The sequence below is a fragment of the Rhopalosiphum padi genome, chromosome 3 (assembly GCF_020882245.1).
Source record: "Rhopalosiphum padi isolate XX-2018 chromosome 3, ASM2088224v1, whole genome shotgun sequence".
NCBI classification, from domain to species: domain Eukaryota; kingdom Metazoa; phylum Arthropoda; class Insecta; order Hemiptera; family Aphididae; genus Rhopalosiphum; species Rhopalosiphum padi.
The window spans coordinates 22,404,768-22,540,222 of NC_083599.1; the positions used below are offsets into that span (position 1 = coordinate 22,404,768).

The 135,455-nt window shown below is 27.1% G+C and overlaps 8 protein-coding genes, 2 long non-coding RNA genes, 1 other non-coding gene and 3 pseudogenes across 15 annotated transcripts; 5 read left to right on the plus strand and 9 right to left on the minus strand.

The window, feature by feature from the left end:
- Positions 1-2,088: 2,088 nt before the first annotated feature.
- Positions 2,089-6,077, minus strand: LOC132927582 (uncharacterized). The gene is made up of 4 exons (XM_060992135.1): positions 5,872-6,077; positions 4,748-5,229; positions 2,558-2,708; positions 2,089-2,460 (listed from the first exon to the last, which is right to left on the minus strand). The coding sequence occupies exons 2-4, from the start codon at positions 5,125-5,127 to the stop codon at positions 2,218-2,220; spliced, it is 774 nt and encodes a 257-aa protein (XP_060848118.1). The 5' UTR covers positions 5,128-5,229; positions 5,872-6,077; the 3' UTR covers positions 2,089-2,217.
- Positions 6,078-8,652: 2,575 nt separating this feature from the next.
- Positions 8,653-21,991, plus strand: LOC132926475 (Bardet-Biedl syndrome 1 protein). 2 transcript variants are annotated; one of them, XM_060990832.1, is made up of 13 exons: positions 8,654-9,163; positions 9,266-9,416; positions 9,495-9,594; positions 14,716-14,993; positions 15,083-15,220; positions 16,243-16,461; positions 16,917-17,169; positions 17,900-18,055; positions 18,133-18,248; positions 19,449-19,580; positions 21,369-21,516; positions 21,714-21,765; positions 21,856-21,991. In XM_060990832.1, coding segments are annotated over exons 1-13 (1,746 nt in total). In that variant the 5' UTR covers positions 8,654-9,161; the 3' UTR covers positions 21,857-21,991. The 2 variants fall into 2 exon arrangements, with proteins under 2 accessions (XP_060846816.1, XP_060846815.1); XM_060990833.1 differs by lacking the exon at positions 21,856-21,991 and having other exon boundaries at positions 8,653-9,163; positions 21,714-21,783.
- Positions 21,567-31,129, minus strand: LOC132926476 (battenin). 3 transcript variants are annotated; one of them, XM_060990837.1, is made up of 10 exons: positions 30,906-31,129; positions 30,515-30,583; positions 29,707-29,934; positions 27,628-27,764; positions 26,513-26,671; positions 24,866-25,012; positions 24,307-24,490; positions 24,085-24,234; positions 22,826-22,966; positions 21,567-22,009 (listed from the first exon to the last, which is right to left on the minus strand). In XM_060990837.1, exons 3-10 carry the CDS (start codon positions 29,851-29,853, stop codon positions 21,887-21,889), a joined length of 1,188 nt encoding a protein of 395 aa, XP_060846820.1. In that variant the 5' UTR covers positions 29,854-29,934; positions 30,515-30,583; positions 30,906-31,129; the 3' UTR covers positions 21,567-21,886. The 3 variants fall into 3 exon arrangements, with proteins under 3 accessions (XP_060846820.1, XP_060846819.1, XP_060846817.1); XM_060990836.1 differs by lacking the exon at positions 30,515-30,583; XM_060990834.1 differs by lacking the exon at positions 30,906-31,129 and having other exon boundaries at positions 30,515-30,720.
- A 7,518-nt stretch (positions 31,130-38,647) lies between these two features.
- On the minus strand, positions 38,648-42,903 carry LOC132926477 (uncharacterized; annotated as a pseudogene).
- A 1,306-nt stretch (positions 42,904-44,209) lies between these two features.
- On the minus strand, positions 44,210-61,542 carry LOC132924176 (WD repeat-containing protein 20). Its single transcript, XM_060988317.1, has 6 exons — positions 61,268-61,542; positions 48,917-49,245; positions 48,401-48,583; positions 47,240-47,637; positions 46,181-46,700; positions 44,210-46,097 (listed from the first exon to the last, which is right to left on the minus strand). The coding sequence occupies exons 1-6, from the start codon at positions 61,293-61,295 to the stop codon at positions 46,008-46,010; spliced, it is 1,548 nt and encodes a 515-aa protein (XP_060844300.1). The 5' UTR covers positions 61,296-61,542; the 3' UTR covers positions 44,210-46,007.
- Positions 50,362-56,636, plus strand: LOC132924177 (general transcription factor IIF subunit 1-like). The gene is made up of 11 exons (XM_060988318.1): positions 50,362-50,649; positions 50,719-50,792; positions 53,914-54,048; positions 54,122-54,241; positions 54,294-54,464; positions 54,534-54,661; positions 54,735-54,839; positions 55,114-55,240; positions 55,306-55,559; positions 55,665-55,803; positions 55,866-56,636. Exons 1-11 carry the CDS (start codon positions 50,635-50,637, stop codon positions 56,122-56,124), a joined length of 1,527 nt encoding a protein of 508 aa, XP_060844301.1. The 5' UTR covers positions 50,362-50,634; the 3' UTR covers positions 56,125-56,636.
- Positions 61,543-64,950: 3,408 nt separating the features above from the next.
- LOC132928122 (U5 spliceosomal RNA) lies at positions 64,951-65,080 on the minus strand (annotated as a pseudogene).
- Positions 65,081-69,187: 4,107 nt separating this feature from the next.
- On the plus strand, positions 69,188-69,382 carry LOC132928106 (U2 spliceosomal RNA). The gene has a single exon (XR_009661980.1). It is a non-coding gene; the product is annotated as a U2 spliceosomal RNA (small nuclear RNA).
- Positions 69,383-78,613: 9,231 nt separating this feature from the next.
- LOC132926469 (uncharacterized) lies at positions 78,614-79,760 on the plus strand. Its single transcript, XR_009661450.1, has 4 exons — positions 78,614-78,734; positions 78,879-79,059; positions 79,401-79,450; positions 79,548-79,760. It is a non-coding gene; the product is annotated as an uncharacterized LOC132926469 (long non-coding RNA).
- A 9,740-nt stretch (positions 79,761-89,500) lies between these two features.
- LOC132924911 (uncharacterized) lies at positions 89,501-90,776 on the minus strand. Its single transcript, XM_060989351.1, is given in 3 exon segments — positions 89,501-90,259; positions 90,539-90,553; positions 90,555-90,776. Coding segments are annotated over 3 exon segments (996 nt in total).
- A 10,213-nt stretch (positions 90,777-100,989) lies between these two features.
- On the minus strand, positions 100,990-103,170 carry LOC132924554 (inhibitor of growth protein 4-like). Its single transcript, XM_060988934.1, has 6 exons — positions 102,934-103,170; positions 102,639-102,874; positions 102,466-102,574; positions 102,345-102,398; positions 102,056-102,267; positions 100,990-101,420 (listed from the first exon to the last, which is right to left on the minus strand). Exons 1-6 carry the CDS (start codon positions 102,977-102,979, stop codon positions 101,319-101,321), a joined length of 759 nt encoding a protein of 252 aa, XP_060844917.1. The 5' UTR covers positions 102,980-103,170; the 3' UTR covers positions 100,990-101,318.
- A 9,746-nt stretch (positions 103,171-112,916) lies between these two features.
- On the minus strand, positions 112,917-115,106 carry LOC132927827 (uncharacterized; annotated as a pseudogene).
- Positions 115,107-116,591: 1,485 nt separating this feature from the next.
- On the plus strand, positions 116,592-118,159 carry LOC132927526 (uncharacterized). Of its 2 annotated transcripts, none has more exons than XR_009661756.1 (4): positions 116,592-116,749; positions 117,098-117,559; positions 117,624-117,752; positions 117,823-118,159. It is a non-coding gene; the product is annotated as an uncharacterized LOC132927526 (long non-coding RNA). The 2 variants fall into 2 exon arrangements; XR_009661755.1 differs by lacking the exon at positions 116,592-116,749 and adding an exon at positions 116,776-117,005.
- Positions 118,160-123,742: 5,583 nt separating this feature from the next.
- LOC132924376 (inhibitor of growth protein 4-like) lies at positions 123,743-125,963 on the minus strand. Its single transcript, XM_060988655.1, has 6 exons — positions 125,727-125,963; positions 125,435-125,670; positions 125,265-125,370; positions 125,144-125,197; positions 124,834-125,066; positions 123,743-124,213 (listed from the first exon to the last, which is right to left on the minus strand). The coding sequence occupies exons 1-6, from the start codon at positions 125,761-125,763 to the stop codon at positions 124,112-124,114; spliced, it is 768 nt and encodes a 255-aa protein (XP_060844638.1). The 5' UTR covers positions 125,764-125,963; the 3' UTR covers positions 123,743-124,111.
- Positions 125,964-135,455: the final 9,492 nt, after the last annotated feature.

Here is a 135,455-nt window from a genome sequence, read left to right on the forward strand (position 1 = left end):
TTACTTATACAAGCTATTTATCACTATTCACTAGTATGACTATTATAAAAATAAGGTTTTGTATTTTTTGTGTTCTTATAATGAATATCATATATAGGTACTAAATAAATTATATTATTAATTTATTATGTATTGGACTGTCATCACATTGTGATTTGTGTTACATAATTTTAATTTGCTTAACTTATTCATAATTGTATTTCTAGTAATTTACCTATATAATATATTACGCAGGATAATTATTTTACCAATAAACACTTATCCAAACAGTATAAACGTTATTTTTTTCATAATTTGAAGACATTTCAAAACAAAATTTAAAAAATATATGTATTCTTACTATCTTTAATGACAACATTACATTTTTAATTTCATACTCTTAACTCCAAAGTAAAATATCTTTATATGAAAATTCTCAAGAAAATATTTTATTTTATTATTAATTCAAATTTTGTAAAAAAATATTTTTAAAAATGCTGATACTTTTTAAGATAACAATAAATTAATGTTTAGTGTTTACTGTTTACTATTAAAAAGATCAACTAATAATATATAACAAAAATAATTAATTAGTAATTACTTGAACTTGATAATATTACCTACTAATATTTTAATTATTAAGCCATATAAAGGAATGCTTATTTTTCAAAATACATAAATAATAATTAAGATTCATATTTTACTGAGTACATTTTGTTATAAAACTTATTTCATCACAATTTATTTTAAATTGATTATAAAATATATATTTTTTGAATGGGACGTCATAACCGTATATATTATGTCTTTTCATTCGTCTCTGTCTAACACACGCGTACATAACAAGTCTACGTATTGAAATCTTACTACAAAAATACAGGTAATTTATATTTAATATTAGAGCAAATTTAAATATTATAGAATTTTAAATGGAGAATATGAACTGTGTTTGAATAAAGAGGTTTTATTAAATGTTTATTTTAAAACGTGTTTTATGAACTTTAAATTTTGAATTATTCTAGTAACTATATATACTCGTTCTCAGTGGTGGATTTAGCGTCAGGCAAAGTAGGCAGTTGCCTAGGGCGGCAAATTTTTAAGGCCGGCAATTTTAGGCCAATATTTTATTAAGAATACTAGGTTTTTTTTTGATTTTCTAATGTAGGATGATTACTCTGAAGGATGGCAAATAAAAATGTTTAATATTTAAATATTACATATTATTCTTGTTAATATAATTAACATTTCTTCTTTATTTTATAATACATAACAATTAACAATATTAAATTATCGAACGACTGCCAGAAGGCAGAAAGTATATCTATTATCTAAATACTAACCATAGATAACATATTTCGTTATTTTGTATTTTTTACTAATTCGTAAAAATTATTAATAATCGGTCGTGGGTCGTTCGATCGCATGGCGTACTGAATACACGCACAATACTTACATATATGATATATTTTATACGAATACGGGTGACGATCGGTTCGTATTGGAACGATAATCTAATTATAAACCAGTCATTGTAAATATTTTTATATAATATATTCCGATATTCGTACGTACTAAAAGCAAGACGCAAACAAATTAAATAGTTTAATTTTTTACATTATTTTTTCTCATTATTTGTATGTTGTATAATAAAAAATATGAATTTTTAAGTTTGATTATTTGCTATTGTTTTTTATAATAATATAATTTAAATTTGATTGAACACGTTAGTTTGTCTAAGGAACTTAATTATATCTATATAATAATTATATTTAATTGGTAGAACAAATTTATTCAAACACATGGTGATATATTATATTTTAATAAAAATATTGTATTGGTACTATTTACTTGATTAGAACAGTTTATAACATAACCAATAGTTATTGTTTAGTATCAGTATTTATGATTTATTTTTTTAGTAGTTATGTTAAATAAGTACTTAAAAATATGTTTTCTCGTTAATAAGGGGTGGCAATTGTGTAAATCCGTCTCTAGTCGTACTTATAATTTATAAAGCATAATAAAATGTTTTTCTTATAAATTACAAGAACTAACTATACAAGTAATTGTCAAGTATTCATTGTTTGTACAAACAAAAAAACGTTAAAATGTAACACACAAATGACAAATCTAATTTGTATTTAACAACTAATTAGAATAATTAGATAAATAGCATTCCCCAATAAATTACTTTAAAAATAAGTAAAATTATTTAATATTATAAATAGATACTCTTGTTTACTTGAAATAATAAGTACAAAACGTAAATACCACCCATATTAATGTGTTCAACCACGACAGTACAATAGATATTATTAAAAGTGCCGATGTATTAATCACAGAATCACGCGGATTGGTCTTGCGTCGATGGATTAGTTCATATGTCACTTGTCGCGACGGCGGTTGTAAGTAATCCATGAAATCGTAAATGGTGCCACATGACATACGATTTGATATCAATTCTACCATATTTCCGGAAACCTATAAATCATACAAAAACATCATGAATTAATTCTTAAATTAGTTAGTCGTTGTAGTTGGCAGATATAAACTAATATGACAATAAAATATTAGGTACCATCAAAAAACTTTTCACTCGATGCACGTACTGCAAACAGGTCGAAATATATCCATTGCTTAGCACAATGGATGCAATAAACATATTTAACGCCATGACAGCGAGAATAATTGCAAAACACATCGTTAAACCACTTATCTGTATCTGTGGACTAAAAATTTAGATTCAGAGAGTGTGACTGTGTGTAAGTGTAAAGTGTAATATACTAGTATGTTTAGGTAAATACTAAATTGTAAAAACAGTAATAGTAATGAAGTATATTATGTTTCATAAATAAAATAATAGGTAATAGCCAATTAAGCGAATAAATACATTGACAACTTAATTTATTAACTTTAAGGTGAACTCGTGAACTCCGCATAAAAGGCACATATTGCAGTAGATTTTATATTTTATCCAAAATGAAACTGTGTGAGTGTAAATTGAGTAATACATAATATAGTTGATACAAAATCCAGGTTATAACTAAATATATAGGTAGTTTTTTTTGGAATCCACACTGTTATTTAATTCTGTGGGTTATCGGAAGTTTTAATTAACTCGACAGTTTGAGTTATATACTTTGATTTTAGTATGGATTATTAGAAGTCATTTTTAGATAGAGAGTGTTGAAAATTAAGACTTGTTAAACTGTTAAAGTACCTAATATTGCGTTTTTGCCTCTAGATCTACCTTTTAATTGTCTTTAAAATTTAAATGTAATTCAATGTCATTAATTCAACGTTAAAATAATCTGGAATTTGATTATATTCCATTATATCGCATTTCGATTATATTAAATAATGCTTAAATGTTTCATGTTACCAACCAATTGTACGCCTATAACTATAATATTATGTATATACAATATATACTGTAAATTTTTTTAAATATATATATTTTATATTTTTCAACGTCTTGCAAACAAACAGTTTGGCTACCACATGAGTTTTGTAATTTTTTGTTCGAACCTGTAGATAAATCTGTTTTTAAAATAACAGTCCCAAAACGAAATTTGCAAAAATCATTTGTTAGTCTTACTAGTTGAAATATAACGATTAACGAGTAGACAGTATATAGTTGCTCCTTAGCACATATACACTACGGTGATTACCAGCCTCAGTGGTCCAATAATTGAGGCCCTATAGTATAGGACCTATACAGATCTCACGTTTGATAATAAATCAGTTCCCCTCCCTGGGCCGGTAAAAATAACCCACCCAAATGAACAATTTAAATAAAATCGTACTCAAATTGGCAAGCATTAAATCCAATAACTCTAAAACTAATCGTGTGCGCCTAATTCCGACAACAGCACGGTAAAAAAAAACAATAACGATTTTAGCATTTTATCTCTGTTTTCAAAAAAAAAAAAGTGGGCAAGTGGGTATCACTCTGTTGTATAGTAGAGATGGAGAGTAGGTCACTGGTCACTATAATGGATGTGTTAAATTTGAATGCAATGACAGGTATCATTGTATACGAAAAACGATTCTGAACGGAGATGATTTGTCAGTCAATGATTTTCGCAGTTTTGATATATTTCGTACACATTTGAACTTTAAATGCTTATAAACAAAAATTGTGACTAACGATTTTTGATTTTTTTTTACTACAATAAGTACAACTTATAATAAACCTTGTATTAAATTTAAAAGATTTTTTGAATAGCCAAATTTTTTTTATCGGCATTTTAAGAAAAAAAAACTTAAAACAGTCGAAAATTTCAATTGCCTATAAGTAGCTTACAAAAGGTCAAAATATTTTGAAAATTTAATCGTAAATAGATAATTGTAATATAAACATTTTGTGAAAATTTCAAGTATTTACAACGATTCGTTTTTTAGTTACAGCAAAATCAAAAAATCTATTTTGTCGAAAAGTGGTTATGCGTAAAAATTCCCGTTTTCCGTTATTTTTTCAGGGTTTTTCCCGACGCTTTTGAAAACTACTGGAAATATTTTACTTTTGACTCCCCAAAGTACCAACTAGATGATTTTCCTTTTCAAAGAAGGGCTGAAGTCGAAAATCGAAGCATTATTACTACTCCAAAACGTGATGGCAGTCACAAAAAAAAAAAAATAAAAATAAAAAAAAAAATCACATATTATTGTAAAATCAATACATTCATCACTCCGTTCTGAATCTAAAATGTCGTAGTACCAGCCATTATAATTGCTAAAAAAGAATGTTCAAGTACAATAAAGGTACCTGGTGCCGTCCTCAGGTGCGGTCTCAGCCACCGATCTCCTAACCGGCCGGTGGTGCGGGTGCCGGCGACGGTTGCGGCCCGGGCAAAGTAGTGCCCTGCAGCCGTAGTATACGCATGCGCAGGCCGCGAGCCCGGCGGACGCCAGCAACGAGTACGTGACGTACAGACACGCGAACCGGTCGCCGCCCACGAAACCGCCGCCCGCAAAGCTCGTGCCGAACAGCAGACACTTGCAGTCGCGCGCCTGCGTGCAGTCGGCGTCAAGCTCGTAATACCAGTACGACCACACGGTCAGGAAACAGCAGGCAGCCGCAACGGACGCGGCTAACGCGCCGGCGCTCAGCGTCAACCTGACCAGCGTTCCGCCGCCGGCTTTCATGACGACGACAGACTTATATCTGGACGATATGTTACGATGATGTTATATAGTATGATATATTAATCGCAGCTAGGCTCTCAGTTTATGACTTGTCTAAAAAAACTAAAAATTCATCGAATGTTAAAACATATAATGTGCACGTTTGTCATTATTTTATTTTTTCATTAAGATTTGCGCTTCTTTTTTTTTTTTTGTACTGTGTTTGTATGCACATTTTTTATTACATAGGTCATTATATTATAGAAATTCAACAGATGCGAATATGCGATCAATTTTCAATTGGCGTGATGGTTTTGCCGTATATAACCATCATAATTATATTTTAACGTTCATACTGCAGATCATTGGCAGACCGCAGACACAAATATATAAGGAATTCAATGAACTGAGCAAATAACTAGTAGGTAATCAATTGTTAGCTTCTATAATTTTTCACTTTTAATCCGCGAAAATTGATACGATTTTATTTTCTACCGAAATCTTAGTTATAATATCAAACTTTCTCTGGTGTATGTAAAACGAACAAAAATTTCGTAATTAATTTAAAATATTAATATACACAATATACACATAGTATTATATGATGGGTTCGAGTGAAAGAGTAATTTTTGTTTACGCGGTATCCTTTATTATACTTTTTTTTATACTAAATCTGGATTCACCTTCGAATAAAATAAAATTATGTTTTTAATTCCCAAACTGTATATACGTATTACATGATATTATATTTAATATTATTATTACCTGCAGTAATGCGTTCGTACATGACTGATTTTACGAATAGGTATAAACGAAACGCCGTATGTCACAAAGGTATATATATTACATGATTATTTAGGTGACGTACAATTCGAATGAGTTGGGTGCGTACTGGCTGTACCTACTTGTAACTTTAATGTTTAGACGTATACCTTCGATATCGATGTTTACGGATGTACTTGAGCGATGGTAATTATAATAAGTAAAATGTAAGCGGTTTCGTCGGCACAGCGCGCTCAATATTATTATCTCGTGATAATATTATTACAACGACATGACTACATTATATCACCAAACAAAGATAAAACGATTTTAGACAACGCGGTGAGTACTGACTACTGAGTATACATAATTATTATTTATTTTCCTATACGCTATATCTATATTATATAAGATATGCACGCAGACCCCGTATACACGATTATAGGTAAACAGTGTAAATAGTGTAATATGAATAGAGTCCGGATTTATATTCTGTTAAAACGTTTGAAATATGATGTTTATATGCAGCTAAAATTGACGAAATATTCCCAAAAATATTCTTAATATTCTCAAAATATTCTGAAAAATATTGATAATACCATTGATTATAAATACTCAATGATAATACTAACTAATAAGTAAAAAAAAAAAAATGCAATATGATTATGATTTATGAATTTATAATTTATCATTATATATATAATTATATCTTATGTTACATTATTGTCTTATACATGCTGAATATCCTTTAATAAATTCCAATATTACGGAAATATGTTAAAATATTCTATAATATGTACCATATACTAAAATATTCTGAAATATTCTCTGAAGTCAAAATATGCACTAATATTAATATGCAAAAAAAACTTTTTTTGATAGATTCTACAGGTTATGAAATGCAAACATTTCTTACGCTTGTTAAAAATATGTTCTTGCATAAAAATCCGGACTCTAGTGATGAATAATGATATTTTTAAATAATTTTACTCCGACAGATATTTGTTTTTTGTCAAAGTAGATATAGAGATTATGTAGAGAAATTATTATAGAGGTTATGTCGACCGCCCTTATCGATCAGATTTACAGGTTTTTAATACGTGCTATATTGTGCTTTGTGCTAAGAAGTGGCGTCATTTGAACCACGCAGGTATGCATTTGCGTATTTAAAATCCAATATTATTGTGATTTGGCTTCTTAAAATGATTGGCCTAAAAAATAAATAAATTCTAGACAACTTATCAAATATAAATATATAATTTGTATCATCAGATAAAAAAAAAATACATAAATCATAATTTATTATTTATTGAATAATGTAAATACTATCACAAATTACTCATAATTAGTCATTAGTCATTACAAACTTTATAATATTGACGAATATACTAGGTATATAGAATTATTTTAATAAAAGTAATTGTGATATGTTATTTTATTATTTAATTATAATAGTTTAAATAGTCTAATTACTATAATAGTCAGACCTCGGGCCGGTTAGAATATTATTAATTTATTTTATTTTTACAAATTTTATTATAATTTGTTTCATTTTAAAAATATTTTTAATTTACCAAAGCAATATCAGATAACTGTTCGTATAAATTACCTAATATTTGGGAATTTTTTATCGTAAGATATTATGTAATATATATATGATTCTTGATGTAATGATATTTGATATTACATTTTTTTACATTTTTGTTTACCATTCACGCCAGCGGAAACTACTGAACTATGCATGATGCATCACTACAATATATACATATACCTACAGATATAGTATATACGGTATAATGTATTAATGTGTGAGTGAGATATCATCTAATATGTAGACATAAAGACTCATAAAATCTAATAACTGATGAATATTTTCCATGTATAAATGTATAAGACCAACTAATTCTGTATGTCAAGTTAGCATATTAATAATATAAAAATTATGAAGACAAAAAATATATTTGTATAAACTAAATACTACTATTAGTAATAGTAATAAAAATTATAAATTTTTAGAAAAAAATAAATGTTTCAAAAGTATATTTTTAATTTTTCATGTATCGAATATCCTTCGACACTAGAGTTACTTATACTAACATTTAAATTAATCATCATTCATCATACAGTATGTTATATAATACTTGGTGACCAACTCAACAACAAACACTCAATTTTTTAAATTTCGCTTTCGGCTTTCGGTATGCGAAATTCTTATATTTTTTAACATTTTATCATCCTTATAAATGTTTTTGAAATCCTATAAACTTTTCATTTCTAAAAGATAATTAATAATTTTAATTTCATAATTTCAAACCAGGTAGTTTTATTTTAAGCATATTGCTGAAAAAAGTCATACGAAATGAAGAAAATAAGAGCAATATTATAATAGTGTCATTAAAATTTTATAACATAGGTAATTTATTTATTTATAATATTAACAGACAAATTACAGTAAATTAATAAGTAATAACAATGGTAAGTCAAAAAACATAGCATCAAAAATACATTAAAATATTGTTATAAAATAATAATATAATAGGTTGGTACTTAATTATGGTAATCATATAATAAATTAATAATTAAGGAGAAAAATAAATAAATGTATAATACATACTAGAAAGATTAAATATTTTTAAAAGTATACTAAGATCACTAAAATTAAAAGTTTTTATTAATCATACCTTAAACAGAATAAATAATCATTTCAAACACATGTACCTAATTTAAATAATAGTTTTAAATCAAGAATAACATCAAGGTCTTTAATTTGAGATGTCCAGTGAGTAAATTATTTGATAGCTTACAATCAAAATATTTTAGAGGGTTACGTTTTTTGGAAAAAGAAATATAGGTTGGTATAATATTAATTTGTTTTAATATTTTAATAGAATTTGCGTACCACTCAATATTTAAGTATCTGTTTTGTTTTAGATCGCAGTTCACCTATCATTTTTCATTGAAATTAGGGGAAATAAAAGTATTCTTACATTAAATTAGAGAACTATAGTACTATACAACTATACAACACTTTCGATTCATACGGTAAACGGCACGAGGACGGATAGTTAGTTACTAGGCGACCAACTGTACAACACACCGAAGCGTTCTGAAACAAAAAGTTATCTACAGTATAAAATACAATTTAATCGTCAGTAGTACGACACGGCTGTCTATACTCTATAAAAATGTCACAATATTATACGTGCACAAATTAATACATGTCGAACGTCGATTAGAATAATGTTACGATAGTTAAAATTGCAGTTGTTTTTACGTTGAAATAGATTTTTAAAATGTAAACAATTAATTAGTTGACTATTTTTCGTGATTTATTGTTATCTATTAATTGCTATTCTATTGCAATCAGTATTGTCATTAATTTTACGTTCGTTTACAGGAGTTCTACGTGGATAGATGTGGACATCAACCCACCAATAAATCTACAAACGTATAACTGCTGTATGATGTTGTCTGATGTCCACGGTGATAATGATAATAAATTTGTAGTCGTAGATTTCGGTTCGGGAACGTCCAGCCCACAATTAAAAGTAATAAACGTTTCATATAATACTATATAATATATAAACTATAAATACCTATTACTCATATATTTGCGTTCTTTTTAGATTTTCAAAGGGTTGAAACAAACGCACGTGATATATTTGAACGAAAAACCATCAGCTATTACAATCGTGTACACGGACAACAGCGAACAACACATCCCATGTAAGTTAAAAAAAAATGTTAAATCACGTAGTTACCTATAGATGATCTACGTATAAATGTATAATGATGCATATGAGGATATTACACATAAATGAGTAACGGTAGTAATAATATAATATAAAATGCGTGGGTGGTACCTATGTCTATAGACTATAACAACATGTAAAATATAAAAATTATTCGACATAAGGTTGAACGATTTCATGAAATCAAATCGTTACATTGGATGTCAAAATAATATTATAATTTATAATTATAAGGAAATAAGTAACGGGAAAAATGAGAGTGCGCGATGCCGATATATTAATGAGCAAGATTCTTTTGTAAGTAATGGCGATCTACATAATATTGACAAAATTGAAAATACCTAACCATCAGTTGTGCTCGGCTATTGCAAACGTGAATTCGTTATATTCTTATATTAATGTTATATAATTTATAGTCAGGGCTGGATAATATAAATCAGTTACATAATTTTCAAGTTATTTCAATATTATTCGGTTACAATTATTATTATTGTAACTTTAAATAAAAGCTAAATGTATTTAAATTTATATGTAAATAGGGTGATATTTAAATTGGACGTTTTCAATACTAATTTTGCTGTAATTTTTAAAAATTGAAATATTTTACATGAAACAACCAATATCAATTATCAATATGAGGAATTATTATTTTTCAAAAAATCATCGATATAATTGTTTTATTTACTGGCTTGCTAGACGTCTATCGTATATCTATTTAACAAATATAAATTTTAGAACCATGTGCACTGACTACTATATAGTATATACTATATACTAGCAATAAATTCTTATTTTTCTTCGTTTTAAGTTTTCACTAATATTAGTAGTGTACTAGTGTTGTATATATACAAAGATAAGTAAAAGTATTAGTGAAATTTTATTAGTGAATAGTGACATTATAGTCTTATAAATTGTAATATTGTAATATTGGTGTATAAACAAAAATATAAGTATCTATTCTGTTTGTGCGTATGTGTGTTATCAAACAAATATCAGGGCTGCCGGCTGGATCTATGAATTTTTACACCCGAGAATAATACCTTGTAAGACACGTTAATTTTCTATTTCAATGAAATGATTCATTATAAATTATAGTTTATTATAGGCCCTTAAAACGGAGATTACTCCGTATACGCTATCACATTTCATATTTTTACACCTACTTATAGTAACCTATACAAAAAATAATTTACAACAAAAATGTTTTTACACGTGAACAGATATAATAAGTATAATTCATGTAAGATGTAACGTTCATCGGAAATATTGAATTAATTTTACTTATATAATATTAATATATATATTAAATCATATACACACACATATATATATATATATATATATATATATATATATAATATATTATGTATGTATTTACGGATAATCTTTACAATATTTGCTACCTATTGAATAATATTTAAATAATTTCAGCTGCACAAAAAATTATTTACTAACGACATACTATAACTATAGTACCTACAGACTACAGAAAAGTATAATGAAACAGCCCTTGATTTTATATTAAAAATATCATTCATAATACGTAAATTAAATAATGTTTTATAAATAAAAAGTATTTATATAAATATTAGTCGTATAATCATTGCTTGGAAATGTTATGAAACTGAAAATTTGTTGACTATTTTGTAGGTTTTAGCTAATAAAATTGGCAATCTTGGCGTTTTTCAGTATTTAATATAGTTTTGGACCATCATTCTTTTAAACTTTTTTTTTCGATTACCGAGTGCCAAGATAAACTAAGATGGTTATACAGCATAGCATATAATTATATAATTAAATGTTTTTATCAATTGAATGAGCTCAAATTACAACAATAACAGCAGTGACATTTATAAATATTATTTTAATTCAATGTGGAACAGTGTGATAATAGTAATAGTGTGATAATAAACTTGGTGGGAATTTAAAGTCGACCAACCGGGAGAATATGGAGGTGCATTCTATTAGGTCGACGCGGTCGATGGCGACTTGCATTGACTAAACGGAGTTTATGGTACCAGGGTCCCATGTACTAGTCGCCGCTAGATTTTTATATTTTAGTTTTGTCATCCGGCGCGCGGCGTGCAACGACGGCGGCACGAAACGGCGGCAACTGCAGTAGCTACTCGTTCAAAAACCATCACGATCACAACATACGCCCCTGTTACATATATTCTAATCTTTCGCGTTGTAAACGGTTATTACGCGATTCTACATCGTTTATAACGCGTTTCCACAAAATTACTATTATTTATTTGTACCATTGACCATTATTATGACACGGTCATACAAACTTTTGGTTTACAAACGAGAACCCTTGATTATTCAGAAGATATTTGTTTTGAAAATCTTTTTACGTAATTACTAACTATAAGTGTAAGTTTAAATTTCGATAAAATTCATGCATAAAAAAAAAACGATTTTTGTTAAACGATTTGAGTTTTTTTGTCGTCGTTACTCGAAAAGTATTAAATATTAATAGTAGTAATACAAAACAGTAATCTATCCAATTACTTAAATTATAAATTTTTAACATTCAGTCAATTCTAAATTTAAGCACAAAGACTGTGACTGTATGTAACAATAATAACAAGTTCAAAATAATTCAAATAAACGTCTTTTACTTTATATGATTAATGATTATACCTAACTACATAGTTATAAATATATTATAAAATCATGATTTATGATGTATAAAATATTTGTACTATAGAATATTTTTCCATATTATACAACTTAGGTAACTGATTAACAGTAAACTGTTGTGCAGAAGGATCAAAGAAGGCGAGACGTGAAAAATAACGACCATTCTAAGGTTTGGATAGATATCAAATCAAAATTTTAAACTGTTAATTATATAAATACGTACATTAATAGTAACGAATATAATCGAAAATATTTAAATATGTTTTTGAGAGTTGAATTTATTGCATATCCACATACAATAAAAATTATGTTATACGTGTATCTTAAACGATATTACATTTTTTTATATGAAGAACTAAGCTCCAAATCTTTATGCGACTATACCTTGTATAAGTTGTATACCTATATAATATTCTAACCTACGTAGTCAAATCATCAATGGACCTAGGAGTAGGAGCAGTGGTCATGATATTAATAATTGTACAACAGAATGATTTACGACATACATTTAATATAATATCCAAATCTCTATTCAATTTATGAATATGTTTTTCGTATAAAAGTATGTTCAATTATGCAAAATTATAGATGGTACAAGAGGTAAATATGTTATAGGCAACTATAGGTTGTTATAGGTTGTATAGGTAACTTCCTAGTGGGAAAAGTTTTGATGGTAATATCAAGTTTTTGTTGTTGTTTGTAATTCAAAAATAAATATAATCATAGGTAAATTTTCACCAACTATTTATATTATCATTTTTTATACATATAACAATTTTCAAAATATTTTAAATCTTTTTGAGCTATTTATAGACATTTAAAGGTTTGTTTACCTTTTTTTCTATAAATGTCAGTAAATATTATTCGTTGAGTTAAAATGCTTGAACATTTTCTACAAGATCTCACATAAGTTGTTTCTATGTCTGTATAAAAATATTAAATATACGTAAGTACCTACAATTTTTTTTTTATATTCAATTGAAGTTAAAATTATTACAAAACTAATCAAAATCACAAACATTTGCAAATTGCTTTGCCATTAAAATATTCAATTGTTCATGCTCAAAATAAAAACTCAACACATCAAATGCTAAAACATCGCAATTAATTTTTATAGAAATTTGAAGTTTAAAAACAAAATAATTATCATTCTTAAAATATGTAATTTCGTTTAAGAGGACGCCATACCCGTATGTGATGTGTTATCTGCGTTTTACATATACGCAACATAGCAAATTTACGTTCAGTAGATCATTTTTAGCTTCATTAGTTTAACAATTAGAGTGAATCGACCTATTATGAAACTTGATGATAAGAACATTATTTGTGTTCGTATGTTGGTTTTTTTACAATTATTCAGTTTTTAAGGAGTTATGAGCATTTATAATTTACGCTACCTATATTATTATATGCGTATAACGGTATAACTTGCTAAAAAATTGAACAATCGTAAAAAACCAAACTGAATAATTGTAAAAAAAAACATACAAATACAGATAATGTTCTTACCATCACATTTCATAATAGGTTGATTTACTCTAATTTTTAAACTAACGGAGTTAAACGTGATCTGCTGAGCGTAAATTTGTTTCGTACTAGTAAGACGGAGATGACACTAGCGGGTATGGCGTCCTCTTAAACGAAATTACATATTTTAACGATGATAATTATTTTGTTATAATTTAAAAATATTGTTCGTGGAGACTTTTATGATTTTTACTTTTACTAAACTTTTACGTATATTTTGACTTTTACTAAACGCAATGTTATTTTAAAATAAATTGATTTTTAGATATTTATATTATGGTATTAATTCAAAAGTTGATAATAATCATATTAACATAAGATAGTATATTATTATTACAATAATTATATACTAATTATATAATAAATTTAATGTTTTTGAAAAAAATTAAATCAACCTAACGTAATACTAATAGTAAACTAAATGATTTTAATAGTTATAATACGAGTATTAAAAAACAAAAACATATAATTAATTTAACATACTAAGTGATATAGCCATATAGGCTGATAGATCGTTTCCGTTTTTCGTATAGGTAAAATAACAAAATGAATTAATCGAACTCAAATTTAACTCATCCATTACAGTGAAGTCACTTACTCGATACTTATATCCATTTGTCAACTTTTTTAAACTTGATTTGTGATTTTTTTTTTTTTAAAACTGAAATTTTAATCATACTAGTGTAATCCATGGACAGTTTTTATAAACACTAAACAGAAAATGCATTAATAAAATATTACCTAAATGCATTAAACATATATAATTAAAAATTTTGCTCAAACACATAATACTATTAAAAGTCACGCTTATTTATGACACAATTTTACGGAGAGTAGATACCTTTAACTTATATTTTGTAAGACAATAAATTATATTATTATTTTAGAATTGTATTATGTTCGAATGAAATATTTTCTGCAGGTGTAGCTGTAGTGATAAAAAACGAGATATACTTTTACCGAAATTGTAAGCCCTATCATAAATATTCGATTCAGTCGACGGTAATAAGAGAAACCGAAGAATGTAAATTGTGGCAAGACAGTGAAGATGCGTTCGATTTGGTAAAACGTTTGCAAGTATTGTCGTCGACAGTAGGATTCGTGAATCTTTCGACAACGTCACAGCAAATGTTATGCTTAAATGAGTGTCATCTCATCGAATATTTTGATAAGTACAGAAAAAACAATCTAGTCAAACAAGTAAGTATTATAATATTATTGATTACATAATTTCTTCTTCGACCATAATTGTTGATAAAATATAACTACTTAGAATGTATAATTTTTAGCACACCATAACATGTGTTACGGAGTTGAAAAGAAATAAGAGCGACGTACACGGGGTCAGTTGTCTGGTAATAGCAACCACTGACATGATCAGTATACTCGATACTGAATCGTTTAAAATTTTACCCGACAAATATGAGGTATTATTATTTCAAAAGATGTTATATAATAATGCATTTTATAATTGTATTGTCAAATTCTTCTTTCCAAATTCCCTTAGGTAATATTTAGTTGATATTTCAGCTGTAGTTATAATATTATAGCTGTATAATAATAGCATTCATTATATTATATTATTAATTATACATACTGTGTATATTTTATAATCTATATTATATATTATAGGTATACTATTTAACAATCGTATAGTTATTGTGCGAACCTTATTTGGATTAAATGCAATTACGTATTTTTTTTTCTTTAAAATGCATAAAGCCTAATTGAAATATTAAATTAATATCACTATAAATATGTATATATGAATGTGTATATTAAGTACCTATATATCATATGAAATTGCATGTTTGACGGTTTTTCGTAGTTAAATAAATCAATAAGATTCTCAAAAACTATGGAATGTTTTGTTTATAATTATTTTTAAGAGTTAGATGATATTTTTACTTTTAATTTTGATAATGAGCACACTAATATTTACTATAATATTAAATCTATAATAACACAAGGAGAAAGAAACTACAAATAGTGCGCAGACATAATTTTAATATATTTTTAAATTTCGTTTAAAAAGTTGAGGTACCTATACGTACGGCTGTTCGATTATTTCGATTAATCGACTAGTTTTATTAAACTATTTCAAAAACTGAGCACTACAGCTTTTCTTGATAAAAATCTCCGATTATTTCATACTGTTAACAATCAAACAACTTTTTATAGTATAGTATAAGTATTTTATACTTGTATGCTAAGTCTAGGTGTCTAGAAATATATTATCTACAATGTAAAGCTATATATATATATATATATATATTTAATGTAAAATAAATCGTCAACTATCAAAAAATAATTTAAACAACATAATCTGACCAACTCTGGTTGTATTATAAAATAAACGAATTCGCACAGCTATAAAATATTTTTCCAAATTATTTTAATATGATAATAATGTGGACAGAAAATATATAATATTTCATACACCTTTTAGTTACAGGGAGAAACAGCATATATGTCTTCTATTGGGCTGTACGACGTCGATTATAAGATCCTCGTAGCCACAAGAACGGGTCGGTTGTACATTTTTTCAAAATCGTCGACGAGCGGCTTTAAAGTTGAGATGACACATGCGATTGTGGCCGTAATACTCCGCATTGACAAGTTCATCTGCTGCACTATAGACGGACTGTTACAGTGTTATACGCTAAAGGTGACATATTTCGTATAAGTATTCATGGTGTTCTTTTACAGTTATACATGAAATTATGTATTAATTATTTTGTTTAATTCATATCATATTTATGAATGTGTTACCGCAAGAATTAAAAATCTATAGTAGTCGTATAGAATACACTGGCATGAATCCAGAGCATGACAGTAATTAAATCGTACCTAATACTATAATATTTTATTTTATTTAAAACCAGATGCGAGTGGGTCGCACTACGAAACGCGAAGTGATAGTTGTGGTACTGATGAGTGGTGATGCAAAATGACTATTGTACAAATAATTGTATATTATTTAAATAAGGTCCAGATATGTTAATCTCTTTCAGCACTTTCAGCTTCCTCTTATATATACACATGAGTTATGTGTCATGACATATTGTTTATATCTACATTTTTCAATTTTTTTTCATCGACAACTCCGTTTACCTATTGCAGTGTGTGTCTTTATGGAACGTTAAGTTACCTGGAGATCCTATGTCAATGGTAAACATGTACGTACAAAGCATGTCACTCGAAATGACAGTTGTGTCGTGCAACGTGATCAACACTGATGGACACTCGAGAGGGTTGGTTCTCATGTATTGCGGTTCGACGGTGATCCACAAGATTCCTATGCCGGATCCAGTGACTTGCATCGTGTTTGGAAGATTTGGACAAGAAGAAAATGCTCTGATCATGATTACTACCAGTGAGTATATACTTACTAATTATAAACAGGTCCGTGCATTTAATAATTTTGCAAATCAATAAACTTCGTTCTGAATTCAAAGTTAGTCTGAACTTAATAATATATACATATTTTATTCAATACATATAATACCATTTCAGTTCGCTTATTCGCATATTTTAGGTGTTTTCGTTTTTTTTTTACGTATTTGTATCAACATTTTTGTATTTATAAATTTATGGATTTGATGATGTATATAATTTAAATAGTATTTAAACCATCATAAAATATAAATATGTATAATAATTAAAAATCATATTTTTGTATAAAAAGTTTAAGAATATTTTAAATATTCATTTTTTACGTTTATCTATTTATTTATTTTTCAGTTAAATTTGTTTAAACACAATTTTAATATTTTACGTATATTATTTATTGGTAGAGAAGGTATCTTCAATGTCATAAATACAAACTGTGAATTTATTCTGCATACTATTTTTAGAATTCGTGTGCAATTTTTTTTGTTTTCAAATGTATTATCAATTCCGCGTGCATATTTCGTGATTATAATTAATTTAACTCACGGTCTTACCAACAAATTATTAAATTAATAATTATTCTGTTATGATATGGTTTATAACCATTAATCGGCTAGTCGCATACGACAGTCGGCAGATAATCTTATTATAATATTATAACTAGATATATAAAATATAGTAACTGACCTAAATGATAACAAAAATATTATTAGACGGAAAAGTGGACATAAAACTCTTGAAACGAACAGCGACGTTTGACTTGTGTGTTCGCCCGACATTAACAGCACACGTCCAAGGTAACTTGAGCATACCCAAAAGAAGTAATGTATTCATAGAACAGACTTTACGAGAGAGAGAACACTGCAAGGGTAAATAATAAATGAAAAGTCAATTCAGAATTCGAATTAATCGTTTAACGTTTCTTTTTTTTTGTTTCCTTTTATAGAAATGCACGTACGAACTCAACAGACGTGGCAAATACTGCAAATGGTAGTATCAAACGAACGGTTAAATTCAATCAAACAAAAAATTACAAGTCAATTTTTACACACGTCTGCTCAAGTATAAAATTAAAAATTAGTGATTAGTGGTATTCGCAGAGAAAGTTGAAAGGGGCTACTTTTCTATATTATACTGTGAAAATGTGTGTTAACTGTTGAGTACTTAAATATTTACAACCAACCTTAGAAATCTGTAGGTGTTGGTAGGTATATTCAAATACTCTCAAGTATTCTCAATAATTACAATTTAAATTAAAAACAACTTCACCAAAACACATTTAAACTTTAAAGACCTATCTAAAACTAAACAATATATACAAATAGAATAGTACTTATCAGTATTTATTGATTTTTATCAATTTTAAATTGTACTTATAGTTTAAGATGAAAGATCCAATAAAATATAAATTGCACTGTCACAATATTAATTTAATTTATTTTAAATTTAACTTAATGTTAAATTATATATGTTTTGCAATTAAATTACTTCAATAATAATAATCATAATATCAAATAATAACATAGCTATAAGTGTTGTGTAATGTTACTAGTTAGCAAAACTAAATAAAGTATTCTAAATACTTTGATAATTAAAGTACTTACACATTTGTATTTTCAATTTGGTTACGTTGATAATTTATTACAATATTAGTAATATTACATATTGTTTTCGGTGGATTGTGTTTGTTCGTTTTTTTTATCACACTGGCCTACTGGCCTATAAAAGTAAACTAGGTATGACATAAAAACCAATAAAATATTATTAATTAATTTGGTTATACTTACCTGTGTTTTTACGACTTTTTAACTTTTTAAAGCTTATAAAAAGGTTAGGTGAAAAATTATTTACGCGTTCTGTGAAAATTTGCCCTAAAGAATGTACCTAGAAATTTGGTTGAAATAAGATTAATAAATAAAAATGTTTCTAATTCACTAAATAGATACAACTTGTGTGCATTATAGACGAACCTAAAAACGATTTATTAACTTTAACATACATCATACATGCATTTAAATGTTATATGATATCCATTAAATTGATATTTTTACAGAGATAAATATATTTCTTAAAATGTTGACTGTATTATGTGCATAGATATAAATATATAATATAATAATAATACAATTTTTACCAGATATAAAGAAAATTAGACAAGTTATCATAGTCCCTTTTAACAATTTCTGTGAATACGCCACTGGTAGCAGTATAAAATATTACCCATTTTGGCACAAATACTTATGCATGAAATATATATTTTAGCTTTTAGGTCTGGGTCCGCGTTTCAAAATACGTTTTTTATTGAAAAATTTGGGTAAAGAACCTTTGATGGGTATCAACGTGACATTTTTATACAACGCCCAATATCATAGTATAGAATCGCCACGCTGCAGGGTAAGCATAAAAGTTAAAAGGACGTCGTACCAATATGTCAGCATAACGTGTTGTCTCTATTTTATCTACGCTTAACAAACCAACATTTATGTTCAGTATAGTTCAAATTGTGTGTGGTTAGCTTAAATATTGGAGTAAATTGATTTATATCAAACTTTTAGGTATAAGAATATTACTCATGTTCTTTTGTTGCTTTTTACAATATAACACAGATAATATTCTTACTTTAAAGTTTGTTAATTCATCAATTTGCTAATCATACAAAATTGAAACTGCTATATGTATTTTTTGGTATGTTATGTATTGTAATACGATAGGTCGATAGAGACAAACATATACTGGTAATATATCTCTGAGGTACAATATTTATAGTTTCTATTGTTACGTAAGTCCGGATTTAGTCTAAAATTATATCAATAATCATTAGTGATTTTTAAAACATCATAAATTATTGTAAAAATTATTTAAAATGTCTATTGAAACCTAATATAATATTATGTACAGTATGTGAAGCAGAAAGAGTTATATTATCAAATATTTTTAAATAATACAGGAAATTCTAGAATTAAGACATCGTTTAAGAAAATAAATCCGTTCATAGACAAAGCTGGATAACATCACTTTTTTTAAAAATTTATTTAAGCTAAATTAATATTCATTAATAAAAATAGTTAATACACATATGCTTTAAAGTAAAAAAAAAAGTTTTTTCAACACTAGCCTACTTTTTTTCTAACTCAAAACTGTATATAATGCAGATCCTACAGAACTTCTTTAAAGTTTTTATCGCTAATATAAATAATTTATATCAAACAAAGCTCGAAATATTTGTTTTACACGATAACGAAATATATCGTAATGTAATGTAATAAAATAAAATTGAAAATAAAATAAGTTAACTAAATAAAAATGTTATTAGTTTACTTCACGTTAATTAAAAAACAGTAAAATTAAGTTAGTAGTTATATATATATAAGTAATAAGTATATATAAAGTAGTTGCATGTATAATTTATATAATATTAGAATGTAGGTATCTAAGTATGTACATATACTAGTTATTATATTTATTTATTTATTTATATTCAATACTTAATACAACAGTCTTAGAATTTTAATATCATTTTACAAAATAGGGGTACATTATTATTTATGAATAACTATGATAAAAGTAGTAATAATACTAATAAGATAAATAGAGACTTAGTGTTTTTGCATCATATTAAACTATATAATACTTTTAATAGTATACACTATACTATTAGTATACTTCTCGTAGTAATGAGATTTTAAATTCAAATTTGTTTCATACAGCTCCTCTAAAATATATATACATAAAATGTATATGTACCTACTCCATTGTAATTTATAATTTATAAACAATTTAATATTTTATTTCGGATAATATGTTAACGATTTGCTCTAAACTTAATGAATAATGATAGTTACTGTTTTGTCTGTTTATTTAACGATAAATCATTGTAAAAATATGTGTAAATACTGTGTAGGTACTTAAACATCATACTCAATGTTTAATTTTTTCGTGGAAATGGGATAGATTTTTTTTTAATCGCTCGAGGATACAGCCAAGTTACGGTTCTTAATTCCTAAATGACTTAATCTGGGCTTGGTGTAATTATACATTATTGACGTGAATTTAGTCTTGTGATTTCATAAGACTATACATCAAAAATTAAAGTAATGTAAAAGAGTTTTGAAAAACAGGGAAAATTGTACTAATACATGAATGTATATAAATTATCTATTAATTATTCATAAATCATAATAGATGCCAATAATTGTTCCGGAAATGGAAATCTATTGTGAGACGTTTGTTACTTGTTGTACATATGGAGGTTCTGATGAACGAGCAATAGACATTGTAGTTAGCCGAGGAACGAACGTGGTATATAGAGCAAAAGTCAACATGCCAGTTTGTAAGTTAAAAAAATTATGAATACAAAATATTATATTTTATTATTAAATATTAGGTATCAAAATGTTTTAATTTTTTATAAAACTTTTACAATTTATAATTTATTATTACTTAAGACGACATTCTCATAAGTACAAATGTCCTATCTTATTTGTTTATAATATTATTATAATAAATAATAAACATGTTTGCTTACAGATAATATTCAAACTAATAATAATAATGAGGAGTTAAACGATATTATACCATAGTGAGTAACATTGACATCATTTTTGTTTAAAATTAACGTAACCTACTTACACAATATTCTTAAATTAACTAAACTCTTATTTGTTTATAGATACAGTGTCAATTATTATCTATAAGTAGAATCATTTCGGTATATAACAAATTCGATTGTGTAATGGAATCGCCAATAGTCCGGCTAATGTGACACCGATCGAGTCAGAAAGTGACGTCATAGCCATTGAAAATTCTTGACGCTCCTTCGGAACCTGCAAGCAATAATAATGCAAAGTTTATTTTCGATTTCATGTACGAATATAAGGTAACGATTCATCAATCATGCTCAGTGCTTACCCCTCGTTTATTCTTTCATATTTTCATGAATTTATTTAAATTTTGATATTTGGAATTTTTAACAGGGAACACTTTTTTTTATTGACATTTTTTTTTTTTTAAACAATATATTTAAAATCTATACAAGCGTGGTTGTATGAGTTATTAAATTGTATGTATTAAGAATAGTAAAGTTATAATAATCTTTTAAAATACTTTAATTTTGAATATAAAATAAATGTATAATTAAAACAATCGAGTGCTTATTATATTCGGACAATTTTTACAAATTATAAAATGTTAGTGATTTTCCATTTGTTATTATTTTTTTTAAATCATCATAGTCATAGTATTATCGTTAACTATACTACCCTTAGTACTTAAAGTTTATATTAACTTGAAAAATACTCATTCAGAATTAATAAATTTATTAACGTATAAAAATATTAGAAAAAAAAAAATAAAAATATTCTTACAACCAAAAAGGGTGGTTTACATTTGACAAAATAAGTTTGCCACGGTATACTCCTTAAATTAATTAAATTGCACAAAAAAAAAATCAAAGTATTTTAAAATATGGTTTCTTAAATACCTACATTTAAAAATTCCAAAATTCGTAATTTGAATAAATGTATTATTAAAGGAAAGAATGGGATTAAGCAATAAGCATGCTTGATAATTATTCTGTAAATATATTATTATTATATATTTTATGTGTTATAAGTTATAATATAAATAAAATAATTTCATACTTTTTTCATAATGTTATGATACGAGTTAGCATATGCTCCTCCTCCTAATAAACCTTCGAATCCTATCATTGCAAATATGATATATATATTCGGCGTGAAAGAGTACAGCGTTTCAATTAAAAAGAATACGACGTTGAAACCCTGAAAATGAAAAACATAATACATTTTATTTATCATCACAACTATACATTTGTAGAAATTACTTTTAAGTTTCAAATAACATTAAACAGTAGTAGAAATATTAAAACATTAAACTAATCAAATTAATTTAGTATTAAAATGTTCACAATTTAAATTACAGTGCCGTGTTAAAATATTTGAAATTATATAGACGGCTGATTTTATTTTACCACCTTTTTCTACCCTTTTATTTATCGCTAAAATATTAAATAATAATAATTACATTATTAACATTTTTATTTATTTTATATAAATTTTTTAATAACATGAGTTTAATAATTGATATAATATAATTTTCTATAGCCCCAAAGGTTAAAAATATCATATTTTCATTAAATTTTGCAATATTTTTTTCTCTCTTTTAATGGTAAACCTATCTTCCCCCATTAATGTTGAATTATGGCGTTGAAACAAAATGTTTCACTGCCACTTTAAAATTTGAAAACGTACTATTCAATTTTAACTTGTTAATGGTTCTATATTAAAACATGAATTGATTTATTCTTCTGAAAAATGTTTAGTTATTATTTTAAATTTAATTATTTTATTTTTAAAATCAGGTTCTAAATCTTCAATGAATCAATGCTATCACTGCTACTAATAAGTAATTTATAACTTTTTCACGTAAAACTTCATTATAATTCAGAGATAAAAAATCTATTTACTCGTAAACTAAATAAAAAAACCAACGAATCAGTCGTTGACAAAAATTAATGTATTTTCAGATTTATTTATCTATTCAAATTTAAAAGATAATCCTCTTTTTTAAAACAATGATACCCTAACCAATTTCCATTTTCCCCCTATTCTCTAAACACAGAACTGGTTAATAGGTAACGTTTATACGGTTATTTATTAACGAGTAATCACAATAGAGCTTGAAGTTGAAAGTTAAATTAATTAATACTCATAAAAATGTACTGAATTTAAAATTTGTGTTCAGTTTAAAGCTCCTATAATATGTTAAAAATAAAAATAGTGCGTTGTTAAGTACAATACTACAATGTATGCGCTTTTTTGTTATTCTTGAATTTATAGCCTACCCAAATTATGTCATCAGCCCTAAATGTATACGATACCTGTAATATTGTCAAGATCCAAATTTTTTCAATCGGAAACAGGTTCACTGAAGTTCTAGAAACGAAAACGCCCAACTGATATAAGACTTGGTACCATCTGTATTGCTCTGCATGCGTCAACCATATTTTTTCAAAATAAACCAACTCAAACTAAAAATAATCAAGTCTATTAATAAAACGGTATAACATGAATTTAAACTAAATATAGCGTGGAAAACTTACTAATCCCTGATTGATCAGATACTCAAAGAAGTACACTAACCCTAAAGGAATCATAAATTTCAACAATGAGGGCACATACGATAGTTTATTCGATAGACTTTGACTGTTTGTACTGAGATCTGGACAATCGTTAGGCATCGTTGATATTTGATCTTTTTTCGGGTGTTCTAATAATACCCAAAATCTTAAAACAAAAATAATTATTTTTAAAATAGGTATTGCAGTTAAATTTATAAAATCGAATGATAAATATGTATTTTTTTTTTCTCTCTGTCATAATAAATACAAAAACTGCAAATATTAAAAAACTACAATGATTAGAAATACATTTCAGATATGTATATGAACAATAATTTATTACGTTGTAATTAAACCTAAATGTAGGTAATAATCAAAAAATCCATAATATGAGTATTGAGTATTGAGTGTCTACCATCTATGATAGACAATTAATTTCGATTGAATTTCTTACATTTATTTTAATTAAACGCATTCTTTATTATTGATGAGTGTCTATAAAAAAAAAAAAAAACTAAACTAAAACTAAATAAATACTTACGACACTGCCATTAAAAATGGCACTGACAACATTAAGTACATTGTCGTGGATGGAGATAAATGAAAAACGCCAGTCAATCCTGCATACGTCAACGCGCCTAATATACCAGCAGCGCCCGTTCCAGATGACCAAGATGTAATTACATTTCTACAATATAAAATATTTTAATCAAAAATTGCAACAATAATCGTCATTTAAACGTCTTTAAAAAATGACATAATTTCTATCTTTATTTTCTTGCACAGAATACGTTTTTCCGCGTAATCGACATACCTCATAAAAAACGAAAATATATACACAGAGATTCGCTAAGCATGCTCATCCCTTTTTTCCTCAATAATATAGTTATTAGAAATCGAATTTTTCAAATTTTTAAATATACTTTAATACTATAGTTTTACAATTGTGTGTACGATTGTGTGTGTTAATTATAGAGTGTCCTGTAAAAATAGATATAAACTTCTGTTTTTCAAGTGAGAACCCACCTTTTCTACTGTAAATTATTTAGCGTATAATTTTTCTAAAAATATTGTCATATTAAAATGAAATTTTGAATGAGAAGTTTTTGAGTTATTTAATTAATAAATTATGAATAATAGATCGACGATAATGAGATTTGAAGATTTGAGAGCTATGGTGAATGGTGATTTAAAAATGTTTATATTGAACATTAACTTATCAACATTTATAATTTATAAAAACAGTCCAAGTATGATAATCACTAGATCCAATTTAAGATTTTATATTTTTATAAAACCATTTTGAATTATTATTGTTTTTAATGTAAAGTATACACATTTTATTAATAAAGAAACTACTCATATGATTTTTAATTACTTATTAGGAAAATCAACATTTTCAAAACAATTATTCATTAAATAATTTCAAGTAAAAAGGGGGGATTTCTCTTTTTTAAAGGAAGTTTGTTTTGCCGCAGGACATTCTTTGTAGGTAGTATCAAAAAAATAAAAAATTTTAAAATACGTAGTCTTTAGGAGTTCAGTATAGGCAATTTTTTTAAGCCTGCGCATACGTGCCATATGTGCTTAATATTAGTGATTTAAAGTACATTCACGCATCACGCATACGTCAATAGATAGCCGCACTACCCGAATATTAATTATTTCGTTTTTATAAAGTAAAAGTATTAATATTTTGTCAATAACTGTAACCTATTTATTCGATAAAATGTCTGAAAAATGTTTGAATTCTTCATGGAAATTATTTTAAATGGCGTTCTAACTTTTTATTATTACATTTTTCCTACTATATTATTAAAATTTCTTTCCGAGGCATCAATAAATTTGTCATTTATTTCTAAAATTATTATTAGTTTTTCATTATATAATAATAAATAACATTTCCTTGTGTTTCTTTTTATTAAAAAATATTTAAAAAGTGCGTATTAAATATATTTTTATAATTTTTATGATAATTATACAAAGATTTCGGTTTTTTAGAGAAAACCTATATAACCATCAGCCATCATAATAATAGTTTTGTTTAACCTACGAGTTATTGAGAATTCAAACCTTCATCACAATCACACACCGTGTATAATGATGATGGTCGATAAGTTTATTCTACGCTGACTTACTTGTATATTATTTTGTTATAAAAATATTTTACTTTATACTATGTTCATACCGTTCATAGTTAATCATGTAAGATAAAAGTGTTGATTCTCCTAGACCTGAAGCCATGGATGTAAGTGCTACACCGACGGCAGCAACTAGTTCTGTATTCGCTTTTGCTACAGTTATAAAACTAGCGATTGTCAATGAAATACACAATGATAGTCTTCGGCTGTAAAAATAATATTTTTGATTATATAAATGTATTAGAAGAGCTGGGTAAGTTAATGATATTCTTTAATTAAATAAAATTAAGTAAATAGAAAAAATTTAAAAATCATTTAAATTTAATATATTTTTTTAATGTATTAAATACATATAAAATTAGTTTAAAATAATAAAAATATTCAATATATCTCATTGGACGCATGTAAGACATTTACTATATCAAAAATAATAACTAACAAATAACAATTTACTAAGGTTAAAGATATACCTATATAATTTCAATATTTAATATCATTATTTAATTTTATAACATTTTTTATTAATATTATTATTAATTTTAAATGACCATATGGATATGGTATCAAAAATAAATATCATAACAAATGGCAACAAAAACAAATTAAATTTAAAAATAGAATTTTTACTATGTATAATGTTATTATATCAATATATTATTTTGTCATATTTATTATTTAGTTATTGATAAAAAAAAATAATAAACGTAATTTTTTTAAAAATAACTTTAATTAAAAGTAAATTAAGAAACTCATTTATTTATTTTTTTTTATTTATAAAATACATTAACAATCTGAATACACAAAATAATACAATAAATAGATAAGTTAATAATTTGTACTAGATTTGAAAACATAAATGAAGGGAGCAACCATCAACACTACTGACAAACTTATTATTTAGTAAATTAATATTTATAAAAATCAATTTAGTTAAAAGTTGTTAATAAAAAATTAAATGTAAAAAAGTTAAGATAAACGGCTAAAATTAACTTATTAACTCATTTATACCCAACCATTTGCAATAGTGTATTGGGCTATTTACTGTATCGTCTAAACATTAAGAGATCAATAACATAAGACATAACAATAATAAAATAACTATATAGTTCAATTACTAATAATCTAAAATATATTACTAAAATAACAAATAGATAATACTCACTTGATATACAACGCGAAAAATGGTGAGAAAGTCTTGATTAATAGTCCAGGTATTATATCGGCCAAAAGTATAACGCCAGTAGACAAATGATTACACTCTCTTTTATATTCTTCTTGAGTGGAGTTAAGGCTGACTGTCTTTAAAATCAAATTTAATGGTATTAAATATGGTATTTTATTATTCCATTAAATATATCCATAAAAATATAAATTTTATTTATACCATTAGGTTTAGCCGATTTAGGTATAATTTTCTACATCTACCCATAAAAATAAATAAAGGATATAAAAGTCATACTATATTTACTCTTAATTATATACACAAAATATCGTCAAACTTTAGATAGGTAGATTAAAATAATTAAAAAGTTAAATATTATAATGAACTATTTTTCTGTTAATCCATACCTATCAATCTATCATAATGTAGATTAATATATTATTTCAATTAATAATTATCAGCTCCATTTAATAACTAATATTTAGTAGCATACTTATCTATTAATAATAATTTATGTTTTTCATTATCAAATTACAAATTAATTTGTCTGTTACAACTTATAGTTCATTGATGACTTAATAAATCTCCTAAAATCCTAAATATTGTTTAATCCCTATCATATTATTAATATTTAACCACATACTCTAACACGTAATTTTAAAGTAGAAATCAACAGTTGTAGTAAGTTTATGTTTACAAAATAATAAGTTTGACTGATCAACTTGTTCACGTTGATAATGAAATGAAATTATAATTTGAGTACGTCTGTACCTATTATATCATCTCTATCATAATCATTAATCGAACAATGTGAAATTCGATTATTTACATAATTAAAGCTTGTCGTAAGTATGGCACTGTAGCTTAGTATTAATCTATTTTAATAGTATATATATAATTAAATAATAGTATGTTATAGTCAGTGTATAGTCATACAAATTATATATTTATATTTTAAGCTATAGGTAACCTACTTTTATTACATCAAATACCTAGTATAATGAAACTTCCATTTTACAAAATTTTCTGTTTAACAAAATATTTTTAAGAACTATGACCTTTATTGTTAATGAATAAACGTAATTCTATTTAAAAAATTCCTCCATATCACAAATTGTTTTTGTTACTTATTCGACTTTGTTATATGGAAGTTACAGTGTATATTATTTTCAAGAAATTTTTGTATACTTTTAAAACGATTTAGTTTCCTGCAATGTATAGATATAATAGACAATAGTCCTACATTATGAATACTAATAGGTATAATAATATTTAATTTAAATTTGTTTACTTATATTATATTTTTAATATTATGTATAACAAATCTTTTAGGAAGAAAAAAACATCTATTCTTTATTCTGTAATTCACCTGAGATTTAAGGAACGAATTAATGAACGAACGAATTATAATTTTTATTACGTGTAAATATTATGTAAGCTGTTAATCTATAAACTTTACAACAAACGAATATTACATAAGTAATTCTATGCCTAACATGCTATTTATTGGATTTTATAAAAATTTAAAATAAATTTAAAATTACAAATACGTTAAATAATACATACTTAAAACATTATTTATATTGTTGTATGGTGATGTTTTAAGAACTCACATGACATAAAATACAAAAACATTACATAGGTACTCCAAAAAAAAAAAAAAAAATTATATACGAGTAAAATAATAAATATTAAATTATATTAGACTAAAACATGATTAGGTACAGGTACCTAGTCAATTGTAAATATAAAATAGCGTAGATGAATGTTGAGTGTGTATTAAACTTTCGTTTTAAGCTTTAAATTTCTATTTTTCGACTATTTATTTTTTTTTAATAATCATATAGCCATGCATATAATAAGCATATAGATGGTAAGTTCAGCTACTTAAAACATCAATAGGGAACTAACAGGTAGCAAGTTATTAATAATAATCCAATAACTATAAATATATTAGGTTAGAAATACTCTATAATTTAATTTAACGTTAATTTATACTCGTTTCTCAGCATAAAAAGAGCTGATTACTTATTATATTTTACATAATACTTTTGAAGTAATATTATACTTAATACTTACTTTGTTTCCTCCCGAAGTGGCAGAATTGGAATTTAAAATGTCGTGTGCGCTACTCAACATTACAACGTATCCAAAGTTATTGCATAGACCCAAGATCCAGAATGACGCCAAAGTCAAAATGCTTGCCTTCACCTCGACGTTTTCCATCCTGTATTGTAAATGCGTGTTTTGACGGATATGAAATCTATTTATCGATCGATCTGGAAGTCAATCCGCGTTCGTCTAAAACTGATATTAACGAATATATTTATATATGAATCTAATTGTTCAATAATCAAACTTGTATAGTAATTGTTACTGCGCTTATACAACACTATGTGACAGTACGTCCGTACAATATTATATTATTATGATATGTAAACGTCGTACGAAAAATTCGAAATGAAGATGGTCATGGACGAGGTTTGGTATATTATATGGAACAAGGACAAGGCAAACCAGCCGAATGAAAAGCATCAAACTAAATTTAATTCATAATAAGTATACTAAAATTGTGTTCAAAATTTTAACCACTTATACTGCAGCTTACAAATTAATTATCTAAGCCTAGAGGTTATAAGTATCTCCGAATAATTTATGAATTATAAATTTTAATACAACAAATCAATACACACATTGTACACAGGTGTAATATAATTAATATTTATATTACTAAGACATACTATTTAAACAATAACAAAATATGCTAGGTACCTATAGTTTTATATTTTATCGACGTGGTAGAAGTATGAGACACGAATAATATTATAAAAATTAAATTTTGTCAACAATTTTTTTTTTTTTAAATAAGTAATAATAAATATTGTACCTGTGAACACACGTTGTGATATTATCCCCTTGGCCCTTGATACCATCAAATTTACGACGAGGTTTTGAACTGTATTTCGTTATAAAAATTACATTTTTATTGAATTTTAAAGATGTAAATTTATTTAAAGCTCTTATGATAAGCGATTAAATATTAAACGTGTTTAAGTTATATAATTTTTGTTTATTCGACAAAAAACGATCAATAAGTGCACCTACCGATATAGTAAGGTCTGAAAAAACCGTAGGTACTGCTGAACTATATACTATAATTTATAGATAACTATAAATCAAATGTAGGTACACGCATATTAATTGAAAATCATTCAATGTTTTTACAAGTAGATAGTTGGTAAATAGTAATAAACTAATAAAACAGTAGATTTACTTACGTTGATAATAAGAGTGGTATTCTGTGTAGTAAGTAGGTAGGTAGGTACTAATATCAAATTGAGTAAATACTTGAATTGAAACGTGGCGTGATGAGGATCAAAATAATGATAATTTTATATATACAACTGAGATAATTCATATAAGTTCGAATTCAAGAACTACATAGGTACAGATATAGATGGTTACAGTACGTTTACATCACATCATGAAATGTTCGTGTATATTGTATACAGTATACACTATACATAATATTTTATACTTACATTTAATAAACCATGTAATAGTTTTAATGATAATAGATATACCTATTTTATATTTTATCTGAATGACTCAGTAGTATATAATATAATATAATATAATATAATATAATATAATATACAAATTATTATAATGAAATTATAATTAAATATAATATGTATATAATTATTGTGTATATCATTTGATAATATATAAAAAAAAAATGTTAGATTGATGAAAAATATTTATCACTTCACAGAGGTCGAGTAACTAATTTTAACTAAACGAAACTTTTAATATCTACGCACAGATGCGCTATAATAATTATATCTGTGTTTTATGCATATTAGTTATAGTAAACAGTGCTCTAATATAATTGATTCATAGTGATATTATTAGTGTAGTTAAAACGTACGTTAACGTTAATATTTTAATATATTTTAAGTTTCCAACAATTAGTCCTTCAAACGATAAGTAATTTAAATGTTTAATCGTTTTATTTATCAATTATATAAATTATATTGTCCATAATCTGAATAAAATTGATTTAAATCCAACAACAATATTAAACTATAAATAAACATATTGCTCATCAAAATTATTTATATAACAAATTTTTTGATTACATTATTACAATTAGCATTTTAATACCTACTTACTTATTGACACAAAAATAATTTTTATATTACACAGAAGAGTGGAGTTAAAAAATTATTTTGACGTTGTTAAATTTGTATAATGCTCAAAACATTATGTAGTAGCATAAGAATATTTTAATAATTTCTAAAATAATCTGTACCGAGTACCGACTTTAATTTTAAAGGGAAAGCGAAGAACCTATATTTAAATTCAAAACCAAAAATTTAACCAGATACTAAATGATAACGAATATACTTTTTAAATAATTATGATCATTATAATCATGTACATCGAAGTACTGATGGTATAAGATAAGATAAAATAAATTTAATTAATATGTTATGTTGGAGACAAATTTGTAAGGAAAATCCAAATTTTTTTTTAAGCATTAACGCAATATACAAAATATTGGCTTCTTCACAAGCACAAGATCATCACAAGTTAGGTTAGAACGTGCTGAGTCGTGTAATATTGTATTTAAAATGGAACTTTCAACTTACACAAATGTTTAGCCAAAACGGCAAACAACTATTGGTGCTAAACAATTTTAAATTTAAATTAGCGGTTATTCGACATGTATTTGCTCAAAGAAAACTTGCAGAGCCAAATTGGTCTTAAATAACGAAAATATTACTAAAATAGCTACCTATATTAATACAGACAGCGTGAAAAATAATTTAATAAAATCGATTTTTAATCATTATCATGGTATTTGGTATTTATGCGTTATAACTTATAACTAAAAAATGTATTTGTATGAATGATACCTAAGACCTAAATCCTAATGATAGACGATATAGTATAGACATGTTAAAATTATATCCAACAATGTTCTCAAAAATGTTTTTAAGACAAATACCATTTTTACCATAATATGATATAATATTGATTTATTTAATTTATATTATTTATATTTATTGAATTTTTTTTTTTACAGTAAGCGGGTATTATTTTCTATATTATTATATATTATGTGTACAAATTGTAAAAAAAAATGCATGTAAAACATTGTTGATTAAATGCCTATTTTTTAATTGTTATTATAATAGAAAATTATCAATGTGTTAGTTGTTTGATATGTAAAATAAAATACAAATATCCATATAGGCATATAGGCATAATCACTGTAAAAGTTCACTACGATCCAAATCATTCAACGGCGTTCGGACTGTTCGGAGTCAATTTTGAGAAACAACTATCAATTGACATTGTATTATCCGTATTCATATTATACATTATATTTCGTATTTATACATTAGTGGTTTGTGAAAAATATTTGTGTAACGTTTTATGTATAATGTATAATTATATGAATTTTATTTTTCAAATGAGAATAATGAGAACCCAACCCCCTTTTTTTAGTCTGAATTATTTAGTAAGTAATATTTTTAAAAATTTTAATTTACCTCATTCAAAATTCAAACGATTAGTTTTTTAATCATTAAAATATTTATTTTAAGAATATGATTATAGTCCTTAATTTTTTTTTTTTTTAATGTAAAATAGATAGTATTGATTATATACTTGGGCCATTTTTATAAATTATAAATGTATATACCTATGTTGTTCAAAAGTAAAAGTTTTTTTTAAACAATAATATATTATATTATTTTATATAAGTTAGCATTTCAAGTTTAAAGATTGATTATTATACCTAATATAAAATACAAATAAAAAAAAAAATTTTTAAAAAGAGTTTAGAGTACTTTAGGAGGTACCTATAGTCCTATACAAATAAATAGGTGCAAAATAAATACAAACATTACCAATAAAGTTTATGAAGATTAAAGTACCTGCCTACATATTAAGTAAACAAATCATGTAATTTTAAGATTTCAAGTGCCTGTACAAAAATTCGATAATTTAGTATAGGTTCCTAATATACTAACTATACTTGTACGGAATAAAGTATTAATAATAATAAATTAAACTAATAAGTATTCATGTTCTCGTCACTTTTAAATGATAATATATATTTTCAGGGGTTATTATAGATTTTCTATTAAAGACTAAGACTTAAAAGACTGACAGATTGGAATAGTAATTTGCACGAAAACATAGGTTACATAATCTTCTTGAATATTTGATAACATTATAGTTGTAGTTACCCATAAGTAAACATTTCGATCATTTTATTAATACGATTAAATTCCCAAGCATCAACAACTATTTTATATTAGATAGGTACTTATAATTTAATATTTAATTTTTTTTTTTCTGAATTATAATCTATCTATTTATCTGCTGAATTTACACAATTTATTATTTACACCTACTGCACAACATGCTTATATTGTAATTAAGTTTAAATTTCTACGAATTATTACAATAATTATTATCTAATATTTACTTAAATCTTAAAGGAAAATATTTTTATGTGTAGACAGATATACTTGTAGAGATATATTATATAATATATATCTTATCTATATCTATGTTCTCTATCTTATATTATATTATATACCTTTGTACCAATCATTATTTATAAGCAGTCTGCAGTCGCAGTTGGCGATAGTCGACAAGTGCAGATGAAAGAATACGTTGCAGACGGTTAAGCTTTTTAATATTATCTATCGTTTTTATAACACAATACACTAATACGTTAAACTAATTTTATTTGTGTACGATGCCGCTAACGCTTATAATATTGTGATCTTATAAAATAAGTATAAAAAATCTATAAAATAACAAACGGACCAGAAATCTTTCATAAAAATATGTACAACGGCTAATTTCATAGCGCTCTGCACACGAGCATGTATTGTAACAATGGTGGCGCCAGAAACTACCTTAAAAAGTTCCTTTATGATTAAAAAAAAATATAACGGTGAATAAAACTATTATACTATGTATAAATTATGATTTTAAAAGAAAATTTAAAGAAATTATTCCTCTGCGATCAATAAGCCATATTAAAGACCACTTGGGACACCACTACACTTAGTACGGGGTCCTTTCAACTTTAAATTTTAAGTTCAAAAAAAATTATGTAATTGTATTTTTTAATTATTATTTAATATAACATGATATAATTTGTTAAATTACAAAAAAAAAAATACAAAATTATGCAATATTATGTATATTTCACCTAAATAGTATATATAATATATTTAATATTAATATAAGACGCCACACTGCAAGCTCATAGCTGTTTAAGATTTATAACTTATATTTTTTCCTTGCTTTCTCTTTTGCTAATTATTGCATTTTTATTAAAATCGATTAAAATGGCAAAATATTATTTGCTAAATATATACCTAATATATTAATAATATTACATTTTCTTGAGTCTGGCTTGTTCTATATTTATTTTGTATTCGTGTCAATTTAAGAAATGCTCTTCTGACTAAACAATTGACTACTGAGAAGGAAAATGTAATCTAAGTGCAATTATAAAGTTTAGAAATACCTTGCAATGATTTTTCGTAAAACCATATTTTTATAAATTAAATTCAAAACTTTACTTAAATTCACAACAAATTCAAAACTCTCGTTTTGAATTATAAATTTAATCAAATATTCAAATACCAATCATTTTAAATTTTAATATTTATTATGAATTTATCATTTAATAATATTTTTTTTTTTTGATACCTACTAGTAAAATAATTGAATTTTTTGAAAACTTTTTTAAACGCGAGTAGGTTCTAAAAAATATTTCGTTAATAGAAATAGGCCTCGGGACCTTGCCTTCCTTATCCCCCCCCCCTTAATCCGGACTTGTTGCCGACTGTCTGTTAAAACGTATTATGTAATAGGTACCTCTATATAGATATAGGTCATGCTACATTTTATACTCAGACTCTAGAAGAAACTCCCAAAGCGTTTTGTATGTATTTATTCATGAAGCTTATATACCTACTCGTAGATATAGGTATAGGTAATAACAAAAATAACAAACTGGAAACATTAACAAACACACGGTCGTTAAAACATTATACAAGTAGGTATACAAAAAACCAATCTATACCTACTTACTTGTTCATAAATACCGGTTTAAACATTGTGAACGATTAGGTGGTACCTACAGCATCAAATTAAAATTAAAACATAAATATTTTATAGTTAACTGTCGTGGTGCCAATATAATCATGTCTACTTAATATTTTATTTAAAATTTGAATATCTATACCTAATGAGCATAATAATATTGTTAAATATTATTATACATAGCTATACGCGATTATTAAGTTTGAAAAACATCGAGCTTAAAATGTTCGCCGTGGCTGTACCCCGCCCAACACGGCAACACCTACGTGCCTACACAATCTATAATTTCGATTGTTTGACACGTTTACTATCGATGGAATATTTGTATTCACTGTTAATAATACATTAATACTCAATAAAACAAACGAGTATAACAGTCGTATAAATATTTATGATAATGATAAATTTATTTTATTTTTTTTGTAATTATTAATCTTTAGCTTCGTCGACAGAGGCCATTAGCTTTATACGTTATACATCATATTGTACCTACTTATTTAAAGTAAGTTTGATTACAATAATATGGGGGGGGGGGGTGAGACTTTGGTTTTATTATAATACAGTGTATATTGTAGTAAGTTACAATAAAATATAAAGTCAACTACAGTACGAAAATACATATGAACAGAGCCACAGAGCACAGAGCCGAATTAAGGAATCCGGGTTTAATAATAAAATACGTCCATTTTCATGAAAATAAAATAATCAGATTAGATGTTATTCATCCTTAAAAAAAAGAATATTTCACTCGCGACTCATTTCATATTTTTACTTACCAACTTAGTACTTAACATTTATGCAGAAAATATATAACAAAAACAATTTTTTCACAGAAATATAATATACCTAATTCAAGTGGTAATTGCTGTAATGTTTATCGGCGGTTTCTAATTTATAAATATTTAGTTAATTTAAAATTATAATGTAAGAAATAATATATTATATTATTCAGTGATACCTTCTTACCGATAAGTTATTAAATGTTGACTATTATGATATATACTCATATAATTTAGATTGTACAAAATAAAATGTATAGTAGGTACCTATCTATATTACAGTAAAATATAATAAAATAGAGCCTTTAATTTTATATTAAAAAATATCTTATAAATTGCACAAAAAGTGTTTTTTTATAAATACCAAATTGTCGTCCAAATTGTTTGGAAATATCATGAGATTTTAAAAATTATCGAATTATTTGAATTGTTAGCTTATACAATTGTCTTCATTCAGGGTCGGACTGGCTAATATGGGCCTCGCTGGTAATTCACTTACAAAAGGCTTCAACAATAGTCATAAATATAATTCATTTGAAAAAGATGATTAATTTTTTTCACTGAAAATTATTATCAACAAATAAACTTTATAATTTACAATTGTCACTCAAGACAACATATTTATCTTTATTTAATGTTTTTCTTTCAATTATATAGTAATAATTATTAGGATAAATTAAATTCTAAAATAATAATTAAATAACAATCTTTTAAGTTCATTGGATGTGTTTGCAAGTTTATCGATTATGTCCTCATAATTCCATTCATTAATAATGTCTACCTCAGAAAATAAAGGATTCCAACAAGTCTTGACCAATAAGTGATCAGAGTCGAGTTTTGATAATTTTAAACTTAGAGAAAAAACGTTCACATCAGACTTATATCAAAGAAAGTGTTAATAAGGTTTCATGTGCAATATATAAATCTGAATAATATTCACTACAATGTAAATTCAAATCTTTCAACAATTTGATTGCACATGGACTTTTTACAGTTTTGATCAATAGAATGTAGATAACATAAACATTAAAACGTCACAAACATGTTGTGTCCGTCTAAACTATTATACTGTATTATTTTATGTTTGATTACTCTTATTTTATAAATGTACAGTTCATAACATTCATGTATACTTTATAATAACAAATTTTCTGTTTATTATGTAGGGCTACATATAGTTTTACAGAAAAGGGGGCCTCACTGGCTATAGCCAGTCTGTTGTATTGACCAGTCCGACCCTGCTTCAATTGTTAGTATTAAAATTTGAAAATGTAATACAAAAGCATTATTTTAAATTATTATAATATTTAGGTTTAATAATAATATACATATGTAGTTCTAATTATTGTATTATGGCGACACACTATTAAAAATTCTCTTACTTTGTGACACACTATAAAAAAAAAAATAAGAATAATACCTATTAATTTTTGTAAATATTATAGTGTCAACAATGTTCATAAATTTAATATTAGTACTTCCCACGACACATTTGGACTTACCCGGCGACACACCGATTGAGAAACACTGCATTAGATTTAAGTGGTACCTAGCCGATGGTCACAATACCCGTATTATTTATATACCAAGTGGTTAACAGCAGTCACACGACATTTTATGCGGGTATATAGTACTTTATTTTGTGGCTAAAAAATAATTGTTTTAAATAGTAAATATGAGTCCTCGTCCAAAAAGGGCTGAATTAAATGACTATCTTATACATCAAATAATTAACATTGATAATTCTAGCAATTCTAGTGATTTTAGTGATTTTGATTACTCTGGACGAATATATAGACATTTTTGTTGTTTAGAATATTTTCCATTGGAGAAAATGTCATTGTAAACTCAACATCACCAATTTATTTTATTTGTCTATTAGTTTTATTTTCTACCTCTAATCTTCAATATAAATTTTTTTTTTACTTTACTATATTATTTATGATTTATATTTTAACTCATAAGATTATTCTTACTAATTTAAGCTGTAAATATTTAGGTATAATACTTTCTTTTTTTATCAAGTTTTGCATATAATTATTACTTATTACATAGGTACTTAAATTTGTAAATTTTTGATTAAAATAAAAAAACCATATTGTAAAATCTTATTTTAATAAAAAAAACATTAACTGTGTACAAGTCATAAAAACATTTATGTTTGAAAAAATAGTTGAAATATTACAAACAATGTTGTACACTTTAAGACATGACTTTTTTCTTTAACTTTTTAGTCTTTTTCAAACTACTTAACGAATTTTTCAGCAATGTGCAATACTCTTCTTGGAATGAACTCACTTCATCGGCAGTTATCTATGTACAAAAATGGTATAACAGTTTTATTTAATAACTGATATCCAATTTTACAACAAAATCAACACTTACTCTAGTACTCAATTTTTTTGTTTTTGAATGTAGCCCTGATCAAACACACTTTTTCCTTAGGAACTTCAATTTTAATTTTTTGATCCTTTGGTTCTTTATTCAATAGCACTAAATATGTATAAACATATCAATTTTAAAGTTCTAAAACATAAATCTATACACAGTGAAACCTCTATTTATAGACAGCTATTCTCCGTCAAACATTTTTAAACTGTAAATTTCACAACAAAACTAATACATATTATAATCTATAGCAGTGAGTTTCAACCTTTTGAACACAGAACACTGCACTTTTCACAGCTCATGCCTTAGCTATGAGCAACTTTACAATCTTCTCTTCAGTTATTATTATTTTTCTTTTGTTTAGGGGGAGGTTAATTTTTTACATCAAATAAGGTAAGCAAAATTGTACTTTATTATATGTTTTAATTAATTAATTTATTAAGATTCGTCATATTATATTTTTATTACGTATTTATATTTATTATAAAAAAACTTGTTGTTTTAACCAGTTGAAAACCACTACTCTATAAGTACATCAATTTATATTATATACCTTTGGGCTCTATTACAGTTTTAAATTACACATTTATTATTTATAAACAGAGATTTCACTGTATTATTAAATAATGAGTAGCTTACATAATTTCATTGTTATTCTTACTGATCCAGATGACTGAGATGTATTAAACAAAATGTTTAACTCTTCTAAAAACTGTTAAACAAAGAACAAATTACATTAATGATACCAACTAACAATCAAACTTATTAGTATAAAAATTTTACTACTAAGATAAAACAATTTTTTTTATAAATTTTAATTTAAATGTACAAAGTGTAGGTACCTATGAATAAAACATAATTATTCTAAACTTCATTCATTAATTTAAATTGTTTATTCATTTTTAGTTATAAATAGTTACATATTATACACTTAAAAGGCTTAACAATTTTAATTTATTTTATGATTTTTTAGCAAAGTTGTTAAGTCTAATTTAGTTACCTATAATATGTTATTATATTCAATTTATGTTAATTTCTATATTCTATTCTATATCTAAATAATTATTTCTTGAATAATACCTATCTATATACTATATATATAAACATGTTACTATAAACGTGTTACTTAATACTCATAATATATATTAATGTAAAAAAAAAAAATAGAAAAATGATAAAACTCATTAGCCACACTCAAAATCTAAAATAATATATAACTTAATAATTATTAAAATATTAAAATGTCGAATAAGGATGTAGAAAGTAATGGTTAAGACTTAGTCCACAATTTACAATAATAGAACCAATTGTAGTAATCAATATTTATTTAGATAGAAACTCGAATAATTAAGTTAAAATTTTAAGTAAACAACCATTACAACCACAACAAAAATTAAAGAATAATAAATCTATTATTATTATTATTATTATTGGTGAAGTGATGGTTATGGTTTATTATATACTTATATCATTCTAAATTCAAATTATAAGGAAACAAATAAAAAAAAAACCTTAAATGCATTTATATATCTACATAATATTACTTCTATCTGTATGTAGGGTCGCCAACTTTTCATTTGAAAAAAACTGGCCCAATTGTCCAAGAGAACAAACAAAAAAAAGATCAAATTGTCTATAGATTTTTTTATTACTTGATTTACATTAGAGGTATATACATAGCTACATGTAATTTAAAATAATAAAATACAAATATAAAATAACGCTAACATCTATCTGTCTATGGTCTATCATACACTATAAACAATAATGTCAAAGTTGATGATCAATATACACATTTATCTATGTCTATCTATATACGGTAAAGTTCCTATATAACAAACTTCCATTTAACAAATTATTTTTGCAAACCATGACCTTCATTGTTAACCATACGTTAATATAAAGAATCTGATATTTCTATATAACAAATAAATTATTCGATAACAAACCTGTTTTTGTAAATAAAATCAAAACATTTTACCAAAAAAATACAATTTATAAAAATAATAAACAAACAAAACTCACTAATTATTTCTCAATAATAAATCAAATAGATAAATATGATAAATGTGTAATAAGATTTATAATATGATATGTATTTGATGACTTGATGTTAATTTTTATAATTTTTAATTTTTTTATTTTAATACAATATAGGATATGAAATATGTAATTGTGTAAAAAATTTGTTCCCCATGCGTCTTTGTTATATGGAAGTTTCACTATACATATAAACAAGCAGTGGCGTAGCCAAGATTTTTTTAGGGGGGTTTTTTTTTTAGTAATAAAATAAAATAAATCTACAACCATGTTAAAATAATAAAATAATTGAATGTTAATGATTATTATCACCAGTGCAATCGATAATGTGAATACGGCATAACAGAATACATTTCACCACGAATAAATGATTGTATTCCTATATTATAAACATTATATTTTTGATAAAAATACGGGCCGAACACCCAAAACCCCCCCTGGCTATGCCACTGTAAACAAGTTATTAAAATAATATGATTTACAGGCAGATGACCAACTTCACAAAGATTATAAAATAAATTTATATTGAAACATCAATCAGATGGTAATACCAACTTCTTATAGGCCAATGAAAAGTCCATATCAAAAACTGACATTTTAAGTTTATCTATCAAAGTGAAATTGAAAATTAGCAACAGGTGTAACATTTAATTGTATTAAATACTTCAACAAATTACAAAAATATAAAAAGCCTTAGGAAATCATACCATGTAAATAGTAAGTTGAATAGATAATCAATTTAAGTAACAAATACAATATTACACTTAAACATAAACAATAAAGAGTTTCTGATAAATGAATCCAAATCAATATACTTAATTATTATGTTTGACTAATAGTCAATTTTAAGAACTTTCAATTGGGTAGATAAAACATAAGAATCTATTATGAGGTGAATAAATGGTTTTACATAAATATGAAATACATTCTTGAGTGTGCTTAATCCTTACCACAAAATATTAATAAATAAAATAATACAGGTAATAGTGTTTACCAGCGTAACATTTGTTGTATATAAAACCCTTTTTACAAATAAACAAAGAATAACAAATATTCTAAAGTGGTAATTGAGTAGGCTGTATAGAAAATTTTCTTTAAGTAAAATATTGAAGAATCTAATTGTATTATTTTATTATCAACTTAAATTGGTTATAACATTTAATAAAAAAAAAAAAAACAATTTTTAAACAAAATCAACGAGGAACGCTAGATTAACACATTTTTGATACTTTGAAACAAATCACGCTAATTTAATTTGAATAGTTAACTACAAAATAAAAAATACAAATAATGATTTTGTTGTGACGAGTGTGTGAAATATAGAGATACAATCAACGTCGAGCTGACATTGTCTTATTAGAAACACTATCTATTATAATCATATGCTAAAATGAATAAACTCATAAATAATTTATGAAAAAAATGGCACCAAATGGATAGCATTTCAGATTAATAACAAAATCGTCAGTAATCAGTAAAAAGTTTTCCCAATCCTAATAAACGGTGGATTATTTACACACAAAACACAGTGTACGTCGCTAAGTGTTAGGAAAATGATTTTACAATTGTTGTTAATCCGCTCGGTTTTGTAGCGGATCGTCAGAAATGTATTGTGTTTAGCCGTAAACATTTTAAGCACGCTTAATCGAAGCAGTAAAAAAAAATATTGAAATGCACTTACTTTGGCCTTTTCGAGGAGAACCATATTTATGACAGATCATATAATCCAGCAGTACCTAAGTATGTGACGTTGCTATGTAGTTTGTTGACACAATCAATGAATCAAGCAATTAACATTCTTCCAGAAATATAAACGATCCTAAACAATTTGACAGCGTAAATGTAAATGTTGATTTTGATAATTCGATCGCGAACAAGTATCGTTGTCTCATGCTTTCGTCTGATGACGAGACTCTATTGATAAGTGAATTTGATAAGAATGTACACACTACGCGGAACGGCCGGGAGTCGATCTATCCCAAAGACATTAGTACTACCTACAAGGCTACAAGTTGAAAACCGTTTCAATTTCAAAGATTACCGTATGAATTATTCAATTATTCGAAAAATAAAATCATTTACTTGTTTACTACTCAAAAATGAATACAATTATTACAATTTAAAACTCAACTAATTGGACTTGTGCTTTGGACTGCTTAACAGTCAACACGTATTCGGAATTACGGTAATGCGGTCAATTCATAAAAAATTGTAGCATAGATATTAAATTATATTATTATTGGCTCTGCTTGTTGGAAAAAAAAAATTAATTAAATATATCAAACGATAATAATTAAGTGTTTTAATCATCCCGGTACTCGAAATTAGAAATTATACCACTTTTAAACAAAAAATATACAATATTTTTTACTAGTTGACCCTATAATTTGTGGTGCAAATATAATACAAGTAATATAATGTCCATAACATTATAGTACTTGTAGTAGGTATCATAGATAAAGGAAATAAGGTATCCATTTTTTGTTTGGTTAATGTATACAACATTATAAGACTGTCAACCGTCGAAATAAAAAAAAAATATTCAGATTGTAGTAGTTTTTAGTTTTTGTTTCTGTAAATGTTGACTGATTGACATAACTCAAAGTTTTTAATTTTTAATCTTGTTTTAATTTTTCAAAGTAAAAAAATCAAACCATTTATATATTTCTTAAATCCACTTCAGATTTTGCTACAATGTCCTAATGTCCAAGAAGATTAAGGAATAATAAAAACCATATTGATTTGAGGTAATGTAGCCAAATTTCAAGTCACTAAACAATGTAACTAAGTTACATTATGTCAATATATAAATATTTGACGTACGGATCTGTATGTGCTCGAGCACAGCATATAACTAAATAATAAACAAAACGTTTCTGTATAGTATAATTTTCATTTTAAATGTTTTTAATAATACAAAAAGACATATAATAACTTTAAACCATAATACATAATAAAATAACATATTATCATCTACATCATAATATTACATTTCAAAAGAATATTAATTGATATATTGATAGTATTCCAATTGCTTTCAAATAATCCATTTAAAAATTAAATAAGTCTTATTTTATATACAGGTATATATATATAAAAAAATAATAATTTATATTGATTGAAATTAAAAATTTACAATTTTTTTAAATTAAAAATAATTAATTTTCAATTAATTAATATGGTTTGATTACATTATATTTAAGTTTAATAATAAACAAATATAATTTAATCTATTAGTAACAAGATACTACCTTATAGGTTATATATTTTGTTATGAAAAATGTAAAGAATTTTGATTTAAAATCACTAACACAAGGTAGGTAGTTAAAAAAAATGTTTCTCGTACACATAAAAGTAACTTATAATATGTATGTAACAACTAAATGTTTTTTACTGAATGCAATGAGTAAGTAATTTAATAATATAATATAAAATATATATATTGGCCATAAAATTATCCAACAAATAAGAACAATTAAATGATTTTTAAATAATTATTGAACTAAAATTATATTAAAAGTATACAAAAATGATTAGTAAAATATTATATCATATTCTTTAAAAAAAAAAAAAAAATCATAAGATAATACTAATCAATTAAAATATTCAATCAAGACAAAAATTACCCTTGCAATATAAAAAAAAAAGAAGAAAAGTAAAGGTACAGCTGTTCATAGTAGAATTTTGACTAGCTAAGCACACATAGAAATTATTTTAAAATAATATAACAGACTATGGAATGTGACAACATTTTATGTTTAAGTACGATAAAAGATAAAATGTAATAGAAACAGTTTTCTAGCATAAAAAAACCAGTTATAAGTGGTAGTTTTAGAGATTAAAAAGTTGGTTTTTTAAGTTGTCTAACCCACAATTTTGGCGTGTTTACCATTTCTAGTTACAACTGCATTTTAATTTATGTCCTTTCTTACAATACAAACATTGATGTCATATTAAAAGTAACAGTAATGAAATATAATATGAAAAAAATATAACTCAGTCAATAAGGTGGTATGAAAATAAATTCAAATTGGATTTAATAATGGTATAAATAATTAAACTATTACAAAATGAAAACTTGTTTTATATAATATTTTTGTACAGATACATTTATGTATAATAATCCTACCAGTCAATCAAAATGATCTTATACTATAAAACTAATAAAGATACTTATTTATATATTTACATTTTAGCATGTTTTATTTAGGATCAGTCTAAATTGTCTAGTACAAATAATATTTATGTACAATGGTAATGATAAATTTATTTTAATAAATAATCAATATAATCCATTTCTGATCTATTTTTTATTTTACTTATTTAATGTAGTTGTGTTTGTAAATAATAAAAAAATGTAAAAGTTTGTTAAGTTTGTTTGTTATTTAAGTTATAATTATTATTATTATTATTGTTTTTTTTACTCACATAGATGCTTGGGCTTTACAGTCTTTAATAATATTTAATAAACCATTTTACAACACATTAACTGCGCAATTGTTATCAAAATAATTATATTGTCTGTTTTATCGGGGTATATAATCAAAACTTTTGAACATGAAAAATATTACTCACATATAATTTTAAGGGAGAAAATGAAAGACTGAACACAATATATCTGAATACAAGACAATAAAAGTCCTGATTACAAGTATTAAAACAGATCTGATCAAAGAAAAACATACAAAATAAAATATACCTATGGTCTTTATAAAATATTTCTTTCATATTTTACAATTCCCATTAAGATATAAAAAGATTTTTTATTAGATTAGCTGACAATATTAATAAATGATCACAGCCTATTTGTTTTTGTTTTAATTCAATTTGTTATTTTAAAATGTAATTACTATTCTAAAGTACGATAATAATAAGTTATTCATTTGAACTATAATTGTTATTTTTTTTTTTTTAATTATCACCTTTTGCTTGTCAATTTTTCACTTATTTTGGTTATAAATATAACAGAACATAAAATTATCATAATTTCAATAAACGAGTATCGTATTACTTGCAGTAAATTATTCATTACACTGCAGATGTAGGATTTAATGAAGGTAGATCTAATGATGACATGATGGAATTTGGATCTGAAACCAAATGTGCATTGAGGCTTGTCTGGAAAAAGAAAACATTTTGTATAAATATATTAAAGTATTTATTTTTAAATTTAAACGATTTGTACTCGATTCAAAACTTACAATTGTTCCAGGACGAGCCCAAGTGTACACATATCCATTTTGACAAGCAGCTACAAAACAATCTTCCCGAAAAATTAAAGCTGTCAATCGATCATGAGCAATTTTCTTACATATTAATGGTTCAAGTCGTGGACACTGATCAAAACGTGGACAAGCAGTAGTACCAATCAACCGCATAGGGTCTTGAGTTTGTTTTTGTACATTATTAGCATTAACATTGTGTTTCACATTATTCATAACACCGTTTTGTTTAGATATCACAGGAAGCGGCGACACTAATGTTACATGATGTAATATGTCATCAGTAATGTCCCATAAACACATTTGTGTGTCATGCCCAACTGAACCTAGTCTGTAGTATCCTGGTATACATGGTTCCATGGACGGTGGTGTACTTGTGTATGGATCAAACGCCACCACACTAACCCAACTATGATGTCCTTGACCACGGGCTATGACTCTATTCTCAGAAATACTATAAACAGTAACCAAATCATCTTCTCCTCCGACCACTATGTATCTAAAAATAATATTTGTTCAGTATTATTATACTTGTTAGTTATTTCTATTTTCTATACACAGACAACAACATTAAAATAAAATAATGTTGTATTTTTAAAAATAATTGAAATTGTTCCATTTTGCTGGGTTAGGTACTATTACTATGGTATTATATCGGTATTGTCTATAATAGACCAAAAATATTTTGTTTATAATTTGGAGTGGAATTTCTAAAGATATTATGGGTGGATTGCATAAACATTCTGTAGCGATTTATCTGTAAATAAAGCTGGGTATTGCTTGAACACAAAATAGTTTACTGGTTCTGTAATTTAATTTGTTATTTGACCTGTATCTTACAAGTTCAATTTTGGTATGGTAATTTTACAGAACTGACAACAAAATTTATTAAATAAAATATGGTTTAATTTATCCAATAACGTTAATTAACATTAATTTACAATTGTTTTATGCAACATTCCATATAGAAAAGCCAATACAATTTTTCTGACTTAATATTTTAATTTATTAATTTATAATATGTAATATTTTATTTACCGACTATCAGGTGACCAACAAACACAAAGAAATCCACCAAAATAGCTTCGAGCCATTCCAATCAGTTCCATTTTATCATAATGGAATACTCTGAGAAATCCATCCTGGGAAACAACTGCTAAGTAAAGACTACATGGAGAAAATGCAAACTCATTGATGCTGTTGTAGTCGCCGCCAATTAACCATCGATACATTGGATTTCGCGTGCTTTTTGTTTTACATGTATGTACTGTATAACCTTCACCGGATTTCACTTGTTGATAACTTGGCGTTGTTGTACCACATGTAAATGTTTCGTTATACAAATATAACTGACCACTAGCATGTGATGCAAGGAATAAATGTTTTGAATTTGGTACCCATTTGACACATGTGACTTTCGTTTTATCAATGATTTTCTAGAAAAAAAAAATAATACAATATAAATTATTAAAGAGGAATACTCACATAAGTAGTCTGTCTTACTAACATATAATATAAACAATTTAATGTTCAAAAGAATCCATTTCACAGTTATTTTTAATATTAGAGTAAATTATATGTATACCTAGCATTTTATTATTATTATCAAATTTAAAGGTGAAAATATTACCAAAAAACCATTTGAGGTGTCCTAATAAACATAACAATCTTTAAATTTGAACATAGGAAAATTCACTCCAATATTAAAATAATCAAGTAAAATGGATTCTTCTAAACATACAATTTGTTACACAATACATAAGAAGACAGCACACATATGGGTATGCATATTAATGACCTATTAATGCAACATTCAAAGGACCACATTGTTTGGTCCCATTAATTGATAGGTTGTATAAAACATGATACACAAAAAAGATAGGAAATTCAGCTGGGACTTAAGATTTTATTGCCGAGTTTCATGAACAATCACTAAACATTTAGCTCGACATTTAATAAATAAATATTGAGCTAATGGTCCTTTAACCATGATTGGTCTATTAAATTTTATTGAACCATCAAATTAATCAATTTGTCATACAACTTGGTATATGTGTATTAACTGATGACCTACTAAACACATTCTACTATAATACTATACAAAATAGCCAATTTAAACTCTACATATCATATAATAACCAGTACTTAAAAATATGTGAAATATAATATTTAAATTAACTACAAAAGTATATTGCTTACCTCTTCATTAAATAATACGCTAACATCTTTTCTAACAGGGTCAATTAGTTGTAATAATCCTGTTGAAAACCCCACAATTAATGGTAGTGAGTCTTCAGTTGTTGCAGTTGAATTGAAGTCATGACATGTAGGACTTATTCCTTTATATAATTTCTTATCTATGGGTTTAGTTAAATCTGCTCCCTGTAAATAATACAAATAAAAAGTTTAAATATATACATATTATATTACATATTTTTTTAATTATACTAATTTATTCATGTTAAATAGTAGAACCTATACTAGAAAAGTTGTGCCTATATGATTGTTTGAACTGACTTGAAAATATACTTAAAATTAAGGACTATCTGAATGTCGAGCTTTTGCCAACCACAATGAACAAAATCAAACAAGCTCTTAGATAACATAAAAAAAAATTGGAGTCTTAAGGACATAGAGACTTCTTAAACCTCGATGTAGAGCTACCTATACTATACACCTGACTGTAACGAGTGAAACGGAACTGAGATCACTCACCTTTTTCGTTCCTTTGTAGTAGAAAACGTACAGCTCCCGTCCGATATTGAAGCACATGCGGTCGTTGTTGCCGTTGGTATCCGACGACGAGTAGCCGACAAACGACACGTGCACGGACGTGTTGGTCTGCACGTTGTAGCCGATGCGGTTCGGCCGGGAGTACGTGGCCAACGTCAGCAGCTTGTAAACGCCTTCCCTGGTGACGAACTGCGTCTTGAGCTGCTCCTTGCCACAGCCGTCCAAGCTCATGGACATGATGCACGACGAACCGTAACCGTCGGCCGCCGCGTTCATACCGGTCGGGCGTCTGTCACATCTCGGCCGGTCAGCTGCGGAACACACAGAATACGCTGTCGATCACGACCGGGCGCGACAAGACGCGAACGTCGACGACGAAAACGCGTGGCACATCGCGGCTGGGAGATCTCTCGATCACGGACGGATGGCACCTATTTTATCGAGCAACTATCGCGCGGTCGTCTCTCGACTTGTCACGTCGTCCCGGGCAGACCGTCAACTACGACCGTCGGACAGAGCACAACATTGTCTCGGGCACCGGGGGGCTTTCGCGACGATACTGTCCGCGTTGTATCACTGCGATCGGCGGCGAAGGAACAATAATCGTAGTGTTATTGTTGTTGTCATTCATCACCGGTGAAAATATTACAAGCAACGTGATTGATGATAAAAGATACACGAAATAGCCCCGAATTCATTACCATGATAAAGTTGTGTTATTATCATGGGATTCTACTTACGGATGAAAAACTCATCGTCGGCGGCGGCGGAGACGACGTCGGGTCGCGTTATCAGCTGCAGCTCCTCGACATGTCGACATATTCGGGATTACAGATAGGACGATAGGGGAACTTACTGCACAGAACGCAGTCCCGACTGTCAATAGGTCAAGTGATAACAGAATGAAAAATAAACAATAATATGTATTATTTTTCACGGATCGTGAGGCTGCGGTTATTGTGCACAGAACACGACTCGGAGATAATAATATACTTGATTCGGCTGGAGAGTTTAGAGAGGGATCGTCCATGAAAATTATATTATATTTATTATCGACATGCATGTCCATTTATAACGTAACTAATATAGTAGGTAACATAGGACTCGAAAGAACATGCCGGGTTGTTTCGATATTATCAACATTATCGCAGACCACAAAATAATAATTCTACGATCCATGGTTAAGGAATTACGTTTTGAGAACACTAGAATATCTGATGCACCAGCACAGGACGTCGTGTATCATTGTAAATTTGTATTTTTTTTTTATATATCATGTATTACTTGGACGTGTATAACCCGACGTCCCAACGAATATAGAAGATGACAGGTGACGATGTGTTTATAATATAGTACACCGGCAAGTGGCAACTCAGAAAGTCAGAAGTCATAATCTTTTTTCTATTTTATAATCACTAATTCGAGTACATGAATATTAATTTCGTGGATTAGTCGTCAATTAATCTATTTGGCCGGTAGCGGCGGTGTTGGTACCACTGCTACGACCAGTATCATGTTATCCCAAGATTTGAGATTTATCACGAGTTCGTAGATAACATTTAGCGTGTGTTCAGTCTGAACTCCGAGCTGAGTGTAGTGTACTCGTTTAACGCGACTTTACGCTTATGACTTGTATTTGTGACAACGACGACTCGACGTACGAATCTAATAATTTATTATTTTATATTTGACGGCCAACGATGAGTTTTTCACAAGTAAGTTCCATAGTTAATAATTATTCGACCTCTTTTACTATAGATTTAACATTTTTTTACAAATTTTAGAAAGTCGGCAGTAGCAATATTGCTTACATGTCACCCATGGTAAATACAAAAGAATTCTCGTTAAGGGTACCCAAGTGAGTATTATACAGCTATAAATGTTTATTTATTTTGTCATTGCATACAAGTACAACTATCAATTTTGTATATGTAAACCTTGTTGGTGTTAGTAGTTTTTATAATTTGTAGGTGTCCTCTAATAGCTAGATTATATGTTTTAAAATTATTGTTTTAGTTTATACGATCATCCTTATTTAATAAATCATTTTAATAATCCCAAAAACATATTGTAACTTGATTTATGTACATGTTAAAATATTAAATATAATGTACATTTTAGATAAGATTTTTTTTGTTATCAATGTGTTACAAACCCATTAAAAATTAACTCTAACAATGTTTGCCAAGTCCATTAATTACAATGAATGATCCTTAGGCCCAAAATAACTAATAACCAATGAGTACCTATCTTTCCAAAATATTTTTCTTCTTATATTTAAAAAAAAACTTGACAATTATTAATTAATAAATAATGGATGATTTATACCTATATCTTTTCTAAACATAAAGTACCTAAATATTTTAAAATTAATATTATTAATTTAAGTACTTGCATACAAAATTATAAAACCTATTGTTAGCAATAAACAGTACATATGTCAATAAATTACACATGGATAGTCATAAGTATGGTAAAAAAAAATTGAAGTATTAAAATAAGTGAAGAATATTCATCCAACACTATTACTATAATAATACTAAAAAAAAAAATTTTGTTGTATCTGAATATCTGATAATACTTTTTTTCTTCATTCCCAATTATAATCTGCCATAGATGTTGTGTTTAAAATCAATTATGAAGTTGTTATACTGGGATTACTAACAAACAAAAATGTATCTTAAGTACATCTATTTTAAATAAAATTAAACACGTTGATTGCCACATGGCCGCCGGCGGTCATTCAATTGGTATTTGTTTTACGCCAATAATATTTTTCAATGTATTCTAAATTTGTATACCCAAATATTTGAAAAAATAGAAAAATTGAAAAAAAGGGGGAAAAAAACGTATTATATCAACAAAAAAATTGTAATAATTCCCGCTACGCCACGGTCCTTATTTTAGTGCATTATTGTAGCGCCATAGAAAAGTTTATAATATAAAACCAAATGCATTTATGGTCGCCGGTGGTCATATGGCGTGGTAGTAATGATAAACTATGGGCGCCGGCGGTCATAAATACATACAATTTGAGAATTACAGATGACCGCCGGCGGCCATGTGGCAGTCAACGTGTTAAGGATTTTATATTACCTGATTTATAACTTGGTTGCAAAATAAATTGTAACTTATGTAAAAAAGTTTCTTCTTAGTTATTATAGTAGGTAATATTCTACAATTTTTTTTAGTATTTTCATTTTATTCATATTACATATCATAACTTAGCATATCATACCTTCCATCTTATTAGTATTTAACATAGAAAAATGTATGTCCAGTACCTACAATTTTGTCTTGTTAATTTAAATATTAGAGTGAATTGGTCTAGTATTCATACATTACTTAAAAATGAATCGGTGCATTAACCATATTACATGCCAAAAAATTAACATAAATTGAAATGTCCAAATTCCATGCCATCTCTTAGAGGGGTCTGTCTAAATTACATTCCACCTCATTAAGGAGTTTATCTGAATTGCATGCCCTGCATAATTTTGCTGAATAAAGTAATTATTTAACTTACTTTTTCACTAAAAGAATAAGCTTTTCTTACATTTAATAAAATATATAAATATGGAAGAAGTTGACACTGTAAATATTATTTATTTATCTACAAATAAAATTATATTAATTCCATTAGTTTGTAATTGCGTTATCACTGAACTTATACATTTTTCTTTATCGAATATTTTTCAACGTTTATCATTTAAATTTGAACTACGCATTTTCACGTATACAGTGGACGCCACTTATAAGACTCACAGATATAAGGTTCAATAGTCTCAAAATTGTCTGGAACGATATGGATGTATTCAAATACATTATAAAAAATTCGGTTATAAGACTCAAATTTTGTAAAATCAAATGGTAAAAAATAAACATTTTTGGTTATTTCTGGTTTTGATTTATTCTTTATAATGTGTGAATGTACAACAAATTTTATCGCATTTCACATTTTCACAATTATTGTAATATGTGTATGAGAAATATATTTTCAGAATATTAGTGTATAACTCAAAATATACCAAAATTACAAATTTTTTTCATAAACAATATATACATTTTTAATTTCTTATTAATATATAATTATTTTTATAATATGTATTATAATTTAAATTTTTTTATCAGAATTTTTAAATTTATTCAATAATAAGTATGTAATATGTAATTTTATGTATTAAAGTAAATTTACACTAAAGCAAAATATGTAGTAAAATAAAATACATAAATATGTAATTACATTTTTTTTCCCCCACATTGCCTATAAGATTCATTCAGTTATAAGACTCACTTTGTGCTGGTCCCAAAGTGAGTCTTATAAGCAGCGTCAACTGTATATCACACTGTACTTGATTTAAAATATTGACTAATTGAAATATACTAGGACTTAGAGAATAAAACATGATATTAAATTTGGAATGGAATGATTCACAAACATTAGTTGTACACGTTGTAGAATTAAAAAATTCAACCCAAATAGATGGTGGAAATAAACTATTAGCCATAAAATAAGTTTCTATGAAATAGTCATAAAATTATGTATGTATATGTATCGTTGAGTTGAATTGCCTAATTAGAAAGTTTAAGTTATGCACATAAGTGCATGATAAATTAACTTGTGGGTAGACGGCATGCACTTTGGACCTTTATTTTTTTTGACATGCAATTGGGTTGCAGCCAAAATGAATATATTATTGTAAAAACCCAGCAAGAAAACACAGATAATATTCTTACCGTTAAATTTGATAACAGGTTAATTCACTCTAATTTTAAACATAAAATTAGAACAAATTTTCTACATTCAAATTTTTTTTTACATTATTTAAAATAAAATATGTATAATTCAATTGCTTTTATCCGATATAACCAATTATATAGTTTATATGTGTAACAGTTTACTAATATCATGAAAAAAAACAATTACTTAACAACATCACATACCTAATTTAACAAATTGTATTTATATTAATTTATAGGACAACTGATGTAAAATATCAGATGATGAAATTTAATAGTAACTTAAACATTGACTTTGACAAGTGGTCTCATGCCAAAATGGAAAGAGACACGAATAAAGTAGATGGAAAAATCGCAGAAGAAGATATGCCTAAGTACCTATTCAATGTTTTTTTTTTTATATATAATATCATGACGTTATACATTTTAATGTTAAATTTATATTAGATTTGGGGCTGGAAGTGAATTTGGTCGTGAAGCTAGACAAGAAGCAAGGAAAAGAAGATATGGAGGTAACAAAAAAGTATCAGAATCTAGTCCTTGGACATTGAAAGTTGGTGGGAAAAAGTATGTTTTTTTTTTATTTATTTATATGATAATACATAATTGGTTATTGTAGATTTAGGGGTGTACGTGAAGGTGGAATTACTGACAATTCTTCATATTACTTGTTTACTCACGGAGAAGATGGTATAATCATTGCACATAAACTAGAAGAATGGTATAACTTTCAACCAGTACAACGTTACAAAACATTAACTTCTGAAGAAGCAGAAGAAGAATTTGGAAGGTATTATATTAGAAAATTATAAGTTAATTACAGTATATATTATAATTATATAAATAAATAAATACACAGGCGCAATAAAGTTTTGAATCATTTTACTCTCATGGTACAAAAGAGGCTTAAAAATGAAGAAGAGGAAGAAATTGATGAAGATGATAAAACTAAAGGGAAAAAAACAGCAAAAAGTCGTAAAAGCAAAGGTTTTAAAAACTTAACTACTATTTAGATAATATAAATGCTATTATTGATATATTTTGGTCAATTTTATATTAGAACTCAAAATATCTGAAATGGAAGAATGGGAGGAAAGTGAAGAAGATGAGTCCGAAGAAGAAGAACAGGACGAGGAAAAAATTGAAAAGAAAAAGAAACAAAAACGTAAGGCAATCTTCATTTGATAAAAATTTATAATTTACCTATGTATCCCGTGTAATCATTTATTTTAATATCAGAAATTTAGAATTTTCAAAATGTTTCAGAAATCTAAAAACTTTAATATTCATTATCGTTACGTTTTCATTTAATAATAAATAACTTAAAAAAGGATATTTTTATGAAAAATAGCAATTTTATTTTGATAAATGTTTGTAATTTAACAATAGTTGCTGATTTATGATTTTCAAAATATAATCATGAAATTATTATTTTATAGAAAAAAGCAAAGTCAAAGCTAAACCAAAAAAAAAGTCAAAAGGTTCTGATGAATCAGCAACTGAAGAAAGTGATGATGGTGATGAAGAGGGCAGAGAGTTGGATTATATATCAGATTCTTCAGACGAGTAATTATTTTGCAGTATTTTTACATTGTGAATCTAAAATTTAATATTTATAATTTTTTCTATAGTGTATCAGATGACGAAGCTAAAGTTACTAAAGAAATGCAGGGAGTGTCAGAAGAAAAGGCATTAAAAAGTCTATTGACATCAGATGAAGACGAAGATGAAGACGCAGAGAAAAAGGAAGAAAATAAAGATGAGCAAAATAACACTGATGTGGAAGAAGAAGATAAGATCAAAAAAGAAGAAAATAAACCTAAACAATCTTCACCAAATAAGAAAAAAAAGAAAATTACTGACAAAAAATCTAAAAAAGAATCAGGTAATTAATTTATTTTATATCAAGTATTTTCTCAAATTTAATTTGTTAACTAATACGAAAAGTCAAATAGCTTATTGTCATATATTTTTTATTTTTTATTTGAAGATTCAGACAGTGATAGTTCTGTAGATAGTTCAGATATAGACAGTGAGCCAATTAGTAGAAAAAGACCATTTAATCTAGATGGAATGAAGAATAATGTTGGTGATCTCATTGGTTTGTCAGGCGATTCATCTAATCAAAGGTAATATTAACATTTTGTATTGCATACCTTACTGTTAACTAAAACTTATATTTTCATTTTAGTATGGAGCCTACCCAGAAAAAAGCTAAAGTTGATTTTTCACCAGTTACTATGTCTGATACTCATGGAATAACTGAGGAGGCTGTTCGTAGATATTTGTCACGAAAACCAATAACTACCACTCAACTTGTGACTAAATTTAAGAATCGTTCTAATTTAAGCTCTGAACAATTGGTTAGGATTATAGCGTTATTATTAAAGAGAATCAATCCCGAAAAGAAAATGATAAAGAACAAAATGTACTTGTCATTAAAACACTAAAAGTCCTAACCAAAATCATATAGCATTTTACAATTTTTTTTTTTTTGTACTTAAATTACTTAAATTGTGCACTCACACCATGTCACAAGCTCTTGTAGTCAAGAAACCATCTGTTTTAGTGATTTAATTTGACTACCTGTGTATAGGTTGATGGTTGATGGTATTATCTTAAATTGTGATTCATAGTTAAACTTTTTTTTATTGTTAATTTATTTTTATCATGATTTTAAATTGGTTAAAAAAACATCTCAAATAATTTGTTTACTCAATAAGTAATTATAATATTTAAATCTGTATTTGTTTTCATATTTTAAATATTATGTAGGCATGTAGCATAGTAAATTTATTTACTGTGTTCAAATTTGTTGTTAAATTAATGATAATAAAAGTGAACTGTGAAACATAAATTATGTTATGTTCTTGAAAAGCGAATACATGAAAGTAATATTAATATAACGTTCTTTTATGTAATAATAACATTTTATAATAAAGAAGGCAAATATTGATTATTATATCCTGTTAATATATTTTTTTTATAATTTGTCAAAATGCAAATTCTAAATAAATTTTTATTTTTAAATAAATTTTCTTTCTCCTTGTATATATTAAAATATTAACTGTTATTTGTAAGCTAAGTTATGATTAGATTTTCAAATAAAGACAGATAATTTTTTTAATTAAATTAAAGCAAATAAATAATTACAATGAGTATAATAAGTATAATAAGTAAATATTTTATTAAATTATATTTAATAAAGTAATTCTTTTATCAAAAATACCCAATATTTTTAATAAAAGAAATTGTACAATATATTGGTACTCTTATAATAATTTTCGTAATTTGCATTATATGTACCTAAACTTGTTAGTCACTGCCAACTATTGACAGTTAAACACCTATTTTTGATACCAAGAAAAGTACCATTTAAATGCTTAAGCAATGTTTATTGCTTATACTTTTATTTCCAATTAATTTGTTTACAAAACATACCTAATTGCTTTAAACCGTACTTATGGCAACTATACAATCTTGTCCACACATTTTAATACTAGCATTGGCAATATGGTTGTAACTATAGTTGGGCATTCTCGTTTGCTATTACAAAATATCCTAATGCAACTAGTTCAATAATAAATTATGAGTAACATATTAATATTGTTATCATAGTCTTTCCTATTTCAGTAACACAATGTTCTTTGTAATTATGCTATTACCTATCACAGTTCTTCGAGGTTATCAATAAAAATAAATAAATTTACAGAGCTTCATGAGGTATGAAAAATTGGAATTTAGTTGATGAATAGTTATTAGATGTTGCAATATTTTTTAATATGTTTAATTGTTTTTATTGTACTACATTTTTGTAAAGCATTATTTAGAAGACTAAAGACACTTCACTCACGTAGTCATGTGTGACACAGACTATATTTTACAAATTTATGACATACCTAATTTGTGTTAAACAGTTCCAATTTTGTTGCTTTGTATAAAAACCTAAATAATAGAGTGAATTAAGCTATTATTAAACTTAAAAGTAAAAATATTATTTACGGTTTCATATGAATTTTATACAATGTTTGAATTGTCTATGTTATGCATACATAAATTAGATATTGCAATTTAAAATATTAGAAAATAAAAATCAAAAAAGTACTTGGAACTGCTGAAATCAAATTTCTTATGCTGTATATTGGTGAAATCAAGACAACTATCATGTTTGTGTTATATTCTTAAAGTATTGACTATGGCTTGGATTTAAATGTAAATAGAGATTAGAGAATGTACCATATTTTACAAGTACAGTGTACTCTTGATTATCCACAAGTGGACTATCCGCGTTGCGAATTATTCGTTGTCTTCCGCACGGGAATCATCTACACGACTACATAATATACCTTTATGTATTCAAAAAATATATATATATACCTATCTTTACATTATATATAATTATCGGTTCGGTTTAATTGGGTTGTAATAGCCAATTACTTGATAACAACGTAAAATACAATAATCTTAATTTATTAATAATAAATAAAAATATTAATACTTTTTGGTAATTATTGATACGTTTAATTCATAATTTTAATTTTTCGGATTATCCGCAAAATTCACTTATCGGTGAATACTCTGCCACCTTATTCCGCGGATAATCGAAAGTACACTGTATTAAATAGATAATATAATTTTTAATATATAATATAATATAGTAAAAACTTATTTTTAACAATTTTCATGTGAATACATAATGCTTAATGTTTAATTTTATTAAGAGATAATTTGTTGATGGTACTACAATTTAACTTTAAATACTTGGGGATGTACATAATTACATAATATGCATTAAAATTAGTATAAAATTGTCATTATTATCAAAGTATCTATTGACTATTGCTGAGTACTGACAATATTCTGTCATCAATAAATCAATAATACTTAATATTTTGAATTATTATTTACTATACTGCTTCAACATTTTGCAAGTATACAAACTATTCAAAAATCTATAACTACAAAAGTATATTTTAATGTTTAAATGTTATTGAAATGTCTATAAAATATATTTATTTATGTTTTGAATTTTTAAATATTGAAATATAAAAACGATTATCTGATTTATAGTAATGACTAGTAAATGATAATGTATTGAAATATTTGAAATAATACTAATATAATTAATATATTGTAATTTATAATATTATGGGTCTATTATAACCTGCCTATGGTACCTACGTCGGTATCGAATTTCAATTTATTATAACTTAATAGCTACTATATCATATTACTCTATGAACATTTTTTATAATTATTGTTTAATAATATAACCTATAACTATAACTATATTTTTGCTAAAGTTAGTTCTATATTAGGGGCTCGTTTGGAATGACGGCAGAGTGTAAATTGGTGACCCAATTTTATTATATGAATAAACACTTACAATTTAAAATATATAATAATTATGTAATCATTTACTGAAAAAGCTTAAACATGAAATGTAAATTTATCAATATTGATTCTATTTGTTGGTGAAATATCATTTTCATATGATGACGTTTTATTTTGTAATTATTGTAATACCTGCCATTTTCTTTAATTAATTATGTACCTACATTTAAATATCTATTGAATATACATTTATAATTACCTACATGTATCATAAATTCAAAAAGCAAAAATCAAAACGTGAACAATTTTCATTTATAATTTTAATTCATTAAAATATTAAATATACACTTCAACTGCATAAATGCTCCGCTAAATAAAATATATACAAATTTCCTATTATAGTTTTCTATTTATGTTGATAAAAAAATTGTAAGCCTGGACAAAAATGTTGTGCAAGGTTTCAAGTGAGTTTTTCTTATTCTTATAAGTAATAAAAAAAAATTTAGAATAAAGTCAAACTATGAACTTTGAAGTTCAAATATTGATAAAATTGAATATTAATGGAAAATAAATTTTTCTTATAATATAATTATTTATAGGTACTTAACATTTTACCATTACATATTATATTATTATTTTCTATACACAATGGAGTTTTTAATTTTTAATTATTTTAATTAGTTTACAACAATTTATAAGACAAAAATTAAATAAAAATTCATAAAATGTGTTTAAAATTATTTAAATAACAATACTTACTAAAAAATATCGAAAAAAATAACTAATAAAAGAGTAAAAACTACTCAAAAGGGCCAAAAATGGCATAAAAAATCAAAAATTCTAAATAAAAGTTACAAAATTAAATTTGTTTGTAGTGTTGATGTTGATACCTAATTCAAACTTTGTACTGAGAAAGTTGTGTTTTCTATAAAAAGCTAATATTGTTAATAAGTATAGCCGACTAGCCGTACATGTAAATATGTAAATTATTGTACAAATTCACAATTCTATATAGTAATCAGAATTATTAAAGAGCTGTTACTTATTTTATAATATTAAAATATGCAATATTTTTGGAAAAATTAAATTTAATCTACCGTATTATACTAATAAAAATGCTTAAATGGATAAGTAAATTAGTTCCTTTCAGAATCGTATTTTGTATACAACGGTTTATTATTGAACTCAAATTCAATATTCACGGACTCACGGTATTAAAATTTACAATAACCTATCCAACGATGTGGTATTTACTAATATTATAATACTATATTTATATATTATACATGAACCATGATGTACATGAAACAGAGTGACTTCCGTAATTCCTCGTTTTTTTGCTACAGATTATTATTCTCACGGCAAATAAGTGTTATAATTTATAATAATATACATGATAATATGATATTATGTTTAAAATAACAGTAGATGATTATATTATAGGTGGCAATACTAAAAATAATATCAATACTAATATATTATATATATATATATGTATGTATATTATATTATTATGTATATAGTACATACCTATATTATGATTAATGATACATTTTATTGCTTATTTTGGTGTTCATCAATCGTCAATGATTTGAATCTTATTTTCCTTGAATCGTCGATATTATTATTTATTATATTAAATTATTCAAATTTTATTTAGAATGATATCATAATACGATGTATTTATTGTGTGTATATGGTTACAATATTTTACTGTTTCGCATTGTTCATTCGTTCAAATCATAAAATAATAATAATGTATAATATATATTTATTAAATAAATATTATAATGATATTAATTATTTATAATGACCTTTAAACCAAACACCAAAAGGTCATCTTCATAAACAATATATATAAATAAAATATTATATGTTTACTTATATAATACAGATTAATGAGATTATACATTATTATTATATATCATTATATCAATACCGATATTGAAATATGATTGACATATTCACATAAGTATATCTACTTAATATGTATTAAAATGTATTGAACATGTTTTTTTATTTTATTATAATATTTTACAGAAATTTTCAATTAAGCATATCATCGTTTTTATTTTAATAAAAAATAAATGTATTACTTAATAAAAGGTATTGTGTTAATGAGGTTTATTAAAAAAAATCCTGGTATCTTTTGAATTTTGATCACGCCCGGCATTTGGTAGGTAATTAAAAAAATTGCATGCGGTTAGGATAACCATGTTAATGTGACTCAATGATAAATTAAGTAGGTATAGTTATTACCTGTAGGATTACGCAAATTGATCATCATCTCGTAATGCTTGTATGGGTCTTCAAACAAAAAAAAAACCCAAACACGTTTTAATTATTAAAGTACAAACCACACAGACTGCACAGATGTCGTTTTTAAATATTTATTGTAAAAAACTTAAAATGCATATTATATCAACAACCAACACGTCATCCACGTCACATAATAATAATATATTATATTTTCCTTAACATATTTTGATATAAACCAAATTAAACAATCGGCAACCGCGTTTTACCACAATTTACAATCATGCCCATATAATAATATAATATTGTTTAGTAGTAAACTATTCAGCGTAAGTGATTTATGAGTACTGTTCATATCATATTATTATGTTTCATTATACGTAAAAACATATATTTTATCATCAGTTAGCTTAGATACGAGCTTAATGGAAATATTAATTACTAATGTTTATTTAAGATTTATATAGCACGATAACCGGTATCGATTTAGTGTGAATTTCTTCGTTAAATATGTACTTAGAAACAGCGAGATATTAGTCTGTGTTGTTAACTAGTTTCCTAATTTCATCGATGAAAGCCATTCAAAATTATTTTATTGTTTTTTCCATTCAATAGTAATGGGAGATTTATTTACCTTTCTATATAGTTGATTTTTCTAAATATTTATTGATGTCCGTATAAATAATAATTAAATGATTTTTAGTATAGTCAGATTTTTTGGTGGGCTTTATATTTTTATACAAAGAATATATTATTTATAAATTACACATTTACGCCGTGTCCCTCTACACGAGTGCGACGAGTGCGATTTCTATTTTGACCATGCTGTTCTGCCGTAGTGCGGTTCGTCCGATGCGGCGAAATATAATATTTATATAAATACACAACTAATCAAATAAACTTATATAAAAAAAAATTGAGATAAGTTAAAAAGTTAACTTGTTGAAACTTTTTAACTAATTAGTTTATTTCCAAATTATTAATTAACATAAGAACTTAAGAGGACGTTATACCTTATACATATATACCTGCATGTGTTGCATGTCTTACTAACGTACATCAACATCATAGCAAATTTGCGTTCAGTAGAACATATTTTATAATGTTAGCTTTATTAATTTATTATTTGATTCCTTGTCGCTTGTTCGTGACGGTCTAATCAGTGTTATGATATTATATTGCACCAATAGGCAATTTTGCAATAGTAATCTAAAAAGTAGGTCAATTTTATGATTTAATTTCTTGATAGGCAGTCTTAAATTCTTAGAACATTTGGTTTACTCTACCCTAATACATTTTTTTATTGGTAAATTAGACGTCATGTCATTATATAACTGAATAAATATATATATAATATGTTTATTGATATATTTTATTTTTAATAGTGTTCTAAATACTTATTAAATGTGTCTATTAAATTATTTTGTACATAATTTGTTTTCAATTTTCTAATAAAAGTGCCTATTATTACAAATATGATAGTGTGAATTCTGAATATTTTAACTGTGGTCTTTGAATGTACCTATTGCATTAGGTAAAACGTGAAACACTTCAATAAACATATGTATAAAATGTAACCCCCTCAATAAGAAAATTGAATGTACGCCACTGCCTGTCTCATCATATCAAAATTGTAGGGCTATACGACGGTATACTACAATTCATGAAAAAAAGGTTTGTCAAATTTTACATTATGACAGTCCAATTCTGGTGATTCTCAAAGAATCTACGTGGGCTAATAGGACACATATTTGTTAATTCGGAACTTCGAAAAATATTCACAAGTAGCACCTTCGTCGTCGTGGCGTCATCATTATATAATATACCAGGGGTGGCCAACATGACTATGTACGCGAGCCACATGTATTAATAAAATTATATCAAGAGCCAAATTATCATCACAAATAAAGCGGATCTCGAAATAGAACTCTTGGAGTTATTAGAAGATGAAGGTCTTAAGCAGTTTATAAACAATTGTCCCTCTATATTGGAATTTTGGAAGCATATTTCTATATTAAAATATCCAAATATTAAAAACTGCGCGGTAAAATTGATATCAATTTTTGGAACGACGTATTCATGTGAATCACTTTATTCAACAATGAAAATAATTAAGTCAAAATATCGTTCAAATAATTTGACTGATGATCATCTTACAGAATTACTAAGAACTGCTTTTACATCAATTCAACCAGATCTTAAGAAGCTTACTAAAAAAGTAGACACGAAAAAAATACCACGCAAACAAAATTAGCTTAATGTTTAATTTTTTAATTTATTATTCATATTAATTAATTTTTTTTTTTGTTTGATTTAATCTATATTCTATCCACTATAATACTAAAGCCTTAAATAAATACAATAAAAACATTTTTTTATAAATGTATACAAAAAAAATTAAAATATTTTGGTTTTTGTAAATAAGACCGCGAGCCGCATACGACTGTGACGAGAGCCGCATGCGGCTCGCGAGCCGTGATTTGGCCACCCCTGTAATATACATATCGTGTCTACACGCGACATTCGTTGATGCATTATCATTATCAAGAATTAAAGCATTAGTTTTAAATGTTTTGATGTAAAAATTATAAAACCACTAATATTTTTAGAAGGTGACCTGATACGCAGTAATACACTGTTGGTTTATTTTCTATAAGGACTATTGAACTTAAAATATTACACTCGTCAAAACCATATTCAAGTGAGCTATCAAACCATTTTTTACAAAGATTATTATTCCATCATTTTGATTTCGTTTTCTTGACGAAAAATACATATTATAAACAAAAATTGAGAACATAATATTGCAAATTCATTACTAATATAAATATTACAGTATAAACCAATTAGAAAAAATATACTAAATTAATTTTAATCAAAAACCAATACTACGTAGTTATCACAGTCGCATATACAATATACGTCCGTGGTAGTTATAGTTATCGCATATTGTTAATAAAAAGTTTACCGTCATTTTCGTGTTTAAATTTACTAATCGAGTTTTGATTTATTGTATGTAATATTTATTTATTTATATAGTTATTAGTCGTTACAATTTTGTAACAATATTATTGAATTACTCTTGCGTATAAGTTAGAGATAATGTATTAATGCTATGATCTTTAATACTATAACTCACCGTGAAAAACTGGTGAATTGAATGAACATAATTATTTACTATATTATTTTAGTGTTAACTTTGTAATTGTAGATAGCTATCGTTACTCTGTACGTACTACTACTACTACTACTAGGTACCTACTTATGTATATTTCTTCTGTACCACTTATCAATAATAAAAAAAAAAAAATAGATAAATAAATACTATGTATTATTTTAAATAAGAGAATGGGAAGAATCTAAATAAAAACTTGGAGAAACGTTTAGTGTATTGTATCGTTTTTTTTTTTACGCATTACGGTAGGTAATGGGCAGATACACGATAAATATGCGACGAGACCGATGTACACACTTAAACGCTTTTATACATTTACTAGTTGTTATATTGTAATTAAAATGTAAGGTACACTGTACAGAAACGGTAGCTCACATAAAATATGAATGCGCGTTATAATATTAGCGTAAAATTAATATCATCGTCAATAATGAACGTGATCTTGAACACATTTCAAAAACGATAATGATACGCGTAGGCCATGAATGAAATAATTTCAAATAATATAAGAAGCCCGACCAGAAGAGGTCAGGCAATTTTAAAAATTACATTTCCAATGAAGACTCCTTAGGGTGCTCCCCCCAACGGAAATCTTTAGTAAAAGGCGAAAGATTTTTTCGATTTGAAGGGGAACCGGAGATATTTCTGGAAATGTGTTCGGTTCCCTATATACAATCGGCCGGGTCACGAAATTGTGCACTTTGCTGGTGTTCACACCGCACCGGTGCCCCGGATGCGGACGAAAGTCGTTCGGGCCGGCGCGAGTCCGGACCGCAAACAGTGCAAGCTTTTTACTTTGTCGTGACGGCCGACCGCCGCACCCGGTGGATTCGACTCGCCCGAAACGCTCGACGACCGCTTCGAAACCGCGTCCGCAAGCGACCGTGCCCGCGCACGACATCTGTCGGCCGTCTGATGAAACGCCCGACGCGCGGACGCGAACGACAAACGACGTGTACTCGTAGTCAAAATCTCGCGGGCGCGCTGAAACGGTCCATCGCTTACATTACGATATTGTGTGTACCGACGACGCTAACTCGCGGGGTGGTCTACGTCCAAGTCGGAGCGTACTGTGCAGCACAATATTGTTCAACGCGGTACTTACTATTAAGTACTTATTAATGTGATTTCGCCTGAAATCTGTCTGTCGAACAGGTCCGATAAATGCGCACCGATGATAATACTATACGTTCGTGCCTGGCTTGTGTTTACTGCGCTGACGACGTTTCTGATGATAAATTGCTTTCAATGTCATTTTCAGCGACCAGTAACTGTTGTTACCGATAAATCGGTATGAATTAGATAAACACTCCGATGGAACTATTACTATTGTCGACATTACGTTTGAAATGCACGTACATTGTGACCAAAATATATTCAATCTACAATCTACTATAATATTACTGTATTTAGTCGAATTCATTATACCGTAATAACGTAAATACGTGACAAGGCCTTCTCACCACTCCAGGCGGATAAAGTCCGCATTAAACGCCGTAGAAAAATTCTCAAAAGTACACTATCGAAGACAAGAACAGTGCTACACGGTCGATACCGATTAAAAAACGCGTTCCAGATCACTTCTTCTGCGGATATACAAACTACGACCAAACCGCGATATTAACATATCAATATCAATAGTTACGACCAATAATTTTATCGATTAAATAAATTATTAATTTTAGAGAAACAGAAAACGATTTAAACACGGACGACAATAATTATATAAATATCGATAAGATATTTGTTGACCATCATTTGTTGACGTCTATCTAAACAATAGTTAGATTAATTAGTGTTTCTATTTTATCGCTCCCGTGAAAGAGAAAAATCATCGTTCTGACTATAATTCGAGACGATCAGCGTTTACTCGCGCATTATTTTACGTTTTATTTCTCCACTTAGCCGATCTTCTATACCGATCGACATTACGTCCCGCCACCGCTGTGCGGATCCGTCTGGAATTATATTTATCGTGTACGACGGACTGCGTATATTATTTACGAGGCGGTCCGTACTTCGTCGGAAACAACAACAATTACGCGGGTGGTATTGGTGGTGGTGCTCTCTAGTTCAAAGCTTTACCGTGCCAGACACAGGTTTTTTGTTTACCGCCACCAATGCCATCCACGGACCGTGTACAATGTGTGCCGGAATATTATTATGTACAACTGGTGATCCTGGTGGTTACATGCGTTAAATAACGTCCGTAGTCACAGTTTGTAATATAGTCCACTCACATATATTATATTATGCTTAGTACTCTGTCTTTAAAGTGGACTTCTGGAGAACGTAACAAAATCTGCGTTCATCAGTTCCAATAATATTGTGTGTTGGGTTTAATATTATAGAATGAATTTACTTCATATTATCAAACTGTAATGCAACACAATCAACTTTGCACTCTACCGGTACGCAAAACATTTAAATGTATGAATTACGAACGCCGATATCACAAGGGTGACAAGGTAGAATTAAATTATTTCAAGTTCATTACCATTTAATAGTTAATGTATTTAAAACAGATTCAGAAGTGTCATCTATAGGTACGCGTATTTTGTTCAGTTTTTTTATTTATTTTATTTCCAATTAATTCACATACTGTATTATAATATATTTTTTAATATTTTGTTTGACTCATCGTTTTATCGAAAATTTAAAAGTTGTATAAATTAATGTCTTTTTACAATGAAGTACTTAAGTATTAAAATAGATAATATTTTTTAAAAATGTTTCATCTTTTATACAATGTATCTGGAAAAACTTTATGCGTTATTATGTTTAATTTTTAACATTATTTGTTAAACTTTACAACAATAAAATTATTAATTTGATATATTAATAAAATCATAAGTAAATACAAAATGTTACTATCTATATACTTGTTAATGGTATTCGGTAAAAAAAAGACAATTTTTAAAATGTTTAAATATATTAGTTGTTATGGAAATTAAAATATAATTATTTACATACCTATATAGAAATTATAAAAAAATAATTATTCCCCCCTAAAAATGTTTGATATAAATTTATTATTATTAATCATTTATTAATAATAATAATAATATCACATTATTATAATGAATCTAGGAAAAAAACGACATTTTATAAATAAATATATATTTAAATAAATAAATTATATAGATATCATATCGAATAGTATACGACACGACAAAAAACGTTAAATGCAGTTAACTTTAAAATTTAAAATAGATATTAATTAAGCATAAATATATTATAAAAAGCCAATTATTTATAGTTAATTATTCAATTTCTGTAAAGTATCGCGTATTCACAATCAAGACGTAACTGACGCCTAACGTTTTACAAAATATATTAGAACCTAAATCTATTAACAAACGAAAAATGCAAAATAAAAAAAATGCTCTAAACTGTTTTAAGTTGTTTTAACAAACAAAATTAATTTAATAATTTATTTTTGTATACATTTTAAATAAGCATCTTAGTTTGTTTGGATCCAAAACGATCCATTTGATAAAATTTATAACATTTGATAACGCGTATAACGTAGATACTAATCGAGCGTATTAACGAAATTTAATTTAAAATAAGTACTGAATAATGAACTTAAAAAAGGAAAATATGACCTTAAAAGGCAAAAATGAAATTAAAAATTAAAAACATCAAGAAATGCAAAATAAAAGTTTCATAAATGGATTTGATATTACATAATTCAAAATATGTAGGTACTAACAAAGCTACGTTTCACAATTACCAAAAAGAAATGCACTTTTCTACAAATTTACAGCCCTAATTATACAGAATATTTTGTATTTCGGACTTATTGTCCGACACTAAAAATGTACTCGGACTTTTTACCCAACTATAAAAACTGAATCCAGTTTTTTTGTCCAACTTTTTTTAAAACGGACTGACCGATTACCGTCGGCTATACCCGTAATTGTTGTCTCCGTCATACAAACGTATAACAAAGTATTATTGCGTTCACTAGAATCAATTTTGTGTAAATAATTTCAATATTACTACAAATTTAAAGGTGAAAATATTATCCGTGTTCTCCTGTTTTATTTGATATTTTAATTTTAAAGCGAGTTTTATGCAATATATTTTATGTATTTATAATAAGTTATTATTATTATTAATAACCAATAGCTTCAAAATTAAAATATCAAAAAAAGTATACATGAAAATATACATATATTTTAATGTAAAATAATAGAATTGTTTTTGATTTTTTTTTTTTTTAATAATTACAAATACGATTTTTAATAAAAATTATAATCGATAATTTTGCAATATTGTTAGTTATTAAATAATTTCTGATTTCTGAATATTTTATAGTAGTCCACTAATCATCGATTGGTAAAGGCCATCTCTTTATTGTAAAAATTATTTTTAAAAGGACAACAAGAGGGCGCTAACGATACACGATCCGAATCGATGCGCCGCGCGTCGTCATCAGCAAAAGAAGCGGTTCCGTATTTGGTATGTACGTCGTTTTTCATTGACGATAGATAGCGCATTTGAGCTGTACCATTTGTATCATCGAATTATCGACAATTAATCTATGAAATAATGTATTTAAAATTAATTATCGAATACAGGCAAGGTGTGGTTGAATACATTATTGACATGTACAGCCATTTTTCAAAATCCGTTTTTTGGAAAATCGATATTTTCGCTTTTTCGAAAACGTCAAAATTTAAAACTGCAATCGTTTTAGAATCACGTTTGTCTTTAAGATACTTTAATGATGTTTGAAATGTATCGCTTCTCGGCCTATCGGCTAAGATCAAAGTGTAGTATCTGTTCTTATCAGCTTAACATCTGATACACCTTTCATTGAAAGGTTCAAATGTTAAACTAATTTTTTCAAACTTTGGTGGAGATTTTGGGGCTTGCTCCTGCTCCACCGCGGGTTGACCCGGTATTGCAGTACCACCGGGAACGGCCCACATATTAAATAATCATAATAATAGAGTACAAGCTCTTTAGTTTTCAAAATGTTGACATTTTGAAAGTTTCAAATTTCAAATCCAAAATTTTTGAGATTTTGGTTTTTGGAAAATTTTTGGATTTTTCAAAATTTCAAATTTCAAATTCATGTCGTTTTCAATGACAACTACCCGTGTCACAATAATGTCATACACATTATAAGTGTAATATAAATAAATTACTAAATTTTCAATTAATTATTCAGAAAAAGCAAGTACAAAGTGACGTGGTATTTAATTTACAATGTATTTATTAGTAATATATATGACGGTTATTATTAAATGTCCGCTATTACCTTTAGTTTACGACTTTCATGTAACTCTTGTACAAATATTTATTAATATTGATTTTTAAATTTAATTTTGATGTAAATATAAACGTTAAATTGTGAAATATTCAAAAATGTAATTATAATAACGTTTTTGTATTCCGTGTTAACAAATTGATGTGCATACTGCATAGTGCATTGCCGTCTGTCGTGTTCACATCACACGATTAGGAATATTATATAATCTCCACTAAGACGGCTACGTGTACACGGTTTAATGGTAAATAGACTGCTCATAGTGTGGGCGGTGCGGTAACATTAGAAAGAAAAGTAGTATACTGGGGGGCTGTAAACATGAATATTGTGTGTCGTGTGTGTACAAAAACTAATGACTATACTTCATTAAATCATTTTTTATGTATTATGAAATCAATGATATTACTATTTATTACCATCATGACCAAAACAAACAAAAAATTTTAAAACGTATTAGTATAGTATAGCTTAATTCTGCATTTCTGTGATTAAAAAAAAAATAATAACTTATAAATGTTTAAATGTTTTTCATAGCTGTTTTTATTAAAATCTCACATTTAGTATAGGTTTAATCATTAGTAAATACCGAATTTCCGCGTTATTGCATCTTTTTATGGCGTTTTCTAAATCCTAAACAAGCTACAAAATCAAATCAAGAGATGTAGATTAATTTAAAGAAAGTTTTATTTTGCATAAAAATGCACGTTTTTTGTATAAAAATAAAAATGTACTAATTAATACTTTAGTACATACATTTTTGTTCCATAATCTATTATAATATCCATCTACTTTATCATTGCTATAATATGTTGTTATATGAAGTACCTATAGGAATTTTAAATCTAATAATATAATTATATATATATATCGATTTAATACGACGTAATTAAGATAATGACGATAGGTACTACTTCGATTGTCAATAACATATACATATACAGTACTACAGTCTATTCGCAGGCCGCAGCAGCCGTAGTTAACTAGAAGTCTATAAAATGTTAAATCTGTTTTTTAGTATATTTATTGCACCCCCAGCAAAAATGTTCTGTGCACGCCTTGAACATTTTTGATTATAATGTTTAGGCCGTTTAACCAATATGCTCGCGAGTTCCTCTATTGGCTCTGTTCCAATCTGCACAACATTTCTGATCGATTGATACCTTGTACGACTTTATATGTTCAGTCATTTGCCACGTAGAGCTGGACGATGGATTAACACAATTTAGCGTGGTTTTTCAATGGTCCCTCGGTTTCCTGTTACTACCCGTTAGTGGTTACTACGCTATTTTTTTTGTGATAGCTTACCACTACCGTCGTGCTGGATACGTATAATATTAATAAAAAAAATGTATAATTAAATTTTAATATTTTATATGATTATGTATTATTTATTTTATATAGTATAGTTTAATATTATTCGCATAAAACCCTAGATCGTATACTATGGATGTAGTCGCAGACCACAGTGTATTATTTTGTTGCGATATAGCGACGAGTCTCCGAATTACGTGTGTTCGGTGTGTGCATGCGCATTGCAACTCCTGGCATAATTATCCACAGGCACAATGGACAACCTAATTTATTTGTGGATAAATATGTAAGAAGTTGCGTCGCGCGTACGCATATCGAACACTTAATTCGGTGACTTGTCGCTGATATTTGCAACATTTTTTTACATGGCTACATCAGTTACTGTATCTTGCTGACTAAAATAATTGAAAAAAAAAACAATTATATTAATTAAATTATTTTGAAAATTGTATCAATAGTTCAATATTATATTAAAATTCAATGTAACCAATCAATATTATTATAGTAAACATCCGACTATAGTTGTGTACCTAAAATGTATATATTTTGTTATTTATTATTATCAACGCAAATGGAGAAAAGTAAAAAAATAACATTATAAACATATAAGCTTTTTTTTTATTATGTTTTAGTAATTCGAATACCATTAACCACACTTGACTGGCTGACTGTAACTTTATAATATAAATAATTATCTTTTCTGTGTATCTATCTGTTAAGTTGTTTCAGATGTAAAATAGGTAAATTAAAATGAGTAATACAATATTATAGGAAAATTAAAACTTTTAACTATAAAGAACATACATGATTTGAGTTATGAAGGTTTGAATGTGAATATTGTAGATAGCATAAGTTTAACTTGGTTTTTGAAATTATTTCAATTATTTGTCGAAACATTGTACCTAGAAATAATTACACTGTTAAAGATATAAATTATAAAATAAAATCTACATAATACGCAAACAAGTTGTATCCAACAACTATAAACGACTTATGAAAACCACATTTAAGGAGAACTGTTTAGATCTGTAATTTGTATACTGTACACTGTACAGGGTAGTGAACTTATTATTTAATTATAAAAAACTAGGTAGGTACTTAGAAAGTTTGAAAACGTAAAAAGTAAAATTATATTTATATTATAAAATTATTATTAATTATGAATTATTAAACCATTTTAAGTTATAATATATGATAATAAATAAAGCAACCTGTATTGTTTTTTGGTTTTTTTATGATTTTTGAAAGCTATCTATTTAATTACTGGACAATTCGTTACATTGACCATTTAAATGGAATCTCCATAAAATTCTTTATTGATAAACTTTAAATTTCACCATTTTTCGTTCTCCTGTGTGGAATAAATCTCATACAAAAACGGACGAAAACAAAAGTTTTGAATAGAAAACATAATATTTACGTATTACATATATCAGTTTGTAATTTGTTATACCTATTGTCCAGCGTTAGTAAATGTTGAGACTTATATATTAGTATTGTATTATACATGCACAATAAAATACATTTAATTATAATAATTTTCGAGGTGTAAACGTTGTCAGATTTTGACTCTGAAAAAATATTTGAATTCAGCAAAAAAATGTCTGTAGATCGACGAAACACTTTCCGTTTTTAATTTTAATTATGATTTGAAAAAAATCATATTTTAAAATTTTTAATTACATTTCATTATGGTATAAGATTTAATTTTTACAAAGTATTCTGTACAATCTATAGACAATTTTCTGCTGAATTCAAATTTTTTTTTTCAGAATCAAAATTAGACATCGTAAACTAACTTTAATTTTGTCAAAACTTAAGGTCTTTTGAGCTAAGATTGACGGCAGTAGCGGGGCCCCTTAATTTTGATGATTTAAATTAAAATGTCATCAATTATAATATGAACAATTGTTCATATTCAACACTGCTATATTTCGTTTCAGTTAGGTCTGGTTTGGTTGTTTTATTGTTTGATAGTTGCTTCTTCTTGTGGAAAGAAAATCAAATATTAACGTAGTTTTTACTGATTTAGTCGAATAGTCGATAAAGATTTACTTTATGAAGAATTATGTTTTACTGTTGAAGTAAAACGAATTATGGCTTACGATCGAGTGATCGACTGACTGCATCGTATTATACAATGAAATAGCTTACATACTAAATTCTTAATACTAAACAAAGGGTTAATCTTAATACTAAATAGATTTATTCTTGATGTGATTATATGAAAAACTACTTCTAAATAAACTATTTTCTATGCTTATGCCGTAATTGCCAAACGTGAACAAATCTATGTTACCTATCATCTATGTCAATATTGGTATTATACAAAAATGTCCGAGGAAAAAATGTCCACGGTAAAAATATCCAGAAATTTTGTCCGAAACCAATAATGTCCTTAGTAAAAATGTTCGAAATCAAGAATATCCGAGGTGAAAATGTCCGAAAGCAAGAATGTCCTAGGTGAAAATGTCCGAAACCAAGAATGTTCATGGTAAAATTTAGTTAAAATTGGGCAAAGAGATATAGGACAACCTCCGGCAAAAAAAGAAAAATGTATATTAATATGCAAGAAAAGTTTTAAAAAATTTGCGAAGAGTATAATAATAAAGAAAGAAGTATAGAAAACTTTTTAAAATGTATATCGTTGACATTCATAAATTTTAATTAGGCAACAATTATATGGGTTTTTTTTTGGACATTTTTATAATTAATTTTTTTATTAATTTTTATATTCATTAACGAAAGGATTATTAATTATTAACTATTATTTGGACATTTTTATAATCAATTTTTGTATTTATATTTTATATTCAATAACGAAAGAATTATTAATTATTTTTTTAAATATTATAATCAATGTTGTATAAATACACTTTTCATATCTGACTAGTGACTACCGCAATAATGAAATAATTGTTTATTTTTTTTTTAATATTATTATAATCAATGTTGTAAGTATTTTTAACGAGGTCTTTTACTTAGTTTATTTTGGACAATTTTACCATGGACATTTTTGGTTTTGGACAATTTTACCTAGATTCGAAAATATTATGTAATAGACTAATAGAATTTAAATAAATCATTTAAAAGTTGTAAATGACGTTTATATAAGATAATATTATACTTACTGTTTTACCGCCTTCCTAAAATTTAATCATTTGATGCAAATATACAGTACTAATAAGTAATAAGTATTCATAATAGATAATTATGAAACACGCTACACGCTACGAAATCAAGAATGTCTACGCTTTTGAAAAGGTATTCAAGGTATATTGTAATTTGTACGTATAATAAGTAGGTATTAGTGTAATTGTTTTCTTTATATTGAATATTGTATGATGATAAACATATTTTATCGTTTGCGAATGTATTTCTTAAACATTTTTTTTTTTAATTTACAAATTTTACCAAGCCGTAATTTTTACAATCTAAAAGTTCTTTGATGCTAGTTGATATAGGACCTATATTTACAGTTACAATTTTGAAAAATTGAAATTGAAATAAAATACTGTATCTTATACACTATGTAACTGTTGTTACTAATATTATTGTCAATACAATTTAACTTTTTTCTCAATTGTATGTATTCATTTTCTAAATCATAAGTTTGTTGTTGCTTTCAGTATTATTATACCGGTTCAGGGTAGGTATTGATAACTTTCTTAATTGAAAAATATAATTATTTATTTCGAAACCAGATTCATTGGAGAAATTGTCTTAAGTAATGTTGAATATATAGACATGCTGTAAGTAAATAAAATAAATATTTCTAAAAGTTTTATATTTTAAGTTTTAAGACATAGCTTTTCTAAAATTTGTCATTTTAAAACTCGTTCTTCTAACAAATCATAGGTACATGATTTTGAGACTCAGCTTGAAATACTAACTCCTTTAAATATTCGTCTTGAAATCTCCGAGGTACTATTATAAAGGGAAATATTACGCCCAACCGTGTTATGGATTTACGCCCTAAAGTGCTCTGTTTTGGGTAAATGCGCCCAAACGTATTTTCCCCCAAAAAACCACTTACTATATAAATAATTGAGTTAAAAAACTTTCACTAATAGGAAAATCGTCAAGGGACGCGATTGCGTTGATCCTTGAAGGTTTTATTTAGATGGTGCCTGCAGTATTAAAGTATTTAGTTTTTGAGTTAGATTTTTGAAAAACGTAATAATAAAAATTAAAAAATCGAGTTTTTGGACAAAAATTCATAAAAAATAATACCAGAATTTGGACAGTTGAACAGTTATGAATGAGTAGACAATTTTTATGTATGTAATAGTTAATGAGGAAAATGGGAAATTGCAAAAATATTGAATGTGTGGTAGGGTTGCCTATACAAAATACCTTTAACTGTAGTATACCAATGCAATAAAATACTTAATACATTCACTATTTGAAGTGTACTGTATGAATAAAATAATATATAAAATAAATTGTATCATAGAAATAGCAGAATAGAAGAATCATTCAATATTTTATACATAAAAAATTATTAAAATGTATAGAATTTGACTATATAAACCCCTTATATTGTGATAGAAAAGTTTAGACAGCCTGATTAAATTAATTAAGCATATGATCACTTATATTATTGAAATATAAACAAGACACAGATTACAAATGTCAATAAAACGTTTTTATATTGTATAACAAAGCTTAAAAATTTAATTTAAGGATTCTCAATGCTGTTATAATAGCAGTTAAGAAATATTAAAGATCCATTGGCACAATTTTTTTTTTATAAGTATTAGAAGTTTATATTTTGGAATTTATCAAAATCATAAGAAATAGCAAACTATTTTGTAGTTAAAAGTTCTTAAAAATTGTCTTTCTTGTATCTAAGTTTTGAACATTTTATGCAAGATTTTTTATGAGTAGCTCATATTGAATTATTAAAACCATAAAATCTAAATATGTACAAAGACAATTATTTGATATACACATTTTAAGTTCAAATTCGGACAAAATTACTTATTTAAACAAAAAAGAATAATAATTTAATTTTATTGTAATTTAAAAATATTATTTGCGGTCATATTATGCAAATTTTAGATTATATTATATTTTATACACATAATGTCATTTTAAATATATTTTTTTTTTTTGGAAGAAATGAAATTAATCTACTGCTGTACCGATGCCTAATAGTAAAATGAATTACTTTATTCACAATAATACCATTGAACATACTTAGTAGTTAGTAATAATATAGGCTAACAGACCATCTTTGCTCAGAAACGTTTTTTCATGTACAATGATTTTATTTCATTGAATTAAAATGTCACACCACCCATTACATTAATGACAGTAACTCAATTTTAACATATTGTACAGCAAAGCAACACCCACTTACCCACTTTTTTTCATAGTTAACAATTGAAAATTTAAAACAAAGTTTCTTATAAATAGCTCATACTGCAACCAATAGATCTAAAAATACTTAAATACAGTTTTTTTAATTAACATTAGAAGTTTAATTTTAATAAAAATAACATACATTTTTAATTTTTAAATCATATTTTAAAAACAATGCAATAGGTACGTTCGAATATTAATTCTACAATTTATCTCATAACTAGAGACCGGAATTTTATGCATTTGCTTGTTCATACTGAGTGTATGCACTTATACGAGCGTTTAAAATGTGGGCAATTCAGACCCAACTGATTCCATAGACCAAATTTAATTTTGTATATATTTTTTACAATCTTAGTAAATAATCAAATTATTTCATGTTTTTAGATTGAAAATTGGAATTTTTAAATACTGCCATACTAGGAAGAAAAATTACTGTCAACACGGTATAAAATTTTATCTAGTTTGACACCGTGTTGATTAAAAAAAATAAAAATAATATTAATTTATTGGTTACACTGAAATGTTGTTATATTTTATTTGGTTTATTTGTTCTAATGTTTGTAGCTGTTTAAAGTTATATAAATTTATGATGCATATTTAAGCATATTATTTTTCAATTATTTGTGCATATTAGCGCATATTTTGAACTTTTTGCTTTGCATATTTGCCACAATTTTAGTGCATATAATTCCGGTCTTTTCTCAAAACTATTATATTTTTGAAAAAAAAGTATAATTTTTTACTAGTAATTATAAACTAATAATAATAAACTTAATAAATAATATAATTGAATAATAATACATTTTATAAATAAAATAATTCAATAACAATAAACTTAATAAATTACATAATTTAATAATGAAAAGAACAACATTGCAACATTAAAAATTACAGACCTCGTACAATGATAAGTAGGTACAATTAGTTTTCAAGTTGAATTATTTTTTGTAAGCAGACAAATAGAAAATTTAACTTTAATTAATTACAATATGCACAGTATTTACAACATACTCAGGGATAAGGTCCAATTTATTGTTGATCATAGTCATGATTTCGGAGACCAGTCCTCTACAAAAACATTAATAGAGCATCGTTTCTCTTTAGTTATTAAACAGGTTCTCTGATAATCCTTTTTGTATTTTTTCTTTCAGATCTAGAAGTGCCATCTCTAATTTAAAAAGGTAAATACAATTAATATTATTCAACCACAATCACAACAACAAATCATGTTTATTCAGAAAATTAAAATTAAATAAACAATTACTGTGAGGTTATTTGTGTATTGTGTGCTATTGAAATTTGAAAAGAAATGATTTTCAACAATAGTCAGTCTTTTTATAATATTGCTGACAATAACAATAATTTAAAACAATTTGTTTTCATACCCACCTTTAATAAATCATAAATATTCAACACAAAATTTCTATTTATAATGATATATTTCAATGATTCAATACTAAGGGAATTGTTTAAATTTTACAACAACAAGTTAAGCTTGTGAAGGAAATAATAATAAAGTAGAGCAAATAGAAAACAAATTACCTATATATTATATTAAATACAAATATTGATGAAACTATTGGAACTTACTAATTTTGTTCTTAAGAATTGTTGTTACACCATTGATTATGTTAAACATGTACCTAATAACATAAACATAAAACATTCACTTCCCAGTCCAATAACTTCTCGTATACCAACAGCTTTTGGCGCTTTTGCTATGTTTTACATGTGTATGACGGATACAACACATGCGAGTGTAGTCGTAGTGTCCTCTTAATGTTATGACTTTATGATTATAATATTGTATGGTAAATTGGTAAGTGCTCGCCTTTAGAAATTCGTAGTAAATCAAGTTTTAGACTCAGAGCGGTTATGGCTTATTTCTATATTTCCCGGGACATAAGGGTCGTTTTCCTTGCGATACTTTGCAATTTAAAACATCAATTATGTAGAACTGAAGCCTTTGATCAGTTTTTTTCAGAAATGAATACCTTGGAAGTATTTGGGTATGGAAGTTTTGTGAAGGTGGGACGGAATATAGGTCGAAATATCGATACTTACCGAGAAATTAATAATTATTAATTTATGTTTTTTAAACATTTCGAGATTCGGTTTTTAATTTTTATAAATTAAATCTTGATAATAATATTATCAATGATTTGCGATGATACCGGGATAACAATTGATAAGAGGTTTGCTGATAATTGATATTGCGTTTGTGATACGAGTGTCGTGTTTTTTAAATTTTTATGAATTATTTAAGTAATGCAAATATGTTTGCGGTATAACGTATAAAATGTAAAAATCAAGGAATATTTCTTTGTCATTTGGTAAGTTATCATCGCAGAGTGCAGATCATTTCCTCTTGTAAATGACACAAAAATTGTTGATGTACAAGCCTATAAGAGTAATTTGAAGATACTATACTTACCAATAAATTATTTATGATTTTTTGTTTTTCTGTTACGTTTTAGAGTCCATCGTTACCAGAATCCTGATTGTAAATGGCTGAGATTCAGAGTCTACTACCAGTGATAAATATTTAAAATAAGGGCGACCACTATCAGTGCAGTATATGCCAAAAAAGGACCTCATTTGTCTAGTTGTATCTGTGGTATCTGTGAATGGATTCGAAAGAGAACAAGATTAAGCAATGTATGTAAATACTTTTTGTTCAAGCATTAATACACCTAACGGCGTATTTAACTAAAGTAAAATTTTCGATCAGTCCACCCATTTCAACACTTAGACAATTAAAACATATAATTGTAATTAGTATTTTTACTATTTAATTTTTTTACACTTACTAATCATTGATCTCATTATTTGTAATTATTAACTAACGGAGATGGCAGCCAGTAGTATATGTGATCTAATGGTGCATTATACAGATTTATTGAATGCTGTTGTGCAAAGTTTTAAGAATTTAAATTTTTTAAACATTTAATAATTTATCCAGAATACAACATGTTTTAACAAAATCTTACTTTTTTCAGAACCATTGAAGCTTATTTCAATACTGATGGAAGTGGCTGCATAAACCTAGGTAATAATTAGAAATAATCACTATATATTTTTTTTATTATTATTATTATTAATGCCCCGAGGCTTTATTAAACAATGTTATATATTTTTTATTCTAGATATGATGAAATGATGATTTGAAATAAAGGATTCTAACTACAGTCAGCAAAGACGACATAAACATTATTTATTTATATTTTTATTAATTGTTTAAATATTAGGCGTCTTACATATTGTTTTCTTCAGAAATTAATGATACCATTAGTTTCTTCTTCTAAAAAAAGTTAACTATTGACATTTTATTGAATAAAACATTAAAACTTTAATAAGTACTTGCCATCTATTTTTATTTTCATTGAATACAGGTACTCTAAATAATTTTTGGTTATATTTATTAATTTATTTTTTATATAAAAGGTGACCTTAATTGGCCCACTATCTATCGCCCATTTGCCCAGCTTTAAACTTTTGAAGTATTCTAAAATTTCTTTATTTATACTCATGATTATATTTCTTTGGTAACAGACCTAGATTTTTTTTTTAGTTATAACAACATTGTCTATAACTATTTTACAATATAAATAAAATACAATGGAAATTTGTTTTACCTAACATTATTGTAGTTACAGAGTTTACATAACATAACAATTATCGAATGATAAAAATAATAATTAATGAATATATATTTTTTTTCTATCGATACATATCTTATTTCCCACTATTTTTTTGATGAAGCGTATGCTACCTACTTATTTTCTACTATTAACTTTTTTAATAACATATTCTTATTAGAGTAAATATGGATAAAACAAAATAACAATTAATTACCTACCAGCTTTTATTAACAATATAACAATATAAATATATTGTATTTATAACGTCTCCCCAAAAGTTTTAAAAAGTAACAATTTTTTTTAATACTTCTGAAGGTAACTAGTAAAGTATTTTAAATTCTCCATTCCGATGTTTTGACTTTTTCGTTTATTAATTATGTACATTCGATTCAATTGGTAAAATTTCACTTTTACAAAATAAAATAGTTATAAAGTCGCACTAATGGCAGGGCTGATTATAAATACATTAAATTTTTTAAAACTGATAAATTCAATTTCAAGTTTCTCTTACTATAGTGAGTACCAGCTACTATAATACTATAATAGTATTCACTCTGTCACTCATAGCATAATAATGTAAAAAATATAAAGCATATGAGATTATAGTTATATACTTATACCTACATTAAAATGCATTTTAAATTCTCAGTAAACTATCAAGTTGAATAACAATATTTTTTTTAAAAATATTAAATAATAAATTAAGCACAACGTATACTAATCAAGAAATTAAAGCAATTCGCTCAGCTTTTACATATGTCAAATAATGACGCTCAGTATTGTGGTTATGTTACGTCAAAATAATAAGTACACTGCAACCAGTAAAAGATAAAATACAGTGGTAAACTATAAGGGGTATTTAGGTACACAATAGTATATATGTAAGTGCATACTTAGTTAATTTTTTTTTTACAGAAACGCCTCTTTTGATATTATATTTGGCTTAGCTATTTTTTTTTTGTCATCTTAATATTATTGCTCTATAATTAAAATTTCTTGAATAAGAATAATTTCCAAGTTAATCATAAATACGTTTTTTTCGACATATTAAAATGTATAAATCAATTTATTTACATTTTTAAGGTAAAACTTTTTTTGTTATAGATTTGTTGTAGATTCAACATTTCTAGTTTGATAGAATCCAATATAAATTGTAACAATTTAGTTAATCAACAGAATAAAAATATTTTTTCTGTGAAAAATCTGAAAAAACAATCTATAAACATTAATACTCCACATACTAACATATAAACTAATTGCATTTATTTTTTTTTACATAAACATACAATCACATTTTTCTAATAATTTTTTTTTATAAATGCAATTTTATTTTTTTGATGATATTTTTAAATGTTTGTATTTAAAATTTTAGAACATGATTGATGTTTGGAATAATAAAAATTCCAAGGGCGGATAGAAATTTAAATAAAAATAATGTAGTGTATGAACTTCATTTTCTTTCAAGCGATGTATTAAAAAATAAGGAATATGACATCAAATAGAACTGTATTCAATGAATTGCACAAGTAAACAAGTTCTATATGCTTCTGTTAGTCAGACAAGAATTATTAGTTGTATAATTATACACGGATGGACTTTGGTGAAGAGACCTCTCCGGCTCTCCACCTGAGCGAGTCTTCGTACAGCAACATCATACGAGTTTTTCGCTGAGTGCGGAGTCTCCTTAAATGGCAATCGTACAACATAACGTCCATTTTAATTTCGATTAAATACTTTAAGAAAGTGTTCTTCGCAGAGTTGATCTTCCTTTGACAAAATTTTCACTCTAGGTATACTTCTTCAATCTTTCAGAAATTTTCAATTTGTTTCTCAAGTTGCTAATAACTAATAATAGTACATTTGTTGTGATCTGTGTGGGATCAGTTTTCGCGATGTTGTTATACTGCGACCGGCGATAATCCAACCAAATCTTGAATTCTGTAGTATAGGGGTACCCTTTGGTCCAAAATGTTTGCCATCTTATAGAATGTAATAAAACAGTTCAGCTCCTATGAGCATAACAATATTTCCTGGCAGATGTAATGTTGGGTCGGCGTCGGCCAATTGTATATGCCTTGTAAATGATGTCAGTTTGGTGTGTTCGTTTTATTAACTATTATCTAGTATTCTAGTATATGAATTTCTCACCTTGGTTCCCAAAACCAGATACATTATACGTATATATCGTCCTGGTTGGACGTTTGAACATTGGTGGTGCTTAGTTCAATATGTTACATAGGTAAAACTTGTACCCATAAGTTCATAAATTAATTGTTTGTAATGTATCTGAATATTTATAAGTTACTAAATATTTATTCATAGTTGGTGCACAGTGCACACCTAGACCTAATTAATAATTATCCGACTACTAAGTAGGTACTACATTTGAGTTTTTACCACTTTAAACCTAAATAACAAATTTGTGTTATACAGGGTGGTGCAGAGGAAACGCATGTTTTTCAATATTGAATTACTGGGACACAATGGGTTGAAAATAATAAAAACAAGTATTAAATGATAGGATTTTTAATGCCGTTTTTGAAATTACATAGCATGTTTAGGTTTGGAAAATAATGTCTTTGAGATGACGTCCTTCTTGCTGGATACAAATGTGGATCCTCTTACGGCTCTCTCCAACATTTCATTCGGCACGGCTTCAATTCCCTGACGAATGGAATTTTTAAGGTCTTCGAGTGTGCGAGGCTTGTTGATGTACACTTTTGATTTTAAATATCCCCACAAAAAGAAGTCACATATCGACAGGTCGGGTGAGCGAGGGGGCCAGTGAACATCGCCAAATCTCGAAATCACATGTCCTGGAAACATTTGTCGAACCACTGCCATGGATGCTCTCGCCGTGTGAGCTGTGGCACCATGACGACTGAAACGGCATTGCATGGGCTATCTGCTAACATTCGTTCAAGGTCAATACCCCCTCCCGTCGCCGCGTACTAGCGGTTCGAAAAACATGCGTTTCCTCTGCACCACCCTGTACAATTTCAACATTATTAATTTGTATTTTGTACATCAACAACTTATATATTATTAAACTTATAAAGTAAATAATTTCCTTATTATCATAAGACCGGATTTAATTGATATTGCAACTTATTTGTATCTTCAAATAATTTAAATCTGATCAAATATGTACACACGATTTTTATTAATTACAGTCTTTCTATTTAATTTGCAATTTATTGCAATTTTGTATATTTTACGTAATTAAATGTACAAATCAATATATTTCTTAACTAATTTTAATAATTTAATAATATAAAATAATAACATTATTATGGATTTTCATTATTGGTTAAATTATATGATCTAAGAAGTATAAAGGTGTAATATATGTATAGATATACGTGGCGATATGGACTTCTATGGGTTATAATTTATTATTATTTATTTATAAAATATTTTTATATTTTTTTATAATTAATTTACGTAAACAATTACAAAAAAATGTATGTAAAAATTATTATTTAGGTTTGAGTATTGCTAATTTATTAATTAGTAAATTAGATGGAAACCCAGGAAAATCATTTTTAATTTCATGTAAAGAATTAGTGGGTACCAATGAAACTATGTCAATTTGTAAATTCTTTAAAAATATTTCTCAGTATCGAACAAAGAGTATTACTTTTTATTAGTGATGCTGGTACTTATATGATGAAAGCAGCGAAAACATCAAAAATATTTTATCCAAAATTAATTCATATCCCGTGTTTGGCGCATGCAGTTAACAGAGTATTAGAATTATTATAAAAATAATTTATAATATAATACTTTATAAGTTGCAAATAACATACCTACGTCCTACATTTTATATTGATCAATAAGAATATAAGATAATTATGTGTTATTTTAAAACTATTTTCTTTTTTTTCTTTTTTAATCATTTTAGTTGCACTTGTCCATGCCATGGACTCTATGTTGCATTATCCTATAAATATTTGTGTAAATATTTGTTATATGTGCTATATGTTTTAATAAGTGATCTTAGGTGCGGGGGTCAGGAAAATTACATAAAATCACAAAATATGTAACCATCAGTAGATAATGATGCGTAACCTACCCCGATATATTGAATTTTGACGGTTTATTTTTCATTAAAAAATAATTAAAAATCGAATAATCGTGCGATTGACTTGAAACAACAATTAGGTAACTGTTAACAGTGTTAACGATCATTATAATATAAATAACATGTAATTTTTTAGTTAAAAATTCATTAAAACTTTTCTTTTTATATCTATAAGCTTTGAAAATGTAATAAAAGATTCCTCATATTATATAGTTTATACAGAAATTTTAAGTTCAAATTTGTACGAACATTTTCGAAATTATACTTGTTTAAAGATAAATAACGGTGTTAATTTTAATATTTTATTATAATTTATAAATGTTACTCGTAGGAACTTAAAATGTATACATATATATATATATATATATATATTATATTATAATGAATTTTACTATAGTACTCAACGTCACAGCGATAATTTTTTATTTCTTTTAAGATATTATTATCTATTTTAACTGTTTTACAGTATTTACAAAAATATGTTATTTAATTTTGAGTTGAATAAAAAGATATAAATGATATAATATGACAATGCCATACATATATATTGTAATAGTTAAGAGGACGTTGTACCCGCAGTGCAGTTTCAAAATGATCATAACTTACTTAAAAATAATATTATCAATAAATGGCTAGCGTAGGGCTCTGAATAATAATCTTACCTTTAAATTTTATAATAGGTCAGTTCACTCTAATATCAAAACTAACAGTACAATATTGAAACTGGTGAATGAAAATTTGCTGTTGTACGTGTGTAAGACGGAGACAACACATGCGAGCACTACATCATCTTAATTGTATTTATTTTTATTTCAAAAACAAACTTTCCCTAAGTGAATATGGTAGGTACATCTGACATAAAATAATTATTGACTATGGATAACCCATATAATAAATATTTCTCTTCAAATTATTTTTTTCTTCTTTTTATTGAAAACCGAATAACAATAGATACTTGGAATTTTCACTAAACCATTAACCATTAAATTTTTATATTATTATCTTTTATACATGGTATAACTTTTGAAATTATTTTGATCTTTTTGATTATATTTTAGGCATGAATAATTTTCTATTTTATAAATGATAGAAAATTCATCGCTTAATAAAAATTCATGAAAATTGAATTCAAGATCACACATATAAGTTGTTATTACATCTACATAAATATTATAAAAATATACTGGCTCAATTTTTTTTATGTGTAATTTAATTTAAAATATTCGGTTGCACAAAAAACATCCAATATTTATTTTATTGATCCGATAATTTATTTGCTCCATAAATCTTATCGGGTTGATAAAATGTTTTATAGATGGATAAATATTAAAAAAATCATTGTTTATATATTATTATATTATATTTATTATATTTGTGAATATAAAATTATATGCAAATTGACATTTTATTCAAAAATAATAAAAAACAAAGATCTCATTATTATGTTGATAAACTTTCCATTAATTTTATTTTATTGAACCGATAAAACTTATTGAACCAAAATCGGGACTATAAATTAATGAATTAATAGTGACTAACGGTCGATAACTTATTGATTCAATAAGGTATTATGACTTTGTGCAACGTATTTTAATTTTTATCGAATCAATAACTCAATTTATTGTACCAATACCTATTTATTGAACCAATATAGTTTTTTGCAACCGGCCCTTAAAATCACAAATATTTACAAATTACAATTATTTCATAATAAAAATGTTATACAATTTTCAATTTTTGTAACTTCAGCTAGAAAATTTAATATAACTTTCCCTTTGAATAGTTTATACTGGAATTAAAAAATCTAAAAGATATATAATCACAATTATGTTCAAATTTTGACAAAAAACATATTTTATTATTTTAATGATGAAAAATGATATTAATTATTTTGGTATAATTTGAGAATATTATTAGCTGAGATTTAAGATTTTTACGCTTATTATGAATTTACAATTTTAACTATTTGCAATGATATTTTAAAAATATGTAGTTTCATTTTAAGATATTATATATTTATACCATGAAAACATATTCACACTGTTTTACAGTAAGATGGTATTAATCGGGGGGTAGGAAATATTACGTAAAATCGTGAAATGTGTACGCTTCCCACGACTCAATCTTTTTGTCGACGATTTCTATACAAGGGACCCCGTAGAGTATTTTTAGTTCTTAAGAAGGGGATCAAAAAGTCGATACTTACCGATAAATTGTTATTTTCAGTAGCGGCTCGTGGGTAAATATTCTGGGGAGACTTAAATTATATAACATAAATTCCATATAACAACTAACATTTTTTTGTTCGTATATGTTAAAGCATTAAAACCACTGGTTAGTAAAAATTATATTATATTTTCTTTTTGCATTTTAAAATAAGAACAAATGTTGAAATGCTTATAAAAATGTAAAAATAATAAATATTAGACTGCAATAGTATTTATATCGAGATAACTATTAATAGGTTTTCGATTTGGTGACTTTCAATTTATAATAATAAACAATGAAAACGATATAATATATTTTCAATTCAAATAAAAATATTTCTAATTTTTATACATTATTATTTTTAATTAATTATATTATTTACAAGTAGCTATAGTTTATTTTTAAGGGGAGACGCAGTCTCAAAGACTCCCCTGACGAACACTCCTGGTTATTTTTATGTTTATTAAATATTTTATATTATATATACCTATCTATTATAATAGATCTTTAATATGCGTAAATATTAATTGTTTTACACTGTCAGTATGGAAACCCCTACATTGGTCCAGGTTATTGGACATTTTTAACATCTTGATAAAATATTATCCTCTATAGTTGCTGATGTATGTAAATTATAGTATATATTATCATTAGATTTATCATTTATCTTAATTTAATTCTGGTGTAATTGTTTCACTTAAACTCTATTGATAACATTAATAATTTAGGCATTTAGCTAAGCATCAAACCACTAAAAACAAAATTATTTTGAAACATGGTAATACTTACTGTGTTAGAATAAGTTTTATTTTTTAATAAGTGATTTTCTTTAAACCCTAGGTTTCCTTTTTTAATGTTAATTGTCAAATATGATGACAAATTAGGGAATATACATTAATATTACAATCTCTTGCAAGAGATTGTAAAATAGGTTTATAAAGAAGATAATCAATTACATCTGTCTGTTATTAATAAAAATTCCAGCGTTAATATAGAAAAAATGTTATGAGCATATGAAAATTTATTTTTTACAAAATCTAGTAAAATAACGATATATTACAATTTAAATATAGGTAATAAAATAATATATTTCATTAATTATCCTAGATTGACCAATCATCTCCGTTCAAAATCGTTTTTCGTGTACAATGATACCTTTCATTGCATTCATATTTAACACATCCATTATAGCAACCTACTCTATATCTCTACTATACAGCAGAGCGATATCCACTTGTCTACCTTTTTTTTATTTATCTCAAACATTGAAATTTTCATTTAGTATATTTTAAATATTAATATATTTCCAATATAAACCGTTTAAAACACAATAAAAGATTCAATAATGGCACATAACTGCAAGTGAATATAACTGAAAGGTGTTGCCAGCAAGACAAATAAATTATGAGATATTTGACGGCTGCTCTAAAGAACATCTTCAAAACAGTTTGGTGGCCGATCTAGGAGAAATCGGACAAACAATGATTGTGCAACGGACTCGTTTGAATAAGCTTTTGGCCCACGATCACAAAAGATCCGGAAAATTTGGACAAATCTATGAGCAGAAATGTTGATCTAATCGATCGTGTATGTAAAATTTGGAAATGTCCGTTGTGATTTTGCAGACGTAATGCTCAAAAGACAATAAGAAGAGGATTGGACCTGGATGCCTTGACGCACAGCTATTACAGTTCCGGGTGGCGGTGCGGTGTACTATAACGTAGGTACGGCCGAATATGATTCAGACGACGCTACCATCGACGAAGCAAGTTTCAACATTGATAACTATAACATTAAGCCGCATTCACAGCCACATGAACAGCATCCAGATCAGGAGAAGATGCAGGATCGGAATTATGACGAGGATAACAAGTAATAGGTGGACGAGTCTGAAGATCATCAGTAGGTAGTCATCAAATGACCGCAAGCATGTGATAGAAATCTTGCAACCCTGTTCGTGAACGATGACAAGCACATATTCGTTGGAGCCGTTGGAGACATCCGAGTTGATGATCGCAGGGGAATTGCCGAAAATGACACTAAGGCCGGTAAAACACTTGAAGTACTGAAGCATCAAAAGTGCAGCAGTTCCAAAAAATTCAACAGCTTCAAAAATGCCAGCCAGAACAGCCAGCAATAATATGTTATGACAGCATTCACGAGCAGCAACAAGTATCTGTGCCTACAAATAATACAATGGCAACATAGTATTAAATAGTAAAATATTATTATATGTATTATATGTATGTTTACTATCTATATGGACTATATGGTATCTTAATTAATTGGAAAGTAGCTCCAATTTGAAATAAAATGCAGATATTTTGGTGCCGGTTTTTATATAATATATACAACTAATATAATATGCTTCCCTTTTATCACGATCTAAAAATACATTTTTCAAAAAACGCTAACTTTTTAATTAAACTCTAAAATAGCCAATTTTTTAGTTTTTTTTTATGAAGATAAATACAATTTTAAAATCGATTGAATTTTGTATGAATAAAAGCAATTTATATTTTCAAAAATACAGCAAATTGTAAAATTGTAGGGTTTCACACATTTTAATAGATGATAATTTATAATTAATAAGATTTATTGATACCAATAGTTATTAAAATAAATAGAAAGTATTACGTATTATAAATTATACATGGCCTAACTGACAGAAAATCAATGTATAGCTTAAATATAATAGCTAAATTAATGCTTGTAATATTGATAGTATTTTCATTTCATAACGCAAATTCACACTCGTAAAAAATGAGAAATTTGCGTTTTAAAGAGGAGCTCAGAGATAAATACAGAGATTAGTATATGGGCTCACGAAAACGATTATTTTGTACATATAGGGCTGTTATTGTTTTCCAAAAATAAAATAGTTATTAATTATTTTAATTTTGGCCAAAATAAACTTGTCATGACGGACACGGGACAGGTAAATATATAACTTTCTTGTACCATTTTAGTTATAAATTAATTATTTTTAGTTTATTTATAAATAATATGCGTTTCAATGTCACGTTGCATTATTTTAATATAATTTAAGATATTCTTTTTTTTAAACTTTTGATCATAAATCATTTTAAACGGGCAACGAAGTACACGGGGGTCACCATGTAAATATAATTTACGCACGTAATAACATTCTTACTTTCCATAGGTTTCATTTTCGACCGGACTTCTTGGAGTTGCTAGACTTTTTGGAGTTGCCAGACTTCTTGGAGTTGCCACGCTTCTTGGAGTTGCCAGACTTCTTTGAGTTGCGGGACTTTTTGGAGCTTCCAGGTTTCTTGTGTTTTATCGGCTTTGTTATCACTTCCGGTAATTCTTCCGCGAGCATCGTCTCAGATGACTCCTCCTCCGGATCCGGCACCCACTTGGGCACGCGCACTTCGATCTGCAGTCGGGCTTTCTCGTCAGGCTCGCCCGGCCGCTTACCCAGCCACAGAACGAACACGTGCTCGTCGTCGCTGACGGGCAGCCCGGTAACTGGTCCTAGCTTTGGTTTCACAGACTTGGGTAGCTCTTCCATCACATGTTTGCGTTCGTTTGACAATGGTAGATCTTCTGACTCGTCTACCTGCTGCTCATCATTCTCATTCTCATCCTGTTCCAGATCATTATCTTGATTCTTATCCTGATCCTGTTCCTGATCTTGCTCCTGCTGTTGCGTGTCATTGTTATCGGAGTTGATTACATCTTCTTCCTCCGCAAATTGATTTATGTTCGGACGTATGTTGTAGTATACCTCGCCGCCGCCGGTGCTGCTGTTATCGTACTTCAAGCAGTCGTCACGGACTAAAGAGAACGTGGCGCGATCACCGCGCAGGCCGACTTCGCCTGGCATCAGCCGCATGGCGTCACGGTCCGACTGCCCACCGAAGGTCTTCTCATGGCTTTTGGTGCAATAGTTCTCCAAAACCTGCGTAACGATCACGTACGGATCGAATATTATTTAACCAATCGAGCTAATTTCAATCGTATATATTAATCCTTTATAAAGAAATTGTCTACTAGGTTGGAAAAGCTCATACATAATTTGTGTAACCCAATATTTTTTCCTAAAATTGTTTTGTAGTTTAAAGTGTTCTGAAGTCATGCATGCTCAATATATTAATATATTATCTTATAAAATTATATAAAACTATATTTTTACGAATTTATAGTCGTTTTAATAATTATAATTCTACTTCTTACTTACGTTAGGTGCTACCCCCAGTTCCACGGAATGGACATTCCTTAATATTACACTCAGGATCTATTACACAACCATTGTAATCCCTAAATTCGTTGTCCTCTTTGTTTTCTTTGATTGGACACCAAGCTGTTTCAAACATATCCTTCATCTGTTTTAGAGCAGTTGTCGCACATCTCATCATTTGCTTATCACGCCGGCAACATCCTTCAGATTTAGCTATACGCTTGCAATTATAGGCCATTATTTAATAATAACTGTACGCCTCAAATTTGATAAAATAGAAAATTTTGCTAAATTAATTTTTTTTATAGTCAATTTAAAAATAATTTTTAAAATTTGATATATATAAATAAATAAATCTTGTCGCTAGGGTTCAAGAAAATTATTTCGTTACGAATTATTTAAAACAGAAAAGCTATAAATTCTATATGCCAGCATTGCCAGATACAAAATACTATATATACTATATTAGTATGTATTATATACCCACTATGTAATAATATAATATAACTTTTAACTAAAACCTAATAATTTATATAATAACAAACATTGAATATATGTAAATTAAAATACATGAAAATAAGCTCAACTAAAGAAAAAAGTACGCATAGCCTCCTTGCAAAAAAATTCGAACTCGGATAAAGTTAATCCAAAATGAATGAATTTACTTAAAGTAGTTTTTGTATTAGTTTCAATTGTTACAATAAGGATACAAAATGTAATTGATATATTACATTAACAATTCACGATATGGTCATAAATCATAATATATTATAATTTTAGTAATTTTACTATCCAATAAATATATTGTATCACGTGTAGTGATGCTAACACCCTCATAACAAAATTTTAGAGCAAATTGCACCACTAAATATTATAGCAAACAATTTATAGTTGACTCACTTCTATACACATGCATAATGGCATAATGCATTAATGCATATTATATTTTTTAGTGTTTTTATTATTGATTTCTCATTTGATAATTCTGATATAACGAGGATCATAGAGCCTATTATAAAAAATCATAGAAACTTGATAACTTAATAGTTATTTTTTCTAAAACTCAACTGTTTTTCTTTTCAATTAAAGTAGAAACGAGTAAACTTAAGCATCGTCACAAAAGTAAAAAGTTGCAAATTAAAATGTTTTGTACCTACCTATTATTGTTATCTACTATAAAAGGTTTTTTTGAGGATGTCACACAGTTTGTTTTCTCTCTCTAGCCCACGCGCAACATAGACAAAACGCATTTACGCAGTCTGAATAGAACTCGCTCAATTTTGGTTCTAGAGTAAATGTACCTATTATAAAATTAAATTTTGATAATATTTCTGAGTACAAGACGATGAATTTTTCCATTATTCTCAATACATTAATTATATCGTTTAGAAATAGCTATAAATTACAACATTTTTAAATAACCTTTAAATTTTCAAAATTTTAATTTTTTTAAATAAACTCATCTTTTTGTACTCAAAAATATTATCAAAATTTAATTTTATAATAGGTATATGTATATTTACTCTAGAACCAAAATTGAGCGAGTTCTACTCAGACTGCGTGGGCTAGAGAGAGAAAAACAAATAGTGTGTGACATCCTTTTTTAATAATTTTAAAATTGTAATGGAAAACAACCCAATACAAATGTAAATAAACGATAGATAGAATAATGGGCGTGAAATTTTGTTTGTAATTTTCTATTGTCATTTCTTTTTAAGTATCAACAAACAACAGCAAAAAGTTCCATTAAGAGGATTAGAGAACTATAATAAATTGTGATGTGATAAGTAAGACCTTATATTAATTAATAATTATTAGTTAGTGTTAAAACAATAGAATCTTACTTGTTTTATACTCAAATATTCTTATCTTTGAACACTTGCGTTAATAAGGCTACAACTAAAACTAAAACCAACACAATTTCATAGTAACGTGATTAAGATAAACTGCCGAACAATTGCTATTTAAAAATACTGACGATTGTACAGAACGGGTGTATTCGTATACAAATTTCTAAAGGAGGGGAGTGAACTTAATGTCTTTATAAGATACAATAAACCTAAGTACATTTTATATACTTATATACCAACATAATACTTACTAATGTAATTATTGTTATTGCACAAATTCAGAAAACCGTGATTGGTCGCAAAATCGACGCGAATAAGTTTGTTCCTAAGAGTTCCTTAAGTTTCTTTATGTATTAATTGATTCCTGAACTTCAGCCTATTAGATCTATTCAGGAGACGTCACGGAAATAAGGATAGCTGACAAGTCTCACAAATGTTTATCTTTTTATTAATTAAATTTGGTCAATCTTCATATTTTAATTTGTTAAGCTTCATGATTAATTAAAAATATAGGTTACACTTAGTTTATTAATCATTGTCATAGTTTTATTTTTTTATATACTACTGTAACGCCCCCCTCTTCACTAACTCGCAACGTGTACGCACGTTTCTGTGGTAGTTATGTTTACGTATATTATTGATATGACGGATAATAATATTGTAAAATAGATATTAGATATATATATATATATATATATCATATATGAGTGACGTGCCGTGAGTGCGGATATTCGATGGTGACCGTACGGATTGTCGCGGAGTCTTCTTCACTGTCACCTGCCGGGTTCCTCTCCGTGTCACACATTCCCTTCAAACACGCATCGGTCATAATTATATACACCGACGTGTGTTCCAAAACCTTTGTTCAGCAGTTAGCCCCGCTCGCCATTCCTCAGTCCTCACACTCGGCTTATTAGCAGCGCGTGCCCTACTTAAGGTCGATTCACACTATACGGAACGTCACCGTCACGTCACAGACCGGCAACGACACGTCAAAATCTCCATCCGTTCACATTACAACGTCATAATTATTGAGAAACGCCACGGAAATTTGACCGACGCGACGTAATACACTTACCCACTGCTCTGAGTTTGATGTGATTTTATTGTAAATTAAAATTAAGTTTATAATATTATAATTCTATCATGCCAAAATTTAGCAAGAAAAAAATGACAATAATTGAAATCATATTAGACGAGGAAGAAACGAACAGAAACCGACGTAGATAAGGACGTGGATGCGAAAGAGTTAGCAATTTGGGGGGTATAATACACTGTTTAATGATTTTGAAAGAAGAAACATTATTCTACAAGTACTTCAGAATCTGTCAAGATCAATTTTATAGTCTGTTATCTAAAATTGAGCTACAAATTACGAAACAAATACAACATTTCGAGAGCCTATAAGTCCTAAGGAAAAGTTAATGTGTGCTTAAGGAAAATATTATAATAAATACTCTTTTGATTTTTATTAAACTATTGATACTTACAATATTAAAAAAAATAAATTTTAATCATATTTTGTGTTTAATTTATCCATCGAGTCGATGTCAGTAGACGGCAATCGTTACACTACAGGACTTTTGACGGGAAAGTAACAACATTTGAAACACGACGCTCAAAAAAATTAGTATCTACGAAGTTTTGGTTATATAGATGCTTATAGTTGTTAAATGTCATTAAATATTTTATAACAATTAATTACTACTACGACATTATAATATTATATAGCAAAAACGTCTTACAGCATGATATTCCATATTGTTACATATAATATCATAATAAGTAAATTTGTCTTAAGTAAATTTCTTATTTACTAACGTACGTAAACATTTAGATCGAATTCCACCAACGACAATTAGCTTTAATTATATTGATTTCAAGACTATTAAATTTGTATTATTTTTCATTATTTACCTTGTTAATATTGAATTCGTGAATAATATTCTGAACATCCAATACCGTTTAAAGGCTTGTAATGATTAATCACTTTAAAACCGTATGCGTTTAGTTTTTTAGCGTTAATTTGGAAAATAATTTCAAAATCTATAGTAAAAATTCAAGTCCATGTGAATAATGAACGGATACAGGAATTAGGAGGAGGATAATAAAAACCAACATAATATATGTTATTTATAACTGATAATTGTACATTCTGCGTAGATTCTAAAACCCGCCAAAAACATTTTTGAAATCGTCTACGATATCGGGGTTGTCGGTCGATGCTTGGAGTGTTGGTAACTCTCCTCCTGTCGTTGTCGGGCTACTTGAAACCAGAACGTTTCGCGCATCACTTGCGCATAGGGCCTCGTTGAGTGACCTATACAATATAATATCTTTCAATCGTGGGCATTGTATAAAATATTTTGTGGCCGCGTTGATACGCCATGTCGTGATATACTGAGCCGTGTCACGATTTTCGATTTTTATGTCGCGTTGGTCGTCGCTCTGGCCACGAAATGATTTTAGGTTAACAGGGACTCATGAGGCACACAACGGCGGCGAACGGCACCGCGGACCGGTGAACCGCGCTCATCGGCGACGGCGCGCGCGCGCCGCACGCCGCCAAAACGTTACGGCGGCGCTAGTCACTTGCCGTATAGGTCCCTGGTACCTAAATCCATTTTACTTACCACGATTAACAGGTTATATTCGATAATCTGACGGAGTTGTACGACCATGATACCATGATATACCACGATACACTAGCGATACGATAGAATGTAATCGATAAAACCACATATTATATTATTATCAGTGGTGTGCTCGGCGGGCAGGTCTGGTACTCTGATAGGCCCGAGCTTACCCGGTTTTCAAATAGCTAATATTATTTTCACATCATTATTATTTGATTTTTCAAGAATCACAATTTTATAATCTTTCTTTTTTTTTTTATTCATAAAACGATACGGAATTTAATCCATTTACCCATTTATATCGAGCGTTTTTACGTATTTATGATAATTCTTTCGTTCGATGCGAATAATTATTGTGATCTGCTAATCGGGCGACGACTAAAAATACAGTAATTACTAAATTAAATAATATATTCCCGAAACGATTGTTATTTATACGTTCGTCACTGGCCGTTCACCCCCGACGATCGTCAAGAATTTGACGATGTCGATATAAGATAACGTATGTGGATTAAAAATGTTATTTTTTGGTGTTTAGAATATAATATTACGTGCCACGGTGTGTAGACGTCTGTATAGTGACAAGTGACTAGTGACTTACCCAGTCGATCGAGGTAATCGTTTTGTCTTTGTTTTTAACCTATGTACATAAAAAAAAAAAAAATACATTGAATGCTTAATAATTTTGTAGGGAAATTCTTGTAAATCTTTATTATTTAAACATGTTCGTATAATTAGATTTAGTTATCTATACTTCTAAAGGTCACATTGAATTATTTGCACAACTATTAAACTATACTGTATGATAGATTTGTATAATGCTTGTTAAATAGAGCACTCAGCACATTATGTAAATAGTTAAAATTGTATTAACGTTATACATTTTAATACATTATTTTGAACTTTAAATAACATTTAGGTACCTTTTTTTTACATTTATTAGTGGAAAAACAATCAATAACAATTAATCATATTTTATAAATCTAAAGAATATTTAATTATAATTGTTTATTTATATTTTATAGTTTTATTTAATACTAAAAATTATATGTAAAATTAGACATACTAAGATGGTATGTTATGGAAAAAAAGGATACAGTATAACTGGGTTCTAATAATATAATAATTAATAAAAATCACCATATGTAATAGATAGGTTATATTAAACATGAAAATACTAGTATAAATTATAAACCTCATCATGATAAACCTGAAATATATTGAAGGTTAAGCCTTTATTATAACTTTAAAAATTTGAAATGTAGATTCATTGGTATTATTTATATTACATGATATTTTATTTTTTTGTTCTAGCATTACATACTGTACAATGATAAAAAATGTTACATATAATTTTATTATGATAGAGAAACTTTTGTCTTCTCTGATTATATCTAAAAAAATGCATAGATACCTAGTAAAGTTTTTGAATAAAATCATGTTATGTTGAGTTAGTTGTTGTTTAAATATTTAAATAGGTACTTTTTTGGAATTGTTAATACATTTAAATTTAATATACTTTATTATTATTATTCACGATACAGCTTAAACAACTTAGGTTAATACTTTATTAGCTTAAAGCAATATTAAATATTAATCATATGAATGAATACAATAATTTATCTAGATCGAGTTGAATATATAACATATCAATATATTTGAGAAATAAAATGATTTTATTACTAAAACTATGAACAACATACAATGTTAGTTTGTCAAAGCGAAATATAATAGTGATGACCAGGATTGGTGAATATCGGGGCTTTGTGCGAAATGCTTTTTGTTTTTATTTCAATCTGAATCATTAGTTTAATCATTTATTAATTAAACACATGCTCTATGGACCCATCTCGTTTAAGCTGAAAACCTTAAGATTAGGGTGTCAATTGCTTCTGCAGTTAACATTTTATTTAGTGATAGGTATGAACACAATACAATTTAGTAACCGACCATTTATTATTTACATGCAAAAGTTGATTTAATTTCTGTCTAAAAATTTAATTTTGCAACAGGCTGCGGATCACGGGGCCCTGTGCCACTGCACAGCTTGAACCGCCTTCAAGCAGGTCCTGGTGACGATAGAAAGTTAAATTGATTATACAAACGTATGCATTGGTATGTTGATTTTAAGTTGTTCATATAACTCAATAATATTGCTCTACTCCACTATACCTTTAAGTGGATAAACATATATGCCAACATTAATGTTGAACATTATCAATGTCTCAAAAATATGGAGGGAGATTCATAAAAAAGTAAGTGTTCTGCGGTATTTAACATTGATTCAAAATCACAAAACCTGATACACGGCATTTCTAAAGAGACCCGACGATTATATTATGAAAAAAAGATATTCGACAGACAAAAAAAGAATAATTTTTTATGTCTTCTAAGTAGATTTATTGTATTGTAAATTAAAATCACCAAACATTTTTCAGAAGGTAAAAAACAAGTGCTACAGCTTAAAAAAATATTATTGAATAGTGGTGTCAATATTCCTATAAATTTTCCTTTAAATGGAATGGCTGGTGTATTGGTTGGCAAAGGGGTTGCACGTTTGACCGAAGTATTCGACATGCCTGTTGATCCAAGTGAAGCAAAATGTTGTCTGTGTAACCAAGTCTCATTTGGGGAAATGAAAGAGTGTGATAACTCAGATGTAAGCATTATAATTTGTATTTAATTATTGTTTATAATTATGTGTTAAAGAATAACATCAGTTATAGGTGTATATAAATATTTTTTACCTAAAACATTGTTTAATTTTATAGGCAATTATTAGGTGTTTACTGTCTATTTTAGATAATTTAATTAATTTCAAAGAAGCATAAAATAATCAAGTCAGCCTAACTACATCCCTGAAAAAACATTGTAACCTACCATTAAATAATATGTAAAGATAATTAAAAATGATAAACAATAATTGTATATGATAAAAAAATATTGTAAGTGCTAATGTATTGTAATTCCAATACTTCTTATGTAGTTAAATTAAATACAGGGCAGCAACATCAATCATTAAAACTTAGATGATAAATCTTATGTATTTAGTTATAATAATTAAAAAAAGAAAATATTATAATATGTATCGATGGAGTAAATTAGACTAATATTTTTAAAAATAACAACCTTTCATATAATATGTATATTATGATAATCACTAAGTACTCATTTCCATATATGTATGCCCAATTTTAATATTAAATATTAAAATAAATATATTTTTAAAATTATATTAAATTTTATTACTTAGTAATATACAAAATACAGTAGAATCCGCTTAATTTGGACACATGGGGCGGTAACCTATTTGTCCCCATTATCCAACTGTCCCGATTAACCGAATAACTAATAAACCAATACATTCAATCAGGACTATGCCAATCTGTCCCCATTAAGTGGTTGTCCCCTTTATGTGACATTTTTTTTGTAAATGGTTGATGTTCTTGCTAAATATTAAGTAGTTATTACTATTAAATTGATATATCTAACTATCTAAGTTAATATAATATTAGTGATAATTTTAAATGTTACTATTGTTTTAAGTGTGGTGTTAATGGAGAATGTGTTCTAATGTTTTGAACACATGTTTATCATTACTCATATTTTGCATAATTGCAAAACGAAAATTTTGATTAAACTGTATCATGTCTTGTTCCAAAATCAACTGAAATCTACATAAATCCTAACTTTCTTCCAAAACACTCAGTGGAATATGCTTCTAAATATTTAAAACAGCTCAAAATATTATAGTTTTTATTGAAGTAATATAGCGGTATTAATGTCCATGACATAAAATATAAATACGAGTTATATATTATAATGGTTAAATTAGCCATTAAAATACATAATATACTTCACAGACTTGATTATGTAGATTAGGTACTAGGTTATATCCATGAATGTACAAAAATAAATAACTTAATTTGTATAATACAAAATGTGTTTAATTACGCTAAACAATTATATTTAGTGTCTTAAAAGGTAGAACTTATTTTTTTTATCATTTTAATAAAAATTAATTTATAATTTTATATTATACTTAAACAGATAATGATTTTTATACAAATTATAATTATTACTAAATTGTGTGTACCTGTATGACCTGTATGTATAATTTAAATTTATTTGATAAATTATTGTAAAATAATTTTTTTTCTGTACTTACTATAAAGGGAATTCAAAATATTTTCAAATCGTATTAATGGATATTATTATACATTTTAAAAGGTATAAAACTGTTTAAAACTATAAACGATCAATGCCAGCAACAGTTATTAGAAGTTCTACACTTCATATTTACCAAACTTACAAATAATAACGTTATAATAAATAAAATGATTATTTATCAATATACATAGATAGTAGTAGTACTATTGAAATATAGGTATAATATTTTTTACATACCTATTGAAAGTAACTTGTAACTACATCTCTTTCTACTCATATTTTACGTTATTTTGGAGACAATATCTTTCATTAATTTATTATTTAAAGTGTTTAAATCAATGATGCCAGTATTTCCAAAGGAGAAAGTCGTAAAGGAGCTTTAAAATGAATATATTTTCAACGAAAAGATGGTATATACATTTAGCTCATATTTCAACACTGCTTTAAACCTTCAATCCAAAGACATATACATATCATTTATTTTATTGCTTGTTCTTATTACTTCACCACATAGTATTATACTTCAACAAATAATCACTAAAGAAATACAAAACGTTAATATTTAAAACTAGGTAAGCCTAGACTACAATCATAGATTAGACTACTAGCGATTACCACAAATTAACATTTTGTTTATATAAAAATAAAATTTATTCGGTAAATAGAATACCGCTATCCGAATTGATAGAGTTGTGATATACGAGTATGTAGGGTTTAGACATTAGGTGTTTATATTATTTCAAAAAATGTGACACCATTTCTACCATTTACTTGTTTTAGTTATGATTTTTATGTCCCAATAATAAATACTCTATATATACCTACAATAGATAATTACTGTTATTGAAGTGCTAGCATTAGTAAATTATTTAAATATATTGATTAGAACAAGTAATGATCACAATTGATAGATTCATCATGGGCGTATTTATTATTATTGTACAAATGGAAATAAATAAAGAAAAATAACTGGAAGTAGTTTGCCAAATCTGAATCAACATCTGTAAATCTGTAACTTTTTGATAATTTCATTTTTCGTCTCTTAGAACTCCTTATTGCTTCTTTAGCTTAAAGTTATTTTATTTAATTATCTGTTTTTAGTTTTTTTCATATTGTACGTTGCAATGTAGCAATTTTTGCAATCCGGAATAAATGGTAAAATAAAAATATTTTCAAGTGTTAGCTAAATAAAGGTATAATGTTATGTCAGCATATAAATGTTAAAATGTAATTAAATATATTATTCAGTTTTGTTAAATATACACTGTAAATTTCTTTGTTTCATTCCTAATACATAAATGACATTCTGAAGGAAACCATATCTTTGTTCAAATTCAGATGATTTTTAAAACCATTTTATATTATGCTATCCAGGAAGCATGGAAGTGTTTATTAAATTATAAGTTCACTTACCTTTAGTCAAAATACTGATAACTTCTTGTCTTAGTTTCGATTTTTATGTTTCAATAATAATTATTATAATTGTAGCGCAAGCATTAATAAATTATAAATAAAATAAAAAATTTATTACTATTATATTATTTTTTAAGTATATTTTATGATTCTAATAAAACCATTTGGAGATAGACTATTGTCTACTATTGATTATTGCTGATCTAATTTACTTCAAAAACATTGAATTTAAATCAAAAATAATTAATTTAATTAATATGACTATATATTGTATTTATGTAATTCAATGACATCAATATAACAATCAATGGCTTTATCAAAAAAGTAAAATAGTATTAAAATCAAAGAATGTATAATATAAGTATACTCAGAAGACAAAATATAACTACAAGTATATTTTTATTTTATTAAAATGTGCTATTACAATTTATAAATAACTTCTACAGAATATATGAAACTATTTAGTATTTAATTAATAACAAATATGAATATAATGATTAAAACTAAAACTACGTGCAATGAAGATTAAATAGTATAGTTAAATAAAACCAAATACATATTATATATTTTCTACGATCATCGGAAGGTTCTAACCTTTAGGGGATTTTAAAATATTATTGATAGTAAAAGCATTTGACGTTTATTAAGCGATAAAAATTCAGAAAGTGTAAAATATTATTATAATAAAAACTGAGGAGTGTATGAAATGTATTACTGCTTTTCTTCTGGCTGTTTGCAATTTGGGCAGAACCATTTTCCTTTGGGCTTAGTAGTCAATTTTACGCAAACAAAATGGAACCATTCAATAGTACACTAAAATGAAAAAACCAGATAATTAAAAAAGTACTCTTCTATTAGTAGAAGAAAGTGGGTCGCTGTAAAGAGTGTATTAAATTTGAGTTCTGTAATATAGTATTAAAAATGTTTCTGAGCGGAGACAGCCTATTTCACTAAATATATTTACTAATTTTAACTAATTAAAATTAACTTTATTAATATTAACTATATTTACTAATATTTATATTATTGTAAATGTTCATGATTTTGAAAAATTAGATAAAAATGTAAACTTCAAATACATTAAAAAATCAATATAATATATAAATATGTATTAAATATTTTTATCTAGCTATAAGAACAACTCATGTAATTATGTGGGATTGTATATTAAATGTTTAAGAATTTTGAAGTATTTCATAAATATTTTATCATCATTCAAAAAAACAAAAATAAAAATGTCTTAATACTTTTAGAAATCAATACTATGTATAGGAAATGCGAACATTAACTTTTGGGTGAAAAATTGTTCAATTAATTATCAACCTATAAAATACAGACAAAATAAAGAACAAATCTTTTATAGGTATATAAATCAATAGAATCAATAGAATAGATAACTCAGATACCTGTCATCATGAATAATAATTAATAAAAATTACTATACTTACATCTGGGTTATCACACTCTATCATTTCCCCAAATGATACTTGGTTACACAGACAAAACTTCGGTTCATTTGGATCAACAGGCATGTCGATTACTGCAGCCGGACGTACAGATTCTTTGCCAACCAGTGCACCGGCCACTTCGCTTTTAGGTAAATTTTTAGGAATATTGACATCCTGTGCTTTTTGAGATGCAGCACTTGTTTTTTTACCTCCTGAAAAATATTGGTGATTTTAATTTATATTACAATACATCTACTTAAATGAAATAAAAATTATGTCGTCCACAAACCTTTATCTGATTGTTTTTTTTTAATGTCACTGTTCTCGGTCTTATTAAGTTTTTCTAAAAGAAATGCACATGAGGAAATGTCTTAACACTATCATTAAAATATATTCTGCAGATCACTTACTTTTTTGTATAGCTTCATGAATAGCTTTGGCAGCTTTCATAGCTGTAGCTTGGACGTTGGCTTCGTACCACACAAAATATCCATCCATATTTTTTATTTGTTCATCCACCTGAAACGTACAATTGAGTTGACTGATATTCTTAAGCTACCCAAACAACTCAAAATCAACATACCACCGAATACGTCTGTAGAGACAACTGAACTTTATCGTCACCATACTCTTTTGCTTTCATAAACTGACTTTGAATGCTCAATAAAGATTTATTATCTTTGTCGGTCAAATATTTTTTGTTCATAAGGTACTCGTCGGTCTCTTGTGTTATATTGCGTATCAGTTCTTGCGATTTTAAATCGATGTCTTCCAACAGATAGAGATTTTGCTGTATCTGGCTAGGAAGGTTGCCCAAATCTAAAATGTGATTTTGTTATTATTTCGTTGAATTAATGTAAAACCATAAGTGTGCTTACTAGCTAGAAACTCGTCCATGTCTAACGGTGAGCTCGGTGAAGCCATTGAAATTGTATGATTTATAGCGTTTAGTGGATAAAAAATAAATAAAAGACACTTGCAATATAAACAAACAAAGATATGGAATGTTTTGTGTATTCTGTTTGATGAACTTGTTGAATACGAAATTAGACACACAAACAGCTGTTGTCGATACTACCGTGTGCACGAGAATGTCGATAATACGTCAATACGAGATTTTGGTATGGCCGACTAAGGCGTATATAACAAAGAACAGTACTATAAAGTATACCTATATATTTATCAGGCTTGATACTCGATTGTTGGTGGCACTGAATGAGTCAAAACATTTTTAAAGAGTTTTAATGAAAAAATTGCATTCAAATCGTTAATTACTCGTACGCTATCCTCCAAGCAGCGATTAAATTAAATTTTTTGTACAACAAAATTTTTAGGTAGACAATAAACCAATAAAATTACTACTACAAACCGTCCGCCATTTTACCAACAACGTCGGGTCGGCGGCGGAATAAAGTAAAAAAGTAGGGGTTCTCCGTTGTTTGGATGTTATTGATTTATAGTATTTATACAGTATGTGATATATATTCGACGCCGGGTGCGCCGCGCGCCGTGCGCCGTTCCGCCCAACGAATCACGATTGCGTCGTCGTGGCGAACTGCTATTGACGATTGTGACTTGTCGAGGAATATGTGTGTATATTATATTCAGTGCTCTAATTGGGTGGGGGGACGTAGGCAGACGGACTACGGAGTCTGCTTTTATTTTTCATAGATTTCTGCGTCCCTTCATTTAATTACGGGAGAAAAAATACTAGCTTTATAGTACCTTACTATATGTGCAAGGGGTGTGGGGCTCGAAGTCCATAACGGGTTACTTTACAATTTATCTGCTATGGAACGGTGTTTTCTGAACTAAAACCAGCGTCCGTCCTCAATTGTTGCTTATATTTTAAGGGGGCTGAAGCATACCGTGTTTGGCGTGTTTTAAGGATTGGTGTTTAGGGCGTGGTTCATATATTATTACATGTACATTTTGGCCATGTCAATGTCGTGTGAGAATGTGAGAATGAACATTACCGAGTGTAACCCATTATTGCATTTTTCGCGACGAAATTTAAATTCCCAGATTTTCGATACCTAATAATCAAAGCAAACCATAGGTACCTTATGAGGATTCGTCGAAAATAGATATATTATTGTTTTTCCATACAACTACTTTAAATAATCATTCATAAATTCATAATGTTATAGTCGCGTCGTATCCGCATCATAGAAAAATAATATGTGTTAAAAATGAGTTTATTTTTTATAGTTTTCGACTTCGACTGTTGCGAGATCCAATTCCTATTCATAATTTTACCAACCATGTCGGGTCGGCGGCGGAATAAAGTAAAAGTAGGGGTTCTCCGTTGTTTGGATGTTATTGATTTATACAATATGTGATATATATTCGACGCCGGGTGCGCCGCGCGCCGTGCGCCGTTCCGCCCAACGCATTACGATTGCGTCGTCGTGGCAAACTCGAAACCCCCCGCCACCCTCGCCATCAGACCGTAACAACAAACAATTGCTTTTGACGATTGTGACTTGTCGAGGAATCTGTGTATGTTATATGTTAAGGAGGCTGAAGCATACCATGTTTTAAGGATTGGTGTATAGGGCACGTTTCATATGTATTAGTACATGTTCATTTTGCCTATGTCCATGTCGTGTGAGAAGTAAATGAAGAACATAAGCGTGTGTAATTTATCACATTATCGTATTTTTACGACGAAATTTGAATTTCCATATTTACGATATCTAATAATCAAAACAAACCATTGGTACCTTATGAGGATTCGTTGAAAAAAGTTATATTATATTGTTTTTCCATACAACTACTATTTAAATGGGCGCATGTAAACTCCACAAAAAAAAAAAAAATAAGTAAAATTGAGTTCTTGTAAAGCCAGTGTAAAGCCATGAGTTCCGCCAGTGAAGAAAATCAAGTACTAGTATAAAATGATATGATAATATGTATTATCATATCATTCACATAAAATATTTTAATCATAGTAAAAAAATCATAATAAATAATCATGGCCCTCACAGTGGGTGGGGGGAGCTAATGGACCTTGAGTACAGGGGCCCGTTGAAATTTATTTGTAATGTTTATAAAGGGCCCGGACAAACATTTAGTACAGGAGCCCGATATTGTATGTGGGGGCCCTGTACCTTTTTATCCAAAAATATATAGTTAATAGTTATGTCATGTATGTAAACTAAAATTATGTGATACAATTAGTAAATATTCTAAGTCTTGTATTACTCCATTAGTGTATCTATTTATAGTATCCTGTAACACTGTCGTTTTATTTTTCGATTTCAAATTTTTTTGATTTGGCAGAGTTTACATATACTCATTTCAGGTAAGAAAAAAACACTGGCGGAGTTTACATTAGACTTTTTATTATTTTTTTATCTTAACCAGTATTTTTCCAGAGTTTACAATCGCCCCTTTAAATATTCATTCATAAATTTATTGCCGCATCGTACCCGCATCATAGAAAAATAATATGTGTTAAAAATGAGTTTATTTTATATAGTTTTCGACTTCGACTGTTGCGAGATCCAATTCCTTTTCATAATTTTACCAACCACGTCGGGTCGACGGCGGAATAAAGTAAAAGTAGGGATTCTCCGTTGTTTGGATGTTATTGATTTATACAATATGTGATATATATTCGACGCCGGGTGCGCCGCGCGCCGTGCGCCGTTCCGCCCAACGCATCACGATTGCGTCGTCGTGGCAAACTCGAAACCCCCCGCCACCCTCGCCATCAGACCGTAACAACAAACAACTGCTTTTGACGATTGTGACTTGTCGAGGAATATGTGTATATTATATTTTAAGGTGGCTGAAGAATACCATGTTTTAAGGATTGGTGTAAAGGGCACTTTTCATAATATTATTACATGTACATTTTGGCCATGTCAATGTCGTATGAGAATGTGAGAATGAACATTACCGCGTGTAATCCATTATTGCATTTTTCGCGACGAAATTTGAATTCCCAGATTTACGATAGCTCCAATTCCTATTCATAATCAAGTTCAAAGTATTTTTTTGAGTTAAATCGCTAATGAATTAGTGGTTTTAAAATACGTGTTAACTTTTTAATCCTATGCAAAATACGTTTACGCTTTCGTGTTTTATTAAAAAACGAATATTACCAGTTATTATTATAAACATAAAACTATACAAGTTACAACAGCACAACACATATTCCTCTATAATAAGGTCGTTGTGAAAAATTATGAAATAAGAAAAGATTCGTCGACAAATATTACAATTTCTTCGTCTTCAAATTTTGAGCACGTCCGAAATTCCATCATACAATTTTCTACTTTTATATCATCGTAAAACGTGATTTGTCACAGATTGGACAAGGCGATGTAGATTTTTCTCATTCATTTTAATGTAGGTATCTGCTTTAAGAGGACGCCATACCCGCATGTGTTGTCTGTCTTACAAGTATACGTGACATAGCAAATGTACGCCTAGCAGATCACGTTTAGCTCCGTCAGTTTAATAATTGGAGTGAATCCTACCTATTATGAAACTTGATGGTAAGAAAATTATCTGTGTTCGTATATTGGTTTTTTACGATAGTTCAATTTTTTAACAAGTTATATGCGTATATAACATTGCGTAAATTAAAAATTCCCATACCTCATTTAAAAACTTAATAATCGTAAAAAACCAACACTATCAAGTTTCATAATAGGTCGATTCACTATAATTTTTAAACAAACGTATCTAAACTCTAAACGATCACGTTGAGCGTAAATTTGCCATTTTACGTACTTGTAAGAGTAAGACGGAGACAACACATGCGGGTGTTGCGGCCTCTTAAACAGTGGCGTACAATAAACGGTGATGGATATTTCTACGAAAATATTGTAGATATTGACGCGGACGAACGGTGTAATTATTATGACAATCTTCTATCGCCATCGGGATTATCGCTGTCGCTCGTATTTTATTTTGTGCGATTAATCGCCTTAAACCATTAAACTGAGTGACAACCGAAATTACGACAAGTACGTTGTTCAAATTTATTTATTTTATTAGTTAGTATATTATTATAATAAATTCAATAATTCAATCAATTACATTCAAACTATTATAAGCTCGTGTAACAATATTGTAAATAAAGAAGTTCTACAATTGAAACAAAGATGGATAACCGCAGAAGATAAGCCCCCTTGCACCTTTAGATGCAATAAAATAAAAATACGTTGTTGTGATAAGTTACTGTTCAGTGTTCACTAAAGTACCTATACCAATATTTAACAATTTGGCACTACGTTATCGACTTAATAGATTGGCTCACCTAAGTATCCGCAAAGAAATACCAATCCAATATTCTCAAATTTTAGTTAAATAAAGGTATAATGTTATGTCAGCATATATAAATGTTAAAATGTAATTAAATATATTATTCAGTTTCGTTAAATATACATTGTAAATTTCTTTGTTTCATTCCTAATACATAAATGACATTCTGAAGGAAACCATATCTTTGTTCAAATTCAAATGATTTTTAAAACCATTTTATATTATGCTATCCAGGTGATTATTTAATAGCATGGTAGTGTTTATTAAATCATAAGTTCGCTTACCTTAATTCAAAATACTTATAACTATTTGTCCTAGTTTCGATTTTTATGTTTCAATAATAATTACTGTAATTGCAGCGCAAGCATTAATACATTATAAATAAAATAAACATTTTTTTTATTACTATTAATTTATTTATAATTTTTATAATTTTATTATTTAAGGCTTTATTTACAATTAATAAATCATTAAATATTACGATTAATACATTTATATTAACAAGGATTAAATATAAAATATATATAATACCTGTACACTTAACCATGAATATCAAAACATAATTTTAGATAAAGGTGTACATTATAATAAGTAAGTTGTTTTTCAGCTCCGTATTATATACCGGTAGGCATTGTTAAAAATTGTCTTTGTGGGTGGTGAAATACAAATTCTCAAATGTTAGCTAAATAAAGGTATGTTAAGTTAACATATAATAAATGTATAAATAATTAATGTTGGTGTACGTGTATTTTGAAACGTTTGAAATGCTTTTTGTTTTTGCGGGGCCTATTTAGGAGAGATAGTATTTTGCGCCATCAGTAGGTCAATTTAAGTATACATAGCGGTGTATATAGGTTTTCTAAAAGGCCATGCAACACCAAATAATAGACACCCACTCACAGACCAAAGTGTGTTCTAGAAAATTTAATTTTTAGCTTCCCTAAAAATTAAAGTTGTGACAACCTATGCAGCTGCATTATTTGAGACCATAGATATACGCCACTGAACTTGATAAGTCATTTCAAATGCATTTCCTGGAAAAAAATGTGAATTTCTGATATGACAATTACAAACAATAATGCTATAACAAATAACATATGTGTAGTAAAGAAAATTGTAAAAAAGTGTTTATTCAATTTGTAGTGGGAGGGGAGGTCTAAAGTAGGTAACATTACTCCATCGCTTTCATGATTTCTTATAAATATTGCTCATAAATAAAATTCGTGTAAATGCCAAAAATGGCCGTGCTAATTTACGCTAATGTTTGGTAAAAATATTCAAGCTACATAAAATATAACTTTCGTTCACTCAAAATTTATAAATATATTGAAATCAATAATGTAATATATTAATTGTACTTAATATAGTTAATAGCATTAACAACAAATCGAAAACGACATATTAAACGATTCAAACGATATACTGCTCACAAATTGCAATACTATTGTAATATCACATATTATATACCTACTTTGTAGTTTAGACCACTATTGATAGGTATATACTATATGTATTACGATTTGCACAATGAACTCGAAAACCATACGTCCGATTTATGTGACGAAAAAAATATTGAAATAAAAATTGTCAAATATACCATATTCAATTTATACTGCTGTATGCTTGTATACGAATAACACTTATACTAATATAGTCTAATATAAAGTCATGCGTAAACAATATTTTCGTTGGCATGTCGAACTTTTAGATTCTGAACGGAGTGATGAATGTATTGATTTTACAATGATGTGTGTTTTTTTTTTTTGTGTCTGTCATCACTTTTTGGAGTAGTAATAATGCTTCGATTTTTGACTTCAGCCCCTCTTTGAAAAGGAAAATTCATCTAGTTGGTACTTTGGGGGGGGGGGGGTTAAAAGTAAAAAATTTCTAGTAGATTTCAAAACCGTCAGGAAAACCCTGAAAAAATTACGGTAAAACGGGAATTTTTACGCATAACCACTTTTTGACAAAATCGATTTTTTGATTTTGCTGTAACTCAAAAACGAATCATTGTAAATACTTGAAATTTTCACCAAATGCTTATATTAGCGTTATTTATTTACGATTAAATTTTCAAAATATTTAGAATTTTTTTAAGCTACTTATAGACAATTGAAATTTTTGACTTTTTTAAGTTTTTTTTCTTAAAATGCCGATAAAAAAAATTTGGCTATCCAAAAAATCTTTAAAATTTAATACAAGGTTTATTATAAGTTTAAATTATCGTAGTAAAAAACAATCAAAAATCGTTAGTCAGAATTTTTGTTTATAAGCATTTAAAGTTCAAATATTTACGAAATATATCAAAATCACGAAAATTTACAAGAAATTTTGAAGTTGAAAAATGAAAATTCATAAAATTTTTCTGATTTATACTTAAGGTTCAAAAATCCAATACAAGGTTATTCATAAGTTTTCCTTTAAGTAATTGTAAATATAAATTCTAGCGTCGATAAAGAAAAAATTTATGAGCTTAAGAAATTTAATTTTTTACGAAATCGCGTAAAATAACGATATATTACAATTTAAATATAGGTAATAATATGATATATCCTGCTAATTACCATTTACTGACAAATCATTTCCGTTCAGAATCGTTCTTCGTATACCTACAATGATATCAGTCGTTGCATTCAAATTTAACACATTCATTATAGTGACCTACTGTCCATCACTACTATACAGCAAAGCGATACCCACTTGCCCACTTTTTGTTGTTTTAAATATAATTGATTTACACAAAACGCATACTAAGAGTACCTTATAAGTTTGGTTTTCATATCTTCCATCATTGCAGAATTATACGCAACTAGACATTACAGATATTTTGTGATTGTAATTATTGGCTATTTATAATTTTACTAAACATGAGGCATAAACTCACCAGAAGTAATACAAATAATTTAATAAAATAATAAATATTAGTTTATTTTTTAAATAAATAATAAAACCTAATTAATAATAAAGTAGTTTAATTTAAATATAAAAATAAATATGTTTTTTAATTAGTTAAAGTTCCCCACCTGACTATAAACAAGCTTGAGCTCTAAATGAAACACTGTTTATTCCTTTGTTTTAACGACCGATATTCGATTTTATAATAACAACGCGTATAACTCTGCAATTATGGAAAATAGAAAACCAAACTTATAAAGTATTCTAGATATTATTCAGTAAAATAATACACAACCAAAAAAACCTATACTAAATATTGAATTATTTGGAGTAATACGAGATTTATTTTTAAAAATTCTAAATTTTGATAAATAAAAGTTTACTTTTTTCAATTTAATAATAATAATTTGCATAATTCTGGTTTAATTGCGTATGTTGGTTAATAGGATAATTAAATAGCTTTAAATTTAAAAAAAAAATTATGTTAAAATGTTGAAAAGTTTTGAGGAAACATAAAAATTGCGCGGTTTGGTTTTATTTAAAAAAAAGATAAATTATCCATAACTTAAAAAATATTAAAGTTAGACCCCCTCTTTAAAGGATATTTCTTCTTCATTTTAGGTATACTTTCAAATTACGTCGGTCGGTCACTTCTACCCGGAACACATTGTATAATACATTATAATCACTTCTACGCATCCCTACGCGATTACACTACACCCTGCTGTAGAAAACAGTTCTACCATTGTGGAGTGTCGCTCAATTGCTAAAAAACCAATATTCAGCAAGCCGCGACATGTTCTCACGTTGGGACGGAGTATTGTATCACAGAAACAAGTCAACTATTAATTGTAAGCACACAAGTGTACTGGCCATTTGCGCACAAGTCAATCACCGAGTGTCCTAGTCGGTAACCTTATTAAACTAAGTATAATAATACGAGTATATAATACTTACTATTAACTATACAAATTACAAGTACTAAGATTACTAAATAGTAAAGTATAGGATACCTACGTAATTGTAAAGCTGGTTACATACGTAGTGGTTTATATCCGTCTACAACTCAACATGGGGTTATTCAATTTGTATATTTGTATGAGAAAAATCGCTTATGTTTAATTTCGGGCGGTCGACTGCTTCCGCTCACTAAAACCCGCATGTGTAAGCAAAACGGTAGACGCGGTTTCTAGCCACCGCGGATAAAAACCACTGTATGAGCAGCTGAAGACAGTACTCACGTTGGTGTCAAAGTAATACAGTTAGATTTCTGTATCTATATTCTATAGATAATCATTTGCATGTTGATTACCGACAGATTTATTAGAGAGTATGCCTATAAAAACCTAAGCCAGAGATGTAATATAGAAATTTTACAAAAATTTAATATTCTTAGAGAAAAATATTATTATTGTAAGGTGAAGTTAATTAAATAGTACAGAAACGAATAAAAGTTTAATAATTTAATAGTTTATTATAACCATATATCATTTTGTATAATATAGAATTTCAGTACTATAAATATGTTTTTAAGACATATTATGTCGCGAATTTATATATTAACATTCATATTACATAAAAATAAATAATTATATATCTATCTTTTTATCACAATTATTGTCCACTGATCATAATTTTCTACATCGCTCAAGCATAACACTAAAACAACTGATTACACATATTGACCATAACAAACATGAAAATGGTCACTTTTAGCAATAAAAATTAGAAATGTAACTATTCAATTTTTATAATAAGGCAGGGAAAAGTATACATTTATGATCAAAATATATACAGATATTGAGAAGAGCATGTTTAAAACTAAAATATTTAGTCAATTATTTTTTTACATTTTTTTTTATATATATATATATATATATTAGAAATAACATTAACCGTAACTTTATTAAACATTATTAATTTATAATAACTGTACACAATAGTCCGACATTGGTATCAATATATATAGAAAAATATAGTTATTTTCTCCAATGAATTATCTTCATAAAAATTATTATTTTGTAAATTCAAAACTTTTATAAGAATTTGTATTAAGACACATTACATTAAATTAAATTAAATTTTGAAATAGCAGTCTCCATATTTACTGAAGCATGTATTAAAAACTAATGTAGATAATAAAGACACAATTATATTATATATTATAATTCATATAAATATACCAACAAAATTAATTTGTCAAAAAGAGAAGGGTGCAGAGGTAACAATAAATTTAGGTCATTTATTATTTTTATTGTTAAGAAGACTAGCTTTAATATAAAGTAAAACTAGATGTACACAGGGGTGTTCCCATAGGGTATACTACATATACGCCGTATACTCTTAAGATTTTTATTCAATAGTATGGGTAACTGCGTATACCCATAATACATGCGTATTTGATGATATAGTATACTCTCAAAAAATTCATGGGAACACCACTGGATGTACAAAAGATAAATAAATTAAAATAAAACCTATAACAAAAAAACACTGTATACAAATATTTGCAAATTTATAAATAATTGAATTCCAAAGGAAATAAATGAAAAATGGCTAAGTATTTAGAATTTTTATTTTTATTTTTATAAATTTTTTATTACATGGTATTTACAATAAAATAAAAAAAATAGAAGAATTTGTGTCAATTGATGGACACACGCAGCTATAATATAGTGTTGGTACACTACTCAAATGTTTCATCGGAATCAGAATCGTTTACTGTCAGTGAAAGGAAGAATGAATTTAAAACTACAATAGCTATGGTTTTTCTTTCAAAGTCTTCATTAAATCTTAGTTTGAATTCATATTCTTTTTTCCATAGTTCAAACGATTCTTTACTTATAATACTATCCTGATAGAGTGTATGGAATAGTCTTAATACCATTCCTAGTGGAAAAACAATTAAATTAATAATATATCTAAAAATTAAATCAATAGCAATTTACCTTTAGAATACCCAAGTACTGCAGACATTATATGAATGTCAGACAGACATTGAATTTCTCGAGCCTGGATTTCAGGTTCTGGAAGTGGTTCAGACCGAATATATTAAGTCAATCATTTCACATGAGCATGGTCAAAGAAATCTTTGTAAGAATGATTCGGTTCTAAAAGTTCAAATTTAATATTTGAATAACTAGTATACAAAAGTATCAAAAATAGCGACTTACTTGAACCTACTATGACAATAGCTAATTAATGCTCGCACAAACAGAGAGCATTTTATTATTTCTGCACCGATCTTAACTTTAATTAAATAAAAAAAATTAAGTTATAACACAATACCAAACATAAAAACCATAAAAAAATATAGTGCAACATTTTAAATCACTAATTAATTTACTCACATTTATCCAACTATTTAATATAGCATACAGTAGTTTACTATCGTCTATCAGTCAGCTTCATTTTATCATACATAGCAATAGATAACAGGAATACTTCAATTCGCTAAAATTAAATGCATTTTATAAACAAAATAAAAATAACATAAAAAGGTTTAAAAACTTACATCATTTTTAAAAAACTCATTTATTTGGTTATGAGGCATAAATACATCAAGAGAAACATCTGACATCCCCCACTTATTGTAAATCTACAATATACCACCTTGGTGCTAAAAATACAAAACATATCATTCATATAGGTAAAAAATGTATTAGATATAGTGAAATAAATAATTAAATTAAGAACAAAATATAAGTTACAAATATATATAACAAATAACATTAAGAAAATGTCTAAATGTTAAGCTTATACTCATTAGAAACATTATGCATTACATCAGAATGAATAGTACATGTTCTATAAATTAAATAAAGTTCAATTTTAATTAGGTACAGAATGATAACAAAAAAGTTTTTAGACTTATGATTTATATTCTTTCACCATCTAAAAACATAATGTTATTTAAATATTCAAACATATTGGGTAGAACTTCAAATGTCTAAACTAGAGGTTCCCAAACTTTTTATTGTACGACCTATAGTTGGTTTTTTGTTTTAAATTTTGTGACCTACAATATCAATGAATGACCTTTATTTATTTGTTTTGTTGTTTTAGTAGATAAACTGTATTTGAACATCAAAAAAAAAGTAATAGATGATTAAAAAATGTACTATTTGAAAATATAACGTGACTCACAGTTTGGAAACCTCTGGTCTAATAAATAAAGTATATAAACATTTTTGATTGTTTTAGAATCTTGAATAATTTTAAATTTATATGATAAAAAGAAACCAAAATGGTGCAAAATTTATACTCAACAATTGAGACTGATTTGTTACTAGAAACCAGAAATAAAATTAAAGATTCATTTATTCTGCTAAAAAACATGTAATTGTAAACTAGTATTAATTCTAATCTGAATTTAATACTATTACTTACTTCTTTTATTTTTTGTGTTGTCTTGGACCTAAGAATTTTATTTAATACTTCCATGAAAAATTTACTAGAATTATCTGGCCGTATTGACGTACACGAATCTTTTAAATTATTAAAATCAAAGGAAGCATTTTGTGATAATAATAATGGAGCTATAAAAAAAATAATTTGTTTTTAAAATTCTTTATAAATCAAATAATTCATTAAGTGTATAAATAAAAAGTTACCAATAACGGCAGCAATATAGGAGAAAAATTGAGGGTTACCCATCAAATAATCATTCCAATTTTTAAGGACAGCATCGATTCTTTAAAAAAAAACAAACACAACAAAAATTAGTATGTTATATAGTTTGTAAAAAATAAATTCACCCTTTAGTTATGGCCTCCATTGAAAGAATATTTTTAGATAAAAGTTCTGCAAATATTTTTCCTGCCACAGTTGTTCGAGTAATTGGATTATTATCTAAAGTTACAAGTGACATTGATTTCACAAATTCTTCATGTCTTGTGCGAAATACCGAAGATTCATCTTCCGATAATGAATAAAATATAAATTACATTCTATATAAGAAAATACATATTATAATTCAAATAATACATTATAAATATTGTTATACTCTAAATATTTTAGCATTAAATACACACATATAAATTTTTCCGATGCTCATATTGATGAAGGAAATTTTCACATTCCATTTTAATTTTATCAGGCACTTCGGGTTGTGAACTAGAAGAATTTATTGAAGTAGAGGATATAACAAATCGAATCATCTTATTCTCTACGCCTGACAAAATATAAATTGAATTATTAATTATTAAACATGCATATGTATTATTAAAGATAAGCCATACCAAACATAATTTTTTGTCTTTCTACAGACTCACTTAAAATTGGCTTTCGTAATGTGTTTTTATTAAATATAAAAAAAATAGCATAACAAGCATTAACAATAATTTGTATACAATTAAAACAAGTATGTTTACATAATTTGTGAAGACTTTGATGATTTCTTGTTATCATTTAGAACAACATATGGGCATACAGCATTCCATTCATTCTCATTTCCACTTAAAAATAATAATATTCAAAATAATATTTATAAACTAATTTCAGATCTTTATCTTAAATAGTTTCTTTTTGGTACAGTTGTCACTTCTCTTCACTAAATTGTATATTATTTACAACTACAAATACTACATCTCTCATCTGTATATCCTCTTCGCTTAATTTAATATTTAACCTTGACAAAAAGTCTTCTATAAATTTTTTTTCCTGGTATATATATATAAGATGTTTAATTTCGGTGCATTTATTATAACGTAGGCGATAATAATTAATAATAATCAATTTCTTATGTTGCTAAAATAATATAATAGTTTTATTGTTTAATACATTTTAGTTTTTATATGTTTAAAATACTTTTTGTGTTTTTTAAAAGGCCATGCAACACCAAAAAATAGACACCCATCCACAGACCAAAGTGTGTTCTAGAAAATTTAATTTTTAGCTTCCCTAAAAATAAAAGTTGTGACAACCCATGCAGCTGCATTATTTGAGACCATAGATATACGCCACTGATACGTATAATGTATATGTAATTTGTGCCACATCAGAAAACGAAATGGAGTATGTAATCTGCGCCACATTTTTAATTTCAATTGTTGGAATTTACCAACTGATAAATTAACTGATATCACATCAGCTTTGCGATTATATCGACGCGTGTGGCGTACATAATCTAGTCTCATCTAATAAAAAAAAAAAATATCGAACAATATTAACTGTAGTACCTATCGTGATATTTACAGTTTGCACGGGCGTTCACATTTCACGTTTAAAAATTTTATAAAAGTTTAAATAATGGATAAAAATATTGATGGAATTATTAAAAGTACCAGAGACAAAGATTTGTTATTATTTGCACATTTTACATATCGAAAAGTTCATGAATCTAAAAATTGTTAATGTTTTTGTAGTTTTAACTATTTATATATTAATAAATGTCATCATTTTCTAGAAATGTAACTATTTAAATTAACTTAATTTGATAACAAATATAATAATATATTGTTAATCTTTGAAAAAAAATACTTAGTTATTTAAAAGTGGCGCAAATTGCAATTTTTGAAGGTAAAAGATACCGAAAATTACAACTTTAAAAAGTGGTGCAAATTACTAAAATTAATTTTCAAATGTTAGATTTTTTAGATTTTTTTCATAGAAATCTTAGAGATAATTCTATTTAAACCTGAGTCATTAGTTTAATTATTTATTAGTTAAACAGAGCATGTGTTTAACCTAACCTATGGACCCATCTCGTTTAAGCTGTAAACCCTAAGATTAGGGTGTCAATTGCCTCTGTAGTTAACATTTTATTTAGTGATAGGTATGAACACAATACAATTTAGTAACCGACCATTTATTATTTACATGCAAAAGTTGATTTAATTTCTGTCTAAAAATTTAATTTTGCAACAGGCTGCGGATCGCGGGGCCCTGTGCCACTACACAGCTTAAACCACCTTCAAGCAGGTCCTGGAGACGATAGAAAGTTAAATTGACTATACAAACATATGCATTAGTATGTTGATTTTGAGTTGTTCATGTAACTCAAGAATATTGCTCTACTCCACTATACCTTAAAGTGGATAAACATATATGCCAACATTAATGTTGAACATTACCAATGTCTCAAAAAATATGAAGGGAGATTCATAAAAAAGTAAGTGTTCTGCGGTATTTAACATTGATTCAAAATCACAAAACCTGATACACGACATTTCCAAAGAGACCGACGATTATATTATGAAAAAAAGATATTGACAGACAAAAAAAAGAAAACTTTTAACAGCATACAACGCCAGTGCCCAGTTGTCAAAGCAAATGAGTATGGTGACGATAAGGTTCAGTTGTCTGATGTCTCTACAGACATACACGGTGGTATGTTGATTTTGAGTTGTATGTGTAACTTAAGAATATCAGTCTACTCGATTGTACGTTGCAGGTGGATGAATAAATAAAAAAACTAGATGCACATTTAACGTGGTTCGACGCCAAAAACCAAGATAATGCCACTAACTATTAAGTATTAGTTACTAACTCTATAGAACTATAGAGGGAGGTACACAAAAAAGTAAGTGATCTGCAGAATATATTATTATAATGATAATGTTAAGACATTTCCTCATGTGTGTTTGTTTTAGAAATACTTAATAAGACTGAGAACAATAAAATTAAAAAGAAACAATTAGATAAAGGTTTGTGGTCGACATAATTTTTATGTCTTCTAAGTAGATTTATTGTATTATAAATTAAAATCGCCAACATTTTTCAGGAGGTAAAAAAACAAGTGCTACAGCTTAAAAAACATTATTGGATAGTGGTGACAATATTCCTATAAATTTTCCTTAAAGCGGAATGGCCGGTGTACTGGTTGGCAAATATGAAGTATGATATTATGAAAAACAACATATAGCAAAAATTTATAGAATTTAATATACTAAATGATAAGCATATAAGCATACAAATCAAAATAAATCTTCATTTAACATCCAGCATTTGATAAAATTATTTTATCATTAAAATGGTAAAAATATTGTGTTTTAATCACATTGATTGAAAAATTGACTGTATCATTAAATCACCTTGTCATAGTTTTACTGTTTTAAATGGATAACTGGATACATGATACATTATACAAAGCTAGTTAATACAAATCATTATAAGTAATCAAAATATAAGTTTATAATTAATTACTAATAATTATAACTAGACAAGGGGATGGCTGAGGGGGCTGCAGCCCCCCTGAAATATCAAAACAATTTAAAAATTATTAATTTATTAGACCTTTAGTCTATGAAAATTGCTACAGAAATCTTAGATTGTACTTTACAAAAATTGATCAGCCTTCCCCGAAAAAAAAAATCCTGGCTACATTACTGTAACTAGATATTAATTTAGTATAGTTAAATTATACTTTAAAACATTTTGAACACAACAATAAAACAAATAATGACTACCTAATATTTGATTAGAATATTATATAATCAGTAAGCATTGTAACTATTGTTTACAATTTAAAAAAAAATGAATACTAAAATATTATTGTTTAAAAAAACAAATATTTAACATATTGTTAACAATTAGAAAAAAAACATTTAAATCCATCTTATTTAAGTTTTTAATTTTTTTTATAATATTGGTTGTAAAACATGTATTGTTACAAACTTATATTACATTTTAAATTTTCAATTAAAATTAAAATTTTAAACTAGATATGAGATAATCTTAGTAATATTTTACAAACTCGTATCTTGATGATAATTTGAAAAATATCAAACCTGGTTCGGTTCCTGTTTGTATCTTTATGTCTCCTTTATTGTATACACATGTAGTATACTGGGTGTTCCAAATTGCATGTGATAGCAAATTTCAGCATAGTTTACTTAAATTAGGAAAAAAGGCCTATGTGAAAACCTTTTTGAATCATATAATTCAAAATTATTTTGATATTAAATATTTGTTTTATTGATTAGGATGGGGAGGTTCCAGGGGTAACTTTAAAAATTCAAAGAGTTTATTGAAGAGTACGGTAACTAATTTGAATAAAGCAATTGTTTAATGACTCTAAGTCATTGTAGGTACCTAAGACAGCAAATGTGACATCATTTTTTTGATTGAACTATATTTTCCTTATTGATATTGTAAATTTGTAATGTCTGATGAAATATTTTTATTTTAATAAAAAGTGATACAATTCAGCAAATTCAATAAATAACTTGTTTTAAAATCAAGTTGCATTTAACTACTAACTACACAAATATTGGCTACAATTAATCTAGAATATTTGTTACATACTAAAATTCTGCTTATTGATATTCTAAGATAATTTCATGCATGTACTAAGTACTAAGAATATTATTGCCTGATACTTTGAAGAATAAACATATACTACAATTTAATTTAGAAAAATTGCGAATAATGAAATCTAAAAAAAAATACTATTAAATACAATATTGGATTTTAATATTTTAACATAGAATAACATCATTTATAGGTGTTTACTGTATTTTTTTAGATAATCTAATTAATTTCATAGAAGCATAAAATAATCAAGTCTGCCTAACTACATTGCTGAAAAATCACTGTAACCTATCATTATTAAATAATATGTAAAGATAATTAAAAATGATAAAATAATATTGTAAGTGCTAATTTATTGTAATTCTAATACTTCTTACGTAGTTCAATTAAATGCAGGGCAGCAACATCAATCATTAAAATTTAGATGATAAATCTTATGTTTTTAGTTATAATAATTAAAAAAATAAATTATAACTATAATAATTATATTATAATATGTATAGATGAAGTAAATTAGACTAATATTTTTAAAAATAACAACCTTTCATATAATATGTATATTATGATAACCACTTAGTACTCATTTACATATATGTATGCCCAATTTTAATATTACATATTAAAATAAATATATTTTTAAAATTATATTAAATTTTATTACTTAGTAATATGCAAAATACAGTAGAATCCGCTTAATTTGGACACATGGGGCGGTAACCTATTTGTCCCCATTATCCAACTGTCCCGATTAATCGAATAACTAATAAACCGATACATTCATTCAGGACTATGCCAATCTGTCCCCATTAAGCAGTTGTCCCCTTTATGTGACATTTTTTTGTAAATGGTTGATGTTCTTGCTAAATATTAAGTAGTTATTACTATTAAAGTGATATATCCAAGTTAATATATTATTAGTGCTAATTTTAAATGTTACTATTGTTTTAAGTGTGGTGTTAATGGAGAATGTGTTCGGATGTTTTGAACACATGTTTATCATTACTCATATTTTGCATAATTGCAAAACGAAAATTTTAATTAAATTGTATCATAAAATTTGTAATACATTTTTCATAATCTTGGACTTTAAAATGATATTAACATTTTTATTGTGGTCACTTATAATATATAATAAAATAAAGTTGGGATTCATTTGTGACTAGGGCCAGGTTTAATGCAAACAATTAATTGTAGAATATGAAATATTTATGCAACAACAATAGAAATGTTATCTGTGAATATGTTAATGTATATAAATACTTTGAAAATTAAATATTAAGTATTTAAATATGTATTTATTATGAAAAAATTGAAATGCCATCAATACTAGGAATTATAAATGTATAATTGTATAACTGAGTTAAGTTAAAATTATTTTACTTAATGTTGTTTATAACATTATAACATATTAAACTTGTATCCTATAGGTATTGTAACTATCATTATAATGTTATATCTTACTCAAATTTGCAATAAGATTATATGAGCTATAGAAACAGTATCTATATACTAGGATATGTTAATTATATATTTAATCAAAATTATATTAAGTGTGAAAGTTTGGGCCCTTAGGGCTGGAAATAAAGTGTTTGCTTAAAACATAATGTGTTCAACAAATAATGATTATATGTGTACTTAACTCGTCATGAGTAGCCTAATCATTGAATTTATAAATATGTCTTGTTCCAAAATCAACTGAAATCTACATAAATCCTAACTACTTCCAAAACACTCAGTGGAATATGCTTCTAAATATTTAAAACAGCTCAAAATATTATAGTTTTTATTGAAGTAATATAGCAGTATTAATGTCCATGACATAAAATATAAATATGAGTTATATATTATAATGGTTAAATTAGCCATTAAAATACATAATATACTTCACAGACTTGATTATGTAGATTAGGTACTAGGTTATATCCATGAATGTACAAAAATAAATAACTTAATTTGTATAATACAAAAAGTGTTTAATTACGCTAAACAATTACATTTAGTGTCTTAAAAGGTAGAACTTATTTTTTTTATCATTTTAATAAAAATTAATTTATAATTTTATATTATACTTAAACAGATAATGATTTTTATACAAATTAAAATTATTACTATTATATATTGTGTGTACCTGTATGACCTGTATGTATAATTTAAATTTATTTGATAAATTATTGTAAAATAATTTTTTTTCTGTACTTACTATAAAGGGAATTCAAAATATTTTCAAATCATATTAATGGATATTATTATACATTTTAAAAGATATAAAACTGTTTAAAACTATAAACGATCAATGCCAGCAACAGTTATTAGAAGTTCTACACTTCATATTTACCAAACTTACAAATAATAACGTTATAATAAATAAAATGATTATTTATCAATATACATAGATAGTAGTAGTACTATTGAAATATAGGTATAATATTTTTTACATACCTATTGAAAGTAACTTGTAACTACATCTCTTTCTACTCATATTTTACGTTATTTTGGAGACAATATCTTTCATTAATTTATTATTTAAAGTGTTTAAATCAATGATGCCAGTATTTCAAAAGGAGAAAGCCGTAAAGGAGCTTTAAAATGAATATATTTTCAACGAAAAGATGGTATATACATTTAGCTCATATCTCAACACTGCTTTAAACCTTCAATCCAAAGACATATACATATCATTTATTTTATTGCTTGTTCTTATTACTTCACCACATAGTATTATACTTCAACAAATAATCACTAAAGAAATACAAAACGTTAATATTTAAAACTAGGTAAGCCTAGACTACAATCATAGATTAGACTACTAGCGATTACCACAAATTAACATTTTGTTTATATAAAAATATAATTTATTCGATAAATAGAATACCGCTATCCGAATTGATAGAGTTGTGATATACGAGTATGTAGGGTTTAGACATTAGGTGTTTATATTATTTCAAAAAATGTGACACCATTTCTACCATTTACTTGTTTTAGTTATGATTTTTATGTCCCAATAATAAATACTCTATATATACCTACAATAGATAATTACTGTTATTGAAGTGCTAGCATTAGTAAATTATTTAAATATATTGATTAGAACAAGTAATGATCACAATTGATAGATTCATCATGGGCGTATTTATTATTATTGTACAAATGGAAATTCATTTTTCGTCTCTTAGAACTCCTTATTGCTTCTTTAGCTTAAAGTTATTTTATTTAATTATCTGTTCTTAGTTTTTTTCATATTGCACGTTGCAATGTAGCAATTTTTGCAATCCGGAATCCAATTTTATTTAACCAAGTTTCACCAAAAAGAACTTAATTTCAGTTGACAAGAACAATTAATGGAAGGTGAAGGATGGTGCAGACTCGGATCATTTTTTCAGAGTGGTAATGAACAATGTTTGTTTTCAACTCAAACATTAAGTGGAGTTAGAAAATAATATTATGCCCATAGGTAAAATTGTGTAATTGAGTGTAAAAGAAAGAGGTGGTAAAATAAAAATATTTTCAAGTGTTAGCTAAATAAAGGTATAATGTTATGTCAGCATATAAATGTTAAAATGTAATTAAATATATTTATATTATTCAGTTTTGTTAAATATACACTGTAAATTTCTTTGTTTCATTCCTAATACATAAATGACATTCTGAAGGAAACCATATCTTTGTTCAAATTCAGATGATTTTTAAAACCATTTTATATTATGCTATCCAGGAAGCATAGAAGTGTTTATTAAATTATAAGTTCACTTACCTTTAGTCAAAATACTGATAACTTCTTGTCTTAGTTTCGATTTTTATGTTTCAATAATAATTATTATAATTGTACCGCAAGCATTAATAAATTATAAATAAAAAAAAAAAATGTATTACTATTATATTATTTTTTAAGTACATTTTATGATTCTAATAAAACCATTTGGAGATAGACTATTGTCTACTATTGATTATTGCTGATCTAATTTACTTTAAAAACATTGAATTTAAATCAAAAATAATTAATTTAATTAATATGACTATATATTGTATTTTCAGTTTTGGATAAGAAAAAAGGTATAATGTTATGTCAGCGTCAGCATATAAATGTTAAAATGTAATTAAATATATTATTCAGTTTCGTTTAATATACACTGTGGATTTCTTTGTTTCATTGCTAATATATTGATTACATCTTTAAGGAAACCATGTATTTGTTCAAATTCAGATGATTTTGAAACATACATATATTTTGGATAAAAAAAATATAAATTGAAAATACAGATATAGTAGAATGTAGAATATTTAATTTTAATCTCAATTTTTTATAACTACAAGTATATTTTTATTTTATTAAAATGTGCTATTACAATTTATAAATAACTTCTACAGAATATATGAAACTATTTAGTATTTAATTAATAATAAATATGAATATAATGATAAAAACTAAAACTACGTGCAATGAAGATTAAATAGTATAGTTAAATAAAACCAAATACATATTATATATTTTCTACGATCATCAGAAGGTTCTAACCTTTAGGGGATTTTAAAATATTATTGATAGTAAAAGCATTTGACGTTTATTAAGCGATAAAAATTATGAAAGTTTAAAATATTATTATAATAAAACTGAGGAGTGTATGAAATGTATTACTGCTTTTCTTCTGGCTGTTTGCATTTTGGGCAGAACCATTTTCCTTTGGGCTTAGTAGTCAACTTTACGCAAACAAAATGGAACCATTCAATAGTACACTAAAATGAAAAAACCAGATAATTAAAAAATTACTCTTCTATTAGTAGAAGAAAGTGGGTCGCTGTAAAGAGTGTATTAAATTTGAGTTCTGTAATATAGTATTAAAAATGTTTCTGAGCGGAGACAGCCTATTTCGTTAAATATATTTACTAATTTTAACTAATTAAAATTAACTTTATTAATATTAACTATATTTACTAATATTTATATTATTGTAAATATTCATGATTTTGAAAAATTAGATAAAAATGTAAACTTCAAATACATTAAAAAATCAATATAATATATAAATATGTATTAAATATTTTTATCTAGCTATAAGAACAACTCATGTAATTATGTGGGATTGTATATTAAATGTTTAAGAATTTTGAAGTATTTCATAAATATTTTATCATCATTCATAAAAACAAAAATAAAAATGTCTTAATACTTTTAGAAATCAATACTATGTATAGGAAATGCGAACAATAACTTTTGGGTGGAAAATTGTTCAATTAATTATCAACCTATAAAATACAGACAAAATAAAGAACAAATCTTATATAGGTATATATAAGATCAATAGAACAGATACCTCTCATCATGAATAATAATTTAAAAAAATTACTATACTTACATCTGGGTTATCACACCCTATCATTTCCCCAAATGATACTTGGTTACACAAACAAAACTTCGGTTCATTCGGATCAACAGGCATGTCGATTACTGCAGCCGGACGTAGAGATCTTTTGCCAACCAGTATAGTTCTTTTGCCAGCCAATACACCGGTCACTCCGCTTTTAGGGACATTTTTAGGAATTTTGACATCCTGTTCTTTTTGAGATGCAGCACTTGTTTTTTTACCTCCTAAAAAATGTTGGTGATTTTAATTTATATTACAATACATCTACTTAAATGACATAAAAATTATGTCGTCCACAAACCTTTATCTAATTGTTTCTTTTTAATGTCATTGTTCTCGGTCTTAGCAATGTTTTCTAAAAGAAACACACATGAGGAAATGTTTTAACACTATCATTAAAATATATTCTGCAGATCACTTACTTTTTATAGCTTCATGAATAGTTTTGGCGGTGTTCATGGCTTTAGCTTGGTTGTTGGCTTCGTACCACATTAAATATGCATCCATTTTTTTTATTACATCATCCACCTGAAACGTACAATCGAGTTGACTTATATTCTTAAGTTACCCAAACAACTCAAAATCAACATACCACCGTGTATGTCTGTAAAGACAACTGAACTTTGTCATCACCATACTCTTTTGCTTGCACAAACTGACGTTGAATGTTGTTTAAAGATTTATTATTTTTGTCGGTCAAATATTTTTGGTTCTTAAGATAATCGTCGGTGATTATGGTTATGTTGCGTATCAGTTCTTGCGAATTAAAATCGATGTCTTGCAACAGACTGAGATTTTGCTGTATCTGGGTAGGAAGGTTGCTCAAACCTAAAATGTGATTTTATTAGTATTTTGTTGAAATGTAAAACCATAAGTGTGCTTACTAGCTAGAAACTTGTCCATGTCTAACGGTGAAGCCATTATTGAAATTGTATGATTTATAGCGTTTAGTGGATAAAAAATAAATAAAAGACACTTGCAATATAAACAAACAAAGATATGGAATGTTTTGTGTGTTCTGTTTGATGAACTTGTTGAATAAGAAATTAGACGCACAAACTAGTGTTGACGATACTGACGTGTGCACGAGAATGTCGAGAATACGTCAATACGACAATACGAGATTTTGGTATGGCCGACTAAGGCGTATACAACAAAGAACAGTACTATATAGTATACCTATATATTTATCAGGCTTGACACTCGATTGTTGGTAGCACTGTATAAGTCAAAACATTTTTAAAGAGTTTTAATGAAAAAATTGCATTCAAATCGTTAATTACTCGTACGCTATCCTCCTAGCAGCGATTAAATTAAATTTTTTATACAACAAAATTTTTAGGTAGACAATAAACCAATAAAATTACTACTACAAACCGTCCGCCATTTTACCAACAACGTCGAGTCGGCGGCAGAATAAAGTAAAAGTAGGGGTTCTCCGTTGTTTGGATGTTATTGATTTATACAATATGTGATATATATTCGACGCCGGGTGCGCCGCGCGCCGTGCGCCGTTCCGCCCAACGCATCACGATTGTGTCGTCGTGGCAAACTCGAAACCCCCCAGCCTCCCTCGTCATCAGACCGTAACAACTAACAACTGCTTTTGACGATTGTGACTTGTCGAGGAATATGTGTATATTATATTTTAAGGTGGCTGAAGAATACCATGTTTTAAGGATTGGTGTATAGGGCACGTTTCATATATATTATTACATGTACATTTTGGCCATGTCAATGTCGTGTGAGAATGTGAGAATGAACATTACCGTGTGTAATCCATTATCGCATTTTTCGCGACGAAATTTGAATTCCTAGATTTACGATACCTAATAATCAAAGCAAACCATAGGTACCTTATGAGGATTCGTCGAAAATAGATATATTATTGTTTTTTCATACAACTACTTTAAATAATCATTCATAAATTCATAATGTTATAGTCGCGTCGTATCCGCATCATAGAAAAATAGTATGTTAAAAATGAGTTTATTTTGTATAGTTTTCGACTTCGACTGTTGCGAGATCCAATTCCTAATCATAATTTTACCAACCATGTCGGGTCGGCGGCGGAATAAAGTAAAAGTAGGTAGGGGTTCTCCGTTGTTTGGATGTTATTGATTTATACAATATGTGATATATATTCGACGCCGGGTGCGCCGCGCGCCGTGCGCCGTTCCTCCCAACGCATCACGATTGCGTCGTCGTGGCAAATTCGAAACCCCCCGCCACCCTCGCCATCAGACCGTAACAACTAACAACTGCTTTTGACGATTGTGACTTGTCGAGGAATATGTGTATATTATATTTTAAGGTGGCTGAAGAATACCATGTTTTAAGGATTGGTGTATAAGGCGTGGTTCATATATTATTACATGTACATTTTGGCCATGTCAATGTCGTGTAAGAATGTGAGAATGAACATTACCATTATCGCATTTTTCGCGACGAAATTTTACCTTATGAGGATTCGTCGAAAATAGATATATTATTGTTTTTCCATACAACTACTTATAATCATTCATAAATTCATAATGTTATAGTCACGTCGTATCCGCATCATAGAAAAATAAAATATAAATTAAAATGGTTTATTTTTCATACCCGTGGCTTTTGACTTCGACCGTTTCGAGATCCAATTCCTATTCATAATCAAGTTCAAAGTATGTTTTTGAGTTAAACCGCTAATGAATTAGTGGTTTTAAAATACGTGTTAACTTTTTAATCCTATACAATATACGTTTACGCTTTCGTGTTTTTATTAAAAAACGAATATTACCAGTTATTAGTATAAACATAAAACTATACAAGTTACAACAGCACAACACATCTTCCTCTATAATAAGGTTTTATGAAAAATTGCGAAATAAGAAAAAGATTCGTCGACAAATATTACAATTACTTCGTCTTCAAATTTTGAGCACGTCCGAAATTCCATCATACAATTTTCTACTTTTATATCATTGTAAAACGTGATTTGTCACAGATTGGACAAGGCGATATAGATTTTTCTCATTCATTTTAATGTAGGTATCTGCATTAAGAGGACGCCATACCCGCATGTGTTGTCTCTGTCTTACTAACGTACATCATAACAAATTTTCGTTCAGTAGAATACATTTTGTGACGTTAGCTTTAATATTAGAGTAAATTTACCTATTATCAAATTTAAAGGTAAGAATATTATCTAGACAATGACTTATGATTTTATTGATATTATTATTTTAAAGTGAGTTACAACTATGTAAAATATAACAACTTTAAAATGTTCATAACTCACTTTAAAATGATAATATCAATAAAATCATAAGTCATTGTCTAGATAATATTCTTACCTTTAAATTTGGTGATAGGTAAATTTACTCTAATATTAAAGCTAACGTCACAAAATGTATTCTACTGAACGAAAATTTGTTATGATTAGGGCTCGGATTTTAAAGCATAATAAATAACAAAAAAAGCATAAAATTGTTTAAAAAAAAGCAAAAATGAAGCATATTTATTTTTAAAAAAAGCAAAAAAAAAGCACGACTAAAAATTAACACGAATTAGGTTATAATTTTATAAAACTGAATAAAAACTAAAATCTACAAACTATATGCAATAGTCGATAAGCTATCGACCCATAAGCTATCTGTAGATCGATAATCTATACATTTCAATCATTACATTTAATGACGTTTCGCACTAATGGTACGGTCACGGTCATTATTGCGGGTTTTCACATTTCTTATTAAGTAAATAAACACTTTTATATAATAATTTATTACGGGTTTTGACATTTCTTATAAATTATATGAACATTTTTTTAATTACTATAGCGTAACAAACAAATAAAAATTACACAGCTAGAATATAACTGAAGAAAGCAATAAAAAAGCAAAAAAAAGCAAAAATAAATTTGTTTATTTCGAATCAGATTAACGTGAAACGATTTATGTATAAAAATTAGATTTTTTATCTTAAATATATAAAAAGAAGCATTTGCTTTAAAATCCGAGCTCTAGTTATGATGTACGTTAGTAAGACAAGAGTCAGTCCTCTTACGAGGGCGTCACACCCGTATGTGTTGCTCTGTCTTACAAGTATACGTGACATAGCAAATTTACGCTCAGCAGATCACGTTTAGCTCCGTCAATTTAAAAATTGGAATGAATCTACCTATTCTAAAACTTGATGGTAAGAAAAGTATCTGTGTTCGCATATTGGTTTTTTACGAAAGTTCAATTTTTTAACAAGTTATGCGTATATAACATGAAGTAAATTAAAAATGCTCATAACTTACTTAAAAAATTAATAATCGTAAAAAACTAACAAACAAACGCAGATAATCTTCTTACCTTCAAGTTTGATTATAGGTTGATTCACTGTAATTTTTAAACAATCGTATCTAAACGTGATCTGCTGAACGTAAATTTGCTATTTTACGTACTTGCAAGGTAAGACGGAGACAACACATGGCGGTGTTGCGGCCTCTAAAACAGTGGCATACACTAAACGGTGGGTATTTCTACGAAAATATTGTAGATATTGACGCGGACGAACGGTGTTATTATGACAATCTTCTATCGCCGTCGGGATTATCGCTGTCACATATTTTATTTTATCATCGCCTTATTAATTAAAAATACAATTATTAATTGTGAACCATTAAACTTAGTGACAACCGAAATTACGACAAGTACGTTGTTCAAATTAATTTTTTTTATTACTTATTAGTTAGTATATTATTATAATAAATTCAATAATTCAATCAATTACATTCAAACTATAATTAGGTTGTGTAAATATTGTAAATAAAGAAGTTCTATTATGGAAACAAAGATGGATAACCGCAATAAATAAGCCCCCTTACACTTTTAGATGCAATAAAATAAAAATAGGTTGTTGTGACGAGTTACTGTTCACTATAGTATCTATAACCAATATTTAAAAATTGGCACTATGTTATCGGCCTCGTTACTTTTGCCAGCGTAGAACTGAGCTTTTGACTTTTCAACGTTTGAAATCATATTGAGGAATTCTATAGGGGAAAATCGACTTAATGGATTGGCTCACCTAAATATCCACAGAGAAATACCGATCCAAAGTAGTGAGGTGGTCGATATTTTTTCAGAAAAAAAGAGTTAATTTTTAAAAAAAAATCTTAATTATTATTATTATTTTTTATTATATTATTTAACATTTTTTTTATATATACGTTCGCTAAGTAATGAGTAAGATTATTTCAGTCTTCAATACACATTTTATTATGACATGTCAATTAAAAAAACATGAATAAAAATAAGTAGTCTATTAAAATTTACGAAATGTTTTTTTATGTCCAGGTGTCAAGACGTCAGGTCCAATTTGAAAAAAATTAAAAAAAAAAGTTAGTAGTAGGCCGATTGTGGCGCTAGCATTAAAATAATAATTATGATCACAATTGATAGATTTTGCAATATCTGTCAACTTTTTGATAATTTCACTTTTCTTATCTTAGACCTTCTTGCGTTTTTAACTTAGCTAACTAACTTATAACTTATCCTAGTTTCGATTTTTATGTTTCAATAATAATTACTGTAATTGCAGCGGCAAGCATTAATAAATTATAAATAAAATAAATATTTTTTTTATTACTATTAAATTATTTATTATTTTTTATAATTTTATTATTTAAGGCTTTATTTACAATTAATAAATCATTAAATATTACGATTAATACATTTATATTAACAAGGATTAAATATAAAATATATATATACCTGACACCTATACACTTAACCACGAATATCAAAACATAATTTTAGATAAAGGTGTACATTATAATAAGTAAGTTTTTTTTTCATCTCTGTATTATATTTTTATACCAGTGCGCATTGTTAAAAATTGTGTTTGTGGTTGGTTGGGGGAAATACAAATTCTCAAGTGTTAGCTAAATAAAGTTATAATGTTATGTTAACATATAAATGTATAAATAATTAATGTTGGTGTAATACATGCTGTACATTACTTTTCCCATGTTCGTAATTAATATAAATTTCAATAAGTTCTTAAAAAAAAAAATGAATAAGAAAGGGGTGGTAGTTCGTCTAATTCGCTTAGCTCTATATTTAAAATTATTTATAACTACTTGTCTTAATTTCGATTTATATGTTTCAGAATTTGTAATTAAAAATTGATGTTATTGTTTAAAAAAAAAAACCATAAAATCTTAAACCGTTGAAAAATATTAAAAATGTATTTTTTTTTTCAAAAAAGTTAATTGATATCGAAACAATAATTGCTGTTCGATAAATCACTAAATCGAACATATACACATAAAATATATGGCTCTTTTAAGCGATAGTATCTTGGCGTTTTGCTTGTTGTAACTTGTTGCTAGGTCCACTCGTTCTAACAATCTTAATCAATATTATTGTTGTAGTGACTATGGGATACGAAGTACGAAAGTCAGCATTTGTCTATCTCATCATCTTTAAACTAAAAAAACTTACTAATAAAGGGTATTTTATAAGAATGTAATGTGGCAACAACGGATTTCAGAAATAATTTTTTTTTTTTTGATTATTGTCAAGTGTAAATAAAATTTTCAAAAATGTTTTAAACACTTTTAGATTCAGTATATTATTCATTTATTCATTATAAAAATAATAATCATAACAATAACAATCTAAATATTAACATATATTCGTAGATATAGGATACTCAATTGAATTTATGCCCTAAAATTTAAAATTGGTTACACAATAATTACCTGTTTGAATAAATATCCTGCTCGGACTATCGGAGAACGTGAAATAGAAAAATTCGCGTTTTTTTATCCTCATGTGTAAACTGTTAGGGTGACTATGGGGCATTGTTTGGCCACAGCGTCCAATGGCAGTGTAGACCCAAATTGGTGTACGATAATTTCATTGTCAAACGATCGTACCCTTAGGAACACGTATTTACATAATTTGATTATTGTGAATGAGAAAGGGCGATCAACCTTGGTGGAAAAAATGGGCGGTACTCCTTTCGCCCAAAAATAACCTTCCTCTATTCGCTCATGTCCTCTTTTCGACAAAAAATAATTACATTCTTTTCGCACGCGGTTTCACGTTTAACATTTTGGAAACACCGTCTCAAAATTAGTTTAATAGAGCCATTTACCATAACCCAGAAAGCACAACGAAGAGGCGGCTTCTATTATTTTCCGAAAATGCATTGTGTGTATGTAAAAATAATTATTATATAATACAGATTATTTGTCATTAATTGTTATTACATATTGACATATTGTTATGAAAAGAATGCAATCATTTTTGGTTGAAAAGAGGAAGGTCATTTTTGGATGAAAGGAGTTGCGTCCGACAAAAAAATCAATGTTTTGCTCCTTCCTTCAATCCACAAACGTATCCGTTAAAATTCGGAAATTTGATTGCCGTTTACTCAAATATAGCTAGATAATATTTTATTATCATTTAACATTTACATGTTATTATTTATTTAATGATAACAGATTTTAATGAGTTTATTAGATGATTTTAATGTTTAAATTTAATCGATTAATCTAATTGTTCTAAATTTAAACTCTATAACGAACCTCGTTACTGCGAAAAACTTTATAGAGGTAATGGATATATTGCATTATAATTGTTGGTTTGATTTATAACCTATCAATCAATTTATTCTCTTTAGCCTAAAGCAGCGTTTCTCAACCGGGGAATCGCGATTGCCTGACTGTGGGTCGCGTAGGTAAAAAATAATAAAACACCGATTTACAAAATGAACCTTTTAATTCAAAATTTGGCTCGAAATTTGGCTTGAGGGGGTTGCGAAGTGACCATATTTTATACCTTTTTTGGTGGTTGTGAGACTAAAAAAGTTGAGAAACGCTGGTCTAGCGTATTAGTCACTCTAAATAACGAAACAATATTTTATGTTTCATAATATATTGTTTCATGAAGATGATTTAAAGTTATCCCAAGATATGAGACACATTTAAAGAAAAATACAATAAAAATTTTGACAGAGTAAAGAAGTTCAAACAATGATGAAAAACTATTTTAAATAATTTTATAAAATATAATATATATAGGTAATAATTATAATATTATTTAATAAATAACAAATATATAGGTAATTAAATACTCATGTAATGTAAAATTAAAATGTATGATAAATAATAAAATAATACATAGGTACATATACCTATATACATAAATAATTAAAATAAAACAATATACCTAATTGTTCTAACAGACATCAAACTAGAAGTACATTAAACCCTACATAGTTTTATAAGTAAGTTCCTTAGGAGCTAGGTTAGTTAATTCTGCTGAATCTGCTTTACAATAAAATTAATAATAAATAATAATAGATACTAATTATGGTTTTGGCGTTGGGAAAGTGGTGTCCCTATCATTCAGTGCACTGAAATAGCTCTCCCTTGACTTCAATTGGTTGCCGGTAGCCGTATCATCCCGGTTGGGGGGGGGGAGTTTAAGCATAGTGCTAATAACCCTACCTTGTAAAAAATAAGACATAAATATGATGCCTCGGAATAATGGATTACTGAGCTTAATACAAGATAATTGAAACTCAGCATTACGGTTTGGCATTTAGAGATACAGACTTAATTTAAACCTGGTGGATTTGGAACTTTGGTAGACAAGATGGAGAAATATAAAATTGGAATTTTCACACTAGAAGAATTAAAATAGACTGATAATGGATCAGTAAAAAAAACAAAAAACTATACTTATATTAAAGGAGGTTTTTATAGTGAACAAATTAAACCTCAATATGGTGTAAATTAGTAAAAGACTTCCAAAGAATGCTTTGTAAACTATTGTAAAAAAATAATATTAATAATATTTTTTAACTTTGTAACTTACATCCGTTTATATTTAAAAATAAAAAGTTATTGACAACTGCCCCCCCTCCGAAATAATTTTGAGTAACGAGGAAAAAATTATTTTATTATGTTGCGGCACAATTAGTATTGCTATATTTTGTAAACCCCCTCCCCCCACAACACACAAGGTTCACCCACATCATTCAGTTACTGGTGTTACTACGTGTAATCTTGTGTCTACCTCTACAGATCCTGTGTTTATTGTCTTTGCGAATAAGAACCAGGTTGACACAATTTACACTGATTTTAGTAAAATATTTTATAGAGTAAACTATGTTATAACTAATAAAAATCCTTACAAATCGAGAGCTTTTACTGTTGTAGTTTAGGGCTTGGGTTAGGTTGGGCTTATCTGTCCAATCGAAAACAATTTATGAAAATATTCCGTATCAAAACACAAATACTGATTTCGCTTTTTAGGAGACCACAGAATAGTGAATGTATTAAATTTTAATTCAATGAAAAATTATTGCATACAATCAAAACAATTTTGCGTAAAGACAGTCTAATTTGTCGGTAACATTAATTATCAAACTACTTTAACAATAATATTAAAATTTTAACGAATGTTCGTATTTAAGATTCTAAACGAAATACTACGAATATACAGTCGAACTTGGTTAACTCGAAGTTGAAGGGACCAGGAAAAAAGTTCGAGTTATCCAAATTAATTTTTTTTTCTATTGCTATGTATTTATTTTAAATAAAGTAATTAACAATACATTTTTAAAGCACCTAGGATTTGATGATTTTCCTATCATCAACAATGGCAATTTTTCTGACCCGCCCATGTTTGCTCCTACTAACAGCGTTATGCATTCTTTACTTTGTTTACCACCACTGCACTGTTCACCATTAAAAGCTAGTGTTTTGTTGGGGTACACCTGTAAAAAAAGCCTGTTTCGTCTGACTAATGAGTAATGGCCTTATATTATAGATAAATGAGGGAAATATCACAATTTTATAATATTAATAAAACTCAAAACTTCGAGTTAACCACGAAAATATTCGAGTTAAACAAGATTTTTTTACATTGTTTAATAGGAAATTCTAGGACCGGAGTAAAAGTTCGAGGTATCGACGATTTCGAGTTAAAGAAGTTCAAAATAATCAAGTTCTACTGTATACATTTTACAATGATTTGCATTGTGTTTTGTTTTGTTAATTTTGTGTTCCAAAAACTTTTTTTCTAATAGAAAGTATATTGATCATAAACTTCGAGGGAGATTTATAGTATTAACTATTAGGTAAATTATGGATTTAGTTGATACTTTTTGGAATTAAATATTGAAAATTGTCAGTACTTTATAAAATAGACAGGACAAGAGCATTTATTAAAATTGTAATATTACTATGAAAATAATTGTTTGGTACTCTTGGTTTTTGTTTTTCCCGGTACAAAAATGAATTAAAACACGTATTATTGTCAAATAAATGCATAGGTAACTATCAAAAAAGACCTACCTATCTACGTGTTAAATACTTAGGTATATAAGATGCAAAGTATAAAATTAATTTTCATATAGTGTTTTGAATTAACACTTCCTTTTGATAACAATAATATTTCCGTAAATACTTTATTCGTGTATGGACTTGAAATATTAAAACGATTAGTTAAGATATTCTTATATTTTTATTTTTATATTTAGAATATTCTACATTGTTTTCCTACCTTACCTAGCTACGTATTTTCGTAACTTTGTACAGGATATTCTGTTACTGTAAACACTGT

What these genes read in the sequence shown, in the direction of transcription:
- LOC132924554 (XM_060988934.1), bottom strand. Translation starts at nt 102,979, where the DNA reads ATGGCTTCACCGAGCTCACCGTTAGACATGGACGAGTTTCTAGCTA. An exon ending in CATGGACGAGTTTCTAGCTA is followed by an intron (nt 102,875 to 102,933) that starts GTAAGCACACTT and finishes ATCACATTTTAG; the next exon opens with ATTTGGGCAACCTTCCTAGC. An exon ending in CTCTACAGACGTATTCGGTG is followed by an intron (nt 102,575 to 102,638) that starts GTATGTTGATTT and finishes TGTACGTTTCAG; the next exon opens with GTGGATGAACAAATAAAAAA.
- LOC132926475 (XM_060990833.1), top strand. An exon ending in CAGCGAACAACACATCCCAT is followed by an intron (nt 9,595 to 14,715) that starts GTAAGTTAAAAA and finishes TATTTTCTGCAG; the next exon opens with GTGTAGCTGTAGTGATAAAA. An exon ending in TTTTACCCGACAAATATGAG is followed by an intron (nt 15,221 to 16,242) that starts GTATTATTATTT and finishes TACACCTTTTAG; the next exon opens with TTACAGGGAGAAACAGCATA.
- LOC132926476 (XM_060990836.1), bottom strand. Translation starts at nt 29,853, where the DNA reads ATGGAAAACGTCGAGGTGAAGGCAAGCATTTTGACTTTGGCGTCATTC. An exon ending in ATCTGATCAATCAGGGATTA is followed by an intron (nt 24,235 to 24,306) that starts GTAAGTTTTCCA and finishes GATTATTTTTAG; the next exon opens with TTTGAGTTGGTTTATTTTGA. An exon ending in ATCATAACATTATGAAAAAA is followed by an intron (nt 22,010 to 22,825) that starts GTATGAAATTAT and finishes TATTGCTTGCAG; the next exon opens with GTTCCGAAGGAGCGTCAAGA.
- LOC132924376 (XM_060988655.1), bottom strand. Translation starts at nt 125,763, where the DNA reads ATGGCTTCACCGTTAGACATGGACAAGTTTCTAGCTA. An exon ending in CTTTACAGACATACACGGTG is followed by an intron (nt 125,371 to 125,434) that starts GTATGTTGATTT and finishes TGTACGTTTCAG; the next exon opens with GTGGATGATGTAATAAAAAA. An exon ending in TATTCATGAAGCTATAAAAA is followed by an intron (nt 125,198 to 125,264) that starts GTAAGTGATCTG and finishes TGTTTCTTTTAG; the next exon opens with AAAACATTGCTAAGACCGAG.
- LOC132924177 (XM_060988318.1), top strand. An exon ending in TTCTCGTTAAGGGTACCCAA is followed by an intron (nt 50,793 to 53,913) that starts GTGAGTATTATA and finishes ATTAATTTATAG; the next exon opens with GACAACTGATGTAAAATATC. An exon ending in GCAGAAGAAGATATGCCTAA is followed by an intron (nt 54,049 to 54,121) that starts GTACCTATTCAA and finishes AATTTATATTAG; the next exon opens with ATTTGGGGCTGGAAGTGAAT.
- LOC132927582 (XM_060992135.1), bottom strand. Translation starts at nt 5,127, where the DNA reads ATGAAAGCCGGCGGCGGAACGCTGGTCAGGTTGACGCTGAGCGCCGGC. An exon ending in GCACCTGAGGACGGCACCAG is followed by an intron (nt 2,709 to 4,747) that starts GTACCTTTATTG and finishes CTAAATTTTTAG; the next exon opens with TCCACAGATACAGATAAGTG. An exon ending in GAGTGAAAAGTTTTTTGATG is followed by an intron (nt 2,461 to 2,557) that starts GTACCTAATATT and finishes TATGATTTATAG; the next exon opens with GTTTCCGGAAATATGGTAGA.
- LOC132924176 (XM_060988317.1), bottom strand. Translation starts at nt 61,295, where the DNA reads ATGATGATCAATTTGCGTAATCCTACAG. An exon ending in ACTACAAAGGAACGAAAAAG is followed by an intron (nt 48,584 to 48,916) that starts GTGAGTGATCTC and finishes TATTATTTACAG; the next exon opens with GGAGCAGATTTAACTAAACC. An exon ending in TGTTGGTCACCTGATAGTCG is followed by an intron (nt 46,701 to 47,239) that starts GTAAATAAAATA and finishes TATTATTTTTAG; the next exon opens with ATACATAGTGGTCGGAGGAG.